Source organism: Carcharodon carcharias, chromosome 18, assembly GCF_017639515.1.
Source record: "Carcharodon carcharias isolate sCarCar2 chromosome 18, sCarCar2.pri, whole genome shotgun sequence".
NCBI classification, from domain to species: Eukaryota; Metazoa; Chordata; class Chondrichthyes; order Lamniformes; family Lamnidae; genus Carcharodon; species Carcharodon carcharias.
In genome coordinates, this window is record NC_054484.1 from 39974550 (window position 1) to 40099020 (window position 124471).

At 42.0% G+C, this 124471-nt stretch overlaps 3 protein-coding genes across 6 annotated transcripts; all 3 read right to left on the bottom strand.

The window, feature by feature from the left end:
- Positions 1 to 10903: 10903 nt before the first annotated feature.
- LOC121290318 lies at positions 10904 to 37903 on the bottom strand. 3 transcript variants are annotated; one of them, XM_041210633.1, is made up of 11 exons: positions 37801 to 37903; positions 32271 to 32337; positions 28314 to 28390; positions 27685 to 27784; positions 22616 to 22683; positions 20689 to 20793; positions 18916 to 19006; positions 15228 to 16645; positions 14674 to 14734; positions 12864 to 12936; positions 10904 to 12020 (listed from the first exon to the last, which is right to left on the bottom strand). In XM_041210633.1, the coding sequence occupies exons 1-11, from the start codon at positions 37879 to 37881 to the stop codon at positions 11975 to 11977; spliced, it is 2187 nt and encodes a 728-aa protein (XP_041066567.1). In that variant the 5' UTR covers positions 37882 to 37903; the 3' UTR covers positions 10904 to 11974. The 3 variants fall into 3 exon arrangements, with proteins under 3 accessions (XP_041066567.1, XP_041066568.1, XP_041066569.1); XM_041210634.1 differs by having other exon boundaries at positions 32271 to 32332; positions 37801 to 37902; XM_041210635.1 differs by lacking the exon at positions 12864 to 12936.
- Positions 37904 to 40556: 2653 nt separating this feature from the next.
- Positions 40557 to 50025, bottom strand: LOC121290650 (ATPase MORC2A-like). 2 transcript variants are annotated; one of them, XM_041211378.1, is made up of 9 exons: positions 49937 to 50025; positions 49300 to 49566; positions 48615 to 48728; positions 47275 to 47317; positions 45312 to 45432; positions 44716 to 44850; positions 43831 to 43924; positions 42782 to 42970; positions 40557 to 41496 (listed from the first exon to the last, which is right to left on the bottom strand). In XM_041211378.1, the coding sequence occupies exons 3-9, from the start codon at positions 48711 to 48713 to the stop codon at positions 41467 to 41469; spliced, it is 711 nt and encodes a 236-aa protein (XP_041067312.1). In that variant the 5' UTR covers positions 48714 to 48728; positions 49300 to 49566; positions 49937 to 50025; the 3' UTR covers positions 40557 to 41466. The 2 variants fall into 2 exon arrangements, with proteins under 2 accessions (XP_041067312.1, XP_041067313.1); XM_041211379.1 differs by lacking the exon at positions 49937 to 50025 and having other exon boundaries at positions 49300 to 49578.
- Positions 49791 to 116506, bottom strand: LOC121290437 (ATPase MORC2-like). Its single transcript, XM_041210875.1, has 19 exons — positions 116341 to 116506; positions 114960 to 115112; positions 114830 to 114883; positions 113899 to 113933; positions 109627 to 109695; positions 105721 to 105811; positions 97323 to 97431; positions 88636 to 88795; positions 84826 to 84937; positions 81143 to 81222; positions 79977 to 80053; positions 78594 to 78685; positions 75347 to 75490; positions 69198 to 69352; positions 65233 to 65361; positions 58145 to 58250; positions 55232 to 55370; positions 49937 to 50005; positions 49791 to 49823 (listed from the first exon to the last, which is right to left on the bottom strand). The coding sequence occupies exons 2-19, from the start codon at positions 115022 to 115024 to the stop codon at positions 49791 to 49793; spliced, it is 1719 nt and encodes a 572-aa protein (XP_041066809.1). The 5' UTR covers positions 115025 to 115112; positions 116341 to 116506.
- Positions 116507 to 124471: the final 7965 nt, after the last annotated feature.

Sequence of the window (124471 nt, forward strand, 5' to 3'; positions counted from 1 at the left end):
CTTTAAGATGACATTACAGTAATTTTTAAGGCAAAGGTTGATAGATTTATGGTAAGCAATGGGGTGATAGGTTATCAGCAGTAGGTGGGATGCAGATTTCATGTTACTATCAGATCAGCCATGATATTATTAAATGGTGAAGCAGGCTCAAGGGTCGAATGACCTATTCCTGCTCTTTGTTTGTATGTTCATATGTACAGTACTGGAGAGAGAATATTCCAGAGGGGTCAAGGACAGAATCTCTCTAGCTAGAGGTATGGAATGGAAAAGGTGCGATAACATTGATCAGTGTAGTGTATGGACCACCACTAGTGGAAGGGATGTAGAGAAACAAGTCTGCAAAGAAATTACAGAGAGGTACAAGAATTGTAGAGTAATTATAATGGGGGACTTCAATTATCCAAATATAGACTGGGATAGGAATAGTGCAAAGAGACAAGAGGGGAGAGAGTTCCTGGAGTGTGTTCAAGATGATTTTCTGCAGCAGTATGTTTCCAGTCCAATGAGAGGGAAGGCACTGTTGCACCTGGTTGTGGGAGATGAGTTGGTCCAAGTGGATCAAATATCAGTGGGAGAGCATTTAGGGGACAGTGACCATTGTATCATAAGGGTTAGGTTGCCCATGGAAAAGAACAATCCAGAGCAGGGATAATTAATTGGAGAAAGCCAACTTCGAAGGGGTGAGAATGCATCTGAGTCGTGTGAGTTGGAATCAAATGTTGGCAGAAAAGTTAGTGGTTGAACAATAGGCTAGCTTCAAAGAAAAAGTATTGGAAGCAATGTTAAGGTATATATTCCCTTGAAGGGGAAAGGTGGGACAAATAAATCCAGATCGCCCTGGATGACGAGCGAGATAGAGGTGAAGATAAAAAGGAAGAAGTGCACGTACAACAGATGTCAAATAGAAGATACAATGGAGAATCAGGCTGAACACAGAAGGTCCAGAAGGGAAGTAAAAAAAAAAAATAAAAGCAAGGAGGAGCATGAAAAGAGGCTGGCAGCTAATCGAAAAGGGAGTCCAAAGGTCTTTTATAAGCATATAAATAATAAAAGGCTGGGAAAAGAAAGAGTAGGGCTGATTAGGGATAAAAAAGAGGATATGCACGTAGAGGCAGGAGAAATAGCGAAGGTATTAAACAAGTACTTTGTATCTATCTTTACAAAGGAAGAAGATGCTACCCAGGCTGATGTGTGGGAGGAGGTAACTGGCACACTAGAAGAATTTACAATTGAGAAGGAGGTTTTAGAAAGGCTATCTTATAATTGATAAGTTATAGGGCCGGATGAAGTGCATCCAAGAGTACTGAAGGAAGTGAGAGTGAAAATTGCAGAGGCACAAGTGATAATCTTTCAGTCTTCCTTAGACACAGGGGTGGTACCAGAGGACTGGAGTATTAAAAATGTTAGACACTTGTTCAAAAAAGGGTGCAAGGATAATGTTGGCAACTACAGACCAGTCAGTTTGACTTCAGCGGTAGGGAAATTTCTGGAAACTATAGTTCAGGACAAAATCAATAGTCACTTAGGTGTGGGATAATTAAGGAAAGCCAGCGTGGATTCATTAAGGGAAAATCATGTTTATCTAACTTGCTGGAGTTTATTTGAGGAGGTAACAGAGGAGAGTGATAAGGACAACAGTGCTGATGTGGTGCATATGGATTTTTAAAGGGCATTTGATACAGTACCACATAACAGACTTGTGAGCAAAATTCTATCTCATGGAATAAAAGGGAGAGTAGGCACTTGGATAAGAAATTGGCTGAGTGACAGGAAACAAAGAGTAGTGGTTAATGGAAGTTTTTCAGATTGGAGGAAAGTTTGCAGTGGAGTTCCCCAGGAGTCAGTGTTGGGACCTGTGCTCTCCCTGATATATATCAATGATCTAGACTGTGTGGTCAGGGCATGATTTCAAAATTTGCAGATGATAAGATTGGAAATGTTGTCAACAGTGATGAAGATAGCCTTGAACTTCAAAAGAACACAGAAATGTTGGTGGACTGGGCAGAGAAGTAGCAGATGAAGTTCAATGCAAAGAAGCGTGAGGTGATTTATTCTGATAGAAAGAATATGGAGAGACCAAAACAAAGGGAGAAACTCTAAAGTAGGTGCAGGAACAGAGGAACCTCATTGTATATGTACATAAGTCATTGAAGATGGCAAGGCATGTTGAGGCATGAGGAGCAGTTAATAAAGCATATAGTAACTTAGGCTTTAGTAATAAGGGCATTGAGTACAAGAGTAAGGAGGTCATGTTAAAATGTATATGACAATAGTTAGGCCTCATCTGGAGTACTGTGTCCAGTTCTGGGCACCATGCTTGAAGGATGTGAAGGCATTGGAGAGAGTACACAGGAGATTAACAAGAACTATTCCCAGGATGAGGAACTGTAGCATTGAGGATAGATTGGAGAGGTTGGGACTGTTTTTCTTGGAGGAAAGAAGACTGAGAGGAGACTTGATAGAGATATTCAAGATCCTGAGGGGTATTATCAGGATAAATAGTGAGAAACAGTTCCGAATCAAAGGAGCATCAAGAATTAGAGGGCATAGATTCAAAATAATTGGCAAAAGGAGTAAAAGTGATGCGAAAAAAAAATCACCCTTGGAGTCTGGAACGAACTTCTTGATACAGTGGTGGTGGCAGGTTCATTCGAGGTATTCAAAAAGGAATTGGATGGCTATCTGAAAAGAATGTGCAAGATTACAGTATAAGGCAGGGGAGTGGGACTAGGTAGAATGCTCTTTCAGAGAACCAGTGCAGACTCATGGTCTGCATGAATGGCCTCCTGCACTATAAAGATTCTCTGATTCTATGGTTTGCTAATAATTGAAGATCCAATGAAAGATTCAGTACAATGGAGATTCAGTGTAAATTTTGAATGAATGAGGAATTAGCTGAAGGACAGAAAATAGGCACTTATTAGAGGAGAGCGCAGACATGTACTGAAAGGGGTGTACCAAGGAATTGTTAGAGACTGCTACAGTCTCTGATGAAATGGATTGAGAAATTCAATGCAAACCGGTTAAATTTGCAAAGGAAACCAAACTCAGCTCAGAAACTGAGTTGGCCAAAAGAAGTGTGAAGTGCTATCTGTGCAAGTGCGGCACATTAAATAATGCCAATAGGCTCATACAGTGTTATATTGCCTATAATAATCTATATTTGAGCTTTTTCCAAAGCACATTGACAGTATACAATAATATACTCAGCACTGTGTATACTTGCACATAGTGACATGGCCCAGTCTACCAATCCAGAAGTAAGAGTGGTTGTTTAGACCCATCGACTGTAAGTAGAGAGAGAAGTTTCAAGCGGTTATGATGTGTATCAGCCTCTGGCATCTTGTACAGTTTACAGTAAGTATACTTGAATCAACGCGTAGAGCAACACAAGCTGCAAATACACAAATTAGCTTTCACTACATCGGAGACACAAAATGCAGAGCAACCTTTTTGTTGAATGCCTCTTCATAATCTCAAATTTCCTGTCGCTGGCTACTTGAATTCTCTGCCCAACTGATTCTCCTCCTTTGGGCTACCACACAATTCCAATCGAATTCATGTCTAGTCCTCTTTTTAAGCAGGTGCTTTCAGTCCTCTGGCTTTAAAGATGACTTAATGTCTGACCTTAACTGCGGTGTCTATTATCTCTCTGGCAATCTAGGATACATCTGCATTGCATTTTTGGATGGGGTAAAGGAAATAGTTGGTTTGTGTTTGGATTGGTGACTGTGTTAACCTACATTTTCTTTATACCAGCTTGCTAGGGCAATAGACCCTACTTTTATCATTTTGTAAGTTTTCCTTTCAACCTTCCTATGCTCCACTTGTTTATTTAGCATAAAATAAAAGCTATTCACAATATCTTTTTTCTTCCCTTTGTAGATAACGTTCAGCTGTAACATTTTCCATTTCTGATGAAGTGTCCATGTCTGAGATATTCACTTAATCACCTGAATGTTTTGCAGCATGAATTTACATTTATATACTTTTTTTTATTTGTTCGTAGAACCTGAGCAATACTGGCAAGGCTAGCATGTATTTCCAACTCCTCTTTGCTCTTGAGGTGATCGTAAGCTGCCTTTTGAAGCACTGTAGACAATGTGGTGTGGGTAAACCAACAATGCTCATAGGGAGAGAGCTTTCCAAGATTTTCACGCAGTGACAGTGAGGAAATTGCAATGTAGTTCTAGTTCAAAGTCAAGATGGTCTGTTACTTGGAGGGAAACTTGCAAGTGGCAGCATTCCCATACATCTGCTGCCCTTGCCCTTCTAGGTAATACAGGTTGCAAATGTGGAAGGTGCTGTCATAGAAGCTTTGGTGAGTTGCTGTAGTGCATCTTGTATGGCACTGCCGCTGTGTGCTGATGATGGAGGGAGTGAATGTTTAAGGTGGTGGATAGAGTGCCAATCAAGTGGGCTGCTTTGCCCTGGATGGTGTTCAAGTGTTGTTCGTGCTACACTCAGCCAGGCAAGTGTTCCATCACACCGCTGGCTTGTGGATGGAGGAAAGCCTTTGGGGAAGTCAGGAGGCGAATTATTTGCTGCAGAATTCCCAGCCTTTCACCTGCTCTTGTAGCCATAGAGTGCAAATTTGGGAAAATTCCACTAATTGTGGTAACAGGCGAGTAAAACGCAATGGTAATGCTTTGGGGAAGCTGGTCCAAATCCCACAACAGCAGATGGTGAAATTTGAATTCAATAAAAATCTGATGATGATCACAAAACGATTGCCGATTGTTGTAAAAACCCATCTGGTTCACTAATATCCTTTCAGGAAGGAAATCTGCCATTCTTACCTATGACTCCAGCCCCACAGCAATATGGTTGACTCTTAAATGTCCTCTGAACAAGGGCAATTAGGGAGAGGCAAAAAATGCTGGCCTAACCAGTGATGCCTGCATCCCATGAATGAATAATATATTAAAAAAAAAAAATCACCCAAACCTGCCTCATTATTTATGTACTCCTGGGAAACATGCTGTTTCTCTGGCGGGTGGGTTCTCATTCGCCCGCCCGCTATCACACCACTGCTGCATCATGCCGGGCGCCATGTTTTAAAGTCCAGCTGCAAGCACACATCTCAGTAGTTCCAGCTCACCACTGCTGCATGGAAGACATGGCCCTGAAACTGAAGAAGATTGTAGCCCCTTAGTTTAATGATGGGTTTCTCGTGGGACTTTTGGATCTAGTGGAGGCCTGCCAGGATATCCATTACCCTCGCTTTGGCCATAGGATGGGGAGCAATATAACCAATCTGGCTTGGGAGATAGTGGCAGTCAGTGCCAACGCACTTCAGAAGAGGACGGCCACCCAGTGCCACAAGAGGATGAATGATCCTACCCGTTCCACCAGGGTAAATCACTCTTTTCATCACTCTCAACCCACACACTCACAAACCCAGCACACATCTACAGGGCCCTCACACTACCAATTCAAGGGACATCACCATTCATCTCTCTCACCGTCATTGTCCTCATCCTGTCCATGGGACCATTCAACACCTGGACAGGCCAGGCATACTTGTCATCTGGCCTGGCAGGCATCCTGCTTATACTTTCGCCATCTCTATCCATGCAGGACAAGCTGGCACACAAGAGAGAGAGAGGTTGCATAATGGTGGTGGAACGCCAGAAATCAAGGTCCTCACGGGACTTTGAAAACAGAGCCATCCAGCTGGCCGGCAAGGATCTGGACCAGTTTTGTGCTGATGGTGAGGTTGACGCTGTTCTACCAAGTGAGGATCCAGCAGTGCAACATTCATCAGGTGACCATGCCGTGAGTGATGTGTCCTCTTTCACAGGCCACTGTCATGCGCTAATTATCTCTCCTTGCTTTTGTAGGCACATCTACCAAACAGCCGACAGAGTCCATGACCCAGGGCATTCAATCAAGCCCCAAAGAAACCTCTGAAGAGGAATCTGAAAATACCCTCCCTGAAGTCTGTCACAGCGCTCACTCCATACACATCGGTGGTGCCTAGCTTTAGAGTAGTCTCAGGATCACAGTCTGGTGAGCACATCGCACTTTCTGATCCACAACAGACGGCAGCAAAGACTTTCCAGGTGTCCGGTGCTCAGAGGACTGCTGGAGGCCAGAATGTTGCTGTGAGTCAGATGACGAGACTCTGGACTCTGTCATGTCACAGTTGCTGAGCTGTAAAGGCAAGCTCGGGAACATCAGGAAGGGATGCCTGCTGCACTCCTCAGATTGCAAGGCAGGATGGAGTAGTCCGTCCGCCTTCAGTCTGAGGTGATAGCACCGGCATGCCAATGCACAGAGGTCAACACTGGTAGGATGGTGGCCGCATTGGAGACCTTGATCCAGCACTTCACTCCTGAACTGGCTTGGCTCCATCACTGATGCCAAAGTTGGCCTCCAACAGCATGTATGTGAGAGGGGTGCCGGACAGCTCAATGTCACTCCAGCCACCCCTGCTCCTCAAGGAGTCAGCTCAGGGGCCCCGGGCACCCATAGAGAGGATCATCCGCAGGTGCACACTCTGGGCCTATGCATCCGACTCCTCTCTTCCTGCGACCTCAGCAGTTGTAGCTCCACTGGCTGAGGAGGGTGCCACTGTCACACAGAAGGACCCCAAAAACAGGCCGGGCCCTCCAGAATCATCACAAACAGGGCATCGCAGTCAGCAGGCTGCCTCCACCTCCGCTCTGGATGTCTGGGGAGCACCAAGACATAGCGGCAGGTTTAGGTCAGTTAAGAAATAATTGGACACCCTGGGCGTGGGTAAGCACTTGTACATACTGTTCACTATGGTCAATAAACTCCCAAGAATGTCTCCCTGCCTATGGCTCCTTGTTCTGATGAGCAGTGTTCTTGTCACTCAGATGTGAAACCTTTCTGCACAAGATAAAGGCAGGTGACTCAGTCCAGGGTCTCTTCCCTGTGCAACCTTCAGACCAATGTGATGGTCTGGCCTCTCATTCCCTGGAGACATTACTAATGCCTGCGCTTCAGCGGTACTTGTCATTGTTGCCAGAATGTAATGGGCAGGTGCCTCAGAGTTCTCTCAGTGTGCTCTCAGCACCATTATGGAAGGGCTGGCCTCCATCTCTTCAGCATCTGTGACCACTGATGCTGTGCTCCAGCTCCCGAAGGACTCAGGTGTTGACGGCAAAGCATCAGATGCCTCTAAAGCTTCATGGCTGCGTCTCTATGATATGACCCTGATCATGGAGCGCAGACAGGCAGGAGTCAGACATTCTCAGAGGCTGTGTGAAGATTTATGTAGTGTCCCCACTGCATGTTATCATCATCCTGCAATCAAGTGAATACCCTCTGTGAGAGTGCTTCCACAGCATCTCCATGACAGGAGCACTCTCACAGAGGGTATTCGCACTGCCATAAGCCAGACTGGGGTCAAACATTCATAAACGCGATGGGTGGCACTATGGGGTCACCTCACCGCATGTCGTCATCATCCTCCACAAACCTAGCAGCTATGAGGGCCTTCCAAGCGCACCTGCCTCGTCTAGCCAGTGCGAGGGCCTCATTCTCATCATTGTCACCTCAGAGGACCTCCTCAGCCTCATCGAAGGAGATGCCAACTCCTCCAGTTCCTCCTCAGCCAGCTCATCTCCCCATTGGAGCGCCTAGGTTGTAAAGGGCACAGCAGACGACAATGCGCGGCACCCTTGAGAACTATATTACAGGGCTCCACCAGACCGGTGCAGGCATCGGAACCTCTTCTGCAGCATCCTGATGGTCTGCTCCACCAAGCTGGAGTATGATCCTAATTATACCGTCGCTCTGCTGCAGTCTAAGGCCACCGCACAGGTGTCATCAGCCATGGCCTCTGCAGGTAGCCCTTGTCCCCGAGGAGCCAATCCTGCAGCTTCAGTGGACCCTGGAAAACTCCAAGAGATCTGTGACCAACTGAGGATGTTGACGTCATGCACATTCCCTGGAAACTGTGTGCACACTTGCAGGATGCGTTTCTGGTGGTCGCACACCAGCTGCATTCAGCAAATGAAAGCCCTTGCGGTTGATGTAGTCCACTGTGTGTAGTGATGGACATCTGTGTGCCACGAGTGCAGTCAATTGCACCCTGCACCTGTGGGAAACCTGAGATCTGGATGAATCTAATCGCTCTTGCATCCTACCTATCCTAGTCCCGGCTAAAATGCACAAAGTCGTGTGCCCTTGCAGACGTTATCTATGACCTCATGGATGCATTTGTGGGTGGAAGCATGAGAGATCCTACAGAGATCGCCTGTGGAGCTGTGAAAGGAGCCACTGGCATAGAAATTGAGCTCTGGAGAACTTGGTGGCCCTTTGATGCTTCTGCGTTGCTTGAGTGGGCAGATAAGCTAGTAGCCCAACCCCAATCATATCAAAAACAAAAACAGAATTACCTGGAAAAACTCAGCAGGTCTGGCAGCATCGGCGGAGAAGAAAAGAGTTGACGCCGATGCTGCCAGACCTGCTGAGTTTTTCCAGGTAATTCTGTTTTTGTTTTGGATTTCCAGCATCCGCAGTTTTTTTGTTTTTGTTTTTATCCCAATCATATCAACGTGGCTGCGCCTGAACTGTCTGAGTTGTGGAGGACAGGTCACTTTCTACAGGTTTCCTGAATGCACAGCCACTTCCCTCACCCACCCCAAATGCTTGTGCGCTATATTCAATGGCAGGGCAACCCCCTGTTCCTCAAAAGTTGCCCTCCAAGGCAGGGCGGCACTTAATCCTGATCCCAACTGAAGCCTGCAAAGCAACAGGTGACCCTGACAAGCTCTTCAGGACATTGCTGTGCACTCACTTCCAGTTCACCCAAAGTGCAGGCCGCCTCTGTGCTGATGTGAAACATGTCGATGTGCTTTCCCACTGACATGGATGGACGATCCAGCAGGGGTGCAAGAGCCTGGCAGGATGGTCTGATGATATGCTGATGTATTGCAATGAGGTTCCTGATGACCCGTGACGGGAAATGCGGCACGCCGTTGGCAGGGTGAACGGACAATCATGACCTGCCTTCCCATTGTGAAACTGATAGAGCCATAATGTCCACTCACGCTATCTATCACACCTGCCACCAATAGGCACAGAAAATTCTGCACATGGTTATCTATTTATATGCCTGGTCCAGTTCAGTTTCTGATCAAAGGAAACCCCCAGAATGTGGATGGTATTCAGTAATGAATGCCATTGAATGCTATGGGGAGATGGTTAAATTATCTTGAAGATGGTCACTGTCTGAATGTTGTCCTGGTCTTGCTACGTGCATACTGACTGCTTTAGTATCAGGATGTGTACATGGGGATATTTGCTGATGAATGCAGTGTTCAATACTGTTTCTGACTTTATGATGGAGGGAATATCATTAATGAAGCAGCTGAAGATGTTTGGGTTTGGACATTACCGTGAGGAATTCCTGTAGCGATGTGCTGGGGCTGGGATGATTGGTTGGCAACAATCACAACCACCTTCCTTTGTTAGATACAACTTCAACTAGTGGAGAGTTTACCCCCGATTCCTAGTGACTTTAATTTTGGTAGGGCTCTTGGATGCAATACTCCATCAAATACTCCCTTGACAGCAACAGCAGTTACTCTCACCTCACCTTTCAAATTCAACACTTCTGTCCAGCTTTGGACAAGGCTGTAAGGCGATCTGGAGCCTAGTGGCCCTGGCAGAACCAAAACTAAGCATCGATATTGGTGAGTAAATGCCACTTGTTAGCACCATCAGCAACACTTTCCAGCACTTTACTAATGACTGAACAGGCAGATGGGATAGTAACTGGCTAGATTGGATTTATCCTGCTTTTTGTGGACAAGACATTCTTCTGGAACTTTTCCAAATTGTCAGATAGATGCTGTGATAAAAACAAAAACTGCGGATGCTGGAAATCCAAAACAAAAACAGAATTACCTGGAAAAACTCAGCAGGTCTGGCAGCATCGGCGGAGAAGAAAAGAGTTGACGTTTCGAGTCCTCATGACCCTTCGACAGAACTTGAGTTCGAGTCCAGGAAAGAGCTGAAATATAAGCTGGTTTAAGGTGTGTGTGTGGGGGGCGGAGAGATAGAGAGGTGGAGGGGGTTGGTGTGGTTGTAGCGACAAACAAGCAGTGATAGAAGCAGATCATCAAAAGATGTCAACAACAATAGTACAATAGAACACATAGGTGTTAAAGTTAAAGTTGGTGATATTATCTAAACGAATGTGCTAATTAAGAATGGATGGTAGGGCACTCAAGGTATAGCTCATCTTCCGACTAGGGACTTTACAGCCTTCCGGACTGAATATTGAATTCAACAACTTTAGGTCGTGAGTCCCCTCCCCCATCCCCACCCCCTTTCTGTTTCCCCCTTCTTTTTTTTTTCCCAATAAATTATAAAGATTTTCCTTTTCCCACCTATTTCCATTATATAAAAAAAAAAACCCACTAGAGCTATACCTTGAGTGCCCTACCATCCATTCTTAATTAGCACATTCGTTTAGATAATATCACCAACTTTAACTTTAACACCTATGTGTTCTATTGTACTATTGTTGTTGACATCTTTTGATGATCTGCTTCTATCACTGCTTGTTTGTCGCTACAACCACACCAACCCCCTCCACCTCTCTGTCTCTCTATCTCTCCGCCCCCCACACACACACCTTAAACCAGCTTATATTTCAGCTCTTTCCTGGACTCGAACTCAAGTTCTGTCGAAGGGTCATGAGGACTCGAAACGTCAACTCTTTTCTTCTCCGCCGATGCTGCCAGACCTGCTGAGTTTTTCCAGGTAATTCTGTTTTTGTTTCAGATAGATGCTGTGTTGTAGTTGTTCATGGCTAGCCCTGGAGCACAAGTCTTCAGTTATTCAGCCAACAAGTTGTCAGGGCCCATAACCTTTTCTATGTAAAGCCTTATACATCCTTTGGTAGTGAAGTCACTGTAGAGAGCCAAGATTTTCATATTTATTCCAAATTTACTTCACAAGAAATAAGTTAAGCACAGAAATCTTAACATAAAACAGATTTCTGCTTGCAGCTATTGATAATAGCCAATGCCAAGACAAGACTATGATTAAATTACCTTCAGCATTTTCTCTTGATGCAGGTACTATTCAGTGAAAAATCGCCCAAGTTTAAAGAGACACCAGCAAGAAATTACAAGTCTTATTTTTACAAGCAAGTACATGGAAATCAAGGAAAATTTCACACTGCAACGGTAGTAAATTGTGAAACAACGGCCTTTTACATTGAAGTCGCACTTGTAATATAAACACTCTCTGATTGCAAAGCAAGGGCCCTGGAGGGTGTATTTCACTCAGTTTTTGCTTCAGAATTAGTTTGGGTCTTGACACCTAAATTATAGTCCATAAAAAGTGACCTTAAACCTATGATGTGTTTACATAACTGCTTTCATACCAAATGATCCATATGCATCTTAGTAATGCACTAACCGTATACAAATAAGAAAATATTGCATAAAATTCAGCACAATACATAAAAATTATAGCAATAAAAAAATCAGAGCCATAAAGGAAAGTTTTTTTTTTAGATGTAATGTGCATCACAATATAGTGAAGACTAACAAGGACTAAAATAGTAACAAAATATGTACATATTAGACAAAACAAAGTGAATATATAAATAATTTCCCACTCAAATTCTGCTATTAAGGTGTAATGGTAATATGGCTTACATTTTATTCAGTACCTTGGCCTAGGATTCAAATGTGGCAGTGACCAGCATTCAGATAGTGTTCCTTCACCAAGGTGCAGGTACCAACTACTGATAGTTTTCAAAATTTGTGGGAGATGACCAGACAATCTCCTGCGGCTCAAGTTGCACAGTGTCACATTTATGGGAGAGGAAGAGGAGAGTGGAAAACACACTAAATATTAGTACTTTAAAAAAATGCTTATAATACTGGAAAGCATCGTCAGTTAAAGGATTAACATAGCCAGAAACAACAAAAACAGGCTTGTGGTGCACTTTGTAGTTTCTTAATGAAGTCAGGGTAGTTCAGACAGGGGTGTTCAGTTTGCTATAGTCCAGTTTTCTAGACACTCTGTTAGGGGGAAATAAAAATAAGTTATTTTTGCCACTAATTCCTGAATTCCAACATTCCAGCTAGTAATTGTTTCTTCTACTTTTAATTCAGTCAATTTTTTAAAGCACTAAAATCTCACTTCACAGATTTATTCAAATTATTGGAGAATTTACAATTACTTCAGTTTTGTACTGAATATTTGTATTAAAATTAAGCACAAACCAATATTGAGCTAACAAACAGCAGTTAATGTGAAACCAATTACATGTATAGTTCAGTGTGCTGCTGCCCATTTCAGCATAATTCAACAAACAGGTGGAAAGGAATTGAAAATTATTGCCTGCAGTACTTTGAAACCGCAATGCTAACTTTTCATTTTCACACTCGCATCTGCACATTCTCAGAAGACCAACATACTAATCATCACAAATTGTGCAGATTCCTTACTGAAGCACGGGTTGGAAATACATAGCTGGGAAACTTATTCAATATAATTTTGAACTTCAGGAATAATAGCTTATCTCATAAAGGGAGCAAAAGAATGAAGGCAACGAGATGGAATCTGTATTATTGAAGGAGAGAGATTTTTGTTCAAAAACTTTGCATCTGGTGGCAAAAATGAAGTTTTCACAAAAATATTGCAAAAGAATTAACACCCAGTGATACTGCAGTGCTGCGCACTCTAAAGCATAGGATTACAAGAGCTTAAGAAAATTTCTTCCATAATCAAAAAAACAGAAGGCTTACATAATCTGCCTCGGTTATTTAAATCTAGGTCCTTCAATTGTAACAGGCTAGTCACAACAGAGTTTAATTGAAGGTCAAGAACCTGTATAATAAAATTAATACTTCTCTGTATACCTGCTTTGAAGTCTGGGTGATAAACATAAGCTCACAGTGTTTCCTGAACTATTTATGACAGGCAAAGCGGTACCTAAAAATAAGCAAATTAAATTTGATATTGCTCAATCTGCATCTGAAAAAACTGTCGAAAAACATCATTTAACCAGCAGGACTGATTTCAACACAGCACAACTATGAATATGAAATACTGAGGATGGTCTTCACCTCAAACTGATGTGATCTTCAGAAAAATCGCTGTTATTTTCAAGTTCTATGTGGATATGTGCTTACCATTAAATTTAATAAAGGTTTCCTCCCAGTTGTTTTTATCTTCCTTGCAACTGTGCCTATTGTCCCAAGAGTAGATTAGAAATTAAGGACAGGAACTCGAAAGACTCACTTATCAGAAGATCAGCAGTTTTCCCAATCTAATGCTTGGGTTAACTATATGCTTAAGCAACTGTTACAATATAAAAAGCCAACCAATAGGGAAAAATTTGTTGCATCTTCTCTGATGTTTGCGAGATACAAAATTATTTCAAGTGAAATAAAAATAGCTTGAAGACATTTAAACCAAACAGGCATCAATAATACTGCAGCATTGTGAAATTAACTTGGTGCGCGAGTTGGAAACCAACTGGACATCAAAGGAAAGACACAAGATCCCTTTAAAAGGGACTCTCCTTTACCTTGAAGTCTTCTCTCAATTTACACCCAAGAGCTTAGAAATTGCATTTTGTGAATTCAGGGCACACATATGTAGAGAAGGCAATGTAATAACCACAGCACTTTAGTTTGCTAGCACCATTGTGACAGCATCAGCAAGCTACAACTGCCAGTTTCAGCCTTAGAGGCAGTCTGCTGCTTGCAGGGGTGGAGCAAATGCAGCCAGCTTGGACACTGGTTGAGGGCCTCAGCTGGTGTCTGGCAGCAGCCTGGGCTTTTAAGGTGGAGCTGGAAGGAGCAAGCCTGATCATGTAAGCCAAAAGTCTAAAAACAGAAACTGGAAGCTTACGCTTTGGTTAGCAGTTTCTAGAGCTCCTCTACCACTGGTTAAATGCTGTGCAACTGAGAAACGAGAGGTGCATGCATAGTGAATGCTGCGGTCAGGGCAAACAAATTTCAAAAGAAAACAGGTCCATTGCAGATACAAATCTGGGGCCTAAGACTAGTTTCAGACAGGCACCATGGATAACTACAGGTGCCCTGTATGGCTTGAGATGTACTTGCAGTGTGGAATAAATGCACCGCTGCCAGGAATATTGGAACCTCGTGTAATATGGCACATTATGATCGATTTTCTAAGCCGTTTTGCATTACTGCAAGGCCAAAACAATTTTGCACAGCTGTTGCAAGTAACAGGAATACACTGTAAGGGATCACCGAAATCCAACAGTATCGTGTACTGAAAGTTGACTTTGGAGTGTTTGTATTTTACAGGCAAGGTTTCATAGCTGGAGTGGTGACAGGGGTGTGGTTATATCTTAACTTTGTTGTTGGCCACAAAGCAGTTTCCACTTCACAGGAATATATTAGAATTTGACAATGCAAAACTTCAGAAATATTGAGTCACCATCTATTCTCAAACACCCTCAACTGAAAATGTTCAAACAACTGCAAAGCAATTCCATTATAACAAATAATAATATAAAAGCATAAAATTGTGGAAACTGGAAATCTAAAATAAAAACAGGAAATGCTGGAAAAACTCAGCAGGTCTGGCAGCATCTGTGGAGGAAGAAACAGAGTTAATGACTTCTTCAGAGCAATTCCATTACGTGGATTGTAACTAACAATAAATAGCTAGGCAATATATTTTAATACATACCACAACTGGAGTACATGCTAGCATTATCTTTCCATTTAATAAATGGACCCAAAGTAATATTCTGGAAAAATTAAAAAAGGGAAAATTATTAACAGAATTGAAGTCAAAATGGGCTGAATTGCATTACAGGTGTCTCAAATGTTATAAGCAAATAGTAGATAGTAACATTCATAAAATAGCACTGCACAGGAGGCAGCCATTTGGCCCACTGAGTTTGTACTGGCTCATTTGCAGAGTAACCCAGTTAGCCTCTCTGCGGGCCTGCTCCTGCTCCTAATTTGCACGTTCGTATGTTAGTCCCATGCCCTGGTTCTATCCCCAAACCCCTGCATTTTTAAAATCCTTCAATTATTCAACAAAATGTGTTTACGTACAGTAATGGAAACATTCAAACAAATCTACATTAAAAATGGAATGACAAAAATCTATAACCCCACTGCTAATTCTTTGTTGACACTCCATCTGGGCAAAATATGGATGTTTCAAATATCCATAATTATGTTTTTATTAAAATCCTGCTAACAGGGTTTAAAAAAAAACAATTAAGACCTCACCTCTCTGGGATGCCAGCTTCTCGGGGAATAAAAGCCACTCATTTGTTTAGAGTGGTAATTCTGTCCTTGCAGTACGGTATTCAGCAGCAACATTTCCTGACGACTTTGCCTTGAATTAGAGGGCTCTGGGAACGAGCGGAACCTCTTTAATGGTAATCGAGAAGTTTCCCTCGACTGGTCAATACAGGCAGCCCGTTTTCTTGATAGCTGGGAAGGCGTGTTTCTAACTGAAGTCACAGTACAAACCAAGTTACGATACACAGATTCAAATGCATCCATTTCTTTTACTTGAGTTTTAAATGGGCTCCTTATAGAACGGAACATGGTTGGAACAGAACTCCCAGAGGAAAATGAATGCCTCCGTTTACTACTTTGGCCAGTACAGGAAATGTTACTTGAGCACAAAAGCATTCTAAATGGTGATCTGCTGAAATTTGCTACTACAGAATCTTGTTTTGTCACTGTACTGTTGTTCAACGGAGATAGCTTTGCCTTTGGTGGATGGTTAAGAATGAAGCTTGAGCATGGTGAATGTGCCTTTGCCATATTGGGTTTTGTGCTTAAACATTTAAAACTGGAGTTAGTCATGATATCCAGTTGGGGCAAAGATGGTCCATTCAAAGAAGTTACTATACAAGGTGAAGTTTTCCTCATGTTGCAGCAATTTGTAACTGGTACTGGACTTTTTGGGTTGAGAGGGCTTAGTAGTAGTGGCCGAGAATAACTTGCATCATCGAATGAATTTCTAAACTTGGAAGTTTCGACTTCAGATGATTTTGAATTTGTTTGCTGCGCAGACATAGAACCTTCAGCAGCAGCCGTGGACAGAATTGTGTCAAGATTACATTCTGTGGTTTCATATCTCTTCAGAGAACAAACTTTTCCATTCATAAGCGTGGCTCCAGCAGATGCCTTTAATTCAAGAATAGGATAATCCTCCACATTCTTTAATGCATGAGTATCCATCTTGACCTTCATTCTTATTCCATCTCGAGTTGTATTTAGTTTCGATTTCCATGCATTTAACTGGAGACGTCGATAGTGTTTTATTAATCTTGAGGCAACTTGCATCTTGTAGCTTCGGTCAAGCAAGTTACTCATCGAAGCTAGCATATTTGGGTAGATATCAATAAGTGTTGTATCACTTAAACCAGATGAAGTATCATCGTGGCTTTCCACTGAACATTGGTCGATACAAGTGGATACAGTTTCACTCAAATCCAATACATTGCTTCTGCTTTTCTCAAACCTGAGCGGATAAGAAAGTTTTTTGCTACCAAGTCCACAAAGTGGCTTCGCCAACAACTGGTCATAGGACATAGAAGAAGCTAAATTTGAATCATCTTTGTCATCATGGTCAGATCTTGATGAATGATTTAAATCTCCAGAAATTGTTGTCTGAAAGTCATCACTGCAATCTTTAAGAGACAAAGAAATTTCATACATTAAAACATCAAAATAAGTGCAAGTAACATTTGGCCCTACCAGAAACCAGTAAATATTGATGAGAAGCTGCCATAGATACAAAAAATTTCACTGACAAAAGACTTATCTGATAAATACTGTTGTAACTTAAATTCCACTAATGATTTGAAAGTACTGTAAAACAGCCAGAAATTTTAACCATGGATGATTTCAGTTACACAAACACTGAATGGGAAAACAGAGGAACAAGTGTATATTTGTAAATGTGATACAGGACTCTATGTGGCGAGTGGCCATCACAACTAGAGAACTAATTTTCATCAATGTCCTAAGTCTGCAATGTAATGCAAAAACTTCGAACTGAAACAGTTCATAGAGCGCACAAACAGAAAATAAAGTAAGTAAAGTTTGTGCATGATACCAAAATAGGAGTCAGACAAATTAATGAAAAATAACAATCAAATTCAGAAGAATTTGGATATTTTACAAATGAGCTAACAGGTGATGGATGTTTCTCAATATGAAGTGTAAAATATTTAGTATAAGAACATGGAATCTAGGGAAAAGTATAAATGGAACAATATTACATCAATCGCATGCATCACTGGCGACAGAAGTGGATTGAGGTATATGGCGAGAAGGTATATTGGCTTTGATACATGAAAAATGAAGTAAACTTGGCTCAGTGCTAATTTTGTTCAGCTACCACTCTTGCTTCGTAATCAGAAGATCAAAGATTCCAATCCCCAATGTGGGACTTGTTACAGCGGAGATTTCATTCATATTTAAAAAGCAGCAAGGTATTTGCGTTCCTGGTCAACATTGACCTCGAAAGCAGGCTGACTACTTACTTATGTCACTGCTGCTTGTGGATCCATTTTTCCATAAATTGGCTGCTGCAGTTGCCTACATAACAGTGTCTACTTCAAAATTAATTCTCCTATGAAGCACATTTGTACGTTTTATTATGTTAAAGGTGTTATATAAATACAAAGCTGTTTTCTTTTGGGAACAAGTCTGAGCAACTTTTCCCTGGAGTTGATTAGGAGCAGGAAACCAGCTTGCCGACAAAATACAACTGCCTCAAAAGCATCAACACAATACTGAAATAATTTTGCACCACATATGCCATTACCTATCATGATAAACCTACTATCCCTCACAGCTTTTGAACCACTTATGTTTACAGGTTTTACCCAGTGTATCTTACATGCAACTAACCTTAAAGGTCCTAAGAAGCTGTCACATTTCATGAAATTTAATTTCTTCCCCCCACAGAAAGATTTAAGCTGCATTTGATGTGGTGCTTTAAAATAAAGGAGGGGTTTTAGTCTTTGAAGATGTATATTAAAGCTGGACAAGGCAGTGGAATGTCACAACACTTCCAATGACAGAATGACAGTTTATTGCCTCATCCCTCGCCCATTAGCCAAGATAGCTGCAGATGTTGTCTTATCATACCAATTATGTTGAGGATGATTCAATTCATGTAAATAATTCCTCTCCTTGGGATCAGAATTAACAAAAGGAAAAGAACAGATGCAGGGTTTGTCATGCTTTCAATAAAGGAACTTATCAACAAAGTTCTGGGCTTTTCGGTTAGAAACTATAAAGAAAGAAAAAGAATTAAAAAAAAAACAGCTTCCAGAAAGCAGAGTGCACGGTTATGATGTTCAAGAGGAGTGAGATTAAGTTTGGCAAGGCTACTTTGTCTTGTTTACTGCTTAGTACATTCTCTTGGTATCTGTGAAATGAAACTGCTTTAATCATTCGTAAATAGCCTCATTTCACTAAATATTTTTCAGTACGTCTTCAAAATGCTTGGAGAAATGCACACATGAAACATATTATCCATTTCAGATTATAAGGGAACCCTATTGTTACATTTTCAGGATATGCCATTGTATAATTAGATATTGGACGGTATAGGAAAACTCCTGAACAGAAGATATTTAACATCACTTACAGGAGTGACCAGCACTGCTATAACCAGAAAATATCCCAGGCTTACCCAAAATCTAAAGCAAAGGTATATCCTCCAGCTCCAAGTACCAATTTATTGGATTTATTTCTGGCATACAAGGTTATTTTCCTATGTAAGGCTTCTTTTTGCACAAGCATCAAAAAATATTCAAAACTTATAAGACGTCTCTAAATTAGATTTTGAATTATAGAAAAAAGCTACTAGATAGAAATCTCTTGTTACAATGAAAATGGACATAGAATTTTAGGCAGCATTGATACAATTACAAAACAACCTTACCATGATAAGCATGTGACAATCCAACTTTCACCTTCGATGTAGGGGTAAACATGATCACTGGTTTGTTTTTGGCCCTCCCTACACATTCCACCTTCAAAAAGACGTTTAATGATTAAGACAAGAAAATCCATGTGCTTTCTACATTTTTCTATTTAAAAGCACTTATACCACATTGCTAGTTAAACAACAATACTTAGATCCAGAGATCCGAACAGTGTAGGTCACAAGAAGTTCCTCTTGGGAAAACAATCCTTTCAAGGTACTTTTGAGTTAGGCCCTTTGTCAATATTGTTTTGAAACTAGTTATTAGAATGCACACGAAAAACATGCACCAACTCTCCCCTCAAAATTTCAATCCCTACAAGTAGGAAACAGATTCCTTAATGATGCCTTTCCATGGCAGCATGGCTAATATGAAGGGTCTCATCATAGAATCCTACTCCATAGGAACGGCCAGTTGGCCTATTGAGTCCATGCTGGCTCTTTCAATGAACAAGCCAGTTGGTCCCACTAGTTCTTTACCCATATTCTCTGCAATTTTCTCTCTTTTCAGGTTTTTCACCACGCCATATACCATACAAGTTTTTAACTAATGTTGCCTCTGGTTCTTCTGCCAAAAATTTGTGCTGTCTAGTTATTGGCCTTTCATCCATTAGAAAGGGTTTTACCTTATTACTCTAAGCCCTTCATGACTTTAAGCACCTCTATCAAAGCTTCTCATAGTTCTCTCTGCACTAAGGAGATCAACCTTAGTTTCTCCAATCTATCCAATTGACTGTAGTCCCTCAATCCTGGAATTATTCAGGCAAAACTTTCCAGTTAGAGCTGACCTGTACACCTGAAACTTAAGATTACTGCACCAGTATGTGGAAGCAAATCTTGAGTTGATAAAGCTTTAAAAAGCATATGATTCCAGATTTTATTAATAGTGTAATTATAAGTCAGCAGTGAGGCCATAGTTAGAATATGGCGTCCAGTTTTGGCTGACTTACTGTGGGAAAGATGTCAACGTCATAAGTAGGGTGCAAAAGAGATTTACTTGGATGATACCAAAACTGAGGTGCTTCAGTTATTGAGGGAAGACTAAAGAAACCTGGAGCTATTCTCATTAGAGCAAAAGATGGGCAAGAGGAAATCTGATAAAGATGTTCAAAATTGAGGGATTTTGAAATGATAGATGAGATAACACTACTGCGTCAGAAACTAGAGAGCATCAATTTAAGCTCATCACCAAAAGAGCAGGTTTTATATTCTTTTAAAATGTAGTAGGCCATTAGGCATGAAATGTCATCCCAGAAAGAGGGGTGGTTACAGAACCCAAGGCTGCTTTTAAAAGGGAAGTGAATTGAAACTAAAAAAAACTTTTCCAAGGACAGGGGCATGATACTAACAAATTACACTTCCAAAGAGGCAGCATAGGCACAGTGGGGTGCAATGGCGTTTTTGCTGTAGAGTTCTGTGACTCTAATGAAATCATTACGGTCAGAATGATTTACAAGATATTAATCCATAATTAGTGATCCCTGAAACCAAATATCAAGAAGGAATTTGTTATCGCATTTAAGTGTGATTAAACATCCAAGTGCTGTGACAAGTTTAATTCATAAAATTGAGTCAGATTTATTAGCAATATTCTGTAGATTTATAATCAAATTTTAAATGTCACTTTTGATTTTTCTATTTGCATAAATATTAATTCCATAAATGCTGATCACTTCCCAAACCATGTAAATACTATATTCTTTTAAATATACATACAAGTGCGATACTCACCAAGACTTGCTTTCCAAGGTCATCATTGCCAGTAGCCAGTATGTCAACATCTATCTTATATTTATCTCCTACATTCATATTCCCCATGGAGAGACTGGTTTGTAACTAGTAGTAAAAAAAGATGCAACATATGATTGTATTATATTTTATTCTTGTTGAGTATGCAAAAGGATTTAAAACGCATCCTGATTCAAAATACTTCCATCAAGCATAATCAAAAATGTTCACAGCAAAGCAATTAAGGCAAAAAGTTTTGATGGACTATTGCAAAAGATGTTGTTCTGGTTTGGGCAAATTTTTGTATAACAGCTGTCACCATTAAACTGACACAAATACGCAAGTCATACAGATTTAAAAAAAATCATAATTAGGCCATCTTTGCTAAGACTGGTATGGCCAGTGCTGATCAAAATTGGGAATAGTTAGTCTGCATTGCAATAGTAAAGCTAAGCTACTCACTGAACTTTCAAGCGAATGTGTGAAGTTTCTCCTTGCATCTAATCAGTTTGTTTCTATTGACCACCTGCACTTTATAAACCACTAGAATAAGGGTGGTAAATAGAAATGGTTATTAAATTTGCATCATGTATGGGATACCAGTAGGTGTCATCCTCTGTTCAGCGGTAGCACTCTCGACTCCAAATCAGAAGATAGTTTTACTCTATTACAGAATGTCGGTGTTGCTGGCTAGGCCAGTATTTGTTGCCTATTCCCAGTGCCCAAGAAAGTGGTGGTGAACTGCCTTCTTGAACTGCTGCAGTCCATGTGGTTTAGATACACCCGCAGTGCTGTTAGGCGGAGGGAGTACCAGTATTTTAACCCAGCAACAGTGAAGCAATGGCAGTATAGTTCCAAGTCATGATTTGGAGGGAACTTGCAGGTTGTGGTGTCCCCATGCATCTACTGTCCTTATCCTTCTAGGTGGTAGAGGTTGTGGGTTTTCGAAGGTGCTGTTGATGGAGCGAGCCTTGGTGACTTGCTGCAGTGCATGTTACAGAAGGTACATACTGAGAGTCAGTGGTGGAGGAGGTTAATGTTTAAGGTGGTGGACGGGATGCCAGTCAAGCAGGCTGCTTTGTCCAGGATGGTGTCAAGCTTCGAGTGTTGCTGGATCTGCAATCATCCAGGCAAGTGGAAAGTATTCCATCACACTCCTGACTTGTGCCCTGTGGATGGTGGACAGGTCTTGGGGAACCTGTTGGGAGGGTGGGGGGGGGGGGTGCACAGAATTCCCAGCCTCTGACCTGCTCTTGTAGCCACAGTATGTATATGGCTGCTCCAGTTCATTTTCTGGTCAATCATATCCTCTGGGATGTTGACAGCGTGGGGGAATTCAGCAATGGTAGTGCCACTCAATGTCAAGGGAGATGGACAGATTCTCCCTTGTTGGAGATGGTCATTGCCTGGCACTTAAGTAACATTTGCACCACACATCAGCCCAAGCCAGAATGTTGTCCAGGTCTTGCTGTCTATGGACATTGTAGACTCAAGTCCCAATGCAGAGACTTGGAATTGTATTCTAAGCTGATATTTTAGTGCTGTATTGAGAGGGCCCTGCACTGCTGCAAAGGCTGTCTTTCGGATTAAACTTTAAACCGAGGCCTTGTTTGCCCCCCTCAGGTAGATGAAGAAGATCTCATGTACTATTTGAAAGGCAGGGAAGTTCTCCCCAATATCTTGACTAATGTTTGTTCCTCAAACAACATCTAGCATGCTGCTTGTGAAACAAGCTTTATAACAGAAAATCTATGCTAAAGGCAGGGGGAAAGATTAGTGAACAGGCAGATTTTTTTTTCACTGGTATGAAATCTAGCTCAAATCTTCTATGCACTTAAGATCATTGATGTTATGCAGGTGGTTTGCATAACATATGAAATCACAGCTTAATTCATACACCTTCCTTTCACAATCAAACATTACACTGTACCTTGGATGTACTTTGAATGCACGGTCCATCTTTTAAAACTTCAGTGTCAGAAGCCTGATATGTTTGACCTTTTATTTAAAAAAAAAAGTTATTCTAAGTTCACTTTAAACACATACAAGATATTATAACTTTGATATAGACATTTCTACTTTAAACACATACGAGATATTATAACTTTGATATAGACATTTCCTACTGTATTTCCATTTGGTTATTCCCTCACCAGTGGGCCATGTGTACAATCCTCCTTGGGCTTGTCATGAGGATGGGCTTTATGCCAAATAATGATTTTTAATCTGCCAACTGGTAACATGAATTGGGCTTTTAAAAACAGACTGAAGTAACTGGAACTCTCAGCCAAGGTGACTACCCAGTTTACATTATTGTATATTCCACATTCCAACCCCATTAAGATGGAGACACCCATGTTTGCAAAATCCCAAAGACAATGACCTCAGAGGAATACAAATAAACCATATTACCTATTCCATTCACACAACATCCAGGTGCTCATCCAGAAACAATCCATCAAACCTGATTACTTGCACAATAGGACCCTGTTAAGAGGGGTAATTCCCAGACCCGATCTAACCAAGTTACAACTGGAATACATAATCATGTTTGAATTACCAGTCAGTTGGAAAGGGTGATCACACAACAAGCCAACCTTTTGTATGTTTTAAGCAGAACTGAGAACAAGCAGCTGAGAAGCTAAGAGATCCTTTCTCCTCCCCACCACCCCCTCTCTCCACCAACTTGCAAACTTTTGGGCCCGTTCTGCTTTGACTCCCTTGCCACGTGCAGCAGATATTTTGATGAAATTACTCAACTCCACAATCGAGTCTCTAGAAGACCAAATAGATCATCCACCCACAGTTTTAAATCACCTCAATGCCAAAAGCACTGGATTCGGCCTGAAGCCAGCCAAGTCACCAAGCTGCAGACTGAATTCCTTTTAACTTTAATGGACTTGAATTTGGCCAACCTATCCTTCCCCACTCTGTATTTTTGCAGGTGAACTTTGAGTACGCATATGTGTGTGTGTATGAAAGTCAGTGCATCATTCATTATTTTACTTAGATCAGTTTAAGTATAATACAGCTAACCTCTTTTTTTGTTTAGCTGAAGAGAACCTATATTATTAGTTCTTTGTGATATTAAAATATTGCTTTTGCTCTGAGCACGAATACTAGTGAAATTTATAATTGGGCAACTGTTCCATCAGTTGTAATCCAATACTAAAAACTTGAAAATGATCCAGGCTGTCTGAGCTTTAAAAAGTATTTTTTCAAACTCAAGAATTGGGATGCTGGCATTTGGAAACAAAGATAGCTGACATAATGCAAACTGTCCTGTTAGGGACAGGAGTAGGCAATTTAGCCTCATGAGTCTGCTCAATCACTGAATGAAATCACTGCTGCTCTGTGACCCAAACCCATAGACCCAACCTTGCCCCATGTCCCCATGATAGTGTAGATTAACATGAATCTCAGATTTAAAATTAATAGTTGATCTAGCATCAAATGCAATTTGCCAAAGAGAGAACTTCTATCATCATTAGCAAAGTATTTCCTAATTTCACCCTGTAAGGTTTGGCTACCCCCCCCCAGTCTTAGATTTCCAAACCTGCAGGAATAGTTTTTATCTACCCTCTTAATTCCCTTTAATATCTTGAAAACATCAATCAATTCGCAATAACTTCTATGGCAAAGCCTGCTAGACAAAGTTCAGCATTCCATTAGACCCTTCTACCTATGAAGTAATTCAGAATTGGAAGATTTGCTAAAAAGCTACCAACATATCCAATTGATAGTGCACGCTATTGATTACAAAGCAAGCAGCTGCTGTCCCAGCCCCATATCTTTAAAGGTGCAATCGTGTATGCCCATGTGGCAACGTGCTCATTTAATGGCAAGTTGTGCTGCTCTTTATGTTGCTTGTGAGGAGCTCCTAATATCTAGCAAGCACTCCAACATGCATTGTCAGCCGTCTTAATCAACTACTTAATGTTCTCTTGGATTAGGGGAAGGGCGTGTCTCAGATTAAAATAGCTACAAAATGACACTTGCAATGAAATTTAACAAATCTCCTTGGTGATCCAATCAGACTCTGATAAGTCCACAGCACTGCTCATGTGGGTAGTGATATACCAACCAGTCTCACTGATCAGTGGAAGATAGAGAGAAAGATGCAATTTAGGCTGGAATTATTCCCACTGAACTTCATACAATCCCAATGGCAAATTCTCCCAATGGATTGAGGTCCCAATAGGACAAGGAGCAGAAAGCTTAATTACATTTTAACTAATTATGCTCCAGCAGTAAATTTTGGCTCCAGCTATTCCTTACTTTCCTAAATCCAGAGGGAGAGTTCCTAGAGAAGTGATTGCATGTACCCAGGGTCTTGAAGTATGTATTGAAGGTTGCAGTCCTTGAACAAACAGCTGCACAGTTGAGAGTCAATTGGACAGAATCTGCAAAATTCACGAAGGAGAAAGCTTCCTGGAGAATATGCTGCAGCGTTCACCCCACAGGTTGCCAACAGTAGCAGAGTTGGTAAGGGACACTGGCTGATGATTGGGAAACAGGATAGGAAACATCTCATCAGTGTAGAAAGAGAATCACTTGAGCAGCTGGATTTCTCCAACAGATATACCTCTTTTCAGTACCAGCAACATGGATTAAAAAGGGTGACAGATGGTCACTGAGCAACTGTAAGGCACCGAGGAGCAAGTACAAGATAGCAATAAGATACCGAGTGCCAATTATGAGAACTTCTATAGTCAGGGGGCTAGATAACTTCTTTAGTAGATGTGATCAGATTCACAAATGTATGTTGTTTTCCAGGTTCAGGGCATCAAATACAAATGATTCTGTACTAGAAAGAGGAGTCAGAAATCTTAGCTCACGTGGGAGCTAATGACAGATAAGAGTAGGTTCAAAGTTCTACAAACCGATTTCAAGAAGTTAAATACTAGATCAAGAAGCAGAAACCAGGTGGACAATCTCTGGATTACTCCCAGTGTCATGTGCAGGACCAGCAATGGAGAAAGAGATTAGGATCGTCAACATGTAGCTGAAAGGAGAGTGCAGCAGAGAGAGTTGCAGGTTCCTGAGAAGTTGGAACCATTTTTGGGGTGAGGCAAGGGCTACATGGATAGGATGATCTATATTTAAACCAGAGAGGTATGAGGTCAAAAAAGTGAGAGAAAAAAAAAGACCAGAAAGATACATGACAGGCAGTTGTGGTGCAGGACTAAGAAATTAAACAAGTGAGCTAGAAGCACAAATTCATCTGAAAAAGATCTGATGTACTTGACAGGACCCTGGCTACAAAAGAAGCATGATTGGAACTACGTATTCCAGGCAATGAGATCTTCAAAAGAAATAGCAAAATTAGGAAAGAAGGGGGAGTGGCAAGATTAACAAAATAAATAATTATCTTAGTATAATAAAGGAACTTCAGTAAGAGCGATTAGCAATGAATGCACCACAAGAATAGCAAAGGAGGGAAGAGCTCTAGTAGTTGTTGACATACCTCAAGATAGTTATGATGTAGTGGCTGGGATGGGAGTGGCATTTAATAATAGGCTTGAAAGGAAAGAGGGCGTCACAAAATAGGATTTTAAATTTTAAAAAGGCAAACTTGGATGAGATGAGAAATGAATTGACTGTAGTAAACCGGGCAATGTTTGTATTCAGAAGGGTCTGGGTGTCCTTGTACAAGGATCATAAAATGAACAATGCAATTGCAACAAGCAATTAGGAAGACAAATAATGTGTTAACTTTTGCTACAAAGGAATTGAAAGTCTTACTAAAATTGTACAGAGTGAGGGTACACCTAGAGTACTGTGGACAGCTTTGGTCTCCTTACCTAAGAAAAGACATACTTGTCTCAGAGGGAGCGCAAAGTTTCATTAGACAGGTCTTGGGATGAGGGGATTGTCCTATGAAGATTGGTAGACTGGACTTAAATTTCCTTGAGTTTAGAAAAATGAGGGTGACCTAATCAAAACATAAAATATTTCCTGTGGCTATGAAATCTAGAACAAGGTCAGTCAGTCCCAGAATATGGGTTCAGCCATTGGGGGATTGAGATGAGGAGAATTTTTTTTCACTCAAAGATTTTTGAATCTTTGGAATTCTCTACATCAATGGACTGTGATGCTCAGTCATTAAGAATTTTCAAAATAGAGGTTGATGGATTTTGGGTACTAATGGATGTGGGAATAGTACCCAAAGGTGGAGTTGAGATACCAGATCAGCCATGATCTTGTTGAGTGGCAGATTAGGCTTGAAGGGCTAATGGCCTACTCCAGCTCCTTTTTTTTTATGTTCTTGAGGGGAGAAAACCAAATCACTAGACTTGTAAATTTTTCAATTTTGGGAATTTACTGGAATCAATCATGGACAGAATGACTGAACACTATTTGCCGAGTTGAGTCAGCTTGAATTTGGGAAGGATAGGTTATGTCAGACTAACTTTGATTATTTATGTGAAGTCACAAGCACTGAAGGCAAAGGACTGTCTATAGATTTTGTCTAACAGCTTTCCAGAAATCATGTGATAAAGTTCCACACAAGAGATTATTAGCGAAAATGGAAATGCCCAGTCTTGGAGGCAATCTTGTTATATGGGTTGGCAAGTAGGAAAGCTGAGTAGGGATAAAGGAAACATTCTCTGCCTGGCAGGATGTAACAACTGTTTTTTTATTAACCTGTGATCCACATATACTAAATGATTTGGATGAAGGAATAGACTTGTATATCCAAGTTTGCAGATGACAGTTAGGAACCACAGTAGGTTGTGTAGGTGGGAGCAGGAAATTAAAAAACATACAGAGTGAACACAACTATAGCAAAGACAGCTCGGGGAAAGTTGAAGTCATCATCTCTGATCCAAGAAAATACTCCAATTTATGTTATGAGAAAGAAGCAGTAGTGAGGGTTAAGGGACTTAAGTGTCCACACTAAAGTTTTAAATTATAATTTAGGAAAAATGTTCCGGTGCCTCTCACAAATACAACTCAGTCACACCTTGGAAGCAATAGGAAGAACGTTTGCCTTACTTGATAACTTGGTGCTCATCAGTTTCTCCTGGCTTTCATCGGGTGCACACAGTTTTTTGTCCTGTTCCTGGCTTACATCAGGTTCGTATAATTTTTCATACTGAAATATAAATAAAGAAAAAGAAAAGCATTTCAGTAGTTTTCTCCTAGTTCTGTTTAGCTGTACCTGACATTTACACTTCAAAAAATTTTAAGTTCAAGTTTTCTGTGAAGTTACATCCAAAAGGTTTTCAGAGTACAACTGGCTATCAGTTAATGTACTAATCAAGGCAAAATGACCTTAAGTGGCTAGCTCACATGCCTAGGAGAACTCAAGCAGATCAAAGTGAAGTATACAGAAAGACAAAACAGAAAGTGTAGCAACTGATCAAAGACAACGTGGCCCCATGTGTCTAAGGCACCACAGAACTGACCTAGTCCTCCAACACATTACGCATACGATCTAATTCAAAGCAGTACCAATTTTTGAAATAAGTATGTCTTAAGAATAATCAATTCAACTTTCCATGTCCACGTATAGTATACCCAAAGTCAAAAATTAACAATTGAAATTCAAACCAACATTATGCATCATGATACCAACTGAGAAGCAACAGGAAATATTACAGGATACATTATTTCATATATACCTTTTTATGAAAGTTATTTCTGGCTTGTTTTCTTGGAAGACAAAGCTGAGAGTCAGTGGGGCACCATATTATGGGACCTACAAAGGTAAAGGCTTTGTATAAATGTTAATAAATTTCACACTTTATAAATATGAAAATACAATACTCAAAAGTCACTCTAAATAGATGTCCCCAAATACAGTTGGATTGTTTTAGCACAATGATTTGAAGCTAAGAATACTTTCATTTCAGATTTTCAGTGCATGAGATCTCTACATTTTCCCTACTTTAAAAAAAGACCCACACAGGTTAAGCTAGGCCAACCTGATTGTAACTAAATAAGCCTCCACCAAGGTTAGTCTTCAGTGAGTATGGTAGATTCTTCATCCTTTCCAGAGAAAGGGCTTAATTAGAAACCAAGTACTTTCCCACGGGAACAGAATTAATAGCTAATCATTGTTCAGAGGAATTAAGGTTTCAGTAAGTGTTCTTTTGTCACTATGTGAAAGGCTGCCTCATTTAAAAGCTACAAAAAGATAACCTCTAATCTAATTTGGGTGTAACTATAATTTTTTTAAAAATTGTTTTACATCATAGAGACAGAGAGGGTATCTTTCTGCCTATGTTCATTATTTCTCACACTTACACTGTTGTACCCAACTTCTATGTAAACTCCAATCCACTCAAACTCCTGTAAATATTACACAGCAGACATGTACTGGATAAAATTTAAGTGAGAGGACACATTTACAGCCCTAAGCTTTGGTGGACAACTGTCTAAACCAGGTAACCAACACCTATTTTCTACTACCATAGAATTGAATTACAAGTGTGCCACTTACAACATATTAAACGCATCAGCCATTCGCACAATTCAATAAACTCTTTGTATCTTGTTAAAGTGGGATTACAATAATTATTTCATATTCTGTTTGGATGTGACTGATAAATTGAGAAGAATAAATTAAGTGAGATCGCTTTTGTTGTCATTTAAAATCCTCAAATATCCTGAACTATCTGTGGTAATGTCAATATTTAATTCCCAATATTTAAACAAAATTATCTGAAGATGAATTATGCACAAATTAAATACTGGTTATTAGTGAATCTCTTCTGGGCCCTTCTCTCTTGCCACCTCCCTTGTCGGTAATCTAGTTATGCCACTTATCATTTCCCCTGGGCTTTGTCCTCCAACCCATCACTATTCCTCCAACTTCCTGGATCACAGAATTGCTTTGGTGCAGGACAGTATTTGGCTTATGTCTGCACTGGCTCTTCAAATGATCAACTCAGATAATATTAATCCCCTGCCTTCTCCCCGTAATCCTGCACATTCTTCCTTTTCAGTTAGGAAGACTCAATCCCTTTTCAATGCTTCAATTGAACCTGCCCCCACCACACTCTCAGGCAATGCACTCCACTTGTTGCATAAAACAGTTTCTCCTCATATCACTTTTTGCTTTTTTCACTATTTACTTTAAATCTGCGTCCTCTCGTTCTTGATACTTTCATGAGTGGGAACCGTTTCTCCCTATTTTTCTATCCAGACCCCTCATGATTTTAAATACCTCTATCGAATCTCCTCTCAGCCTTCTTTTCTCTAAGGAAAACAATTCCTAACTTCTCTAATCTATCTTCACAACTGAAGTTTCTTATCCTTGGAATCATTCTCCTGCACGCTCTCTAATGCCTTCACATCGTTTCTAAAGTGTGGAACCCAGAACTGGACACAATACTCCAGCTGAGGTCGAACTAGGGACTTATACAAATTCAATATAACTTCCCTGTTCTTGTACTATGCCCCTATTAATAAAGCACAGGGTACTGTATACTTTATTAACTGCTCGCTCATCCTGCGCTGCCACCTTCAATGATTTATGCACCGAGTTCTCTCTGTTCCTCCACCCGCTTTAGAGTTGTACCCTTTATTTTATACTGTCTCCATGCTCTTCCTAACAAAATGAATTACCTCACACTTCTCTGCGCTAAATTTCACCTGCCACCTGGCTGCCCATTCCACCAACATGCCTATGTCCTTTTGAAGGGACTATTCTCCTCACAGCTCACAAAGCTTCCAAGTTTCATATCATCTGCAAACCTTGATATTGTGCCCTGTACACCAGAGTCTAGGTCATTAATATACATCAGGAAAAGCAAGGGTTCCAACACTGACCCCTGGGAAACTCCACTAAAAACCTTCCTCCAGAGGAAAAACATCCATTAACCGCTACCCTGTTTCATGTCATTTAGCCAATTCTGTATCCATGTTGCTACTGTCCCTTTTATTCTGTGAGCTATAACCTTGCTTGGGTCTGTTGTGTGGCACTGCATCAAACGCCTTTTGGAAGTCCATGTATACCACATAACAGCATTGTCTTCATCGACCCGTCTTGGTTACCTCCTCAAAAAAACTTCAGCAAGTTAGTCAAACATGATTTTCCCTTAAGAAATCCATGCTGGCTTTTCTTAATTAATCCACATTTGTCCAAGTGACTATTAATTTCATCCCGAATTATTGTTTCTAGCCGTTTCCCCACCATCGAAGCTAAACTGACTGGCCTGTCATTGATAGGCTTATCCTTACACCCTTTTTTTGAACAGAGGTGTAACATTTGCAATTCTCCAGTCATTTGGGACCACCCCTGAGTCTAAGGAAGACTGCAAAATTATAGCCTGTATCTCTGCAATTTCCAATGTCACTTTCTTCAGTATCCCTGGATGCATCTCATCCGGTCCCGGTGTCTTATCAACATTAAGTACAGATAACCTATTCAAAACCACCTCCTTTTCAATTTTAAACCTACCTAGTGTCTGAATTCCTACTCACCTGCCATTATCCCTGGTTTGAATGTCTTTGAATACTTCCACGGCAACACTGTGCCTTTTATTGCATTCTCTGAAGCGGCCACCATGGCATTCGTCACCATCTTCATAAGAATAGAAACCAACAGCTCCATCCTCTTCCTTCACCAATCTTCCAGCCCAACTCACCCATTGGCGACTAACCTCACCAATCTCCTTCCTACCCAGCTCACCCCATCTGCCACAATCTACTTGAACTATGTCAGTGGAACAATTACTACATTTTCCTCTATAATGTTTGTTTGTGACTAAACAAGCTTATTGCCAGAGACCTTATATTGTGGAAGGTTGCACTGACATCCTGGCTTTGACGGAAATTTGACACAAGCACCGCATCCGCTTATAATTGCATCCACCAGTGCTGCTGCCTGATTCTCATCAAAGCTCACTCTTTCCTCCTAATCCTCAGGTAGCTTCTCCTCTTTAGCGTACCTCACCTTGTTCAATCCATCTCACTTCTGCTATAAATTCCTTGTCATCTGATGCTTTCTAGTCATTTACAGCTCCACTTTTAAACTCTTAGCTGCCTAGCTTTTGGTACTCCTATGACCACAAGACTTCTGCACCCACTGATCTGCTCAACTAGTCCTAAATCTTCACTTTTAAAGCCTTGTCCCCCAGCAATACTTTAATTGTCTCCCTCCCTGGTTGCTCATGATCATGGGACCCATCTTTACTCCTTCAAAACCAATGGGTGCAGACTTGAACATATCTAGCACACAGTTTAGCCATTCAATACTAGATTTGGTTGAACCACATTAAATAACAGTTCGGGTCCATCGAAGCTGGTAGATTTTAAATTCAATAAATGAAACATGGAATTGAAAGTTAGTCTCAGTAATGGTGATCATGAACTATCAATTGCCATAAAAATCCATATGGCTCATTGATATCCTTTAGGGAAGGAAATCTGCCATCCTTGGTCTGGTCTTCATGTGACTCCAGGTCCACAGTAACGTGGTTGACTCTTAGCTGCCTTCTGAAATGGCCTAATAAGCCACTCAGCTCAAGAGCAATTAGGGATGGATAACAAATCGCCCACATCAAATGAAAGGATAAAAAAAAAGTCCCGTAAGTTTGAGAAATGATATTATGTGACGAGTTATTTTGTCTTACCTGATGGAGTATCAACAGTCATATCCTCAAGATTAATAACCAGGTCTTCTTCAAATGGTTGGCTGTACTACAGAAACCCAAAAAGATTACATTCATTTGTCCATATAATTGGGTTAAGCTACATATAAAGTCAGTATTATTTTGTACATTTGATAAATGTATGATAAACAATTTTCAAAAAACCTTTACTGCAATCTATATATTTGAAACACTATCAGTGATTCTTTTTCAAATAATTGGCATTTTGACTCCATATTTTTCAAAGCATGGTGATCACCAAAAATATATTAATTTATTAATTCTAAAAGTTTGTGATTGGCTGCTTTTTGCTTACTACATTCCTGGTGACTTATATTAAATGAGGAGGATAGTAAAATACTTCTGGAGGATACAAAAGAACACATCATTTTTTATTTTCAGTTGGACTGTGAATTAAAATTACAATGGCTGTTGTTTGAAAGAACAGGATATGAGATATATACAATGTTGCAGTCCTGGAACAGAGTGTGCCATGAAAGACAGGATGGTGCAGGAAAGGAGTCCTGGACCAAGAGAGCTGCCTGGCAACAACGTTTTAATTGGTTCCTGACCAGGTGACCAGGTTTTGTGTGAAAGTACTGCAGCAGAATAGCTCTTGGCCTGAAAGGAGCAAGACCTAAAACCTCTCTCTCCTGTGTGTGGAAGATTCCAGTAATTCCTCAAAAATAGCTAGCTGGCCTTTTCTCCTATCTTTATAACCTGCTCTAGCTCCAAAAATCCATCAAGAGGCAAATGGGGAAAATCACTGTTAGAGACATTGAAAAGCAAGTGCTAAACCAGTGAGCTAAATACCCAAAGTGCTGGAAGACCACCTCGTGTCATCAACAGGAACTGAAAAGAATTTGGAAGACATTGATCAAAATCAACCCATCGAACCCTGTTCTCCGGAATTGGTGCTATTGAACTGTTTTAACCCACCATATTTTTGTGTGTCTTATGTGTCTTGTATGTGTGTATAGGGATTTAAGAAGAGTGAGGTTAGGTTATAGAGTTAGGGATTAGCAGTTTTTTCTTTTTTTGCCACTGCCACTGGTTAACAAGTTTGTTCTAAAAACAGTTATTTACTTATTAAGTTTACAAACCTGTTACTCACATTCTGAATGAACCTCAATTAAAGTTAGGTAGAATTGGGGCAATCTGGTGGTTTTATCAAACTTTTTCACATTTGTCACGGCCTGGGGAACAGTGGGGCTTGATATTACAGCGCACTATTCCCAGTGAGTCGTGTCAAGTGGCAAAATAACAGACATATGGCAGAAAAAATTTAATGCATTTAAGTGTTTCATATTAGTAGGAAGAATGGAGGAGAACACGATTCACAAAATGGTACAATTGTAACATGGTCGAAAAAGAGAGATATCAGGGGATATCTATGAAGGTGCCAGGACAAAGTTGAGAAGGCTATTTAAAAGCATGTGGAAGCATTGGCTTTATTAATTGTTAGGAAATAGAGACAGTTTAAGTAAGTTATATTTGTATTTGTGGGTGTTAGGAATGAGTTTTAGCTTTAAAGTTTGATTTATATTTCTGTATTTGTGGTAAGAAAATTGAGTTTAGTTTCACTTTAAAAGGTGCTTGCATTTCTAATGAGTTTTACCACTTAAGCAAACACAGGAATAAAAAAAAGTGCAGTTGCCTAGCAACAGGGATCCGGAAGCAGGTCCCACCCACAGACACACAGATAAACTAAAGATACAGAAGTTTCCTCATGGTAGTGTCCTTGGTCCAACTATCTTCAGCTGCTTCATCAGTGACCTTCCTTCCATCATAAGGTCAGAAGTGGAGATGATCGCCGATGATTGCACAATGTTCAGCACCATTCGTGACTCCTCAGATACTGAAGCAGTCTGTGTCCAAATGTAGCAAGATCTGAACAATATCCAGGCTCGGGCTGACAAGTGGCAAATAACATTCGCACCACACAAGTGTAAGGCAATGACCATCTCCAACAGGAGAGAATACAACCATTGCCCCTTGATGTTCAATGGCATTACCATCACTGAATCCCCCAGTATCCTGGGGTGGGGGGGGGGGGCGTGGTTTAACATTGACCAGAATTGAACCAGACCAGCCATATAAACACTGTGGCCACAAGAGCAGATCAGAGGCTAGGATCATGCAACAAGTAACTCACCTCCTGACTCCCCACAGCCTGTCCACCATCTACAAGGCACAAGCCAGGAGTGTGATGGAATATTCCCCACTTACCTGGATGAGTGCAGTGCCCAAAACACTCAAGAAGCCCAACACCATCCAGGACAAAGCAGCCCACTTGATTGGCACCACATCCACTCCTTCCACCACTGATGCACAGTAGCAGCAGTATGTACCATCTACAAGATGCACTGCAGGAATTCACCAAGGCTCTTTCAACAGCACCTTCTAAACCCACGATCATTACCATCTAGAAGGACAAGGGCAGCAGATTGGTGGGAACATCACCACCTGGAAGTTCCCCACCAAGTCGCTCACCATTCTGACTTGGAAATATATCGCCATTCCTTTACTATCGCTGGGTCAAAATCCTGCAACTCCTTCCTAACAGTACTACACTACATGGACTGCAGTGGTTCAAGGCGGCAGCTCACCATAGCTGGGTATGTCCTGTCTCACCAGCAGGACAGGGATGGTGATGGTTGTGTCTGGGACATCATTTGTAAGATATGATTCTGTGAGGGTGACTATGTCAGGCTGTTGCTTGACTAGCCTGCGACACAGTTCTCCCAATTTTGGCACTAGTCCCCAGATGTTAGTAAGGAGGACTTTGCAGGGTCAACAGGGGATGAGTTTGCTATTCGTCGTTTCTGGTGCCTAAGTCAATGCAGTCTGTCCAGTTTCATTCCTTTTTACCAACTTTGTAGCAGTCTGATACAACTGAGTGGCTTGCTAGGTCATTTCAGAGGGAATTTAAGAGTCAACCACATTGGTGTGGGTCTGGAGTCACATGTAGGCCAAACCAGGCAAGGACAGCAGATTTCCTTCCCTAAAAGACATTAGTGAACCAGATGGGGTTTTACGACAATCGACAATGATTCATGGTCATCATTAGACTTTTCATTCCAGATTTCTACCAAATTCAAACTCCACCATCGGCCGTGGCGGGAAGGAAGGGTCCCCAGAGCATTATCTCTGTAGTAATCCAGAGACTCAGGGTAAAAACAAAAAAACTGCGGATGCTGGAAATCCAAAACAAAAACAGAATTACCTGGAAAAACTCAGCAGGTCTGGCAGCATCAGCGGAGAAGAAAAGAGTTGACGTTTCGAGTCCTCATGACCCTTCGACAGAACTTGAGTTCAACTACAAGAAAGAGTTGAAATATAAGCTGGTTTAAGGTGTGTGGGGGGGTGGAGAGAGAGAGAGAGAGAGAAGTGGAGGGGGTTGGTGTGGTTGTAGGGACAAACAAGCAGTGATAGAAGCAGATCATCAAAAGATGTCAACAACAATAGAACAAAAGAACACATAGGTGTTAAAGTTGGTGATATTATCTAAACGAATGTGCTAATTAAGAATGGATGGTAGGCCACTCAAAGTATAGCTCTAGTGGGGGTGGGGAGAGCATAAAAGATTTTAAAATATTTAAAAATAATGGAATTGGTGGGAAAAGAAAAATCTATATAAGTTATTGGAAAAAAAAGGAAGGGGGAAACAGAAAGGGGGTGGGGATGGGGGAGGGAGCTCAAGACCTAAAGTTGTTGAATTCAATATTCAGTCCGGAAGGCTGTAAAGTGCCTAGTCGGAAGATGACCGGGACACCCTGGTCCACTCCTCCATCACCCCCTACTCCTCAACCTCCTCCTATGGCACCATCCCATGCCCACGCAAAAGATGCAACACCTGCCCCTTCACTTCCTCTCTCCTCACCGTCCAAGGGCCCAAACACTCCTTTCAAGTGAAGCAGCATTTCACTTGCATTTCCCCCAACTTAGTCTACTGCATTCGTTGCTCCCAATGTGGTCTCCTCTACATTGGAGAGACCAAACGTAAACTGGGCGACTGCTTTGCAGAACACCTGCGGTCTGTCCGCAAGAATGACCCAAACCTCCCTGTCGCTTGCCATTTTAACACTCCACCCTGCTCTCTTGCCCACATGTCTATCCTTGGCTTGCTGCATTGTTCCAGTGAAGCCCAACGCAAACTGGAGGAACAACACCTCATCTTCCGACCAGGCACTTTACAGCCTTCCGGACTGAATATTGAATTCAACAACTTTAGGTCTTGAGCTCCCTCCCCCATCCCCACCCCCTTTCTGTTTCCCCCTTCCTTTTTTTTCCAATAAATTATATAGATTTTTCTTTTCCCACCTATTTCCATTATTTTTAAATATTTTAAAATCTTTTATGCTCTCCCCACCCCCACTAGAGCTATACTTTGAGTGGCCTACCATCCATTCTTAATTAGCACATTCGTTTAGATAATATCACCAACTTTAACACCCATGTGTTCTTTTGTTCTATTGTTGTTGACATCTTTTGATGATCTGCTTCTATCACTGTTTGTTTGACCCTACAACCACACCAACCCCCTCCACTTTCCTCTCTCTCTCCGCCCCCCCCACACACCTTAAACCAGCTTATATTTCAACTCTTTCTTGTAGTCGAACTCAAGTTCTGTCGAAGGGTCATGAGGACTCGAAACGTCAACTCTTTTCTTCTCCGCCGATGCTGCCAGACCTGCTGAGTTTTTCCAGGTAATTCTATTTTTGTCTCTGGATTACTAGTCCAATGACATTACCATTACACCATCACCTCCTCCTTCTGTATATATCTGTAAAGGTATACTTGTGGGTGAAGGACTATTGTGATATAGTTCATCTGTTGTTTAATAAATGTTTTATTCTTTTGTTAAAAGTACATGAGCTGACTCTCCATTACCCCTCTTCACATATCTAAATGAACATCAAACTGGGTTCCAATCTGGGAATAGGATTGTCCAGGGTAACCTCAACTAGAAATCATAACATGATAGGAGGAAAACAACAGGTATTAGCCATCGTTCGTCAGTTCAAACTCTATCCCCCAGACCTTACCATGTAAACTCGGGCAAAGATCTAGAAAAGACCTGGACCAGCGTTTTCTCTCAAACTTGAAATCAAAAGTTCCCTAGCCACAACTCCATCCCTCTCATTGATAAGACGTTGAGACTGAAGACAGTTTGTAGTCTTGGTGTCAAATTTGACCCCAAGGTGAGTTACCAACCGGAGGAAACAGGGGCCTGACTGATCCCTTCCAACATCCCCATCCCCACCCCCACCAGTAACAGGGGGGCGTGGCTTGACTGATTTCCCCCAACCCCCTATACCAGAGGGGCCAGTGGTTTGACTGATTCCTCCCATCGGATGTTCACACAGACGGCAGCAGCAACAGCAACTGTCGCCCGTTTAAAGCACATCTCAGTTGAAGCTTACAAACTCAAGCATGCACCGGCCGAGCGCGGCTGCAAATCATCAAACCCACCCCTCCCGCCCGCTCCCGGCAGCATAGTCCACACTACCTTCTCGAATATTCGCTCCATCCTCTCCATAAACCTACAGCCATTGCGCTTGAGGCCGTGAACAACTTCACTCTGCGCCATTGCCGTCCCGGCAAGCTCGGCTCCGCCAACCGCCGCTCATTCAAACCGGAGCAACGCGCCCTCGGATTGGCTAAAAGAAAAAAATGCATCATAATGCATCCGCTACATTTCATTGGTCCAAAGGAACGGGGCTCGCCGAACATGAATGCGCATGCAGAATGCTGCAGCTGCTGGAAATCTAAAAACAAAAACAGAAAATGCTGGAAACGCTCAACGGGTTTGGCAGCATCTATGGAGAGAGAGAGAGAAACAGAGATGAGTCAAACATCATTTCTTCAGAACTGAAGGAAGGTGGAAATGTGAAGGGTTTTATGCTGTCCAAAGGAGAGGAAGAACAAAAGGGAAGGTCCAGGATAGGGTATGAGACAGCAGGGATTAAATGACAAAAATGTCATGCAACAGAAGGCAGAGTGGTGGTAATTAAGAGGCAAAGCATTTGTCCACAGTAAGTGTAAATGCCAAAACAATGAACTCCTCTGTGTGAAAGTAAAAATATGAAAAACAGGATTCAAACCAGCATATGGCAAAAAAAGAGAATCAAAATGGGGGACAGAGTGCCTGCATGATCTGAAATTGTTGATCTCAATGCTGAATCCAGAAGATTGCAAAGTCCCTAATCAGAAGATGGGACGCTGTTCCTCAAGCTTGCATTGAGCTTCACTGAAACACTGCAACAGGCCAAGGACAGAAATGTGTGCATGATAGCAAGGTGGTGAATTAAAATGCCAAGCAACTGGAAATTTGGGGTTATGCTTTCCACCATAGACATTCTATTTGTGACTTGAAACTCAATGAATGAACTACAGAGTTGGAACTGGGCAGTTGTTTTGTAGCAAACACCTTCCCTCCTGAACAAAAACAGAATTACCTGGAAAAACTCAGCAGGTCTGGCAGCATCGGCAGAGAAGAAAAGAGTTGATGTTTCAAGTCCTCATGACCCTTCAACAAAACTTTTGTTTTGGATTTCCAGCATCCGCAGTTTTTTGTTTTTACCTTCCCTCCTGAACTGTTTGCAAGAGGGGATTGGTTTCATTATTTATATAAAATGCAAATTATCCACATTTCTGGTATGAGTCCCTTCACATTTTTCCAGTTTTTTCCACCTCCAAGTTGTATGTATCAGATATTAGGCACTAACACAGAGGTACCAACTTGCTGTACCTACAGTATGGAGACAACAGATCTGATTTTAACCCTGCCCGCCCAGCAGGAATGGTGGGCACATCTGCAGTGTGACATATTTGGCAAATTTCAAGTCCAGATGTGATTCCCTGGATTTCCAAGGTCTCCTCATTTACACATTCCTGGTGATCTCCTAGAAAGACTTACATCGAATGATAGGATTGCAGAGACGGGGAGATGGGATTAGGAGACTTCTTGGGCAGCAACATAAATGTTCAGGTGCAGAACCTTACAGTGTCATGTTCTGTTGGTTGTAAATTGTTTATTTGGCTGTGTATTGTGCTGAGATTAGCAAAGAAGTTTGCCAGTTCCTAAGAGGAGGAAGGACAATTCTTTTTTCCATTGAAACTTTCTTATGGGAAGTACAGGCAAGGCATATGCCATTTTTGAGTAAAAGACTTGCCTTTCATGACCACTGGATCCTCCCAACAAACGAAGTTTGTTTGTAAGTATAGTAATGTTGTAATGAATAGAGGAATGAATATGAGGGGAACCTTTTTCAGCAAGCTGCAGTCAGCCTGGCTAAGCTAGCTGCTACAGTTGCTACAACAAAATAGCTATTCTCCCCAAATAGGGAATATACCAATATACAAGACTGGCAGGCAGGAAACGATCAGCTGGTCCAACACCTCCTCACTCTTGCCCACACACCCCATCCCCTACCCTTGGTATATTTCAGAACAAAATCAATACTGAAGTTTACCAAGGTAACTACTACAACTGTATGCCTGCAATACTTCAAGGAAAAATACAATTAGTTAATGTATAAAATAATATTTTTAAATCTCTTTTTGAAACAGCGGTTACATTGCTCATGAGAGTCTGGGAATGGGAGAAATTGGAAATATTCTGCTAGATTGTTGACGTCTGACACAATTTAAGCAATTTTCCACACAAAGTAGTTTGCGTAATATGAATAAATGCAACCATAGTGCATTAATCTTGATTCTACAGTTTTTTTTTACTGAATACAAAAACTGGTGAAATAAATTATTCTGTAAAAACTAAACTACTTCAATTACAAGTATTGTATTTTAAAAATTTCCTTTGTTGAAAAAAACATTCACATTGTGAATTTATGGAGGTAACTGAAGATGCAGTTGAGGATATTTTTAAAGGTAAGAATAGAAATATCAGGGTCATCGAAAAGAATTCCAGAGTATGCAGTCATGAGGTTCTGTTCTCAATGATGGACCAAAAAAGAAGAATGGGCAGGGGGGTGGGGAGGGAAATTCAAACTAAGATACATTTAAAAGTAGTTCCAACTTGAGTATTGCTTGGCAGTTAACTGTCAGTCACTGTCAGTGGTGCATTCTCCATGGCAATGCCATATGCCAACTGATCAGTACTCTCTTCACATACAGAATAAATTGTTGTCTTCCCCTTATGTTGGTATTCTTGCGAGTATCTTGATGAGTGCAAGATAAAAAGCTTAGCCATGTCTCTCTTCTCAGCAATACTCAAGCTACCAAACGACCATTTGTTCCAATTTCTCAAACTAATCTTCCGAAGTGATGCTAGTGCTATTTATGAAGGAATGTTTCATTGTGTATGCTACATTGCATAAACAAAAAGGACTATTGGTTAAGTCTGACAACAAAGATTGAATCATTTTTAATTCCCTTCACTGAAATAGCAAACAATATTTGAAAAGTGAACAACAAAACAAGATACACAGCTATACATATACACACGTAATATATAAATGTATTTAACTAAGAAAATACACTTTTATAATATGACAAAAGTTCTTTCTTTAACTTTGTCAGAACATTATTTGAAAAGCAACAGAAAGATATAAGTACTTTGAAATCTTAACTGTCCACTGATAGTCTACCGTTATCAATCATCTAAAACCAGAAAATGTTTAACTATCAGTAAGGCCTGAAGCAGGATATTTTGTGACCACATAAATAAAAGTTTCAAATATTCTTGGTTAATAAAATTGTAGGTGCCTGTAAATGTGGATTAAAAGAGTATTCTAGCACTCAACATAATTCACATAAAGGACTTACATTTAAAACGATTAGACATTTCAGAACTTGAAATATTTTGACATGCTCACAGCACATATGCAAATAAGCATAAAAAATTAAAAAGCTGACCAGAAATGTTCTCCAGTCAAGTTACGATTCTCTATTATATGAAAGGAAAACTAATAAAGACATGAAATTATTGATAAACATCAAGGGATTTATTTTGTTCCATTTCTTACTGCTTGAAATTCACATTGTTTTCTCCACAATTTTGAAATGGAAGGCAATAATCCTTGAAGTTGGCCCATCATAATTTAGCCTTGATGACTGAATTACTTTTGCAACATTTTCCATTCATTTTCAATCACTGACTGCATTTAAAGACTCTGCATCCTCTTCAAGATTTTAAGCCTGTTCTTCCAAATGTTCAGTTATCTTCTGATTGCAGTGTATTTGGCTGCCGAGAAATGAGAAAATTAGATACATTGCTGCATGAGAAGTTTCAAGTATAATAACATTCAAATTTGGTGATAATGCATGTGCACCAATAATGCTTCATCGTGAAATAGATTAATTTTTACATTTAATATAATTTCTTTCAGGTTAGTTCCACCAGGATTCTCAACCCACTCTTTGCCCGTTTAAGTCACTGTGCAGAATATTTAAATCAGTCACCTCCCCCTAATCCTACAAACTGTAGTAGCGTCAACCCCACAGGCCCAGATGAGTGCATCCTAGTACTTTACCCTAGGGCGCTGTACCCACATTTTCATTTAATCTCAGTAAGTAAATTTTTCTTACTGGTAAAGGTGATTTGTCAGGTCATAAAGCCACATAAATTAATTAGTTGAAAATATGTGTGGGGTATAAACAGTGCTCCCCTCAATCACTTTGTTCGACTGAGGCTGATTTTCCTGGGCAGATACAGTGAATACAGTGCACCAAAAGTTCATTCTGCACTCTAGGAAATTGCAATACTTGAATTTCCTGGATTCTAATGGAGAAAACAGACTTGGGGCACTGCAGGAGGTGCTCTATTTCACTCAAGACCAGGTACTAGTACCACAAGCATTAGTCCAGGGACCCCTGCAATCTGCCTCGGAAGGGATTTATAAGATGGCAGCACAATTGTGCCAAGGGGTACATGCAAGAGCAGGAAAAACAAGTTAGATATGAAGACCAATGGTGCAGTACTAGGAGGAGGGTTGTGGTTTAACTGTGCTTTTCATTTCATTCCTGAGTGGAGTAGCTCTACAATCAGGGGTTGGGAGAATTCCTATTTTCTGGCAAGAAGAGAGTTGTTAATGGGTCAGGAGAGGGACAAGCAAATAACTCCAGCAGATCTCAGAGATTTTCGTTGTTTTCCCTCATTTGCCTTCAACTAATCTATATCTTCAGAAAAGGTTGAGTGGAGAACGAAAGGAGGTATGGTCTCCTTTATTAAGTGTGAAGGATTAATGTGAATCATGCTCAAAGCCATTATATGAGTGAACTGGATTTGTGGTCAAATCACAGGGGCCAAAATGTTCTCATCCAATACCCAGTGTAAAAAACTAACATTGAGAAACAGAGTGAAGAAAACAGGATGAATAAACATATTCACAATTTTTCCCCCCATTTGTTCAAAAATTAAAAGTGTTTGGTTCATCAGCATTAGGTTGCTACAGGAATAAAGCTACTTCCAAGTTAATGTAATTTTTACTAGTTTGAAAAAAATTAACAAATACTCAGGGTTTGCATACAGTATGACCTTTGTTCAATAATTGTACAATGACGTTTTGATAGATTTTCAATTTCTCTTTAGTTTCTTTCAACTTTGTCTCGGCCTGATGTATTTTCTGCTCCACTTCCTGAGCTCTTGACATCACATTTTCAGATGAAGCTTGAAATCGTTCTCTTAAACTTTTCTCATAATGGAAAAAATAATGATGCTACATAAAAAAAATACACAATGATTAGCTGAATAACAATATGTTGGTAAATTTTAAAATTGACAAACCTAAAAATGTAAAGTATACAATAAGACTGGGGAAAGGGGAGGTGAGGATCAAAGAAAATAGGAAGGGAAATTTTGTATTCCAAAAGGACAGTCTCTATACTGCCTATAAATATGTGTATATGGAATGATGTCCTCTCACAATTCTCAGTTTCATGAGAAATATGCCAAAGTTACTACTATCATCCCATTTTAATTATAAAAATTAAAATAATAGGAAATGGAGTCATCATACACTCTAAGCATAACCACTGACTTAAGAGCGAGCAAGATGAGGAACAACAAACCCCAGAGTTCCTGCTTCCTAAGTTTTCAGTGGGACTTTAAATTTGACCGACAGAAGAAAAAGGTTGATGAAGAGTCCTACGGACTCAAAACCTTAACTGTATTCCTCTCTGCAGATGCTGTCAGACCTGCTGAGTTTTTCCAGGTATTTTTGTTTTTGGTTTGGATTTCCAGCATCCGCAGTTTTTTGCTTTTATCCAGGTACTCTCCAATATGGACTTCCCAACATTCCTAGTGTAATGATTGCCCTAGGGAAGCCCACAATTGTTAATAGCAGACTAATTAGGCTATCTCCCTTGACCCCAGAAAGGTCCCCATAACAGGCACTATCTTGGCTAGTTGCTGGGCTCATTGGTTCTAGAATTTTACAGACTAGTTTTTTTTAATATTCTGCACAAAATGAATTAGAGAAACTAACATTTTACTAATATACAATAAAGATTAACAATGATTATGGAAAGGTGGTCTCTTTCACTGTAATATAATGTCAACAGATAGCAGTAGGCTTACCATGGGAAAAATAACAAGTTCTTCCGGTGCCATGCAATTAACTTTCTCCTTTGAAATATGGTAGTTTGGTGGTATAAAATGACTCAGGAGATTTCTTAACAACAATCAAAAAAATCTTTTGTTAGTTGTGTCATCTTATATCTATGCTTTATTTAAAAGAAAATGGCAGGGTTTACTGCACCCGCCTGCTGCCAGGATCTTTCAGTCCCGCTGCAAGTCAATGGACTTCTGGCTAGGGCGCTGCCTCACCCATGACAGGGCCGGAAAATCCTGGCCAATATTAGGGGCCATAGTCTCAGGATAAGGGGTCAGGCATTTAAGACTGCAATGAAGAAACATTTCTTCACTCAAAGGGTTGTGAATCTTTGGAATTCTCTAGCCCAGAGAACTGTGGTTTTCAGTCACTGAGTTTACTCAAGACTGAAACTGATAGATATTTGGGCACAAACTGAATCAAGGATAGGAGTATAGGATGGGAAGTGGATTTTAAGATGATGATCAGCCATGATCTTATTGAATATCAGAGCAGGCTTGAAGGGCCATATAGCCTATTCCTGCATCTATTTATGTTCCCCAGTCAAACAAAGCAATGTTCAGCAGCTTCATGCTTTCAAACACAATATAAAAATGCCACCAGTTGCGTAGTGTGATCCTCAATGTTTAATTTTAAGCTCTAAATTATTGTATTATTTGCTTGGTGGCACTATTGAGGTAGAAAACTTGCTGCTTCTTGTGGAATGCCTTTCTCTGTTAAAGGTTGTCTCTATATATGTATATGCAAGATGCTGATATACGAAATATAATAATTTTGTTACATCTTCAAGTTTAATATATGACACGTTACTTGAGCAATTTAAAATATTGGAATCTTAAAAGAAAACCTACCGAAAACAGGTTACTATTCCTTTTACTGTTTCATTACTGATACCAGGTGTTTTAACATCCATATGGTCCGCAATGCTGCAAGGAGCAGAGAGTGAACCACCAACGGTGTAGTCCTGCATATTTTTAATCTGACATCTGAGGAATAAAATTATCAATGTGACGTCAGCAAAACGGTGAGCTTTAAATCTTCAAGTATTCATTTATCTGATCATGCTTTCATCTTTTTCCGTTTCCTGCATTATGCTTTACAAGTAAACAGACTAAAAATAATTCAACCAGTATTTTGTGATAATGACTGTATGCAATGCACTCTTACAATTTCATCATGCAAGATCATCCCAGTTCACATCAGCTGATTGGTGGGGGTAAAATTTTGAACATAAGGAAAAACCACTTCATTCAATTGATAGAAAATATTCAGTACACAACTTGTACAAATAATTAACTTATGTTTTTTTTTAAAAGAGACATATACTTAGAGTGGAATGTATAAATATTTAACTTTTTGCTAAAGACTGTAAGATTGTAATGCAGCATTGAAACTGTCTGTCTCCAGTTCACTTTAATTTTACTTAAAAACAAGACTATTTGCTCACCTTTCACCACCAGGAGAAACTATTTCATTTTCTTTTACTTCCCTGTTGTTACATGTAGACCTAACAGAATCTCCATCCTTCACAGGTTCATTCTTTACCAATGCTTGTATCTTGTAGTTGTCTGCAAATTAATGAGTTTATAGTGATTAATCACATTATACAGGAGTTGGTTTAAAAAAAGCACACCACTTTGCAAGTAATGCTACAGGATTCTGCATCACTGACACCACTAATTCCTGCAACTAGTTCTAGTACACCCCCAGAATGCTCTTAATACAGAATAGAACAGTAGTCAGTCATAGACCCGAAGTTCTCAAAATGTCTTCAGGCTGATCTCACCATGCCAGCTTTACAAAGTCTGGTCTTGTTTTTTTTTCAAAGTTTCTAACTCCCAACTAGCTATGAATACTAGTATATCTACAAAAATACTTTGGCATCACTCACTTTACTTATCTTTACTTTTTCCATTCTCAGTCACCAACTTCACTTGAGATCCTCTTGTTCCTTCACTTCTGTATCTCTCTGACACTGTCTTCCTTGACATTTGTTCCTCTCTCTCTTTTCCTCCTTTATTCCTGTTACTATCTCTCTTCCTTCCTCTTTCATTATGTTAAACTCCTGACAGCCATTTCATGAAATAGGAGACCAGAGGCCAGTTTTCAACTTACTCACAGAATGAAACATTACAAGTGTATACCTCCCACACCAGTGTCAACAAGTGTCTTTTTATGTGCTCAAGTAATCATCCAATGCCTTCCACCTGCATATACTTAATCTTAATTTAAACAATTAACATACTCCAAGTCCTTTTTCTTCCATCTTCACTCATTTCTTTCTCCCTTTCTACCGATGTTCTTCATCTTTTCCATTGCTGTTCATCTTTCTGTCTTTGCTCCCATTTCTCTCACCTCTTCACCTTTTCTCCCTTTGATATCTCTCCCTTGGTCCTATTTCTCACTCTTTCTTAACCTCCATTCTTTCCTCTTACTTATTCTCTCTCCTTTTTCTAATATTCCTTTTCTGTTCACCTCTGCAGCACTCCTCTATTTTCTGTGCTGTTTGTGCCATCACTATAGGATAATCATGAGGTAGGGAAGGAGCTGAGCAGAAGGCAGCAATCGAATTGCAATCGCCAGTACCAACTTCCCCGATCTCACTTAAGAATGACCAATTGGACAATGTTTCAAAGAGGGCATCCATAAACTTTGATGATCAGACAGCACAAAATAGAATTCAGTTTTTTAAAAATACTAAAGCATGCAACAAGCTGGGTCCCTCTCCCAGCAGTGTGATGAAGTATCAAGGCACATGGTATCCAATCCATTCTTTTCTCTTAAATTGAAAAGTAAAACTCAACAACCAAAAAACCTAATGGGCTGAATTTTGTCGTCGGTGAGCAGGGGGCAGAGCCCGCTCGCCAACGCGCAAAATGACACAGGGGAGGGAGTGGAGGGGGAGGGGGAAGGGGGGAGGGGGAAGGAGGGAGGGGGGGAGAGGGGCATATTTGGAATAGATAACAACTGGCTAAGAAAGTGGACTGAGCAGTTGAAAGGGAACCTCCCACTACCCCAGCCTTCCCTACCCTCGGTCCCCTCAAATTTACCCGGGCCTCCAGTGCCTGGACTTAGGCTCTGCCGTCCTCCTGCATTTCTTCTGTCCACTGCAGCAATGTTGCTGCAGGGACTGGAGAGCTGTCAGCCAACTACCTAATGCAGGACTTCCTCCCAAGTGAGGGACAGAAGATCTGCCTGCAGCCACTTAACACTCATTTGAGATGTTTTGTTCATAAATACGCCTCTACTGAAAGCTTGTTTTTTAATATCTTTCGCGTTGGTTTAAGAAAAGTGCTATTTCAAAAATTGAGACAAAGAGCCAACCTTATTTGTTAAGCAAACTTCTCAAGGCATTAATAAGATTAGTATGATTCACAACAAAACAGGTTGAAACATAATAGTTGTCTTACTGCTTGATGATGTAGGATCTCTACTGTAAACATTAACTGGAACCTGCAAGTAAACATAACAAATTGTAAAACACGGAAGAAATCCTGTTAATGTTCAGCTGGTTAAATTAAAGAAAGATTTTTAAACATAATTAGTTTATAGAGCACTTTTCCCATTGTTTTGATATCTAGTCATATTGCTTCCCATGAGCCAGAAGTTTTATAAGTAGATATTATACAAAGTAGTCTTTCATTGGGATGGCCCTGGGATCTGTTAGTACTGGGATGATGGCCAGGATTTTCCTGCCCCCTGGGAGCTGCGGAGACAGGAAAGGGTGCGGTGCTGCTTTGGGGTGGCTTCCCGACACAGTCCCGCCACTGGGAAAATTTCCCAGCAGGACCAACCACAGATTGGCTGCCTGCCGAACGGAGATGTGCACCAATTTAAATAATTAAAGGTACTATTAAAGGCAATTATCCCATGCTGCTATTGGCTGCTGATTCTAGAGTGGTAGCGTGGGACAGTGAGGTCATTGGAATAGGAGCGGGGAGCGGGGGGGGTCACAGTGGTAGGAATTGAAGGCCTTGGGCAGGCAGGGTAGGGAAATCTCAGACCTGTCCCTTTTATTCAGGTTAAAACTCCCCCAAGAAATTTCAGTCAAAGAGAAGATTTATCAAAATATGCATTGGAAAATTGATAAGTCTGCTCTAAACTGGTTTGGAACTACAGTGCAGGTCACCAGGAGAATGGATAGAATTGAGGTTCCAAAGCTGAAAGGACATTTGAAAAAGAAATAACAGGACTTAGGGGGAAAAATTGAAGATCAAAATGCTAGATGTAAATGTATAATAGAGAGAGGGAGAGAGAGAGAGTGAGAGAGAGAGAGAGAGAGGGGCCATTAATGTAATAAGACTTCTTAAGGCACTTCACAGTACCATTTTGGGGGTGGGATGTTTGCCCCTAACCCCAAAGGAGGTACTCCGCATTGCCTTCCCACCTTTATCTGTGCAACGAAACCTGCTGGGCTGGCCGTTTTCCTTCTGCCTTCCTAGCCATAAATATTATTACCACTTAAGAACCTCAACAGACTTAAGGGTGGGTGGGCTGACTGACACCTTACCCTCCCCCTGTAATATGGGAGAGAGGTCAGGAGTGAATGGTACGTGCTCCCCACCTTCAAATATGCTGGCAGGGGCCATAAATTAATTCCCCTGTTCCTCAGACCTGCTGTAATTTCATTGTGCCTTTGAAAATCTCAAATCTGCCCAACTGGGTCTGTGAACGATGTTGAGAATGAGGAAAGCAGAATAAGATAAGATACTTTTGAGATGTTTCACTAATGTTTCAAAAACATACTTACTGGCTTTGTTATCTCCTTTGCTAAGTCTCTCTGCAGAACTTCAACTTTAAAGTTGAAAGTGTTGACTTGGTCCTTCTGAAGGGTTTGCAGATGTTCCATTCTAGGCAGGGAAGCCTTGAGATAACAATTTAAATCAAATGGATGAGGATTAACAATTCAAAGTTATAGGAATAACAGAAAGCCTTGTCACAGTCAACCTGAATCTTCCGAACCTGAATCCACCATTCATTTTTGAATCAGCACCTGTTTTAATTCTCATTATGAAAATCAATATCTAACAGTAAATGTGTTGCAAAAGCTACAAATTGTAAATGTGAAGAAGTTATAGTTCAGTCACATCCTTCTCAGAATTTTCCAAGCTGATAACCATGTACCTTAGTTCCTTTTGCTTGGCTCTAGTTCATAATATAAATTACATTTTTAAGCAGCTGAATCATGTTATCCCCAATCCCCACCTCCAAACTGCTTTTTGCTAATGAATACATTGAACTGATTACATAATACTACTTAATATTAATGCAACACTAAATATCAATGATTCTGACTTTAACATGAACTCATAGATCAACTTAAATTTGTCTCACTGGTGATAATAGACAACTTCACTGGCATACATTTTGTGTAAAGTTCAAAGTTATATCATTGAAATCTCATCACATGTAATTAGATGTAACAGTTACATTACCGTGAGTATTTTCCTAATAGTGTTTTCTTCAGTAGAATGCTGAGAATTGTAGGATTGTTTTTCCAAGCTAACAGCAGCAGACCCAGGTTTCCTATGGATTCTTACTGTTTTCCCATTTCTTGATGATTTGCAGTGTTTGGTCTGGGACAAGGGACTTCTTTCTGAAGATTCTGACCTTCTGTTGTGTTGGGCATAAAATAATGGAATTCGTCTTTTTCGAGTGGACGAAGGTAAAGGGAATGGAATGGATTCTGATGTTGCAATTCCCTATGGAAACAAACAATGTAAGATTCAAATTATCTTCTCACAGGTTTCTTTCTTTGCACACTGCAAACAATGTTGCAGGAGATATACAGCTAATGGTGACACTTTTTAAAATAATTTTTGTTTCAAAATACAGCACACGCAATCAAATACGATCACAAGTTTGGTAAAATACATTGGTATATTAGAATTTAAAATTATCACAAGAACTATTAGCAATAATCTTGTTACATCATCTGCATACATTTACAGAAATTTGCCTGCAGAGAATGAAGAAAAAGAAAAAAAATCAATATTAAAGTGAATTTTCAGGAAATTGTTATAACTATGTATAGAAATATTGCATTAAGGATGTGCAGGTATTTAAAATTACCTTAGAAATAGACTTGTTTCTCAAGTCAGATGGCAATTTGTATGTTAAGGGCTTAATTGGAAACTTTTTCTGTAAGTCAAACAGAATTTACTTTAAATCATCTTGTAAAGCTGTAAGGCAATGATAAAACACCTGAGCTGTAGAACATCAGAACTAAGCAGCAACAATAAAAAAATGAATTCATTTAATGCCTTTAACTTGGAAAATGTCCCAAAGCACTTTACAGTGGAGGAGAAAAAATAAAATAGCGAAAGGAACAGACAATAAGTGTAAAAATTAAGACAGGTGACTGAAAGCTTGGTTGAAAAGATGCATTTCAAAAGGTTTTAAAAGCGAAGTGGGATTGCGAGAAATGGAGGGACTTAGCAAGGGAATTCCAGATGGTGATGGTGGTTGAAAGGAGGTCAGATGCACCTAAAGTCAGAATTGCAGGACCAAATGGTACAGCTAGATACAAAAGGCTAGAGGAGGTCTAAAACACAGAGTGGACATCGGCTATGGAAGAGGAAGAAAAGGATTTAAATCAATAAGGATATTTTCAACTTTCATCTGAGATGTAAAACTCATTATAGATCGCCTTATAGACACTGCCAGTAGAAGTAAACATAATTTCCATTAATTTCTAGATGTCAGGTGTTCAATGAAATGGTACAACAGGAGTGGAGCTTACAAGGGTTTTCTAGGCCAGAATCAGAAATATTTTAAAATCAGTCCTGTCATAAAAGGTCAATTTTACATCTCTCCAGGTGGTCCTGCCAGCTTATCCAGAACATGGCAATCCATTGCCACATCATCCTCTCCAATTCTTTAGCAGTGCCCAGGATATGCCCTTACTGGTGCAGGTTCCACATATTTTAGATGAATACCCTGATCATAGAAACTCTGGTGGGTTTAAGGTTTCCCCCACTGGGAAGTCACAATTTCCAATCTGTCTGTTATGGCAGCACAGCAGAATTGTGAAATATGGCCCCATGTTTTTAATACTTATCTATTATGTATTTGCGAATAGGCCTCCGTAAATTATCTACCATTAAAAACTGAATGTGCAAATGGGAAACTTAAATTCTTTTAATATCCAGTCTGTCAGTTTTTTGTCATCCATTTTCTTCACTCCCTTCAGCTCCTTACTGAGATGGGAAACAGAACCACAGTGGAACTCTTACTGGACTAGTAATCCAGAGACCTGGACTAATGCTCCAGAGAAATGAGTTCAGACCTGCCACCATTCGCAGCTGGTGGAATTTAAATATTTAAATTCAATGAATTAATACATCTAAATAAAATGCTAGTTTCATTACTAATGATCATGTAATAACCGGATTGTCAGAAAGACCCATCTGGTTCACTAAGTCCTTCAGGGCAGGAAGCCATCCTCACCTGATTTGGCCCATATGTAATTCCAGACTCACAGCAATGTTGCGACTCTTAACAGTCCTCTAAATGGTCTAACAAGTGACTCAGTTTGTATCAAATTGCCATAGAAAAGGTGAATAAGAATAAAACTGGATGGCCAAATTTGTGTGTGGCTGCATCAAGCTGTGCTTAGACTCTCGGTACACAAACACCAAGTGTCACTACGTGCTGAGGTTCTACCTGTCCCTGGTATTGCGAAGGATGGGTCTGCCACGCTGCTACCAAATGCTCCAAGTAGTTGAACCACCTGTCCCTCATGGAAAAATTTATGCAAAGAAACACAAGTCCATCAGGCAGTGGTCAGCACGTATTGTCCTAGAGGCCCTGTGGGCAAAGGAAATGGTGTATGCTTTCAGATGGTTCTCCGAGCAGACTGTCAAAGTCATTTGGCAGAATGCATCATTGCCAGAACTTTACAACAAGCACCAAGATGTAGCTTGGCTGGCGGTGAGAAAGGCCTTCCCTGTCAAATCCTTCCTACATGCCAGGAGTCTCACCCCCTCTGCATGTTGCCCTCAAGGTGGCTGTGGTGGGGAAGAGACCATTGTTCATCTCCTTGTAGAATGTGCCTTTGCAAAGGAAGTCTGGAGAGAGATGCAGTGGTTTCTGTCGAGGTTCATCCCGAGCAGTTCTGTGACACAGGACTCTGTGCTCTATGGCTGTTCCCAGGGACACACACCGAGACAAACATCAACTGCAGCTAGAAGATCATCAACTCGGTGAAAGACGTTCTTTGGTCTGCCTGAAACTTGTTGGTCTTCCAGTGCAAAGAGTTGACCGGGTGTTGCAGACTGGCACATTCCAACATCCAGGACTACATGCTGAGGGATGAACTAAAGCTTGGGGCAGCCGCCACAAAGGCGCAATGGGGAAAGGTCGTTGTCTAAGACCTTTCAGCCATAGTGTGCTGAGGGGTTAGGAATTGCAGAGACCCCTTGGACTGTATGATTCACATTGAAGGTATGCAGTAAATACTACTTGGCCTGAATCTTCTGGTAAGTGTGTGTACTCGCCAAACTGTCAAAGGCTTGTTAAGGCCATTAATCCCCTCATTAAAGTCATTAACAGGGCGGCCCGTCCAACATTAAGGTTGGTGGAATGAGGTTTTATGAAGGGTTTATAAGTTTAGTAAAAATTTTTATTAAAATTCATTGGTGGGAAAAGAAAAATATATATTAAAAAAATTAAAAATTATAAATGATTGGAAAAAGGGGGATCGGAAAGGGGGTGGGGATGGAGAAGAGAGTTCATGATCTGAAGTTGTTGAACTCAATATTAAGTCCGGAAAGCTGTCAAGTGCCTAGTCGGAAGATGAGGTGCTGTTCCTCCAGTTTGCGTTAAGCTTCACTGGAACATTGCAGCAGACCAAGGACGGACATGTGGGCATGAAAGCAGGGTGGTGTGTTGAAATGGCAAGCGACAGAGAGGTCTGGGTCAGGCTTGCGGACAAAGTGGTCACCCAGTCTGCGTTTGGTCTGTCCAATGTAGAGGAGACCGCATTGGGAGCAGTGAATGCAGTAGATTAAATTGAGGGAAGTGCAAGTGAAATGCTGCTTCACTTGAAAGGAGTGCTTGGGCCCTTGGATGGTGAGGAGAGGGGAAGTAAAGGGGCAGGTGTTGTACCTTCTGCGGTTGCATGGGAAGGTGCTGTGGGAGGGGGTTGAGGTGTAGGGGGTGATGGAGGAGTGGACCAGGGTGTCCCAGAGGGAATGATCCCTGTGGAATGCCACCAGGGGGGTGAAGGGAAGATGTGTTTGGTGATGGCATCATGCTGGAGTTGGCGGAAATGACAGAGGATGATCCTTTGAATGCAGAGGCTGGTGGGGTGATAAGTGAGGACGAGGGGGACCCTATCATGGTTCTGGGAGGGAGAGGAAGGTGTGAGGGCGGATGCGCAGGAGATGGGCCCTGTCAACCACCGTAGGTGGAAAACCTCGGTTAAGGAAGAAGGAAGACAAGTCAGAGGAACTGTTTTTGAAAGTGGCATCATCAGAGCAGATGCAACGGAGATGAAGGAACTAAGAGAATGGGATGGAGTCCTTACAGGAAGCGGGGTGTGAGGAGCTGTAGTTGAGGTAGCTGTGTGAGTCGGTAGGCTTGTAATGAATATTGGTGGACAGTCTATCACCAGAAATTGAGACAGAGAGGTCAAGGAAGGGAAGGAGAGTGTCAGTGATGGACCACGTGAAAATGATGGAGGGGTGGAAATTGGAAGCAAAATTAATACATTTTTCCAGGTCCAGACAAGAACATGAAGCAGCACCGAAACAGTCATTGATATACTGGAGAAAAAGTTGGGGGAGGGGGCCTGAGTAGGACTGGAACAAGGAATGTTCCACATACCCCATAAAGAGATGGGCATAACTGGGGCCCATGCGGGTACCCATAGCCACACCTTTTATTTGGAGGAAGTGAGATGACTTTAAGGAGAAATTGTTCAGTGAGAGAACGAGTTCAGCCAGAAGGAGGAGTGTAGTGGTGGATGGGGATTGTTTGGGCCTCTGTTCTCAACTGGACCAGCTACATTAATCTTGTGGTTACAACAGCAGGTCAAGGACTGGGAATTCTGCAGTGTGTAACTCACTTCCTGATTCCCAAAGCTTGTCCACTAGCTGCAAGGCACAAGCCAGGAGTGTGATGGAATACATTCCACTTGCCTGGATCAGTGCAGCTCCAACAACGCTCAAGAAGCTTGATGCCCCCTAGGACAAAGCAGCCCTCTTGACTGGCACCCTATCAACCACCTTAAACATTCACTCCTGCCAACACCAGTGGCAGGAGTGTGTACCATCTACAACATGCGCAACAGCAACTTTGAAAGCACCTTTCCAACTACCTCTATCACCTAAAAGTACAAGGGCAGCAAATGCATGGGAACACCACAACCTACAACTTCCCCTCCAAATCACTCACCATCTTGACTTTGAACTATATCACTGTTCCTTCACTGATGCCGTTCTGAATTCCTGGAATCCTGGTTAAGTGCCCATGAGCTGTTTGAGAAAAGCTGGAACAGTTTTTACAAGCAGCCTCTTGTTGGTATTTGGAATGCTACAATTAGCCCCCAGCATCCTGATCTGCAGGTGGAGGAGGCAAATCTACCAGAGCTCTCACTTCTGATCGCTGTCCACACCTCTTCTACTGGTGCACATGTTCGGACATATGGGGCAGGTTTTTCCGGTCGGCGAGCAGGGGCAGGACCTGCTCGCCGACACGTAAAGTAACGCGGAGATACGTCAGGCGTGCGTCCTGATGTCACCCCACGTCATTTAAGTTTTCAGTTTGGCGGTTTCAAATCGGCTGCACGCCTGCCGAACTGTCAGCGGCTTGTTAAGGCCATTAAAAAACTAATTAACCTCATTGTTGGACCTGCCCGTCCAACCTTAAGGATTGGCGGGCAGGCCGGGAGCTCAGAAAAACCATGAAACCTCAACCACGGGCTGGATGAGGATTCATGAGGGTATTTAAATATTTAAGAAAGGTTTCAATTAAACTTATGGACATGTTCCAACTCATGTGACAGGTTAAAGTTTTAAACATGTCTACTAAAAGTTTTAAATCGCAGCTGATCTCCCTGAGGCAGCACTTTGCCTCAGGGAGAGTTGTGCGCTCTTTCGCATGCATGCGCGAAAGAGCACACTCCCGACTGAGGGAATTCCCCCCTGCCCACACAGGGAGCGCATAGCACTTCCTGGCGGACGTCACACTGGGAGGATATCTTGACAGATATTGCCAATGGTATTTTTTTAGTGTCTCTTTTCTGTTGCTTGGCCTTAAAAAGAAATAGAAATTGTCAGGGTAGCAAAGAAGTTCCTGCTTTACTGCAGAAATAATCTTATTAACACAAGAAAAATCTTCAAGATGTTTAGTAGAAACACTTGCCTGAAATTGTAAGGCAGCTGCTTTTTCCCAGTGTTGTCGGACTGATTTTTCCAGTAGCTCTTGCCTTTCATCAGATAAAACTGATCCCCTTATTGGAGTTCCTAATGGAATGTGGGGTAGCTGTTCTGGTAGATCGCAGCTGAAGGAAATCAACAAAGGGCTAACGCAATTAAAACTTACTCTGTTCCATTCAAACAAATTCAAAGTGAAAAATGTAGTTTAAACACATTTCAATTGGACACTGGCTTTAAAATTAGAGTGAAAACATTTGTACATGGACATTTGTTGCATTGTTAAGAAATTTTTCTACCCTCTATTTTAACGGAGTATTAATGTCTTTCAGTTTTATGCCCATTGTGACATATTTTAATTCCTTTTTCAGGGTTCTCCTACACAATATTCTCACCTGAGAATGCCAATTGGTGAGCTACATTCAAGCTCCTGTCAATGTTATAGTGGCTGTCAAAATTGGAGGTGCTGGCCATTGAGTTGGAGTGATTCACAAGCCAATTACTTTTTAATAAGAATAGCTCTTATGGTTGAACTAACTCAATCCAGCTTGTTGGGACCTAGTCGTTAGGCTTTGGCCGGAATTTTCTGACTTGTCTTGGTGGGATCTGCTATGGGGGATGCGGCAGCAGCCAAAAGTCCATTGACTTTCGGCGGAACCGGACAATCCCAGTGATGGGTGGGACCAGAAAATCCTATCCTTTGTTTTATGCTCAGCCCTGATCCAGAGCTCTTAAACTGGCTATCTACCATCCTTGTTGATCTTTAACAATGCTAAGGAACAATGCAGTTACCACATCATTTTCAATATTCTATACTCCAAAGCCTCCAGTGTTCTTCCTTATTTAATGATTCCTATTTGGTAATTCCCATCACCTCAGTTCTCAAAGTTGTTGATTGAACTAGATTTTCCTCTAAAACTGAGGTATTGCTGAACTGCCAACCAATGTAGGTCAGTGAAAAGCGAGCTCAGAGGTGACGAGTGAATTTGCGAGTTAGGATGCTGACAGCAGAATTTTAGATGAGCTCAGGTTTATAGAGGGTGAAAGATGGGAAGCCTGCTAAGACAGCACTGGAATAGTCAAGTCCAGAGGTAAGAAGAGCATGGATGAGGGTTTCACAGCAGATGAATTGAGGCAGAGCTGAGGCAGGGCTGAGACTGGTGAAGTTACAGAGGTGGAAGTAGGCGGTCTTGGTGATGGAACAGGTTATGTGGTTGGTAGCTCATTTTAGGATCAAATATGACACAAAGGTTACAAATGATCTGGTCCTGCCTCAGAAAGTGGCCAGGGAGAGGGATGGTCCATGCTGATGGCTAGAGAACATAATTTGTGGTGGGGACCAAAGACAAAAGGAGAGCTTTTAACCCACTCAAAACCCACCCACTTATGCAGTTAAAATCAAAGACAACAGCTCCATTCTTCCCAATATTTAGCTGGAGTAAATTTCAGCTGGATATCAAACACTGTGTCAAAGCAGAGATAGTGGAGGAGTCAAAAGAGGTGGTGGTGAGGTGAAGCTGTATCTCATTAGAATCCACATGAAACCTGGCATGTTTCCGGATAACGTTGCCAGGCAGCAAGTAGATAAGAAACAGGAGCAGAACATGGGGAAACTCTTGGTCCAATCGTCCCACAAGGGTTAAAATACATTCTATGATCTATAAATTTTCCAAATCCTTTAGAAATTTTTTGAACCAACCAGCAATAGAAATTCACAGAATAATTCTTGTAATGTTACATCATAAAAAATGTGCATACATTTTTAAAGGTGCAAAGGAAAAAAAAATGATTACTTATATCCTTAGCTATCAAAAAAAGCTTTGGGCAGCATTTTACATTTGGCGGGCAGGTGAAAAGGCCAAGTGGCCTTTACATTTTTCAGGAAACCTCATCCACGAGCGGGATGATGGAAGCTAATACTGATGGAATAAAAACTTTATTTTGAAAATAAAAACATGTCCCATCTCATGTGAGACAGTCACATGAGGGGACATGTTTCATTAAATTTTTAACGTCCTTATCTATTTTTTTTAAAAAAACGCTTCAATCACCCTGAGGCAGCTCCGTGCCTCGGGGAGACTGAAGCGTTCTTTCGTGCACATGCGCGAACTGCACGCTGGACCCGACTCTCCCCCCGCCCGCACAGGTAGCGTTGCGCTACAGCTTGCAATCCACGGATGGGCCGTAATTGGCCCACCCAAATGAAATTGCAGTGCGGAGCCAATCACGGGCGGCAGTCGGCTCCGCGACCGCCCCGCCCAATGAATGAAAAATCCTGGCCTTTATTTCTGTAGATAAGCTTGGATTTTAAAAAGTAAGGTGCCAGTTAATTTTCTATGGTATCTTATGTTGATATTAGCTTCATTACTCAAGTGACATAATTCACTGCAGTAAAATTAAAAATGACTTAAACACAACTACGTGGTTATCAGTCAGCAGTATCACATGGGCCACGCCACAACTTTGATATCTAACACCCCAAGCTCAGCCAGTTACAGAGCAGGTGTAAAGCTATTCTATACACCCAGAGCGAAAAGCTGTAAGTTAGTCAATTTGAGCCACTTTCGCACACCTTTTGGTTCTGAGTCACGCAGTGACATTTGGAGAGGCCTAAGGAAAACTATCCATTTTCTAAATGCATGCCAACATAAATCCACAAAGGAGAACTAAAAAAAACCTGGACCCCTCAAAGTTGATTGAAGTTTGTTGTATGAGGTACCAGCCTGTCATCTAATAAGTCAGATTAATTCAGACAATAAATACATTTCACTCACGATGACAAAATACTAACATTGTTTGACTTGGGTAACAATAATAAATATGTTATAAATATTTCACACTCTTATAATTGACCTCTAAAAATGAAGTGCCCTATTATTTTAATAAAATGCTCCCAACTTACCTATTTTGCTGAGGATTTTGGTTCATGGAGCAGACCCAGATATCAGCCAATACTCTGTCATTTACATCTAAGTTGGATGGTAGATTTCTCCAACGTAGACAGAGGTCTGACTCAAATAAAACAAACAAAATAAATTACTGTTATAGAATAATAGGTTTTTAAAAATATAGCAAATTCATATTCTCTATAAACAACAATGATCTGAAAATTGTGGGTAGTGCAATTCCAAGTTTCTGAGTTACATTGGTATGTACAAATGCCTGGAGTTGAATTTTTAGGCCCTGATGAGTATGATCACAAAGGCAGGTGGGTGCGAAATTTTGCACTGCCAGCTAGTGTGCTGGTTCTCTGGCATTTTCTGGGTCATTTTCCCAGAGGCAGAATAGGGGGGCGCAGAAGGGCTACCCACATACAAGTCAGAAATAGTGTAGCTGCCTAGAGGTGGCCTCCTGGCGACCAACCAGGGGCCAATATTTCAGGAAGGCTTTGAGACCTTCCCTGTTTGCTTGGCTTCAGCTGCAACCGCAGGCCATTCTATGGAAAGCCACACCTCCAAAATGATGGCCTGGCTGTTCAGTCTATTTTTTACTGAAAACTTTAAAAAGTTGGAGACAGGGCAGCTCAAAATGAAAGCACCCTCTCTCTTACTTACTTGAGGAAGCAGCCTGCTGCTTCTTCAGTGCAGGAGGGCCTGCTATGGGAAAATCACAGCTGGGTGACTGCTCCCCACACAGTGTGCACTTCAGACTACCCTTTCGCCCTAATGTCAAGAACCTGAGGCCCATGGGAGAAAATCACACCCTTTCATCGATTCCACCTAACACTGTGTAAAGAAAAAATCACTTTCAATTTTTTACTTTCCCCTCCTTTCTTGTAGGTCCTAATATTGCAGGGCACCAAAACCTCACTGAAGTGTCCATTTGTAATGCTGCCCAAGACAATAAGCAATAGGCTACTATAGTAAAGCCTGATAACATTATAGAACCATAGAATAGTCCAGGACAGAAGGAGGCCATTTGTCCCATTGATCATATGCCAGTAATTCTGAAGAGCAATCCAGTTAGTGCTGCTCCCCTGCTACGATCCAGTTAGGGACCAGTAACATTTTGTTTGAAGTAGGCAGAGTTTGAAATCCTAGTTACCCACTAGAAGCCACAAGATAAAGCCACGAGATTCCACAGTTTTAAGCAAACAAAATAAACTTTACTGTACAAAGTCAGAAAAGTTAAGCAGTTTACAATATCTATTTTATACATCTAACATTCAGAATTAACAGGAAGTGAATTTGAATTAATAGGCAAACTGTGGTCAAATACACCACACTAAGCATTAAATGGCAGTTGTAACTAAGACAGATCCCATGGATTTCCCAGCAACCCACCCAGATGCAGTGACCACTGCGAATCACAATATCTTGTAAAACTTCTGTCTCCCTCATGAGGGATTTCAGCTCTTCGCTTTCAAAGATTTAACCTCTGAAATCTCTCAAACTTGACTCAGATTGCCTCAACAACTGCTCATGATGGTTCAATCTCTTCTCCTGAGACTGTGTTCCACATGATTCACAAAGCTGCTTTCCCCCCTCTAATTTCCAGCACAATTCCAACTCTGTCACAGAGTGCTAGCTTAGCTAAGCTGGCACTGTCCCTGGATTTCTCTGAACTCCAGTCTCCCTACTGCACCATGGCTGCCAGGCCTTCTCTGAGCCTTGTCTCCGGCACAGAACAAGCAACCTTGTCACCTTCTCACCTCCCCAGGACCTTAGAGAGCAGGTGAAAGGGGGACTCCAAGGCAGTCAGCAGCACTTTGGATCTACCTTTCTCTGTCTCCAGTATTTGGTTCTAACTTTGGTTCTAACATCTAATGGGAAGAAGCTGATTGGTGAGTAAATGGTATGTTATTCTACTCATAATAAATAGTTTGTAAAAGTTAAGGTATGGCAGAGCAACTCAGTTGAGTGGAATGTACATCCTGTGGAATGTGGGATGTCATGGATGCATCATGTGTCCTAGCCAAACACATCTGTAGGAAGTGTCATCAGTTACTCTGGGCTTTGGAACTCAAGCAGCGGCTAGAGTCAATGTGGTGCATCCGCAAGGCAGAGAACTACTTAGATAGCATGTTTAGTGAGGTGGTCACCTAAGGCAGGTTAGGAGCACGCAGGCAGAGGCTTAACGGGTGAGTGCCAGGCTGTCTACGAGAACCAGGCAGGTAATACAGGAGTCCCCTGAGTCGATCCTGCTCGCTAACTGGTTTTCCATTTTGGGCATTGGTGAGGGTGATGTTTCCTCAGAGAAATGCAGAATGAGCCAAGCCTGTGGCACAGCAGGGAGCTCAGCTGCACAGGAGAGAATTAAGAAGATTTGAAGAGCAATAGTGATAGGGGTTTGTTAGTTAGGGGAACAGACAGGCATCCGTAGACATGACTCTAGGATGGTATGTTGCCTCCCTGGTGCCAGGGTCAATGATGTCACAGAGCGGCTGCAGGATATCCTTCTGGGGGAGGGTGAACAGCCAGAAGTCATGGTCCACATGGGTACCAACAACATAGGTAGGAAGAGGGATGAGGTCCTGAAAGCAGGTTTTAGGCAGTTAGGAAAGAAATTAAAATGCAGGACCTTTAAAGCAGTAATCCCAGGATTACAACCAGCACCATGTGCTAGGGAGCACAGGAATAGGAGGATTAACCGATTGAATGTGTGACTGGAAAAGTGGTGTAGGAGGGAGGGCATCAAATTTCTGAGGCATTGGGATCAGTTCTGGAAAAGGTGGGACCCATACAAGATGGACAAGTTGCACCTTAGCAGGACTGAGGCTAACATCCTCACAGGGAGATTTGTTAGTGTTGTTGGAGAGGATTTAAACTAGATTGGCAGAGGGGCAGGAACCTGAGAGAAAGCTCAGATTAGAGGGAAGCAAAGCTGGTAACTGGAAGCAGAAAAGTAGTAAGCAAAATTAGAAGGCGGACAAAGCAAAGGCAGGCATCAAATAGGATCAGAATGTGGAGTAACGTTAAAAAGACAAAATTAAGGGCATGCAGCATTTCCACAAGGTAGATGATTTGAAGACACAAATAGAGGTAAATGGGTATGATTTAATTGCCATTACGAAGACATGGTGACATGGTGACCACGACTGGGAACTGAATATTCAAGGATATTTGGCATTTAGGAAGAATAGGCAAAAAGGAAAAGGAGGTGTGGTAGCACTGTTAATAAGGGACAAAATCAGTACTTTGGAGAGAGAGGATCTTAGGCCAAAGTGTCAAGGTGTAGAATCAATTTGGGTGGAGTTGAGGAACAGCAAGGGGCAGCAAACATTGGTGGGAGTTATTTATAGGCCACCAACTATAGTGGTAATGCTGGAAACAGTATGAATCAGGAAATTAGAGCTGCATGTAACCTGGGTAATGCAGTAATAATGGATGACTCAATTTACATATAGCCTGTGTAAACCTAATTAGCACTAATGCTATGGAGGATGAGTTCCTGGAATGTGTATAAGGTGGGTTTCTGGAGCAGTACGTTGAAGAACCAACTAGGGATCAGGCTATTTTAGATTAATATTATGTAGTGCAAAACAGCTAATTAATAACCTTGCTGTAAAGGAGCCTTTAGGAAATAATGACCATAATATAATCGTATTTTACATTAAATTTGAAAGTGATATAGTTCATTCTGAAAATAGGGTCTTAAATCTGAACAAAGGATATGATGAAGGTATGAGGGGCAAGTTGGCTATAGTGGATTGGGAAAATATATTAAACGATTTGATGGTGGGCAAGCAATGGTTAGTATTTAAAGAAGTATTACATGGTCCACAACAAATATATATTCCTCTAAGACACAAAAACCCAACAGGAAAGGTAAATCAACGATACTGACAAAAGAAGTTAAAGATCGCATTAAAGGAAGTGGCCACAAAATGTTGCCAAAAAATGGTGAGCCCCAGGACTGGGAGCAATTTAGAATCCAGCAGAGGATGGTCAAGAAACTGATTATGAAAGGAAAAGAGAATATGAATGCAAGCAAAAAGGAAAAGATGAGCAATGACAAATGTGGGTCCATTAAAGGTGGAGACAGGAGAATTTATAATGGAGAAAAAGGAAATGGCAGGGAAACTAAACAATTACTTTACGTCTGTCTTCACGGAGGACGATACAGAAAATCTCCCAGAAATACTAGGGAACCAGGGGACTTGTCAAAATGAGGAACTGAAAGAAATTAGAATTAATAAAGTGTTTTTACTTGAAAATTGATTGGATTAAAGGTTGATAAATCTCCTGGATGAGCAACATCCCAGATTGTTGAAGGAGGTGGCAAGAGATAGTGGATGCATTGGTGCTTATTTTTTGAAATTTTATAGATTCTGGAAAGGTTCCTGCAGACTGGAAAATAGCAAATGTAACCCCATTATTTAAGAAAGAAGGAAGAAAACAGAGAGCTACAGGCCTGTTAATTTGATATATGTAGTCGGGAAAATGTTAGAATCAATTGTAAAGGATATGATAACTGGACACTTAGAAAATAACGATATGATTGGGCAGAGTCAACATGGATTTATGAAAAGGAAATCATGTTTGACAAACCTTCCGGAGTTTGTTGAGGATGTTACCTGTAGCATAGATAAAGGATGATGTGGTGTATTTGGATTTTCAAAAGGCTTTTGATAAGGTCCCACATAAGAGGTTAGTAAACTAAATTAGAGCACATGGGATTGGGGGTAATATACTGCTATAGATTAACAATTGGTTAACAGACAGAAAACAGTATGGGAATAAACAGGTCATTCTCAGGATGGCAGGCTGTTACAGGTAGAATACTGCAAAGATCAGTGCTGGGGGCCACAGCTGTTTACAATCTATATAAATGATTTAGATGTGGGGACCAAATGTAATATTTTTAAATCTGCTGATGACAAAACTAGGTGGGAATGTAAGTTGTGAGGCAGATGCAAGGAGACTTCAAGGGGATTTAGACAGGCTAACTAAGTGGGCAAGAGCATTGCAAATGGAATATAATGTAACTGAAGTTATCCACTTTGGTAGAAAAAACAGAAAGGCATAGTATTTCTTAAACGGTGAGAGGTTGGGAAGTGTTGATGTCCAAGGGGTCCTGGGTGTCCTTGTTTACGAGTCACTAAAAGCTAACATGCAGGTAGGTGCAGCAAACAGTTGGGAAGGCTAATGGTATGTTGGCCTTCATCGCAATGGATTGGAGTACAGGAATAAAGTTGTCTTGCTGCAGTTGTATAGTGCCTTGGTGAGACCACACCTGGAGTACTGTGTACAGTTTTGGTCTCCTTATCTAAGGAAGGATATGCGTGTCATACGGGGAGCGCAACAGTGGTACGCTAGACTAATTCCTGGGATGGTGGGATTGTCTTATGAGGAGAGATTGAGAAAACTGGGACTGTATTCTCTAGAGTTGCAAAGAATGGGAGATGGTCTCATTGATTGGTTGCCTCCCCCCACCCCAAGCCCCACCTCTGGAAGGAAAGTCAGCCAATGGCTGTAACTGAAAGAAGCCCACCCTGCAGCCATAACACACTCCAAGTGGGCTAAACAACATGAGAGTGGGGCTTATGCCACTCAGTGGGAGGAAGTCCCACCCTTGAGAGCTACCAGCCAATCTGATTGGCCAGCAGCTAGCTCCAGAGCTCAGTAGTGAAGGCTTCCAGGACTGCAAGAAGGCCCACGAGGAAGGCAGCCATGGCATCTGGACCCAAGTAAGTTGTGGGTGTTGGACAGGGAAGGATTGGACAGCTCGAGGGGGAAGGGGGGTGCACTGTAGAGCTTTGGCAGGGAGAAACAAAGGGAGGATAACATCTTAGGGGAGTGCCCTGAAGCGCAAAGGGCACCCACTCAGAATGATGTGCCCCCCTTCCTTCCCACCTTTACAAAAACCTTTTTTAAAAACAGCCTGTCCACTCTGCTGCTTGCCTGCTCATGCCAACTGTATTATGACATGGGCAGCATATTATACAGGTCATTTATTTGTTAATAAGCTTAACTGACCCTTAATTATTTATTTAAATATGATAACAGGCTGCTGATTTCAGCGCCCACCCACCTATAGTCTTATGAGGGACAGCTTGGGTGTGGGCAGAAAGATAGTGGGCTTTCCATCCCTCATATTTTACATACCCACTACCCCCCTGCCAAAAATAGGCCCAGCTAGGGGCCATAAAATCCAACCCTTTTTTTTAATAATACAATTGATCGATCTACAACATCAATAGTAAAACTAGCATTTTAAATCCCTGAGGCCCTTAACAATGTCCCAGGAGCAAAAAAACAGTTTAGACCAATACTCTTATTTTCCCATTTTATAGGTGTTTCATTTTAAGGTAAACAAGGCCAGTTCAGGCCAGTTTTCTTATTTCCCAGTTTTCACTTTTTTTTTCCTTCTGTTAAAGTCCAGAAATGCTCCCTAACAAAATGCTCTTTAACAAAATGCCAAAACTCACCATGCAGATGTTCTCTCCCAAACATCCGAGCCCATTATACCAGTTATACTAGTTTCCTGTCATAAACTCACAAGAAATTCTACCTTGCCTTTATTTTTAACACATTGGTGTGCTCTTGTTTTACACACAGGTAAAATTTAATGTGTTTTGAGGATTTTTTTTTTAATTCATTCACGGTATGTGGGTTTTACTGGCTGGGCCAGCATTTATTGCTCATCCCTAGTTGCCCTTGTTCAGGGGCATTTAAGAGTCAACCACATGCAGTGGGCTTGGAGTCACATGTAGACCAGACCAGGTAAAGATAGCAGGTTCCTTCTCTAAAAAGGATTAGTGAACCAGATGGGTTTTTACAACAATCAACTATGGTTTCCTAGTAATTATTAGACATTTAATTCCAGATTCTTCTTGAATTCAAATTCTACCATCTGTTGTGGCAGGATTCAAATCGGGTCCCCAGAGCATCACCCTGGGTCTCTGGATTACTAGTCCAGCAACAATACCACTACGCCAGCGACAATACCACTACACCTTCACCTTTACTTTACCTTTACAATAAAATGCTACTCAGTAAATGCATCCCTCTATCATGCATTTTTTATTAGCAAATAAGTGGTACTTGCCGCACTGTACTATAACTTGAATCTCAATGGCACGTCTCCTCTTGAACTGAAGTGCATTTGAAGGTGACAAATTCCAGTTTGTTGATGAGTATCCAAACTCACTCCAGAATTTCACAACTCCCATTTGGGCTGAAAGCACATAAACATGTCAGAATGACATTACCATTCTAAGCTAAAATTTATAAATAAATAAGTAAAAGCATGCTGTAATTTAACACCAAACCATGCCAATTTATATAGCAAATTTATGCTAATACAATTCATATTGCTCTGTATGCTTAATGGGAACTATGGCCACACAATTGCTAGGCAATGACCATCTCCATCAAGAGAGATTCCAGCCATCTCCCCTTCACATTCAACGGCACTACCATCAGTGATGCCACCCGCACCTTCCCCCAAACCCCTTCCCTGCCCCAGAACCACCATCCAGGAGGTTACCAATGATCAGAAACTTAACTGGGCTAGCCATATAAATTCTGTGACTACAAGAACAGGTCAGAGACTGGGAATTCTGCAGCAAGTAATTCACCTCCCGACTCCCCAAACTCTGTCCACCATCTACAAGGCACAAGTCAGGAATGTGATAGACTACTCTTCATTTGCCTAGATGAGTGCAACTCCAACAGCACTCAAGAAGCTTAATACCATCCAGGAGAAAGCAGCCCATTCAATCAGCGTCTCATCCACCACCTTAAACATTCACACCCTCCAACACTGACGGAGCATGGCAGCAGTGTGTACCATATATAACATACAATGCAGCAGCTCACCAAGCCACTTTCAACAGCACTTACCATACCAGTGACTTCTACCACCTTGAAGGGCAAGGGCTGTCCTCAACAGAGGGCTATGTTCAAGCAGAAGTCCATTTGTAATATAAATAATATTCAAATATATATTACAAATCCTTTCTTTTGATTTTGTAACCACATTTCAGATGCTTTAACACCCACTTGTACAAAGACTATTACCACTCTAAAGTTGGTCTTAACTGAACACATTCAACAGTACAAACAGAAATTATATTGTTTCAATTGTTGTATTTTTCCAACGTACTGACAAAACACGTAGTTGTATCTATAATTCTCAAAAAGAAATGAATGTGTCTAAATCTCTGGCAGGACCATTTTATCCAAAAAAGAAAATGCACACACTGGCTTAACAAAATACCAAAACTCACCATACAAAAATTTTTTGTTGGATCACTTGTAGCAAAGATTTTGTAATAGTTTAGTCACCTACTGGTGGTGGAAACTAGAGTGCCTGTGTCTGGGTGGAGCTCTTGTCACCAGATATTTACCCATTCCTGGCAACCTTTGGGACAGGAAGTCCCTGCTGAAACTAGGGGCTGAATATTATGGGGGTGGGGCCCAAAGGCTACCTCCCCCCTCACATTCCTCCGCCCCAGAAGCAAAGCTGATGTGGAGCCAACCAGCTCCATAACGCGCTGCGGGCAGTCTATACAAAGGCCGAGTAGGATTTACGCCCCTCAGCCCCGGCAACGTCTAATGTGTGTTAGTGGGCACTGTCAGCATTGCATGATGAGGAGGATGACAAAGGCCCAATGGATCCTTGGAAACAGATAATCCAGAGCCTTGGGCAGAGAGTGTTTGGGCAGGGCAGGGAGGGGGACAGGGTATGTGGGTTTAAGGCTGAAGATGCATAAGAGGAAAGACGGGGTTCTATCTTGAGGGACTGCCCCCGATTGGCAAAGGACAGCCCCCAAAAATAGAAACCCCTACCCCTTCCTTCTCGCTATTTGAGCAGATTATTTTAAAAATTGGGCTGCCTACTCCTGCCCAATTGCCTACACCAAATGGCGTAGGTAACGTATTATCAGGGTCTATAGGCTTGGTAACAAGCTTAATTGACCCTTGATTATCTATTCAAATACAGTTAGGCTGGCTGCTAAGAGTGTCCGCTTGTTCTGGATTCCCCACCAGAGGAAATAGCTTCTTTGTATCTACTATATCAAATCAATTTTAAAGACCTAAATTACATCACTCTTCAAATTTTGAAATTTAAGAGAATGCAAACCAAGTTTATGCAACTTGTCCTCATGAACTATCATTCCGTGGTGTCCTGTGCTGTATCCCCATCAAGCCCATTACATCTTTCCTAAAGTCTGGTGCCCAAAACTGAATGATGAGGCCTGACCAATGCTCTGCACATCTGAAATATCAGAACTCACATATATGGTAAGTATTCAAAGCACTTGTGAAAGAGAGGAAGTATTCTGTGCCTTGCTTTTGTTGGGTGGCTACTTAATATAAGTAACTATTGAATAGTCCTAACATAGTGACTTAAAGGTGTTTCTAAAGACTGAATTTTCATAAAGATGCAGAGCCACTCCATCGTTTCAAAAATAGCTGTGGAATTCTGGATCTGGAAGTTCCCCGCACTCCCCCCAACACACCTGCCGAACACAACACTCACCATCTTCGCGAGGGGTGGGGGAGAGAATGGAGGTGGGTTCCAAATTGCACATCCATGGTTCACAGAATCAGCTACCCATATAAAACAGAAGCTGCCTCCAGTCATGTCGGATTTTCATCAGCTAGGAACAGCAAACACGATGCATGCAGATTAGACCTGGTAGGAGCACGTCTAAACTTTACAGAATTGCCTGGATAGACGGGTCCTCTTTTGGAGAAGTAAGGTGCCGTTTTGGATTTGGCCCCAGGACATCTTCGGAAGAGGTAATGTGCCTTTGGGGAAGGTAAGATGCACTTTGGGAGAGGTCAGATGCCCTTTGGGATTGTTAAAAATAGACATGAATGTGTATAAGAAGTGCATAAACTCATTAGAACTGGCAAGCTTCTTGTAACTGTCAAAAGGAATTGTCAAGGCATTTAAATCTACTTTCCTTTAAAGGTTTGTTTAAAAATAATGTCTGCAGTGTTTAAAAAAAAAATCAATGCTTGCTATTTCATTCTGTCTGTTGACATAATCAGAGGTTTATCATTACTGGATTAGTGCTGCATGACTGTTTCACAGTATTGCATTGTCACAGTGGGGTGCCTTTCAATTCACAGTTTGATTGACATTTCCATGTGGTTTGAAGTGGGACCATGAATGCTAATGCTTGTTTTTATAGGGATTAAAGAAAGTTAAATGTAGTGGATGGGTTTCTATTAATGAGAGTATTGTTTTGAAATAGTGTATTCTTCAAGACACAATTAATAACTTTATCTTGTTACATCTCAGCATGCATCCAGAAGTCTGCCCAAGGTGAGTTGGCATGATAGGTGTAAGAGCAAAGGCTGGTGGTTGGGGTGGAAGGAGTTGGAACTAAGTTGGCATAGGAGCTATAAAGGGCCACGGGAATGGGTAGAGGGGCATAGGTTGGCATAGAGTGTATGAGGGGCCACGGGGGTTGGTGGGGGGGCATGAGGTGGCATGTAAGGCATGGGGATTGTGTTTGTGTGTGTGTGTGTGTGTGTGTGTGTGTGTGTGGGGGGGGGGGGGGGGGCTGCTGAAGGGGTGGTGAGGGGTGATGGCTAGAGAGCTGATTTATGTTTCATTGTTTTTCTAAAAACTTTGACACAGTGCCGGTATACGGAGGCGGACCTTCCAGCCAGCCTGCTTCTGCACCCATTCCGGGGTCACCCACCATGACTTCCATTTTCACCCGCCACCCCTATAGCGAACTGAAAATCCGATCTTCTGGGACACTTTCTCCCAGGTCGGGTTTGTGGGGCAGGGAATTGTCCCGACTCTGCGCTCCTGACCTCGCATCAAAAATTCAGGTCTAAACATCTAAACATATTAATCACTTGCTCCTCTGGGTTTTGCTTTCTGCATTGACATTGACAATCAATGTGTGTTTTGGGCAGAAAAGCAACTTCAAGATCTGGTTTGTAGTCAAAGCAATTACTCCAGTTTTATGGGTCACTTCCTCATCTACATTTATCTGAACTGGCCACTTTATAACTCACAACAAATCGCTTTTTTCTTCTTACCAATGCCAAGGTCCTTCCAATACTGAAGCAGGAACTGACCCATAACTCGAAGCAAACTGTGGTATTCCTTGGCATCTGCAAAGTCTTGTTTATTATGAGTTGGCTCCATCATTACACTGGGCACATCAACAACACCCACAACACCAAAACAATACCTAAGAAAATACATTCAGAGTAAATAAGAAACAGAATATATTTTCTGCTGCATATTCATCAATGTGTGAGATTAGTGTATTGCAAAATTGAAGAAATTCAAAGTGCCTAACTAACTTAGTCATTGCATAATACTTCAAGAACCAATATCATGAATGGTCTGAAGTTTTGCTGGAGATGGAACTACGGAAGCCAAACACCCACCTGCGGTTGCACGGTGTGCCACCTGCCACTTCCAGCATCATCCACATGGCATACCATGTTGCGAAAAGCACTCACATGGCATTTCCTGCATGTGCCAGAAGTAGCTAAAGTGGTGCTATCATGATATAGCTCAGTTCATACCAGCTGATGTGACATCCAATTTCCAAATTTGGACCACACAGGTTCATTGGATGACTTTGCTTGGCCCTTACCAAAGATCAAGGATTCAACTGCAACACTAGCCTTACTTAAAAGGCCAGACACCTGACATGCAGCTAAGGTAATTTTGAATAATATCAGCTATCCTCCACAGTTTCTGGAAGTACCCTGGAGTGTTTTTGGAGATATTGTGGCATGTTCTTATACTTGCCAGAGAATATTGCTGCATCCATACTGGGAGGGCAAGTGATTCAGTAACCTGTCTGCACAAAGGCCACAACAAGTATGCGTGCTGCACTTGCAGTGTCTCTGGGTCTTTAGCATGACATGGAGATGGAGCAGGGACTGTGGCGAGATGCTGTTTGGTGCCCTCTGCCAATTTGGAGCTGGACTCCACCATGCTCCTCAACAGCAACAGAAGGCTGTCTGGCAGGGCAGCCAATACACCCAGCATTTTGCTGTGCATGCCCACCTGCACCCTCCTGCTTGCTGCTCCATCAAGGTCTTCATCTGAGTTACCTGTAGCAGAATCTGTTTGCTCTCCCTCATTGAGCTGGCAAATGAATCATAAGAACATAAGAATATAACAAATAGGAGTAGAAGTAGGCCATTTGGCCCTTCAAGTCCACTCTGCCCATTCAATGAGATCATGGCTGATCTTCTACTTCAACACAATTTTCCTGCACTATCCCCATATCCTTTGATGTTTTTGATATGTAGAAAGCTATCGATCTCAGTCTTGAACGAACTCAACAACTGAGCCTCCACAGCCCTCTGGGCAGAGAATTCCAAAGATTCACTACCCTCTTACTGAAGAAATTCCTTGTCATCTCAGCCCTAAATGGCCTGCCCTTATTCTGAGACTGTGTTCCCTGGTTCTAGAACCTCCAGCCAGGGGAAACATCCTTCCTGCATCTACCCTGTCAAGCCCTGTAAGAATTTTGCATGTTTAAATGAGATCACCTCTCATCCTTCTAAACTCCAGACAATAAAGGGCCAGTCTACTTAATCTTTCCTCATAGGACAATCCCTCCATCCTAGGAACGAATTTAGTGAACCTTCGTTGCACTCCCTCTATGGCAACTGTATCTTTCCTTAGGTAAGGAGATCAAAACTGCACAGAATACTCCAGGTGCGGTCTCACCGAGGAACTATATAATTGCAGTAAGACATCTTTACTCCCATGCTCAAATCCTCTTGTAATAAAGGCCAACAAAGGCCTTCTTAATTGCTTGCTGTACCTGCATGCTAGCTTTCAGTGAATCATGATCAAGGACACCCAAGTCCCTTTGAAGTTCAACACCTCCCAGCCTCTCACCCTTAAAGAAATGCTCCATATTTCTGTTTTTCCTGCCAAATTTTTGCCCACTCGCTCAGCCTCTCCAAAAGCCCTTGAGCATCATTTCATCCTCCTCACAATTCACATTTCTAACTAGTTTTGTGTCATCTGCAAATTTGGAAATATTACATTTAATCACCATGTCCAAAACATTGATATATATTGTGAAGCTGGGGCCCAAGCACTGATCCTTGTGGTACCCCCACTAGTCACAGCCTGAAAATGATCCATTTATTTCTACTCTCTGTTTTCTGTCTATTAACCAGTTCTCAATCTATGCCATTATATTCCCTACAATCTTATGTGCTCTAATTTTGTTTACTAACCTCTTGGGTGGGACCTTATCAAAAGTTTTCTGAAACTTTCCATTCTTTCCATCAGCCTGGCTGCCTACCTCTGGCATGCTAGCTTTCAGTGAATCATGAACAAGGACACCCAAGCCCCTTTGAAGTTCAACACCTCCCAGCTTCTCACCCTTTAAGAAATGCTCCATATTTCTGTTTTTCCTACCAAAGTGGATAATCTCAGATTTCTCCACATTGTATTCCATCAGGCAATTTTTTTCCCATGTGCTGATCTCAACTCTATGACTAGCCTGCCAGCTATGTGCAGTGTCAGTATCTGGATCAATAGCTGCAAGTGATCAAGTTACGGGCCTTTGCATCAATGTGCTTTTGCTCTTTCTCCTCCTCCTTGGGCTGCTGTGGCTGCTGGGCAGGTGGCAGTTCTTGTGTCTGAATCAGAAAATCAGAAGGGGAAGGCTGGGATGAGGGACAGGGGGTGAGAGTGGTGGGGAACAAGAGGTTCACGGTGAAAAGATCAGCAGCTTTCTCATCATGCTAGATAGCAGGATGAAGATGAGCTGGAAGTTGAGAAGGGGCATAAGGCAGGAACATACCATCATTCCCATTGTTCTCAGCAATTCTTGATGACACAGGCTGTGTCCAATGAGGTGGAAAGCTAACTCCTCCATAGGGCTTACAAGTTGCAGACCCAGCCACCACCTACCCACTGGTTCTGTCTGTTTTCTTCTATTGTGTGCTATTTTGTCCCTTAAAAGGGAAATGTATCATTCATTGCATTACACTGTCTATGGGTGATATGCCTGCCAAAGTTCAAATCCTGGGGGTATGTGGAGGCAGTGTGAAGTGGATGATAGCATTGGTGAGGTGGGTTATCTTGACGTTAGGCAAGAGTCATGAGTGCCACAGGTGATGGGTGTGGTGCATTGTGTAGCATGACAGGCTGGTGGAATGATGGGCAGGAAATGTCACGTGAGGTTGCAGTAACTGGCCTTGACCACCTGCATGAGGTCCTTCGATGTCTTGTGACAATGCTGCCAGGTCCTCGGGGCTAAACACCAAATTGACTTCCCAAGCCACCTGTTGCTAACCTGTTCTGAGAGTAGTCCTTGAAGGCTTCCTGTGGAATCATGATGTCTCTCCTCAAGTCCACCTCCATCACTTTAGAAGTGCCAGTGGGGGAGCATTTCAGTAATAGTGACCATAACTCAGTAAGATTTAAGGTAGTTATGGAAAAGGTCAAAGATGGACCAGAAATAAAGGCTCTGAAATGTGGAAAGACCGATTTTAATATGATAAAACAGGACCTGTCCAAAGTGGACTGCGAGCAGCTACTTGTAGGAAAATATACATCTGAGCTGCAGGAGTCATTCAAAAAGAAATAGTTACAGTGCAAAACTAGCATGTTCCCAGAAAGGTGAAGGGTGGGACCAACAAGTCCAGAGAACCTTGGATGTCGAGGAATGTACAGGATTGGAAAAGGAGAAAAACGAAAGCTTATGGCAGATATCGAGGGCCCAATACAGCAGAAGCCCTAGAGGAGTATAGAAAGTGCAGGGGGTTACTTAAAAAAGAAATTAAGAGAGTGAATAGGGGGCATGCAAAAACACTGGCAAATAAAATGAAGGAAAATCCAAGGGCGTTTTATAAGTATACTAGGGGCAAGAGGATAACCAGGGAAAGAGTAAGGCTCATTAGGGACCAAAGTGGCAATCTGTGTGAGGAGCCAGAAGACGTAGGTGAGGCTTTAAATGAATACTTTGCATCTGTATTCACTATAGAAAAGGATGGTGTAGGTATAGAAATCAGGGAGGGGGACTGTGATACACTTGAACAAATTAGCATTGAGAGGGGGTAGGTATTAGTGGGCTTAAAAGCAGATAAATCCCCTGGCCCTGAATGAGATGTATCCCAAGCTGCTGTGGGACGCAAGGGAGGAGATTGCTGGGGCCGTAACATTAATTTTCAAATCCTCTTTAGCCACAGGAGAGGTGCCAGAGAACAGTAGGACAGCTAGTATGGTACCATTATTCAAGAAGGGTGGTAAGGATAAACCAGGGAACCATAGGCCAGTGAGCCAAATATCAATGGTAGGGAAACTTCTGGAAAAAATTCTGAGGGACAGGATAAATCTTCACTTGGAGAGGCAAGGATTAATCAAGGATAGTCAGCATGGCTTTGTCAGGGGAGATCATGACTAACAAATTTGATTGAATTTTTCGAGGAGGTGACTAGGTGTGTAGATGAGGGTAGTGCAGTTGATGTAGTCTACATGCCCTTAAGTAAGGCTTTTAACAAGATCTCGCATGGGAGACTGGTCAAGAAGGTAAGAGCCCATGGGATCCGGGGCAAATTGGCAAACTGGATCCAAATTTGGCTTAGTGGCAGGAGGCAGAGGGAGATGGTTGAAGTTGTTTTTGTGACTGTAAGCCTGTGTCCAGTGGAATATTGCAGGGTACGGTGCTGTGTCCCTTGCTGTTTGTTGTGTACATTAATGATCTAAACATGAATGTAGGATCAGTAAATTCACAGATAACGTGAAAATTGGTGGTGTGGTAAATAGCGGGAAGGAAAGCCTTAGATTACAGGATGATATGGATGGGCTGATCAGATGGGCAGAACAGTGGCAAATGGAATTCAATCATGAAAAATGTGAAGTGATGCATTATGGGAGGACTACCAAGGCAAGGGAGTACATGATGAATGGTAGGACCCTAGGAAGTGCAGAGGGTCAGAGGGACCTTGGTGAGCATGTCCGTAGATCCTTGAAAGCAGCAGGACAGGTAGATAAGGTGGTTAAGAAATCATATGGGATACTTGTCTTTATTAGCTGAGGCATTGAGTACAACAGCAGAGAGGTTATGGTGGAACTGTATAAAGCATTAGTTAGGCCACAGCTGGACTACTGTGTGAAGTTCTGATCACCACACTATAGGGAAGATGTGATTGCTCTGGAGAGGGTGCAGAGGAGATTCACCAGCATATTGCCTGGGCTGGAGCGTTTCAGGTATGAAGAAAGATTGGATAGGCTGGGGTTATTTTCCTTAGAACAGAGAAGGGCGAGGAGGGACCTGCTTGAGGTGTGCAAAATTATGAGGGGCATAGATAGGGTAGATAGGAAGAAACCTTGCTCCTTAGTGGAGGAGTCAGTAAACAGGGAGCATAGATTTAAGGTAAGGGGCAGAAGGTTTGGAGTGGATTTGAGGAAATTTTTTTTCACCCAGAGAGTGGGGGTATCTGGAACACTGTGCCTTAGAGGGTGGTAGAGGTGGGAACACTCACAACATTTAAGAAGTATTTAGATGAACACCTTAGATGCCATAGCATACAATGCTATGGGCCAAGTGCTGGAAAATGGAATTAGAGTAGATAGGGGCTTGATGACAAGCACGGACATGATGGGCTGAAGGGCCTCTTTCCATGCTGTAAAACTCTATGACTTTATAAAGGCTTCCAGCACTGCATCCATGACCCTGGAACCCTCTCTCTGCCCTGGTGTTCCATGTTCCTAGCTTATAATTGTAGCACTAGCATTCAGCAGCCTCCATAATTCATTGCAGCTTCTCTTTAAGAGGGACAGTTGCCTTTAAAAACAGAAGGCTGGCTGTACCACTTGGCAGTGACAATTCGTTCAGTTCCCTGCTGAATGCAGTGGTAGCTTGTGGTGCAGGAGATGCTCAGCTTAATTTTACAATCAGGTAAACAAGATGGCAGCACCAAATCTGTATGCTGCCTAACTCCGTCTCAACGGGTATGGGCAGGTTGCAAATAATGACTGCCAACCCAAATAGAGGTGTGGACCAATTTATAGCCCCAAGTATTTAGAATTTTTCTCAGTTTATGTATCCCTTTTCAGTTATAATGAATAATTACCATTAGCATCACTTTTGCTTCGCTTGTCAATTTTTAAAATATTTGTTAAAATGGAGAGTTCTGGTGATATTCTGAGAGAAATTAACTTCCTTGCAGAACACTGCAACATTGCAACGCACCTTAACATGCGGTTGAGCTGTACTCCAATTCTCTTATACATTTTGATTAGGCGGCTGTTGTTATAAATGAACATTCCATCCAAGTTTCTTTCCTCAATGTTCATTCCAAAAATAAAAGTCAGTTTATGTGGGTCTTTCAGTGCTCTATAAATAAGAAGTCAGATGAGAGGTTATGTGTTCCATGCATATTTTAATATATCATTGCACAACGTAGCAAATTACCAGCCCAATGAGAGTTTTGCATTCTCTTTATATAACTTCAAATTATTAGTGGCATTAAATGATATTAAAGTTGAAAACTGGCACTTCTAAGATATCAGACACAAAATTAAGAATTGCTTCTAGAAATGCTTAATTGGAAAGTAAGGCATTGTAGCATTAACTTAACCATATTCAAGCATTGCACGTTTAAAATATTAACATTCAAATGATAAATATGGTCACACATACCCTTACATTCCAACATGCTGAGGCGGGGAGGACAGTATTGATGGTGGTGGTGAAGCAGGTAAGCTGGATCCAGAAGATAATTGGAAAGACATTTACCTCCTGGACCCAGGAGTCCACAGCTCCTTTTAGCCACCGGGTTTCCCCAAGATCCAGAAAACCCACAGTGCAGGGTTAAATATGAGACATCAACCTACAAGTACCGTCAGATGAGAGTCTTGGATGACAGAGGAAAATTAGTTCAGTGTGGATTTAGTGGTGAGGTTAGATTGAGCAATGAAGCGCAAATAAAGGAAAATAGGTCAGCAAAGTGTAAGTAAAGGTAGAAATCATGGCAGAAAAAAGGGGTAGAAATCATGACCTAAAAAAGGGAACAGAAGCATAAGAGTTCAGGTCCAAGGTGGCAATGAATGAACACATGCAGGAACAGAAATCAACACATTTATGAAACAGAAAAGAGCCTCAAGTCTGTCACAAGTACTTGCATTTTTGTTTTACTTAAAAGGAAAACACATTTTTCATCAGGTGATTGAAAAGTCAATGTTCTGTCTGAATCCCTGAAGAGAGCACTAGCAAAAGGTATTGAAAAAGCTCCTTGAAACTGTTCTCAAATGAACCTATTACCCTCAGAAACCACTGCTACTGAACTGACCCACTGAACGTGCAGAGCCCTACAAAGACATGTTCAAAAAATGGATATAATGATGTGTACTCATGTAGATAAAATGTGAACAAAATATGCAACGCCTGAACCAAACATCCATATCCATGAAGTTCTGTACTACCCATGTGCTGTCACTAGAGAGTGATAGAATCGTACTAACTCATCAGCTTGTGAGAGACTTATTTTCAGAATATAATGTCTCATCAAGTAGTTGAGAAAAAAACATCATAAGAGATGACCTGAATATTTTAACAAATAGCCACAGTAAGATTTTTTATCAGTGACTAGGAACAAATTTTCTTTCTTTACTATTTTAAATTGTTATATATACACGCAATTATCACAGTATATACAATGGAACACTTCTTCCAAGCCAATTTCATTGAGACTGTAACAATAATTGTGCTGAGGTCCTGAACAGAGTGGGTGCGAGTGGTGGCCAGCAGAGGCCCAGGGTTTTAATGTGGGAGAGGGAGGAGCACTCCTTATTTTCTAGTAAATGGCAAGTATAAAAAGGTGCAGCACCCTACATTAATTTTATTTACTAGAATGGCAGGTGCTAAAATTACAGATTAAAATTAATCAGCTTTTCTTTAATTATTTTGGTTAAAAAATATCAATTCATCACATAAGGGGAGAATTTCTTCTACGTGCTCTGCGCTTTGTGTAATGATGCTAATGTGATCAGCAGAGAGGAGTGCCCCTTCTGAGAGCTACCAAGCAGAAATGTGGGAGGAAAGACAGTCTCTAGTCAAAGAGACCCATTTCATGGCAATCTAAGGAATCCAGCAGATTCATCCTCGTGTGGGCTTGTCTTTGCCAAGAGGAACAGTAAACCATATCACGTGGAGACTACATTCCAGGAGGAGATTGGAGGGGGTGTGGTGGTGGTGGTGGTGGTGGTGGTGGTGGTGGTGGTGGTGGGTGTGTGTGTGTGCATAGAATCACTGCAATGGGACTTATTACTGTTATTCAGTTCAGGACTTCTCCAAAACTGAGAGAAGTGCCTTTTGACAGTCATTTGATGTTACAACTTGGTGAAGTGAGGAGAAGCTGGGATTGATGTTGGACTGATTCCTGTAAATGGCAATTCTGCGGATATCAAGCAATGAAATATAATTATGGAGTGGTGTTTTCAGTAACTTTAAAAGATAAAGGTATCTTTTCTATCGTTTAGAGTATAAGACAATGGCCAGAATTTTCCTGTTGGCGATTTGGGGGCGGGGCCCGCTCGCCGACAGGATAATGGCATGGGATGATGTCGGGAGGAACCCCCGACGTCATCCTGGTCCATTTAAGTTTGAGGAAGGCGGGGGCACAGTGAAATCAGCTGTCTGCCCGCCGACTGTCGATGGCCAATTAAGGCCATTGACAGGATCATTAAGATCATTAAAGACCCTGCCCGTCCAACCTTAAGGCTGGCGGGCAGGCCAGGAGCCGCGGCAGGCTTCTGATAAAGCATGAAACCTCATCCACTGGTGGGATGAAGTTTCATGTCCGTTTTGAAAAAGTTTAATAAAGTTTATGTCCTTTTTAGTAACATGTTCCATCTTGTGTGACATTGTCACATGAGGGGGACATGTTAATGATTTTTATATTTTTCTATTTTTAATGCTTTTTACACTGTCAGGACTTTGCCTCAGGGAGCAGTGTGCTCTTTTGCGTGCATGCGTGAAAGAGCGTAATTTGACAGATGGGGAATCCCTCCACCCCCCACACAGGAAGTGCATAGCGCTTCCTGTCAGTCAGGCCACTGGGCGGGCCATAATTGGCCCGCCCAATCAAAATGGCGGCGGGCCCCGTTTCGGGGGCGGAGGTCGGCTGCCCGCCCGCTGCCAAGCCGTTGGGGCCCGCCCGCTCCTCAAGGTAAGGATTCTGGCCAGTGTTAGTGTTTAGAGTATTAAATAGTGTTTAATCCGATGTTGCTTTCAGTTTGTTTGTTACATTAAAAGTCTTAAAACTTGAAATCTTGTCATGTAATCTTTTTAGTTAGTCACTGGGAATTCAAATCTCTTGTTTAAAGTTATCAGTTTCTACAGGCATCATAACAAAATGTTACAATTTTCCCCAGCATTCAGAGGTACGAATTGATCAATATTAAAAGCAAAGCGGATTTACAATTAAATTACAGAATACCTCAGCTTTTCTTGATACAGGTTCTTCTTCCGGTCTACATCTGTCTGTGACTTTAATAATCTACTATGAGCATTGGCAAGCTTAAACCTATTCTGAAAGAGAACATTTTAAATTGGTGAAAAAGCAAAAGGAAAAAAATACTTAATTGTTAGCAAGCTATAGATTCTACAAAGGGGATAGGTTCAAACTTGTATTTTTCAAATTGGATGCAAAATAATTCAATTATGTATATGCCTTTTGCTATGTGGAAGTTCTTAACAAAACCTCAACACAGCATATCCAATTTGTATGCCTTCAGAACTTAAGTTTTCCTATTGCGTGAAACTCAACTTTACAATTAAATTTCAACTGCAGATTTCAACTCCCCAGATGTGCAGTTGCAGTGCCTGTGACATTGACAGTGAAGTCCCAGGCAGCTTCCTGCATCAAGGATAACGCAGATCTAACAAAGACAGAAAAGAGTGCACAACACTGTTCTTGCTCCCTCCCCTCCTGCTCACTGCTCCCTCCCACCCCAGTTGTCTACTTCCCACATTATCCGCCAACAATGCTGCTCCCTTCACTGCTCCTGCCCATTCGGGCATAAGGAAGCAGCAAAGGGAGCAGCGAAAAGAATGGGAGATAGCAGGAACTGGGAGGGAGCAGCTAAAAGAGCTGGGCTAAAGTGGGAGGGAGCAAGAAGCAGAGGCAGTGGTGGAGCAGATGGCGGGGAGCAGGCAGTGCAAAGCAGTAGAGAGAGGGAAGAGGCAGGTTGGGTGGCAGAGAGCATAGGGCGGGCAGGGCGAGGGACCAGGGAAGACAATGGGAGAGAACAGGAAGCAGGCAGTGGACAGCAAGAAGTTTCAGCGAAGACGCTGGAGATTTCTGAAAGTGGACACGGATGGCAGACACACAATAGCAGAGGAGAAACTGTGTATGCACCAGCCGACAGAGTGGGAGCCAAGTTCCTGTTCGGTGGCAGAAGCTAGTGTTAAATCTTTGTGAGCTACCTGTGAACTTATCCTGCTTTGCCGGATATATCCGTAAATGAAAAGACAATACAACTGGAATCCTATCCTGCCCAGGATTGGAATCTGTTGTTGTTAAATGTTCTTGATATTTTATCTCGAGAGGTGGGAAAGCAAAGACATTCTATCTCGGTAAAAACAAAAAAAAACAAAACAAAAAAAAATCTATCTAAAATCTATCTAAAAACATTCTATCTCGTCTTAGTGTAGCATATGCTTTGCCTTTTATTGGGTGTAGGACATATCACAATCAATTGAAACCTAAAGCCAATATGGAATCAGCACCTTCCATTTTTATAGAGAGATACAAAGGAAAGGTGTAATATATGATCGCTGCTATTATAGACAAAAGTGCATCCAAAAATTACTGGTTTACCTGTGCTTCCATGTTGTTGTCACAAGTCTTTTCTAACTCCTTCACTTTAAATTTTGCTTCCTGCATATTTTCCTCTGCTGCAAACACCAATTCAAAAACAGTTTAAGATGCTTCAACAGTTGGCCCAATATCCAAAACATTTCTAATACCATTTAATCAATATTTTAGAAGTAATGTGTAAGTTCTGCTTTCAAACTAGGCTTTTTTCTGAGTGTAATTCCAATCCTATATGTTTTAACAATGCCATCAGATAAAATGCACATAGTACTTTCCACAAGAGAAAAATAATTGCAGCTAATGTAAGAAGGGGGAAGATGCAATAAACATTTGGTGAGTCCTAGTGACAAACAAATTAAATAACAGTTGTCACTCTGATTATCCAGAATCAATCTTACCTTATTTTAATCAGTTTTAATACTTTTATCTAATTCTGCATCAACTAAAAAGGAACAAAAACATAACGCAAACAGTTTAAAGTAACTATTGGTTTGTAGGAATAAGCAGAACTAAAAGTAATGTCAATGAAATTCAGGAAGGAAAGGCCCCTAATAACTCAGCGCCACATGTTTAGTAGTAATACATGAACCAGAACTTTCCAATTTCAATTCCTGACCTCTGCTGATCCTGGGCAAGGAGGGAAAAACCTATCCATAGCCTGCCCTTCTTTATTAATATTAAGTAATTTGGCACAGAAGGTGGACACATGCAGAGATCAGGTTCAGAGAGAATTTAATTCAGCTGTTATTCTTTACCAATGAACCTGATGAATAATTAACTGCTAATATATTTTTCAGAATCATGCATAAGAGTGGGTGCTTTGGTGAAGTATTATAAATTTATACTGAAAAATACATGCAAGCATAAGTTACCTCTTTCAACATAGGAGGAGAAAAAAATTTACATAAAATTAACCTATTAGAATAAATATAGTTAGGAACAATAAAGATGCAATTGAATCTTTCTTTAAAATACATCATGAATCAAAGAATGGTTTATTTATAGGTCACATTGATTTAACCTTGAAATTAAATGTACTTTGGTGAACAACGTTACTCAACTGGTAGTGACTTAGCTGCCCTGGGCACCCACTAAAGACAATGGAGCTAGTCTGTGATGTTTACTGATGGATTTATTGTTGAAAGAATCAATTTACCGTTAATACATACCTATTTTAACAGCAACTTCTGCCTCCTTTACCTCTCTCAAAGCACGTATTTTGAACCCTTTGGAAATATAAATATACCTCCTGTAGAAATAACAATGAATGCTAATTAAACATCAAGTTATTTTTTCCAATGTTAGTTACCCTTAATTTGTGTAGATTGTCCGACATACCGATATACTTCTCACCTTCATTCCAGACCTCAGCATGGATACACATCGCCTGAAAAGTTATGTAAATCTCATTGGTTCCTTATTTTTGATAGAGACTTTGCAATAATGGAATGTGTACTTAAAGTGATATACAAACATACAATTAAAAAAAATTATTTCACGGGATGTGGGCTTCACTGGCTGTGCCAACATTTATTGCCCATCCCTAGTTGCCCTTGAGAAGGTGGTGGTGAGCTGCCTTCTTGAACCGCTGCAGTCCATACGGTATAGGTACACCCACAGTGCTGTGTTAGGAAGGGAATTCCAGGATTTTGACCCAGTGACAGTGAAGGAACAACGAGATATTTCCAAGTCAGTATGGTGAGTGACTTAAAGGGGAATTTCCAGGTGATGTTCCCATCTCTTTCCTGCCCCTGTCCTTCTAGATGGTAGTGGTCGTGGGTTTGGAAGGTGCTGTCTAAGGAGCCTTGATGAATTCTTGCAGATGGGACACACTGCTGCTACTGTGCTTCGGTGGTGGAGGGAGTGAATGTTTGTGGATGTGGTGCCAATCAAGTGGGCTGCTTTGTCCTGGATGGTGTCAAGCTCCTCGAGTGTTGTGGGAGCTGCACTCATCCAGGCAAGTGGGGAGTATTCCATCACACTCCTGACTTGTGCTTTGTAGATGGTGGACAGGCAATGGGGAGTCAGGAGGAGAGTTACTCGTTGCACGATCCCTAGACTTTGTCCTGCTCTTATAGCCACAGTATTTATATGGCAAGTCTAGTTCAGTTTCTGGTCAATGGTAATGGTAACCCCCAGGATGTGATAGTGAAGGATTCAGTGATGGTAATGTCATTGAATGTCAAGGGGCGATGGTTATATTCTCTCTTGTTGGAGATGGTCATTGCCTGGCACTTGTGTGGCACGAATGTTACTTTCCACTTGTCTGCCTAAGCCTGGATATTGTCCAGATCTTGCTGCATTTGGACATGCGCTGCTTCAGTATCTAAGGAGTCGCAAATGGTGCTGAACATTGTGTAATCATCAGCGAACATCCCCACTTTTGACCTTATGATGGAAGGTCATTGATGAAGCAGCTGAAGATGGTTGGCCCGAGGACATTCCCCTGAGGAACTCTTGCAGTGGTGTCCTGTAACTGAGATGATTGACCTTCATTAACCAGAAGCACCTTTCTTTATGCTAGGTATGAGTCCAACCAATGGAAAGTTTTCTCCCCGATGCCCATTGACTCCAGTTTTTTCAGGGCTCCTTGATGCCACACTAGGTCAAATTCTGCCTTGATGTCAAGGGCAGTCACTCTCACCTTATCTCTGGAGTTCAGCTCTTTTGTCCATGTTTGAACCAAGGCTGTAATGCGATTAGGAACCCAAAATTGAGCCTCAGTGAGCAGGTTATTGCTAAGCAAGTGCCGCTTGATAGCACTGTTGATGATTCCTTTCATCACTTTACAAATGATCAGGAATAGACTGATGTGGCGGTAGTTGGCCAGGTTGGATTTGGTCTGCACTTTGCGGACAGGAAATACCTGGGCAATTTTCCCCCGGGCACTTGCTGGTATTGTAGCTGTTCTGGAACAGCTTGGCTAGGGGCACGGCAAGATCTGGAGCACAAGTATTAAGGACTATTGCCAGAATATTGTCAGAGCCCATAGTCTTTGCACTATCCAGTGCCTTCAGCCATTTCTTAATATCATGTGGAGTGAACTGAATTGGCTGACGACTGGCAACTGTGATGCTGGGGCCTTCCGGAGGAGGCCGCGATGGATCATCCACTTGGCAGTTCTGGTTGAAGATTGTAGCAAATGCTTCAGCCCTTTCTTTTGCACTGATGTGCTGGGCTCCCCCATCATTGAGGATGGGGATATTTGAAGAGCTGCCTCCTTCAGTGAGTTGTTCAATTTTCCACCACCATTCACGACTGGATGTGGCAGGATTGCAGAGCTTAGATCTGATCCGTTGGCTGTGAGATCACTTAGCTCTGTCTAATTTAACAAACAAATTAAATGGAGAAAATGCAGGGAAACATACTGGAAATTGAACAGTTGATATTAAGTAGTCATTAGTGAGAATTACTTTTTCTGAATGTTTTGAATGATCAGCTAATTGGAACAGTTATTGTCCCTTACAATGGAAAAAATAGGCTCAAATTTGATTTTCTCCTTCAAAAATTGTAATTAAGCATTAGGATTTTAAAGCTTACGTAGAACTTTAGAAGGGCTCTAAAACTATGACATTAGCAAATTATTTTCTTACCTAGGTCTACACAAAGAAAAGACAAGGCGTTTAGCGTGAACCTTTTGTCCCTGGATAAAAATCTTCATGCGAGGGTTAATGTATAATATTGCAGCATAGGCGCTAAAGGAATATCGTTCTGGTTGGCTGAAACATGATATTGTCAATATTTTCGATCACTATTACAGTATAGTGTAATGTAACCACAATATTTCAGAACACTATTAATTAGAAATGCAGCATTAAATAAAATATCATGTATTTCAATAGGTTACTTACAAAGGAATCACTGAAAAGGGTATTGATTTATTTCTGCTGTGTTGTAAATCTTTACAAATATGCAGAATTTTAAATTGCCTGGCCTTTTATTTTTTGAGAACTTGTATATCCGAATTGATATGTTATATTTTCAGTATTATAATTATTGTCATTTTTCAACCACAGTTCTCCATCATTGATAGTCTATTCATCAAAATTACCAAATCATCATGACCTTATGGCACTGATGTATTAAGAAGGCAAGTAAAATACCTTGTACAGATTATTTCAAACAGTAATTGATGTTCTGTACCTAGAATCATTATTAGAGGCCAGTTAAACCCCAAATATTTGCCATAAATGACAGCGTGCTGTCAGCACAAAAAATTAGCTGCTCTGAATTTTGAGTGCTTTGCCTTTCTCAGCTGCCTACCTTAATCTTCTCCATCAGCATTCTTAACAATTCCAGGTTTATAATTGTCCACTATTGTAGTTGATAATGATGGAAAACGTGATATAGTTTGATTTACTTTGAACATACCCACACATTTTCAATATTCAATGTCTGCTGTCACTTCCAGTGGAAAATCTTGGCAGTGGTAAAACAACTCCCCAATTGATTTTCCCCCCTTGTCACTTCCCACCAACCTCCCATTTATACCCCACCTCAAGTAGTGCTTGCAGCAACAATGAGGAAATCTGAAGTTCATATGTCTTTTGATGTAAAAAAATTCTATATGATTCAAAGAACAGCAAATATGTATCATAGCATCCAAACGATTTTCATGCTTCAGCTGGCAGACACACCCCCAACAACCTTCACTCTTGGCTGAAAACAATCAAGGTTTCAATTGAATTATTTGCTTTTTGTCTATTATCTCTCATCTATGGCCCTCTGAGTAGCAGAAGCACAAGTAGCCTTTAATTTGCATTTATGAACTGGTTATTGATCTCTGTCAGAGTACAACATTTCAATGCTGACAAACTAGTTAAGTATTTATGCTTTCCATTTTATTACTTACATTCCACTTGCCATCATTCCTGTCAGTAGTATATCAGAAGGGTCTGTTTCAATATCCAGTTCAGGTACACCATCATCATTTAATTTTAAGTTGTAGATAATTACCAAAGTACCTGTTAAGAAAATACTTGTGTGTAAAAAATGAATTCTATTGTGAGCAAACAGAGGAAAAATGCAGGAGATAGTACATACATGTTAGGGGTGTGAGCAGATATGCAGCAAAAGTAATGTAATATAGGTATTATTTTTCCTACCCTTCTTTGGGGAAAGAAGAACATAACAGAAATATATCCTGTATGGTAAGGTTCTCAATGAAATGAAAGAATAGAGGATGTTAGTTGTCCAGATACACATGTTTTTTAAAAGGTAGACTGGAGATGGAAAAATATTTAAAGATCAAATTAGTTTCTGAGTCTAAATATATATATATATGTATAAATGTATGTGTAAGAGTGCATTGAGTAAAAATAAAGAATAGGTGATATTTAATTTGTGCATCAGTTAGCTGCAGTTTTGGAGAACTGCTGATAGAAACCATATTTGAGTCATATAAAAAACTCAATGGAAATTTATTTAGGGTGAAAACATATAGATGTATCAAACTGGAAAACATAAGGCTGTATCAGGTGAGCAGTAATTTTTTTCAACTAAATATTGAGAAGAATGAAGCCATTATCTATGGTCCCTGCCACATTTTCCTACCCTTATGTAAAGGAAATATTTTTTCCTAATATTACTGTGGGATACTGAAGCAGGTTTATGGGATCTGTGTGTGTGTGTTGTGTGTGAGTTTGTGGCTAGTTTAATTAAACTGCAGACGGTCAGATTGCAAAATTTAAATCATCAAAGGGATTAGGTGCAAAAGCAGACATTTTGAAATGGAGATGGGTGAGCGAAGAGGTCCCAGTAGGTACAGTATGAATGGAAATTTACATTAGGAGATAGGTGAGGAGCGAAGCGTTAACTGTTTGAATTTCAAAGGGACATGACTGGATGTTTTACAACTGGTGAAATCATAGATAAATAAGGCAAAATTATTAAGTGTATTTTTCCCCGAAAGTACTGGCCATAATGACAACATGAAAGATTTTTATATTCTGTGAAAAATAATTTCCAAAGAAAGGTTAAAACAATAGGTTTTAAAGGTTAAAGGGGAGAAAATACATTTAAGGGAAGACTGAAAGCTGAATGGGGGTGGCCATGTGAGCTCTTGAAAAGCGTAATGTGAAGTAGAAGCTTCTAGCCACCCCAGAGAAGTGCTTGCTTCTCCAGAAAGCAAGATTTTGTTAAAAGCTTTGGAATTCCATTGTCGAGTGAGAGGAAAAGAGAAATCATGAAATACCTCCCTTATAGCAACAGTGGGTGGCTTGTGATAATATTACTGGATGTTTTATAGATTAAGAATCTATTTGGACTGTTGCCTGGGAAAAGGGTGTTTATTCAGGAGTATAACTATGTAAAAATCTTTTGGGAAATCTGACAAGACTAAATTTAACTGTGCAACTGTAATCCTGTGTGTTTAAGTTTTCTTTTCTTTTGTTAATAAATGTTTTAATTTAATATTCAAAATCACCAAAAGTGGTAGTGAAATATTTACTTCTGACTTCAGTGCACATACCTTCTCATAATAAAGATACAAATTGCAAATCATTGGGATAGCTTGGCCAAGTTTCCTTTTTGGATTGGTCAGCCCGGCAGTTATCACCTGCCATATCATAACACTCACAATTGACTGAAACTAAGCCAGACCATGAACCACCTTGGTGTTGTGTTTGACCCCAAAATTCTATTTCTATGAGCTTCCAACTACCAAGAGTTATCAACTTCCACCTACACGATATCGCCCAATTCAGCTGATCCGCTGCTGAACCTTCAACCATGCCTTTTGTACTTGACTATTCTAATACTTGATTAGCCAGCCTCTCATCTTCCATTAACTTCTGCTCATTCTAAAATCTGCTGCTTGTAGCTTAAATCATTTTAAGTTTCATTTATCCATCACTCCCGTGCTTGCTGAGCTACGCTGACTCCTAGGGCTGAATTAAATGTGGCCTTGTGGTCCCCACCGGCCCCAGCTAAAAGGTCGGTGGTGTAGGGGGTGGGGGGGCAGAGAGGAGTCCACCCAGGCAAAGAATGGCTGCCCCACAGCCATTTATTGGCTAATTGGAGTTTAATAGGCCTGTGAACAGATTTCAGCACCTCCAGGACAGCAAGTTCCACCTCAGAGATCAGCAGGCCATCGTCCACTGCCGGTACTGCACTCGGGGTTTGTTCCGCAGTGGATCAGAACTTTGTAAATGTTTGAGGCTCAGGGAGGCAGGGGTGGGTCCAGGATTTGAGAGACCAAGAGGTGGGGGGGGAAACCTGGAGGGGATTAAATACCCTGGGAGAGGGGGTTCCTCCAATGGGTGCAACTCCTTCAACTCTGGTCTTTTAAACATCCTTGATTTTAAATCACTGCACCATTGTCTGCTGTTCTAAGTTCTAGAATTGCCTCCCGAAATCTCTCCTTCTCTCTCCTCCTTTAAAGCTACATTTACAGTCCTGCTTGCTTCTTCTGTGGCTTGGTACAACAATACACAGAAATTTATTGGCCCCTGCTGGTAGATTTGCAGGAAAGGGAGGGGGCTGTAAACTTCCCGGGTGGCCCTCCCACCAGCTAACTGCCTGTCCCTGACCTATCTGCAATTTTACAGGGAGCGGGCGATGTCCAAGGCCCACCTCAATTGAGGCCCTTAAGTAGCAAATTTTATCCACTTCCTGCCTGCCCTCAATTTCAAGACTGGCGGATTTCAAGGACAGGGGCAGGAAACCTGGCAGATCACCCTGCTTGTGCCTCGGTCAGGAGATGTGGAGAGGTGGGGGGCATATCCATCACTGGCCTCCTTCCCAGATCGGGCACCCCCACCTTCCCCACCTGGACTTGCCGTCAGGATCTCCACCCTCTTTCTCCCATCCCGCTTGGGTTTCCCTGCTGTGAGACCTGCACCTATTTAGTCCTGTAGCCTCTGGCTCCCAATCTGTCAAATTGGCTGGCAGCTCTCTGAGGCAGAGCATCCTCCTGTGTGAGGGGTGGAAGTCCTGCCTCCAGCAACTTAACACTCCATGAAGCATTCAGTGCTGCAGGGCTGCTCTGGCCCGCCGACTTCTTTGGTCCTGGGGCAGGAAACCCCTCCATCCGACAGATCCTGTCCAATGTTACTCTTTATTAATAACCATCTTGTTAAGCACCTTGAGATATTTGCTACATTAAAGGCACTATATTAATGCAGGTTCTTGTTGTGGTTGTCTTCACTGGATCTGAGACAATCTAACCAAATTGTTCAATATGACGGGAACTGTTTGAAACTTGTGGATTTTAGTGTAATGGGATTTTGTTTCTTGGAGGTTTCGAGTGGTGGGAGTGAATTAATTTTTTTAATTCATTGGATTAGAGCATATGCTAGCTAGGCCACTTGTTCAGAGGGCATTTAAGAGTCACCCACATTACTGTGGGTCTGGAGTCACATGTAGGCCAGACCAGGTATGGACAGCAGATTTCCTTCCCTAAAGTGTAAGACTTTTAATTCTAGATGTTTATTGAATTCAAATTCCACCATCTGCTGTGGTGGGATTCAAAGCCGGGTCCACAGGGCATTACTCTAGGTCTCTGGATTACTAGTCCAATGATAATACCACTACGCTAGTTAACTTCAAAGGAGCACACTGCTTTTGCATATACAATATATGGGGTCACTACTGAAAAACGTTGGTGACTTGCATGACAAAATAATTTAGTAGCCATTTATTTTATTGTCTATGATGTTCTTACCACTTGCTCCTGTAATTTTATTAAACTGTTGCATCACATCAAGCTCCTTTTTAAATGGAGAATATTTATGAATGAGTGCAATTTCAAGGGAGAATTTTTTTTCATCAGTCGTTATGGGTTCCTTAGTTGCAGCATGCCAGGATGGCACAGGCACAATCACCTAGGAAACCAAAAGCAAAAATCATCCATTAAGGATATTTCTAAACTCACAAGCCACTTTTATATTCTTATATATAAAAATAATTCCATCTGATCATTCCATCTGATAATTTCCCTTTTGATGTGTCTAATCAGCATAAAATAGGCACCAAAAGCACCAAATATGATATCACATTTTTAGAGATTGTTTTTAGGGCATTTACACATTATTTTAAATATATGAATCGATATTTCATTTTTCTTCCTTTACAGCAAAATCGTGCCCCAGTTTTGTGCCATAAGGAAAGTTAAATGACTCAACTGCAAATTGGCCACCTTGTTGCATTGAATACCTTACAAAATCATCTTGGAAGATCCCAGGTCTGCCAGATCCTGATCCCATTATTGCAGGCAAATATGCTAAACATTATTACAATAGCAAAAGCAACTGAGAAGACACATATTTGTGTTAGGGCTCTGGAGCTGAAATTACTTGAGCGTAATGGTGTGCTTGCATCTCAGCTCCAGAGGGAGCATGTAAGAATGGCACAGAAATACGTTGTCACCCAGATCACAGATATACTGTTCAGTCTCGGTTTTGCAAGCAACTAAGTCTCTGCCCATGCTTTGCAACACCAGGGATGTGAAGGGGACGGAGGCAAGCGTTACCTTGGGCCCTGCTTTCAAAGGTTTGATGGAAGACTGAAGGCTGATATGATCAGTGAGGTAATAAACTTAAGACTCTGGAAGCAGGGCCCACCTTAGAGAATTAGATTCTGCACCATGATTTTAGTTGTTTTTCCTGACGCCTTGAAAGAATCATTATCATCAAGGAAGTAAAGATCTTTAAAATCTCAGACACGACCCCAACCTGCCCACTTCCAGTTTTAACGGAGGTGGGTTAACAATCAGTCCCTCTCAGAAAGCAGATCAGTCAGAAAAAGCTTTTAAGGAAGCTGAGTGCCCTCCATTTTGACAGATTTATTATCTTTAACCCATATAGGCATGATTTACAGGGTTCAAGAAACCCTGCAGGTAAAAGAAGGTAAGAAGAGTCAGATCGATGAGGTTAGTGCATGTACAACACTGCTTGTAGGCCAGGATGAACAAATGTTTTACTCCAGGTCCATAGTGCTATCCTCTTTATATGGCCCATGATCAGCCAACCCCTATTCTGTGATCTCCCAATCACCCAAACTCTCCACAATCTCCAACTCTTCCAGCCCTGACCACTGCTGCCTGATCAGAACAGCAAGATAAGCGTGAAAGAGGTTAGAAAGAAGGAACTCACTAGGGGCATTTCATCTTAATTTTTAACCCTCTATCCACCAGGCAGGTAGGATTAAAATGATCCCTGGAGAATCTTCATGGTTGCCATGGCATACTTATTGAACTGAATCAATTTCTAGATCAATCTTTATTTTGCCAGCATAAAACAAAAACTAACCAGGCTTATAATATCACTAAATGACCAAAGTTTGTGAAGGATACATGGCAAGGTTCCTTCTCTCTACAATAGTTCATTATATTCTACAATACCTTCATTATTAGTTTCAGCACCATTTAAAGCAGTTTAATTCAATTAAATATGGCTCTCATTACAGTCTTTTAGTTTCAGGGACAGTAAGATATTGTACCTTATATATTGTTTATATAAAGTGTGATTGAGCTCAATTAGGTAGCTAGAAGTAGGCAGGTAATGCAGCAATCTCCTGGGGTCCCACTCACAAATTGGTTTTCCATTTTGGAAGCTGGTGAGAGCACTGGCTCTTCAGAGGAATGCAGTCAGAGCCATGTTTGTGGCACCACGAGTGGCTCAGCTGTACAAGAAGGGAGGAAGAAGAAAGGAAGAGCAACAGTGATAGGGGATTCAATGGTTAGGGGGACAGGCATTTCTGTGACCGTAGATGTGACTCCAGGATGGTATATTGCCTCCCTGGTGCCAGGGTCAAGCATGTCACGGAGAGACTGCAGGAAATTCTTCTGGGGGAGGGTGAAGAGCCAGAGGTTGTGGTCCACATTGGTACCAATGACTTAGGTAGGAAGGGGGATGTGGTCCTGTAATCATAGTTTAGGGAGCTAGGCAGAAAATTAGCAAGCAGGACCTCAAATGTAGTAATCTCTGGATTACTCCCAGTGCCATGTGCCAGTGGGTACAGAAATAGGAGGATAAGGCATATGAATGTGTGGCTGGAAAGATGGTGCAAGAGGGAGGGCTTTAGGTTCCTGGGACACTGGGACTGGCTCTGGCGGAGATAGCATGTGTACAAGCCGGATGGGTTGCACCTGAACAGAACTGGGACTCAGTTCCTTGTGGGGCATGTTGCTAGTGCTGTTGGGGGGGCTATAAACTAAATCAGTAGGGGTGTAGGAACCAAGAGAAAATATTAGGTGCACAAAACACTGGGAGGGACAGATAGCACTATTATAGAGAATAGTAAGTTAATAGGTGAAGTCAGGGTGAGGGAAAGAGTAATAAAATCTAAATTAGGGTTACTATGCATGTATCTGAATGCACGGAGTTTGGTAAATAAGATTAGGGAGTTAAAGGTGCAGATTGCCATGTGAAAATATGATGATGTGGCAATAACAGACACCTAGCTCAAGGAAGGATAGAACTGGGTGTTAAATATTCCCAGTCAGAGGTACAAGGTGTTCAGAAAAGATGGGAAAGGAAGAAAAGGAGGAAGGGTAGGGGTACTGGTTAAGGAGAGCATTGCAGTGCTGGAGAAAGAGCATGTCCCAGAGAATTCAAGGACAGAATAAATTTGGCTAGAGTTAAGGAACTAAAAGAGTGTAATTACATTGCTCGATGTAGTCTATAGACTGCCAAATAGTGAGAAGGACGTAGAGGAACAAATCTGCATGGAAATTGCAGAGAGATGCAAGCATCATAGAGTAGTTATAATGGGTGATATTGATTACCCCAATGTAAACTGGGACAGTGGCAGTGTAAAGGGTGGAGGGGGGCAAAAATTTATAGGTTGTGTTCAGGAAAATTTTCTACAGCAGTATGTATCCAATCCAACAAAAGACTTGGTTCTTGGAAATGATGTGGGCCAAGTAGATCGAGTGTCACTGGGGGAACATTTAGGTGACAGTGACCATTGTATTGTACATTTTAGGATGTTGATAGAAAAGGACGATAGGCCATCCACAGTAAGAATAATTAACACAGTAAGAGAGCCGACTTCGATGAGGCAAGAACGGAGCTGGGCCAGATAGACTGGAATGAAAGATTGGCAGGAACAACTGTAGCTGAACAATGGGCTACCTTCAAAAAAGAATTGGTTCAGGCACAATCAAGATATGTTTCATTGAAAGGGAAAGGTAGGGTAAACAAATCCCCGGGTGAAAAAGGAGATTGAAATTAAGATAAAAAGTTTTTTAAAAGTTCATTGACAGGATGTGGGCTTCGCTGGCTGGGCCAGCATTTATTGCCCATCCCAGTTGCCCTTAAGAAGGTGGTGGTGAGCTGCCTTCTTGAATTGCTGCAGTCCATGTGGTGTAGGTACACTCACAGTGCTGTTAGGAAGGGAGTTCCAGGATTTTAACCCAGCAACAGTGAAGGAACAGCGATATATTTCCAAGTCAGGATAGTGAGTGACTTGGAGGGGAACTTCCAGGTGATGGTGTTCCCATCTATCTGCTGCCCTTGTCCTTCTAGATGGTAGTGGTCATGGATTTGGAAGGTGCTGTCTAAGGAGCCTTGGTGAATTCCTGCAGTGCATCTTGTAGATGGTACACACTGCTGCTACTGTGCGTCAGTGGTGGAGGAAGTGAATGTTTGTGGATGTGGTGCTAAACGAGTGGGCTGCTTTGTCCTGGACGGTGTCAAGCTTCTTGAGTGTTATGGGAGCTGCACTCATTCAAGCAAGTGGAGAGTATTCCATCACACTCCTGACTTGTACCTTGTAGATGGTGGACAGGCTTTGGGGAGTCAGCAGGTGAGTTACTCGTTGCACGATTCCTAGCCTCTAACCTGCTCTTGTAGCCACAGTATTTATATGGCTAGTCCAGTTCAGTTTCTGGTTAATGGTAACCCCCAGGATGTTGATAGTGGGGGATTCATTGATGATAATGCCATTGAACATCAAGGGATGATGGGTGGATTCTCTCTTAATGGAGATGATCATTGCCTAGCACTTGTGTGACACGAATATTACTTGCCACTTGTTGGCCTAAGCCTGGATATTGTCCAGGTCTTGCTGCATTTGGACATGGACTGCTTCAGTATCTGAGGAGTCGTGAATGGTGCTGAGCAATCATTAGCGAACAGCTCCACTTCTGATCTTATGATGGAAGGAAGGTCATTGATGAAGCAGCTGAAGATGACTGGGCTGAGGACACTATCCTGAAGAACTCCTGCAGCGATGTCCTGGAGCTGAGAGGACTGACCTCCAACAACCATAACCATTTTCCTTTGTGCTACTTATGACTCCAATCATAAGTGTGCTTATGACAGGTATCAGGTAGAAAATACAATTGAAAACCAAGAGGTGTACAGACGGTTCAGAGGGGAGGTGAAAAAGCATATTAGAGAAACGAAGAGGGATTATAAGAAAAGACAGGCAGCCAACATAAAGGGGAATCCCGTCGTGTTCTATATGCATATAAATAGTAAAAAGGCAGGAAAAGGAGGTCTAGGGCCGATTAATGACCTAAAGGGGATTTTACACATAGATGAAGGGGCCTTGACTGAGGCAATAAATGAATACTGTGTGTCCGTCTTTACCAAGGAGGTAGTTGCTATCCAGGCCACGGTGACAGATGAGGAAATTCTGTCACTAGAAGGGTTCAAAATTGATAAGGGGGAAATATTGAATAGACTGTAGGTACTTAAAGTTTACAAGGCACTGGGACCGGAGAAGATGCATCCAAGGATATTGAGGGAAGTGCGAGCAGAAATTGCAGGGGCACTGGCCATAATTTTTCAGTCTTCCCCAGGCTCAGGGGAGGTGCCAGGGGACTGGAGAATTGTAAACATTATGCCCTTGTTCAACAAAGTCTGTAAGGATAAGCCCAGCAATTACAGACCAGTCAGTTTAACTTCAGTGTTGGGCAAGATTCTAGGGACAATTATTCGGGATAGAATTAGTAGTCACATGGAAAAATATGGGTTGATAAGTAACAGTCAGCATGGATTTATAAAAGGGAAATCGTTTTTAACTAACTTGGAGTTTTTTGAAAAGGTTAGAGAAAAGGTCGATAAGGGTAATGCTGTTGATATTGTGTACATGGACTTTGAAAAGGCATTTAACACAGTGCCGACTTGTGAGAAAAGTCATTGCTCATGGAATAAAAGAGACAGTAGCAATGTGGATACAAAACTGGCTGAAAGAAAAGGAAGCAGAGAGAAATGGTAAATGGATATTTTTTGGGCTGGAGGAAGGTTTTTAGTGGAGTTCCCCAGGGGTCGGTATTGGGACCCTTGCTTTTCTTGATATATATTTATGATCTAGTTCTTGGTGTGCAGGGGACAACTTCAAAGCTTGCAGATGATATAAGGTTGGGAGTGTTGTAAACTTCGAGGAGGACAGTGTTTAAAAGGACATAGACAAGTTGGTGGGGTGGGCAGATAGGTGGCAGATGAAGTTCAATGTGGAGAAGTGTGAGGTGATGCATTTTGGTAGGAAGAACATGGACAGACAATATAAAATAACGGGTAAAATTTTGAAGGGATTGCAGGAACAGAAAGACCTGGGAGCTTTTGTGCATAGATCATTGAAGATGGCAGGACAGGTGGAGAGAGCAGTTAATAAAGCATATAATATCCTGGGCTTTATTAATACTGGCATAGAGTAAAAGAGCAAGGAGGTTATGTTAAATTTATATAAGACACTTGTTAGACCTCAGCTGTGTACAGTTCAGGGCACCACATTACAGGAAGGATGTGAACACATTGGAGAGAGTGCAGAAGAGGTTTACAAGAATGGTTCCAGGGATGAGAAACTTCAGTCATGAAGATAGATTGGAGAGGTTATTACTGTTCTCCTTTGAGAGAAGAAGGCTAAGCGGATATTTGGTAGAGATGTTCAAAACCATGAGGGGGCTGGACAGAGTAAATAGGAAGAAGCTGTTCCCACACGTAACAGGACCAAGAACAAGAGGGCACAGATTTAAAGTGATTTGCAAAAGAAGCAAATGTGATGTGAGAAAAAACTTTTTCACACAATGAGCAGTTTGAGTCTGGAATGCACTGCCTAGAAGTGTGGTGGTGGCAGGTTCAATCGAGGCAGTCAAGAGGATATGTATTTGAATAGAAACAATGTGCAGGGGTACAGAGAAAAGGCAGGGCAATGGCATTAGGTCATAATGCTCAATTGAAGACCCAGCGCACACACGATAGGCCGAATGGCTTCCTTCTGTGATGTTAAAATTCTGTGAATTAGACCTTTCCTCATACCTTACTGGGTTCTGAATGTAGTCTCGCTCCCATGAGTTGAAGATTCTTACTTAGAAGACAGGATTGTTAATATCATTAATTTTGGTGAACTGCAGATCCAGCTGTAAATTAGTCCCAGTTGACTTGGCATAAAGATAGAAAGTTCTTAGGATGCGTGGCAAAAAGAAACAATTTTGTTTGTTATTTTTTCATAGTCTTACTTGCTGAACACAGCCCAATGTAAGGATTACATCAACTACTTGCTGTTTCTGCAAGTTATATCAATGCACACTATAATCTGACTAAGTTTTAGATGGTATAAGCTTGTGGCAGATAATTTGAGCCCCCAAAACAGATGGGTTTGGGTCAGCTGAGAAGATAAAACTTTAAAAAATTTAAGACATAAACTCAACCTGTCTCCAAACCCCACTTACGGTTTTAACAGGGGGGACGACAGATGACCAATCTCCTCTCACCAGGCAGCTCCCTCATTTAAACATGTTAATGAGGCTGCGTGCCTAATTTTTCGTGGGAATTTTTAACCACAAAAAGAGCTTTGGGATAGGGTGGGGCTGCGGAGGTGGGGTGTAAAATGTATTAAAAATCAGGATTGCAACAAGAACCTGACACCTTCTAGTTTGAGTTCAATGATTTAAGCTCATAACCTCTGCTTCCATTTTTTCGGATGGCAGCTATTGGCGGTGATTCTGCTATTCTCATTTACACCTCCTCTAAGTCCTTCTTTTGTTTTTTTTTAAATGGTCCCATTATCACTCCCTTTTGTTTCACATCAGCATCCCTTTAGTCACTTAATCTCTTCCGCTCCCCACCTATCATACACATTTCCTTCTGTTCATTCACCCCACTATGCCACCGCCTCTATACTTGCTCAAAATTTATTACATTTCTATTATTTTCCACCTCACTCTATGCCTGCTGAGTATTTCCAGCACTTTCTTTTTTTCAACCTCAGCACTACTTGGGGGTCAAGAGGAATAAGAGCATTGCCTGCAAGCCTCCCCTACCAATCAGACACTTTGCGAATATTCTGACCCTTGACCTACCTCTTCAGATTTTCAGACCACTGACTCAAGATCTCTCCAGCCTCCTTACCAGGTCCACCCTGATCCCCATTGTCTCCAGGCACCCCTCCTATGATCCTCTCCAATCCATGGACAGTCTAGGCAGCCCCACCTTTGTGTTCCCTGTACCCAACACATGATCTGTCTCTCCCTCCTTTATGATCTCCTGCTGAGGGCTGGTGCCACAGATCCATGTGCCCGACATCTAATCAGTCTCTCAATCTGCTGACTGTGGCTCAGAAATGAAGTCAAAATGATTGTCAGATCCTGCCATTAAATTTGACAGGTCCTGAGAATCCCTTATTTCTGGGTTTACCAACCACTGACCTCCCTTTCCCCTGGCCTCGCCATAAATATTGGGGCTGTGTAGTTTGGGAGGGAGTCCTTGGTTGTGCCATTTCACTTTTGGCTGTTCTTGAGTGGGAATCCATTTAAAAAGGCAGCACCAGGATCATGTCACTATGCTTAAATGGTTAAACTATTCAGTTTGCATCTACTGAGCTAAAGGAAGTTCAGGCTTGGACCACAAACAATAAATGCCTGTGTTTTGACACTATGAATGGAGATCGATCTAATGTAGTTATACAGAATACAGTTTTGTATCAATTGTATACAATTGTATCAATATATTGAGACCATTCAGATGGACTTAAACACACTTTTCTAATGCTGTACATTCTAATACTGTGTTCCCATTTTTAAAAGGATTTGGAATATCATCTCCTTAACTGACTTTACAGTGACCACAGGAGCAGAAAAATTAAGTTCCATGGTATTGATTCACCAAGTGAGTGACATTGTTTCAAATGTGACTTTGATGTTTTGACATTAAAAAGATTGGTAAATATTGAACCTACTGTAAGCATACAGTTTGCTCTGAAGTGTTCATTAACCACTTAATATGGCTTATCTTTTGATTGGCCCAAGTAACTACAATATTTGAAGGACACTATCATTTGAAGGTAGGTATTCTACTTGGTGTACGCTCTTGTGTTCTTCTAGAATCAGGATGAATCATGGTACTGACAAAACAATCATAGGGTGAGAAAAAAGAAGTGAAAATACAATTCTTCCTCCCTTACCTCATCAATACCTTCTTTCTCATAAAATGTTCGAGACATAAGAATGCAGGTCATGGTATTGTCTTTTTTGGTAAACAGGATGAAATCCATACCTATTCTCATTGACCCACTGCAAGATAAAAACAAAAAATAAATCCAAAACGGGCTGGCTGATTGTGACTCTCACAATTGCAGCAGTTACTTCATAAGATATTGATTAGCACAAGTTAATAGACTAGGCATTACATTTTTGTGCGGTGTATTGTTGGGTTGCTAGTCTACAAACTTAAATAAATCTGCAGAAATTGAACTGACCCGCATTATGTTAGCAGTGACAGAGTAGATGTGTCTGATATGTCAAAGAATACAATGATGAATTATTCAATGCAGCAAGAGGGCACAGTGACCTAGATATGTAGATACATTCTTAAAAGTGTTAGACCAGGGGACTTCAACCGTAATGACAAGAACCATTTTTTAAAATTCAGTGAATGGGTGAATCTTGTGGCGGCTATGAGGTCTCGGCAAGACCCCCATGTCACGAGCCAATCAGGGACTTGACAAGACAGTGGCAGGCCTTTCCCCAGGATCAAGGACCCCGGGAGCTGAAGTCCCACCTGCCAAGAGCTGTCAGCCAATCAGAGGCTGGCAGCTCCATTGAACAGCACTGCCACTGGGGAGGCAGTGGCTGTTGCCAGTATAACATTCGCCCAAGGCCTCAGATCATCGCTGGATCCCAGGCAGAAGTGAGTGATTGCAGGAGCCAGGGTCATGCGGGGGTGGGGAGGTGAGGCGGTTCGCCGGCAAGGGCAAGGGGATAACTTAGCAGCCACCCTCCCCCACCCAGCCCAACCTGCCCCATCCCCCCTACTCGATGCCAGGTCCCTCAATCGAGCACTGAGTGCCTTTAAATGAGGGACTCCCCTTGGGAGCCCACAAGCAAACACACCAGGGTTTGCTTGTCATACTCCTACATAGCGAGTCCCCCTCAAGGCCCATCCAGCTGAAGCGGGAGGAGACTCTTAAGTGGCCATTATCAGGGTGGAGGCAGGAGGGTAGTGAGTGGGGACCCCACCACTTTCCCGCCTGATTAAATGTTCCCAGCCACCAAATGCGCCAGGGAGGAGAGCACAAGATTCCGCCCAATATCTTAAGAGTGGCAAAGCACCAATAATAACAAAAAAGGGACACACATTTACAGATTTCTATGCGTTTTACTGATGTTCATAAACATACATGTATTAATATGAGAGGATATTTATTAACATTTTAAAGATTTTGACAAGAAGTTGCTAATTGAATAATGCTTTCATGAGTACAATGTTAATAAATATTTAAAATAACAAAACAAGCTATTTAATTAGCAACACCTTTAAACGAAAAATGAAAAAAATACTCCAATGTAATTTCTGTTGCTGAATTTCTTTGAAGAGTCATTTTCAAGCAGCACTGTAAACTTTCTGCCTCCAATTGGCTTCAAAACTTACTTTTCATGAAACTCATATTCAAAAATGTTTGCTCCCATTGAAGCAGAAATTATATCCTCAATCTGCTGGCTGGTGATATCTGTGGTCGTTTTTACCTTTGATGATCCGTATGTGGCATCACGCTAAGTGGATGCAGGAATAGTATGCTGACCACCAGACAATGAATGCCATTTTATGTATCTACAATCTTCAGTCGTGATCTTATTAAATAGCAGAGCAGGCTCGAGGGGCTGAATGGCCTACTCTTGCTCCTTGTTTGTATTGACCAGTGACACTGATTGCATAATGAAGTACAGAATGGATGCCTGGTGAGCCCAAGCTAGTCACCCACTCTAATGTTTAAGCAGTCCATGAAAGGCCTGAGGTAAGACGTGACAAGTGGACCTTTCAGTATCACCCACATGAGTAGCTCCACCTCATCGTTAGCCACAGAGGGAGAACCCCACAGGAGCAGCTAAGCGTGGAGAGAGCTGTATCCTGAGTGACCTTTGTTAAGCTTTTGTTGTGTTAAAATTATTCAATGTATTGTAATGAAGATTATGATTGCACCCAGACTCATGTTTCAATTGATGGATTGCTTGAAACAAATGAGGAGCTAGGGGAGAAAGGCAAATCAGTGCGTTGGTTGACATGGCGTGACAGTTGGAGACCTGTCTTCCAGGCAATTTGGGAACTAATAGAACCTTGATTTGTTGAATGTTGGATTTGCACTCACCTCTATAGAAAGGTGAGGTCATGAGCCCTTGTCTTCCAGAGTGTGGGGCCCTTCGGAGAAACATGCCTGAATCAGTGTGGCTCGAGTATCTCTTTCATCATGATTTGAGGCCTCACCAGATCTCTGGAGATCCTGGCAAGGCTGAGTCCTCGCTCGACTAAGACCTCCTGTATGCCACTCATCTGCTTTCCCTTAACTTGTGTCCACACATCTCAGAAGGGGCATATTGAAGAGTGCAGCTAGACCACTACAATGCGAGGCAGTCTTAAGAGAGCTCCCTAGAGGGCACCCTGACCAGTCAAAGCACCATAACTGCATTTTAGCAGTCCAATGGCTTGCTCAATGATGGCTCTTGTGCTGAGATGACATAAGTTGTATTGTGTCTGTGCCTCCTTCAAAGGTTTATGAATAGATGTCAGCAGCCATCTCTTCAATGGATAGCCTTTGTACCCTACCAACCATCCACAGTTTCTCCAGTGTCATGTACAGCTGCAGTACCTGTGATTGCCTAAAGATGACAGAGTTATGACAGTAGCCCAAATACCATGCACAGACCAGCACTATACACGTGGTGGTAGCACATCAGATGAATATTGAGAGAGAGTGGAATTGTTTCCTGTGCATGATTTCCCCTGCTAATCTACTGGTGTCTTGATGGCCACACAGGAGTAGTCAACAACCCCTTGCATCTGTGGAAGTCCAGCAATGCAGGCAAATCCCACCACCCTCTAGGTCTGTGTGATCCCAACAATGGTGAAATCAATGTAACCCGCTACTCTGTCAAACAGGACATTTATCGCTATGATAGATAGCTGACTACGAGATGTCAATGAAATCAGCTGCCATCCTGGGAAGGACCCAGTGGCAAACAAGTTAACTTGATGGCTACTGATAGGGCCTGCCAACTTGGCTGACGAGGATGGAGATGGCTCTCCAACACAGCACACAACTGTGCTGCCTTGATAGGCATATCCTTCAATGACAATGCTACTCAGATTCAGAAAGATATTTCATTGCCAGTTTAGCCTATTTGGATGCTATCACCTTCTTTCCCTCTCTGCCACTCCAACAGGAGTAATGGCCTGCACAATGCATCAGTGGCTGCTCCCCAGACTGGAACAGCTCACCCTGCCTCCACATTTTGCCACCCTTGCCTCCAGAACTGATATCCACAAGCTCTAGCGCCAATAGCTTTCTGCCCTTTAAAAGTCTGTTAAAATTCCTTATTTATATGCTGAAGTGCTGAATCACACTGTTCATGCAGTTTGTCCATATACAGGTCCCAATGCCTCTTCCAAAATCACTGAAATGCGAGTTGGAGAGCTGGCACACCACTCTAGAATCCAATTTTGTGCCCTCACCTGCCTCCAGCGTCACCTCACCTGTCTCCAGTCCCACCTCAGAGATTGAAAATTATGTCCCCTTGTTCAAGAAAAGGTTCGTGGATATTCCTGGTAACTACAGACCAATCAGTTTAATATCAGTGGTGGGTAGGGTTTTCAAAATAATAATCAGGAAAAAAATAACAGGTGATGGGACTTATTTGAGTTAAATAAGGAAAACCAGCACAGATTTGAAGAAGGATCATGTTTGACTAATCTAATTGTATTTTCTGATGAAGTAACTGAGAAGGTTGATGAAAGGAGTGTGGTACACGTTATGAAGAGATGCTTTGTATCAAATGATGTTTAATCCACTGGCTGAAAACATGAAGAACTGAGCTTTTAAAAACAGACTTTATAAAACAGATTAAAGATGACCTGAGATTGCAGCTAAAGATGGTTACCCCAATTTGCATTACAATATACCTGCATTCCAATCCATTGGAATGGAGACAGCATGTTTGCAAAACCCAAAGGCAATGAACGCCTGGAAAATGTGAAGGACTCATCTTCTGTCCTGTTAACAAGGCATTATGGCAATCACCTGAAGTATTCAACTGTTGGAGATGGACCATTAAGACTAGTCACTTGAACAACAGGACGCTGGGTGCCAATCAAGTTACCCTTGGAATACAAATAGCAGCCTTATTTGGATAAACCTGGAAGTTGGAGATGGAAGGTCACATGTCAAGCTAATCTTTGCATATTTTAAGCATGTTTTCTCAGCAGAACTGAGCACAAGCAGCTGAGAAACTGAGAGAAGGCGACCCAAGTGGGGTTCCTCCTGCCTCCCTCTCCTCACCAACACTCCTGGCAAGCTTCAAGCCTTGCTTGACCAGAGGGATGCCCCTGCTACAGGCTGTATATTCTTACTTTATGTTCTCTAATTTGGCCAACCTATCCTTCGCCACTCTAATCTGTATTTGTGCATGTATGAACTTTGACTTTCATGTGCGCACACAAAGTGCATATTATTTTACTTAGTTTTATTATACTTAAACTGATCTAACTCCTTTGTTAAACTCAAGAAAACCTGCCCAATTAGTTATTTCATGATCACAGCACGTAAACAGTTAAATGCTCACCGAATTGGCAAGTATATCCTTTTCTAAGCAAAAAAAAACCTGTTGCAATCAAATGAGGAGGAAAAAAAGCAATTCAACCCCTCCTCACCTGGTTATAACAATTGTGTATCAAACACTTAAAATCCACATAAAGTACCACATAAAAGGCTGGTTACCAAAATTGAGGCTCATGAAAAGAGGGCCAGTGTGGATAAAAAAAATTGGCTTAAAAGACAATATATTTAGCAGTAGTAAATGGCTGTTTCTCAGGCTGGTAGAAGGTGTTCCCAATGTTTAATGCCAAGACTACTGCTTATACAGTATAGGAAAATGATTTGCATATTGGAATATAGAATAGAATTTCAAAATTGGAGGATACTAGGCTTGGAGGTGTGGCAAACAGTGAGGATGATATCAATCAACTGCAATAGGACAGATAGGCTAGCAGAATTGACAGAAATGTGGCTGATGGAATTTAATATTCTTAAGAATGCAAAGTTTTATAAGATAATTGCATGTGGACTCTTAATTCAAGGTAAAACAGAGGAACAAAGGGTCATGTGATCTACTATACATTCTGCCCAACAACAAACTTGTGTGGCTTGGTTACCTTGGGGACAAAGGGACCAGGTCAGTCAGAGGCTATTGAAATGTATGTGCTGTATTTCACACCTGAAAACAAAGGAAAGAGCAGCTGAGCTGACTGGACAGACTTACGGTCTCCAAGTTTTTTTGAACAATCCCCATCCACCACTACTCTCCTCTGTCTGGCTGAACCTGTTCTCACACTGAACAATTTCTCCTTCAACTCCTCTCACTTCCTCCAAATAAAAGGTGTGGCTATGGGTACCTGCATGGGCCCCAGCTATGCCTGTCTCTTTAAGGGGTATGTGGAACATTCATTGTTCCAGTCCTACTCCGGCCCCCTTCCACAACTCTTTCTCCGGTACATCGATGATTACTTCGGTGCTGCTTCATGCTCTCGTCGGAACTTGGAAAAATTTATTAATTTTGCTTCCAATCTCCACCCTTCCATCATTTTCACGTGGTCCATCTCTGACACTTCCCTTCTCTTCCTTGACCTCCCTGTCTCAATCTCTGGTGATAGACTGTCCACCAATATCCATTACAAACCTACCGACTCCCACAGCTACCTCGACTACAACTCCTCACACCCCGCTTCCTGTAAGGACTCCATCCCATTCTCTCAGTTCCTTCGCCTCCGTCGCATCTGTTCCGATGATGCTACCTTCAAAAACAGTTCCTCTGACATGTCTTCCTTCTTCCTTAACTGAGGTTTTCCACCCACGGTCGTTGACAGGGCCCTCAACCGTGTCCGGCCCATCTCCCGCGCATCCGCCCTCATGCCTTCTCCTCCCTCCCAGAAACATGATAGGGTCCCCCTTGTCCTCACTTATCACCCCAACAGCCTCCGCATTCAAAGAATCATCCTCAGCCATTTCCGCCAACTCCAGCATGATGCCACCACCAAACACATCTTCCCTTCACCCCCCCACTATTGGCATTCCGTAGGGATCGTTCCCTCCGGGACACCCTGGTCCACTCCTCCATCACCCCCTACTCCTCAACCCCCTCCTATGGCACCACCCCATGCCCACGCAAAAGATGTAACACCTGCCCCTTCACTTCCTCTCTCCTCACCGTCCAAGGGCCCAAACACTCCTTTCAAGTGAAGCAGCATTTCACTTGCATTTCCCCCAACTTAGTCTACTGCATTCGTTGCTCCCAATGTGGTCTCCTCTACATTGGAGAGACCAAACGTAAACTGGGCGACTGCTTTGCAGAACACCTGCTGTCTGTCCGCAAGAATGACCCAAACCTCACTGTCACTTGCCATTTTAACACTCCACCCTGCTCTCTTGCCCACATGTCTGTCCTTGGCTTGCTGCATTGTTCCAGTGAAGCCCAACGCAAACTGGAGGAACAACACCTCATCTTCCGACTAGGCACTTTACAGCCTTCCGGACTGAATATTGAATTCAACAAATTTAGGTCTTGAGCTCCCTTTCTGTTTCTTCCTCCTTCCTTTTGTTTTGTTTTTTCCAATAAATTATATAGATTTTTCTTTTCCCACCTATTTCCATTATTTTTAAATATTTTTAAATCTTTTACGCTCCCCCCACCCCCACTAGAGCTATACCTTGAGTGCCCTACCATCCATTCTTAATTAGCACATTCATTTAGATAATATCACCAACTTTAACACCTATGTGTTCTTTTGTTCTGTTGTCTGTGGCATCTTTTGATGATCTGCTTCTATCTATCACTGCTTGTTTGTCCCTACAACCACACCAACCCCCTCCACTTCTCTCTCCCCCCAACCCAAACCGCCCCCACCCCATACACCTTAAACCAGCTTATATTTCACCCCTTTCTTGGATTCACTCAAGTTCTGTCGAAGGGTCATGAGGACTCAAAACGTCAATTCTTTTCTTCTCCGCCGATGCTGCCAGACCTGCTGAGTTTTTCCAGGTAATTCTGTTTTTGTTTTTTTTTAGACAGCAAGAGAGGTCTGAGACAAAAGGCTGCAGCTAGTGTGGTCAGAGTAGTGAAAGCAGCAAGTCCTCTGAAGTACTAGCCAGAACGCAGGGAGGGAGGATGGTGTCTGGTTGGAAAGGCACATCCCATGGCACTCCAAAGACTCTGGAAGCTTTTCCCTGGTGAGGCCAGGGGGAGAAATCACCAGAGTGGGTCTTAGTGCTGATAGTTTAGAACTTCTCAAAACTGAGAAAGACACTTTTTGACAGTCATGTGACATTATGACTCAGTGAAATGGGGAGACATGAACCCAGTGAAAGCTGGGAGTAACTGTGCCCTGATTCCTATAAAGCCTGTAATCCTGTGAAGAGTGTGCTGAAATATATATTTATGCATTGGGGGATTATTGGTTATGTTAAAACAAAAGTCTTAAAACTTAATCTCAACTTTCAACTCAAATTGGTTACTGGGAATTCAAATCTCTTGTTCAAAGTTATTGGTCTCTATGTAACACAGCAGAGTGAAAGGGGATACATTCTGGCATTATCAAAGGGAGGGTAATATACACTTAAAAGGCATAGTTCTAAAAAGTGTGCAAGAACAAAAACCTGGAGGCTCATGAGCATAAATCTTTGATGGTGGCAGAATATCTTGATAAAACTCTGTTAGGCCACAACTAGAGTACTGCATGCAGTTCTGGTAGCACACTTTAAAACAAAACAATGTGAAAGATCTTGACCTTGGGCGCAGGAGATTTACCAGAATGGTTCTAGGGTTGAGGGCATTTAGCTACTAGGTTAGGCTGGAGAGGTTAGGGTTGTTTTTCTTGGGCCAGAAGAGGTTGAGAGGGGAATCAGAAATTATGGCAGGTTTAGTAAAGAAAAGTTGCTTCCATTAGCTGTTGCTACAAGGACTAGGAGGACACAGATTTAAGTTTTGGGCAAGTTACAAGAAGACGAAGAGAGAATTAAAAAAAAAACACAAGGATGCAGGAAGTAGAGACAGTCAATTATTTCAGAAGGAAATAATTGGCACTAGAGGGAAATAAGCTTGCAGGGCCATAGGACTGACTGCATTGCTCAGGAGCGCTGACATGGAGTTGATTAACCAAATGGTCTCCTACGTTACTGTAATGACTGTTTGAGTTGCTGGGACCTGGAAGTCAATCATATTCTAAAAAGGACAAAACAAACAAAAAAAAAAGACACCAATTCCATTCTGTTCTCAAAACTCAATTCCAGAGGGCTGAAGGGTAAACTTCTTCAAACTTACGACTTCAATCCATTTCCATACTGTCCAATGAGTCGGGAATCTGAAATCCTCTTCATGGATTTTCCTAAATGAATAATGTCTACTGCTTCATCTGTGAAATGCAGAAAACGTGTTAATCTTTTTCCAGATGTTTAATATCCGATAAACAGATGACAAATTGGTGGAGGATTCATTTCATTGTCATTTATTTAGCATGTGTATAGTCACAGAGCCAAGCAATATCCTTGAGTGGCTAGATGGAGTTCTTTAAGCCTGTCTTCAAGTTTAGTCAGTGGACACTCCTCCACAATGAGTGTTGTTGTTTGGACTGCACCACAGCTGCAGCCTGGATGGTCTTGGTGACCCCACTGATGTTGGGTAGCTACACAGAGGCCTTGGCCAGTCCAGAAACAGTTTAAACAGGCCCACTGTTGCCATGGGAGATCAAGACTAGGCGGAAAACCAGCTGCAATTATATTTCTGGTGGATGTTTTCTCCTATCAATCCACCTGCCATAGATCATCAGCTGTTACTCCTCAGCATGGTGGGTTTAACCATATGGGGTAGCATGAGGGAAAGCGTACTGCTGGTGGGTGGAGGTAGTCGTAGAATAAGGGCAGGCTTGGGCTGCAGTAGACCTTCTCCAATAGCTTGCCTGTTGCAATTACCCTTCTGATATGAGGGCAGGAGCAATGTTGCTCAGGACCGGGAGCCAGGGGAGGACAGTTGGTCAAAGAGTATCTGTGATGATGCACCAGGATCAAGAGACCAATAAAAATCATAGTATCTTGCTTTTCAATGCAAATAATATACCAAAAAGTAAAGCATTTTCTACATTTGTGCCCAATGTTATCAAGCAATTCCAAAGTTATATGTAGGTAGAGGCTAAACAATAGTCTTGATGATTTATTCTGTTAATAACATTAGTCCAAAGAATAATCTACTGTTTCTAACAATTTTTTCCCTCTTAATTTCATTATTTAAAAATGGAGGGAGAAACCAGGTAACTACAGAGTTGTCAGTTTAACATTAGTTGCGGGGAATTTTATTGGAATCTATCAGAGAAAATGACTGAGTACTTATGAACTGATCAATAAGAATCAGTACATGTTTTTGAAGGGCAGGTCATGTCTGACTAACGTGGTTATTTTCTTTGAGGTTACTTGCATTGTGGATAGCAGGGAGTCCCCATGAATGATGTTTATATGGATTTCTAGAAAGTATTTCATAAGGTTCCACACAATAAATGATCAACCAATGGAGGCAACTTGTGGAATGGATCTGTAATTGGTTGGGAGGTAGGAACAGAGTAAGGTTAAATTAAATATTCTCTGATTGGCAGTACTGTTTCTGGCAGTACTGTTTCCAAGGTATCTGTACAGGAGCTATAGCTTTTCAGCAAGGCTGCAGAAGAGGCCACAGGACCAGGTAGATCTGATCTCAGAACCTGGGGGCCTGGAAGAAGCACTCCTGGACAACAAACTTTGTCTTGTTGCAGATGCCACTTTTCCAATGGTTAAAGCTGAGGCTTCCAGCATGTCAGGAAGCTACTAATGTATATAATATTTTGTAAAATATTATTCATTTAAAATAGGTTAGTCTATGGGTATGTCTTAACTGGAATAAAGCCAGCTAGTCTGGGTGCTTTGATGTACTAGTTTAGGATGTAAACAGAGATAGCGTGCATTTGCATTTTTTGAATTCAGCTCACTTCTTGAATGCTGTAAATTTGCACCTACCTAGCAGATACCTAGCCATATGTTTATATTACTAATAGAATTGGTACTATGAAAGGGGCTTAATTGTTAAAAGGTGAAGTGCAAAGAGGTTGTTGATACAATGAGCATTAACATTCAATGGGGCTGCTAGGTTTAACCTCAGTAGTTTTCAGGTGTCCTTGGCAGTGGCAATGTAAGATCAAAAAACAGCTGCAAGCCTACAACTGGCTCCACAGTGAAAGGAACCTCATTTTGAATTCATAAGGTGAAAATGCTTTGCCTGCTGTTTGGTTAAGTCTATGGGTTGCTGTTAGCTTAAAAGAGATTAGTTTGGGAATTTGTTAAAAGTTATGATAGTAGTAATTTGTAACCATGTGTACATATATTTTAACCTGTAAATTAATAAAATATTTCATTTAGTTTAATGTAAAACCTTGAAAACTAGTGGTCTGATTCATGAGTTTAGAGTCGCATCTCAAACATGACACTTAAAATTATAGGTTATGACAGTTGTTTAAAGTTTCCCTCTGGGATTTTTAAATAACTCAGCTTTACCAACTGGAGTCATAACAAGCCTCATTAACATTTTAAATTCCAAAATGTCCCCGTCCCACCTGACTGAGGGATGGATCTGGCTTCCTACCACGCTCCAATTTTTTGGCCATTTAACATCCCTCCTGCACCTAATCTGATCAACTGCCACCCCCAAACATCCAGCCCACCAAATTATGAAAATCCATAAGATTGTATTTCCACTTTAGTGGAAGAGCAAAGCTGGAGACCAATAAGATAGTCATCAAGTAAATAAAAGGGAATTCAACAGAAACCTTTTTACTCAGTGGTGAGGATGTGGAACTCAGTTGAGGCAAATAGTACTGATGTATTTGCAGAGAGGCTAGGTAAACACGAGGGGGATGGAATAGAGGTTTATGCTGATAATCTTGGATAAGGAAGGATAGCAGGAGGCTTAAGTAAATAAATGTCAGCATTAAGTCATTCCACTTTACCATCGGTCAGTTAATAGGGTCCACATTCATGATTAGCATTGCAAGTTTCATTTTAATGTCGTTCCGTGTCAGGTCGGATGCAAGGTCACATGACCTGATTCACACCATTTTGGAGCAGTCTCTCCCACTCAGCCTCCTGGTCGCTGCTGACCTTCCCCCTCACTGACCCTCCCCCTCGCTGACCCTCCTGTTTGCGGCTTATTTCTGCAACTCAAACTGCTCTTCCTGCCTCTTGCAAGCTTTCGCTCACAGTGAGAAAAAGTGGCAAGTGGGTGTGTGCCGGAGTTAAGTAGAAAGAGTCAGCAACTCTGAAAATTTAAAAGTTATTTCATTTAATGAATTTAAGAATTTAGTAAAGTATTTCAACTTAAAGCATAATGTTTTTTTTCTGATGAAGTTTATGGAACCGAGCTGCAGCTTTTACATTAGTTATAATGAGAAAATCTGATTAGTTTGTTGTTTCATTTAAAGTTGCACTTGAGGAACTTACTGCACAAGAAACAATTAAGCTCACTGATCTGAGTCAACAATTCACACTACTTCCACATATTGTTTGTTAACCCAGAGAGGTCAGTCTAGACCTTTTCGTTCAGTGGTCCAAGATGAGCATACATAAAAAATACTAATGCTTACTTCAAAGTCATGTACTTAGATAACTTTAATTTTTCCATGGTAACATTAGTTAGAATTCCAAACTCAACTGTTGTTTTCTTATATGCATCTTAATTTAGCTATATTTTTTCAATCACTCAGCCTTTCAGCTATCAGTGTCATCTCTTTTCTGTTATCCCATGACAGCAGCTTCTTCACTTTCACTTTCATTTCCCTAGTCCTTTCCCAAAACCTATTTACTTTAGTATATGAAATACCCAATTGCTAAGAACTGTTACCAGGTCAGGATAGATTACTCTAAAAAGAGTAATGCTTAAATTGAGGGCAGTACCAAGTGCCATTGTAAAAAGTGCTTTCCCCAAGGTTGAGGTTTGTCCGAAATCTATTGAATCTTTGTGCAGCATGTGGTTTAAAAAAGGGGATTTCCTCAGGCATGCTTCTGATTTGTTACCATTACATCAGCAGATCAGAGTAAAACCGGTTTATATAGTTATCCAGAGTTTCACTGCCAAAGCAACAGCAAACAATCCAGAAAACCTCCAAGGCAAACTTTCAGAATTACAAATAACAGAAGTTCTGAATGTACTTACTTGGATCCATGCCAATACCGTCATCCAGAAAACACAGCATAAACCCTCCTTTCAATTCTTCATGGATCTCTGAAAAAAGAAATTTTAAAATGATAAACTAGTATCAATTTTACTCAAAAGTTTTGGCTTCCAGAGTTTAAAAAAAAAGATGAAAATTAGTTCATAAGTCATTACCACCGAATCCAGGACACTGGCAAACAACTTTAATATAACAGCATGAATCTTATTTTGAGTTTGAGAGACATCAATGCTTGAATATAAATAATATGGGTTCTGAGATGGCTGAAAAGGCCAATGTGTGATCTGCAGACCCTGTCGCCTGCAGGGCAGGTGATGCTCGAAGGGTCAGGCGGATAAAGGTGTTGAGGTTTGTCTGCTTTCTCTGACACCTCGACTTTGTTGGAAGCACGTAGAGGCAAAGTCAGTGTGTTTGGAGCCTTTGTGAATAAACGTTCTCCATATTGGTCAGTCACAGGCCAGGGACTCCCATGAGTCTGTTGGGATGTTTGATCTCTTCAGGGAGGTATTGAGGACATCCCTAAAATAATTTCCACTGTCCTCCTGAGTCTCCCATTGCAACCAAGTTTGGAGTAGAACAGCTGCTTTGGGTGTCTGGTGAAACATATGAATGAAATGCCCTGCCCAGCAGAGCTACTTTTCAGTGATTCCTGCCTTGATGCTGGGCATTATGGCCCGGGAGAGACACCAGCAGTCTTATTTGAGTTTACAGCATGCACCACATTGCCCAGTGACAACTGCAATGACACCTATCAGCTATAAAAACAATACAGGCCCAAAGAAGAATGAAAACACCTTTGTGGACTTCATGGAATATACTTACGAAAAACAATGTTTATAAGGCAATCATTCTATCTCTAGGTAGAAGTGAACTATAATTATAATGTCATCACAATATTTGATAATACCACTGTCTTATAATCATTCCCAGCTACCAATACACCATAAATTATTCAGTTCTCTACTGGAGGCAAGTTCAACCCACAGTGCCATGATTGCCACTACAGGTTGGGCAAGGAGTCCCGAATCTAACCCAATTGGAACAGGGATCAAACCCCCATGTTGTTGGTACTAATCAGGCCCACACTAACCATCCATCCAACTGCCCCACAAGGAGTCCAAGTTGCTGTGGCAACATTCACTTTTACATGCATGTTGTTGCCTGGAGTTATGGATAGCAATGGAGGTGCCAATTTCGTTCCATCACTTGGCTGACCAGGGATCTCTCTCACACATACAGCTTGCCGTTGGCATATGTTGGAAGGATTTATAAGTTGATACTCAATCTGTTTGGCCACGTTATCAACTCACCTTCCTTGGCCAACAAGTCTTGGAGTGGGACTTGAATCTAGAGCTTCTGGTTCAGAGGCAGGGATGCTACCACTGCACCTCAAGAGCTCCTCGCCATAAACTATAGCTAAGTAAAAACAATGCTCCTTATATTTCTTATTTGTTGGTTCATAAACATTTATGTGGCTCAGGTTTTTGAAGTCAGCATAAATTTAAGCAAAGACAAGTTTTATTTGCCCCTTGAACACAAAATTGTCAGTAAACAAGCCGGCTTTTTCCCCTTGTAAGAGAAAGAAATATTTAGAGACAGATCTGGATATGTCCCCTATCGCCCACCATAATAATGGCAGCAGCACCATTGAGCACAAACTTGCTGCCTTTTCTCAGAAAACTGCATTAGTGCTCACACAATTGCCTTTCCACCACTGCCCTTGCTGTTGCCTTTCAGCCAGCTCAGACTGCTGTTGCCTATGCTGAGATAGTGCAGACTGAAGCCAGGCTCAGAGCTGCTCAAGGGTGTCCTGCAAGGCCATTTGCACACTCCCTCAGTTAAGGTCAGCAGTCTTCTGCCATCCATGCTGCAGCCACTGGGATTGCACTTTGTAGAAGTATTAGTACAGGCTAAACAGACATTAAAGGTCCATGCACTACAATTAAGTAGAAGAGTTTTTGGTTAAAGATTTGGCTAAGAGGATACAGTGATGAGCTATCCCATATGGATGGTAAGGTGGGAATGGTGAAGCAATGTTTTCCCAATGGAAGTGGAGTCTGGACAGGCACTTAATCATGGTAGGACAGCCCATCTGGAACAGGTTCCTGGCTCCATCCTCCCTGCATCCTTTTCTTCAGATGGCCTCCAGATGACTGGTGGCAATGACTGCACCCTCAATGGCATGGTTGTGGAAAACAAAGCACTGACTAGCATTATCTAAAGAGACTGGCATCCAGCTTGCAGGTGAGATGCTCTGGCTTATTTCTGCACTGGCAAAATACCGTGACGGTTTTTGGAAATCTTTTGAGTTACACCAATTCGGGGAGGGCACAGGATTAGGTCACATGTAGATGCCAATTTTGGGTCTGTAATTGTAGTGTCTCAAGGTCTGCAACATGATCAACAAATGGAGCAGGAAGTACACAATGGGGAAGCACTGAAGAGAGAGGAGTAGGGCTTTTTTTCTTATAAACAGAAGACTCTACCTATGGGTTTCGGAGGGCACTTTTCAAACGTGAAGATAGCCCTACAGTCCTCCAGGGTGTTCCTGCCACCTCCGTGATCCAAGCAATAGGACTGTTGTTAGTTTGCTCCAAATGCTTCCGATGCATGGCTTTCATTATACATCTGTCGTTCAGTTGGATGATAGGCAGGGATCAAACAGATAGAGGGGAACTGCCTCGAGTTTGTGCATTACCACACACTAACTGTACATTGATGGAATGGTAGCCCTTGCTCTTCCTGTACATCTCCCTTTTGAGATGTTTAGCCTGAAGAGGCACATGCTGACAGTCAATGACCCCCTGCATCAGGATCCCATTATACTGGCAAATCCACATGTCCACTCATCCTGTTTCTCCCTGCATAGAGAACACACAATGAAATCAGGTGTTCCCATACATGCCCTCGTCCCATCCTGGATGCATCAATGTACAACATACTGGGAGATATTTGCTATGTCACCCACTCCTGCCTTGAATGACCCAGTCATGCCGAAGTTTAATGTGACCATAACCTTTATCACCACTGGCAGCATCAAGCTCGTCTCAATGAGAGCCTGCAGGTCCACTTGGAGGTGGCACAGTTCTTTATTGAATCCGAGTCACCTTTGGCATACCTCCACCTCATCCAGGAGGAATGAGAAGTGCTATCTAAAACCCATGGGTAGAGCCTTCTATAGAAAAACCTTACTTCTCCCTCTTTAGAGCTTCCCATTGTGTACTTTCTGCTCCATTTAATCATGTTGCAGACCTCAAGACTGCAACTAGAGGCCCCATACCTCTTGCAGACTTGCTATGTTCATGTGACCCAATCCTCTGCCCTTCCCGAATGGGTATATCAACTCAAAGACTTCCAAAAACAAGTCACAGTGCTTCCACAAACTTTGCCGGAGCAGAAATAAGCCAAAGCATCTCGCCTGTGAGTTGGAAGCCTGTCTCTTTAAATAGTGTAAGCTGGTGGGGGTGAGGGGGGGTGTAGTGTTGAGGTGGAGGAGGGGGGCTGGGTCCTCATACAGCTGAGTCATTAACACATGCATTCACTGCTCCTACAAGGTCTAAGTTTCCCCAAATCATCCAGAGTCATTGTTTGAAACCGACCACTCCTGATGTTTGACACAGGAGTGGCACAACTGCACTAGCACCCTTCTCAGCATGGTGCACTCCATGGATCACACTGCAAATGGTCAGATGCATGGCATGCACCATTTACAGACTTCAGGGCTTTATCTTATCAACTAGTGCAGTTGAGGGGCCAAATGGCTTACTCCTGCTCCTAATTTGTATGCATGTCTGTCTGTAGTGCCAGCACTGGCAATGCTGATGCCCAACATCAGTATGTGTGAGGTGATACATTTTGGTATCAAAATAACAGTAATTATATGCTGAATAGGAGTCCATGGAAGAGCAAAGGAATCTGGGGGCACAGGTTCATAGGACAGTAAATGCAGCAGCTTAGGTTCATAAGGCTTTAAACGGAATGTTAACAATGGTATTATTGTTAAAGAGATCGAAGGCAAAGGACATAAAAGTAAGTCTACATTAAACTTTAAGAAATCAGAGTACAGAGGTGATTCAGAGGAGAATCCAGGAAGAGTTGAGTCAATTAACTCTGTTCAACAGAAACGAAGCGAATTAACAAAAAGTCATATCGAAGGTACCTAATCTAGTGAAAGACATCATTTTTGCCAATGAATTGTTAGAACAATTTTCATGTCTTAATTCTCTGCTACTGTAATTACAACACTGACTGACCTGTATAAATGTTCAATAGCGTTGCTTCGGCATCTCTGAAAGTACACAAATTATTTTACTATACTTTTCAAATTCTTAAGCAGTCTGTTATTATTCAACCTGTTGATTGTTTCCAATCATATGTCCTAATCCATTTCTAATCTTACTTAAGATCACACAGCCAAGAAAAGAATAACACTGTTGTAAGAAATGGTACTTTTCAGAACATTATAGAATCCTTATAGAGGACTTGATCCAGAAACTAGCATACACCAATTGGGCAACCTCAGCACCAATACTACAGATTTCAACGATGGCCCTCATGTAATCTGTAGCAGAGTACCACACACTGGTATGGACCAAAAGTAGCCACCCTTGACTGATTAATTCTCTTGTTTCTCTCATTCCCTTTTCTTTGCATTCAGCCAGCAGCTATCCTGCCATTCACATATCCTCTTGACACATCTTTTCCTTCTTTGTTTAATTCTCTCGTTTCTCTCATTCCCTTTTCTTTGCGTTCAGCCAGCAGCTATCCTGCCATTCACATATCCTCTGGACACATCTTTTACTTCTTTGTTTCATTATCACTCCCTTTCACTTTGCACCATGAAAACTTTTGTAAATTAATCTCCTGCCCTCCACCATATCATAGGCCTTCACTGTTCTTTTTCTCACCCTCCCACCCCCCTTCACTTGCTCAAGTCCTAAAATATTTCTAGCATTTCCCCATTTCTGATGCTTCTCTCTCCACAGACCGGCTTAAGTATTCCCAGCATTTTGAACAGTAAATAAAGTAAAATCAAAACAAAACAATCAGTTTAGATTTTTGAGTACAACAAAAAAAACATGGTTTTCTTCAGTTAAAGATTTCAGCTGACTTTCAGCCAACAATTTAAAACGTAACATTTGATTATGCATCTTTCTCAGTTCTTGCCCATAATATTTACTATACCTTGCATTATCCACCAATTCTGCCAATGCTCCAAAGAGGAATTCATGTGTGGTTCTGTAAATGTAAAAACCATTATATTTTCCTCTTCAAGTCAAAATTTTAAATAAAGAAAACATTCAGTTATACTTACGAGTTTGCATGAAGATAGTCAGAGGTAAGGTGAGCTCTGGATAATTCATGGTACTTGTCTACCATTTTTATCCTTAATTTCTCCTCCTTTCACCACACCCAAGTGAGGCCAGCTGTTAAATTTGTGGTACTCCAAAATCTTACCAGCTTTATTCTGTAAGCAGATCAGGAACTTGAGATGAAAATAAGGAAAAGGTGGTTCAAATTAAGCTTGCAAGGGTTTCCTTTTTTTAAAACCAGAGACAAAAGTGTCCAGTGGGTAATCTAATTTAGCCTTCTGCCAAGACCCCAGAATCTACCCAAGTCCAGCCCACTCAGTTCACTCCAATTGACATTTAGAAATGGCTGAGTGAACAGGATGTAATGAAGACTGGGTCCTAACAACATTCTGGCAACAATGACAACAACTTGCACATCAGAACGAGGTGCTCCTCCAACTAAAGCTATCTCACTGCTGCTAAGACACTAGGAGGTAACCAAAAAAAGTCAAATGTTGTGGAGAGGACATAGCTGGGCAAAGATCGGGAAACAAAAAAAAAATCAGCCTCCAACCACATCAAAATCATGGAAGACCTCATCAATATTGCCATTATGCAACATCCACCAATCAAGAGCTTATGCCTTCCACCAGAAACAGTTAGCTCACAACTTCATTACAGCCTTGGTCCAGGCATGGACATAAACTGAATGCCAGAGGAGGGGGAAAAAAAGTTAACAAATGAACTCGAAGCCCATGAACTAACATTAAATAAAGAGCACAGGAGCAGTAAAATCATGGAAATATCACCTCAACATTTCTCTCTAAGCCACATGTCAACCTCACATGGACAAATATTGCAAATGTTGCTGGTTAAAAACCTTGAAGATTACCAAGGTTTGATTCCAAGTTACTTAGTGTCTCGCCGTATCAGAAAAATACGGGGCGATTCCAAATCATCAGTGCAGCTGAATGAAATGGGCGCAAACGCATTATAGTAATTTATTTTTAATATCACATTCTATAGTCACCTAGGTTATAGCGGTGACTATCGAGCAGTTTCTTATGGGGTACCACTACACGCACCTAAATTATCACACGACAACCAACACCCACCCCCCAACCTTTGCAGGGTAAACCGGGGAAGACACAAAATGAAATCGGCTGTTCCTAAAGAATGGCTGCAAAACACTCCAGAAAGGTCACAAAAACGTCAACAACAACAAAAAACCATATTACTCCAAAATAAGTCCTTAGACGATGGAAAGAAAAACGTATCACTTCTCAATGTGGTTCTGGCGACGACAGAACTGAGTGCACTCCGCTAGCTGATATGGGCCATCTACCCCAGGTTGTCACACCTAGCGGCAGCTCGCAGCGCAGCCGTGGCTTCGGGATGAGATACCTGGCAGCACTTGCCCCGCCTTTGGCACGTGGATCTGAAGTTCTCACGAGGTGTGAGAGCGCACGTGAGGATCATGGACGAGCGTTGCCATAGCTTCCCAATGGTGGGATATGGTGTTACATTGAAATGCTACTCATTCACCTCATCTTAATCCAGAAATTCAATTTAAAACAACTGTCACAAAGTGAAGAGGATTTGGGTTTTTTTTGAAGGATTTATTTCTTCTTCAACATTCATTGGGCGTCAGCACTGCGCATATCCTGTACGATTAATAATTCCCGGAATCAGTTTTCACATGGAATTTATTAATCTTAAACTGCTGGCCTACAATTTCCTGCCATTGTGAAATCTACATACATTGTTTTATATCTCAATGTAAGCGGTTGACCTTTAACCTCTTGGATGAATATAAATTAAGCATTGCAAGCTTCCTCACAATTTGGCGTTCAAAATGCGAGAATCACTTTAGTTTCACACCCTATTCAAAACTTCCAGTGTGTTCCAGATAGCACATCTTGATCATGAGGTCAGTCAGCTTCTCCTTGAGAAAAAAAGCCTTAAAATGCCTGATTTCAGAATCCAAGCACAACACTAAAGAATCATGCAGACTCAAAACATTGTACAGAATCGTTCCAGATTTGCACTAAGTGCAGTAGCGGGCAGGTAAAACGACGATTTACCTACCAGCCACAATGATGGCTTTTCATACAGTATCATCCCAAACCCGCTGTAGGTACAGTGTGCAGGTACAGCAGGTAATTAAGGAAGCTAATAATGTTATCATTTATTGTGAGGAGAATTGAATACAAAAGTAGGGAGGTTATGCTTCAGTTGTACAGGGCACTAGTAAGACCACATTTGCGGTACTGTGTACGGCATTAGTCACGCTATTTAAGGAAAAATGTAAATGTGTTGGTAGCAGCTCAGAGAAGGTTTACCAGACTAATACCGAGAATAGGTGGGTTGTCTTATGAGGAAAGGTTGGACAGATTAGGCTTGTATCCGCTGGAGCTTGGAAGAGTAAGAGGTGACTTGATTAAAACATATAAGATCCTGAGGGCTCTTGACAGGGTGGATGTGGAGAGGATGTTTCTTCTTTTGGGAAAATCTAGAACTAGGGGCCACTGTTTAAAAATAAGGGGTCACCCATTTAGAGCAGAGATGAGGCAAAATTTTTTCACTCAGGGTTGTGAGTCTTTGGAACTCTCTTCCTGAAAAGGCAGTGGAAGCAGAGTCTTTGAATATTTTTAAGGCAGAGGTGGATAGATTCTTGCTAAGCAAGGGGGTGATAGGTTATCGGGGGTAGGCGGGATGCAGATTTGAGCTTACTATCAGATCAGCCATGATCTTATTGAATGGCGGAGCAAGCTCAAGGGGCTCAATGGCCTACTGCTGCTCCTTGTTCATATGTTCGTTTTAATTATGCATTCCTGGGAAACACCATTTCCATGCCAGACTGGCTCTCATTTGCATGCTATGCCATCACCTCGCCACTCCATCATGTCAGTCGCCATATTTAAAGTGCAGCCACGCGCACACCTCTCAGTGCTTCCAGCCCATGATGGCTGCAAAGAAGACATGGCCCTGAAAGGCAAAAAGACTGCAGCCTCCAGGTTCAATGACATGTTCCTCAAGCACCTTTTGGATGCAGTGGAGCTTGCCGTAATGTCCTCTATCCCCCCTCTGGCCGCAGGATGGGCAGCAACATCACCAATCCAGCTTGGGAGGTGGCGGTAGCGAGTAGACTCAGGATCACAATCTGGTGAACACATCGCACTTTCTGATCCACAGCAGGCTGCGGCACTTGAATGGCAGGGTCTCACAATTGCACATTGGATTTATCACCCATCTCTGAACCCATTGAACGGAGTTCCTGAGGGACTACATATGAAGAGAAGAAGGTAAAGCTGACCCAGCCGCTGCTGAGAGCTGAATACATGGGAACCACCACAGAGCCTGGAGCGCAGAGCAAGAGGCCCCAGACAAGGCATCTATGAGAAGCATAGGTAGGAAAGACAGGAAGGAACATTTCGCCTTGGTGGAGGAATCAATAACCAGGGGGCATAGATTTAAGGTAAGGGGCAGGAGGTTTAGAAGGGATGTGAGGAAGAATTTTTTCACCCAGAGGGTGGTGGGAATCTGGAACTCTCTGCCTGAAAGGGTGGTAGAGGCAGAAACCCTCATAACATTTAAGAATTATTTGGATGTGCACTTGCGATTTAGACTCTGGGCGTGGTGCTGGAAAATAGGATTAGAATAGTTAGGTACTTGTTTGACCTCTATGACTCTATGACTGCTGGAGGCCAGAATGTTGCTGAATCCAAGCCAGATGATGAGCCTCTGGACTCGGTCATGTCACAGTTGCTGGAACTGCAAAGGCAAGCTCGGGAACATCAGGAAGGGATGTCTGCTGCACTCCTCAGATTGCAAGGCAGAATGGAGGAGTCCATCCGCCTTCAGGCTGAGGTGATAGCGCTGGCATGCCAATGCACCGAGGTCAACACTGATAGGATGGTGGCCGCAATGAAGACCTTGGTCAAGGGCATCGCTCCTGCACTGTTGCACGGGTTGAACTCCATCATTGATGTCATAGTTGGCCTCCAACAGCAAGAGAAGTGTTGGGCAGCCCGATCTCACTCCAGCTACCCCTTCTCCTCGAGGAGTCAGCCAGGGGACCTTGGGCACCCATAGGGAGGAGGATCAACAGGTGTACCAACCATCACCCTCCCCTCCCCCAGGGCCATCTACCCAGGTGACTCCAGGATTCACCAGCCCATCTGAATGCCCTCTTCCTGTGACCTCAGCAGCTCCAGCTCCACTGGTCAAGGAGGGTGCCACTGCCACACAGCAGAACACTGAAATAAACACTCCCTGCCTATGGCTCCTTATTCTGATGAACAGTGTTTATGCTGCTCAGATGTGAAACCTTTCTGCACAAGATAAAGGCAGGTGTCTCAATCCAGGGCCTCTTCCCTGTGCTTTGTGCATCTTTCAGACTGAAGTGATGGTCCAGCTTACACTCCCTGGAAACATTACTGATGCCTTCATGTTGACGGTACTTTTCAGTGCTGCCAGAATGTCATGGGCAGGCTTCACAGAGTTCCGTCATTCTTTCTGTGTGCTCTCAGCACCTTTAAGGTCAGCTAGCCCCATCTCTTCAGCATCTGTGACCAGTGATGCTGTGCTCCTGAAGGGGTCAGGTGCTGAAAATGGACAAAAGATCAGATGCTTTTCAAGTTTCATGGCTGCGTCTCTATGATATGGCCCTGATCATGGAGTGCAAGCAAGCTGCTCTTGGCCAGACAGGAGTCAGAGATTCTCAGAGGCTATGTGAAGATCTATGGGATGTCCTCACTGCATGTCGTCATCATCCTCCTACAATCGAGCGACTATCAGGGCCTCCACTGCATCTCCATGACAGGAACATTATCACAGAGAGTACGTGCACTGCAATAAGCCAGACTGGAGTCAAACGTTCACAGATGCAATGTGAGAATCTTATGGTGTCAACTCATTGCATGTTGTCATTATCCTCCACAAATCTAGCAGCTTTGAGGATCTCCCAAGCGTGCCAGCCTCGTCTGGCCAGTGTGCTGGCTTGATCGTTGCCTTCAAGGACCTCCTCACCCTCATCCCCACTGACATCCACCTCATCGGAAGAGACCTCCAGCTCCTGCATCTCCTCCTCAGCCAGCTCCTCTCCCCGTTGCAACGCCAGGTTGTGAAGGACGCAGCAGGTGACAACGATGCGTGACAGTCTCTGTGGACTATATTGCAGGGCTTCACCAGTCCAGTCCAGGCACCGAACCTCATTTTCAGCATCCCAATGGTCTGCTCCACCAAGTTGTGAGCTGCAGCATGAGCCTCATTATACATTTGCTCTGCTGCAGTCTGAGGCCACAGCAAGGGTGTCATCAGCCACATCCTCTGTGGGTAGCCCTTGTCCCCGAGGACCCATCCCTGCAGCTTTTGTCGACCTTAGAAGATGTCAGGAGTCTGTGACCGACTGAGAATGTAGGAGTCGTGGACACTCCCTGGAAACCATGTAAGATTTAGGAAGCATTTGTGATGGTCGCACACGAGCCACACATTCAGCGAATGGAAGCCCTTGTGGCTGACATCGTTGATCGTGTGTTGCAACGGAGACCTGAGTACTACGTGAGTGCATCTGTGGGCATTGTGAGATCTGGGCAAAGCCAATCGCTCTGGCTCTCTTGGTGCCGGGTGAAATGCACAAAGTTGTGTGCCCTCACAAAGATGGCATCCGTGACCTCATGCATGCATTTGTGGATGGATGCTTGTGATATCCTACAGATCACCTGTGGAGCCCTGAAAGGAGCCACTGGCGTAGAAATTGAGCGCAGTTGTCACTTTCATGGCCACTACCAGTCCTCCATGTCCACGTGGCACAAAATACTGCGGCAGCTGGCAGATATGACCAAACAATTCCATAGACATGTGCAATCTTCAGCGACACAGGTTCTTGGTCATCTGCAGGAATGAAAGGTGGCATCTATAGACCCTGGGTCTAGCTAGACACCGACCAGCGACAGCTCCCTGTGGTTCTTCAGCAGAGTATGCGGGAACCCCAGCGCCCCTTCTTCCAGGGGTTGCTGCTCCTCCCTCTGCGCCGCAAGGCACCTTCGTCACTATCTTCTCCGTCATCTCTGCTCTCTGTACGCCACAAGGCATACAACTAGTTTACCAGGCTCCATGATCCTGATTATGTTCCCCTGCAGGATAAAAGAGAGAGATGTGTGGGTTTGCATGGTCTGCTAAGAACTTGTCTTGGTTAGGTCTGAAGGCCACTTAACACATCACAGAGAATGCTGGCCACCACTTGGATGGCCAGAGTTTAGTGCGCTGCATGGCTGCCTGAAACCCCACCTTCCTCCGTCCCACTTCACCTGACCAATTGACGGCAGCTTTGCCCATTGGACTGCATGCTGTGCTGTTAGCTCAGGCACAGGCATTCTCCTAACCCACACTGTAAGGCTGTACTGTTAACTTGAACCATGGGGGAGACTGGTCCAAACCAGGACGATGACATTGCAAGGGGCTGTGAACACCCCCACCAGTGGCTGTTCCAAGGCCAGTTTTAGCAAGGAGATTGTACAATGTGCCCAGTTTTCCAACTGTTCTGCAGTCCACTAAAATGCTCATTAGTTTGCAATCTATGACCTATGGGGGAAAAGCTCTAGAGCACTTGGTGGCACTTTCAGGCCTCTATCTTGCTTGAGTGGGCAGATAAGCTAGAGGCCCAACTCCAATCATATCAATGTGACTGCGCCTGAACTGTCTCAGTGGCAGAGGAATGGTCACTTTATATAAGGTGCCCCAATGTGCGGCTGCTTCCTTCGTCCACCACGCCCCCTCCGCCCACATCCACCCGCACGTGCATGTGCACTACCCTCAACCACAGCGCATCCTTTGCCCCCCTTCCCCAAAGTCACTTCAACTGCAGTGCAGCCTTTGCTCCCCCTACCCCACTCTAAGTCACCTCAGGTGCAGGGCAGCCTTTGCCCCACCCCCAACGTGCCTCAACCTTGAAGTCCAACAGGCGACCCTCTGTAAAGTTACTGTGCACTCACCTCCGAGTTCCCCTCAAAGCGTAGCCCGCCTGGTATACGCTTTTTATATGCTATTGTGCAATCACGTCGGTGTGGGTGGACGAACCAGGGGTGAGTGGGGTATGGGGAGTGAGTCCGGCTGGCTAGCCTTATAATGATATGCTGATGTATTACAACGAGGTTCGTGAAGTCCAATGATGGGAAACGCGGCTTGCTATCAACAGGCTGAGCAGACGATCACAAACTGGTTTCACAACATCGTGAAACCGATTTTTGGCCTGCTTGCCATATCATCCGCTTATGCCACCAAACACGCCCGATGCCAGTGAGCACAGAAAATTCCACCCATTAACTCTTTCTCTCTCCACAAATGCTGCCAGACCTGTTGAGTTTTTCCAGCATTTTCTATTTTGATTACGACATTAATGATGTCTTCCCTAAAGACTTCAAATGCTGAAAATATATATTAAAAACAGAAAATGAGGAAATGTGTATAGATCTATCAGCATTCCTAAAAGGGGGAGGCACTGATCAAATGTTAGTGGCATTCTCAATGTAAGGAAGGCACTTAATGTAATTCCACAGGAACTCTTCATTGTGCATATATTTGCTGAATCCTCTTTCAACATGCATTACATTTATCTATATTAAAATTTACTGTTCATTAATCAAATTGTCACAAGTTCTCAACTATAATGTCACCTGATTTTTGTCAGACCCAACATAAATAGTTATTTTTCAATTCATTCAGTGTGGGCATCACTGGTTAGTCCAGCACTTATTGGTCTTGCTGCATTTGGACATGATTGATCCAGTACCTGAGTAGTCGCAAATGATGCTGAACATTGTACAATCATCAGCAAACATTCCCACTTCTGACCTTATGATAGAAGGAAGGTCACTGAGAAAGCAGCTGAAGATGTTTGGGCCTAGGACACTACCTGGAGGAACTTCTGCAGTGGTGTCCTGTAACTGAGATGATCGACCTCCAACAACCACAACCACCTTTCTTTGTGCTAGGTGTGACTACAACCAGGGGAGAATTTTCCCCCGATTCCCATTGACTCCAGTTTTGCCAGGGCTCCTTGATGCCACACTTGTGCCTTGATGTCAAGGTCAGTCACTCTCACCTCACTTCTGGAGTTCAGATCTGTTGCCCATGTATGAACCAAATGTAATGCGACCAGGAACCCAAACTGAGCATCAATGAGCATGTTATTGCTAAGCAAGTGCCGCTTGATAGCGCTGTTGATGATCCCTTTCATCACTTTATTAATGATCAAGAGTAGACTGATGTGGCAGTAGTTGGCCAGGTTGGATTTGTCCTGCTCTTTGTGGACAGCAAATACCTGGGCAATTTTCCATATTGCAGAGTAGATGCCAGTGTTGTATCTATACTGGAACAGCTTGGTTAGGGGCGTGGCAAGTTCTGGAGCACAAGGCTTCAGTTCCAATGCTGGAATATTGTCAGGGCCCATAGCCTTTGCAGTATCCAATGCTTTCAGCCATTTCTTGGTATCACGTGGAGTGAATCGAATTGGCTGAAGACTGGCATCTGTGATGCTGGGCACCACCAGAGGAGGCTGAGATGGATCATCCACTCAGCAATTCTGGCTGAAGATTGTTACAAATACTTCAGCCTTATCTTTTGCACTGATGTGCTGGCCTCCCCCCTTCATTGAGGATGGGGATTTTCGGGGGGGCCTCCTGAAGAGAGTTAAAGAGAGATGCAGAAGAAAATGGTTTGGAAGAGGGAGTGAGTGATGAGAGAGATGTAAGTGGTCATGGATGGCCTTGTCTATAATTGAGACAATGGAAATAATTTTAACTGATAGATCTACTTGCAATGGATGAAGCTGGCACCTGGTCAGGACCCTGAAAGTTAATGATACAGCCTTTTCACAGTATTAGCATCTCACTTCTGCGTTTTCTGATTGGAGAAGGCGGGTGTGATCATGACCCACACCTGACTCTTCAAGCCTGGGAATTTAAAGGAATTCTGGCAGGGGAAAACCTGCTACAACTGTCATGGCAGAGACAGCAATTTAAATGATGGTGTCTTAATTTTGGAAGGCTGTCCCCTGGTTCTCTTAGTTATACCTGGAGGTCTTAATGTAAGGACCATAAATACCTGAAAAGAGATGTTCTTCCCAGGGGACGGGAGGAAAAGGCTGGCCTCTGAAATGAAGCATGCAAGACAGGAACATGTGAAGAAGTGAGGAGTGTGGTCCCTTATGAATACAGTACCAAAAGAAGTTCATTGACCACAAGAGCAGGAAAGGTGAGTGGCATGCCGCATTCAAGTGCCAAAACCTTCATTGACTTCCTGAGCATTCTCCTGCTCAACACCCATCAGATCAACACAACTCACTGTTCTAGCTATTGCTTTCTCTTGAGGCACTTCCTTGCATCCGTATCTGAACTCGTCCTCATCTTATTGCTGTCTCAACACACGTCCCACACAATCACCCTCCACAAATGTTGCCCCTAGATCCTCTCATCACAATCCATTTTTCACATTCATAAATTTTTGCTTTCAGTCCTTGAAGGAGGAGAGTTCA

Bases quoted from the DNA above. Each gene is read 5' to 3' on its own strand.
- LOC121290318 (XM_041210633.1), bottom strand. From the start codon at position 37,881: ATGGCGCAGAGTGAAGTTGTTCACGGCCTCAAGCGCAATGGCTGTAGG. The intron at 19,007-20,688 runs GTGAGTATCGCA...GTCTTTTTGAAG, and splicing joins ACCTTGGAAAGCAAGTCTTG to GTGGAATGTGTAGGGAGGGC. The intron at 14,735-15,227 runs GTGAGGTCTTAA...TAATTTTTCCAG, and splicing joins GAAGCTGGCATCCCAGAGAG to AATATTACTTTGGGTCCATT.
- LOC121290650 (XM_041211378.1), bottom strand. From the start codon at position 48,713: ATGGAACATCTGCAAACCCTTCAGAAGGACCAAGTCAACACTTTCAAC. The intron at 47,318-48,614 runs GTAAGTATGTTT...GTTTACTTGCAG, and splicing joins CAAAGGAGATAACAAAGCCA to GTTCCAGTTAATGTTTACAG. The intron at 43,925-44,715 runs GTAGGTTTTCTT...ATTGTTGTTAAG, and splicing joins GGAATAGTAACCTGTTTTCG to AAATCTCCTGAGTCATTTTA.
- LOC121290437 (XM_041210875.1), bottom strand. From the start codon at position 115,024: ATGGTAGACAAGTACCATGAATTATCCAGAGCTCACCTTACCTCTGAC. The intron at 81,223-84,825 runs GTAAGTAATAAA...TTATTTCTACAG, and splicing joins GGAATGATGGCAAGTGGAAT to GAGGTATATTTATATTTCCA. The intron at 69,353-75,346 runs GTGCGTTGCAAT...GTATTTTCTTAG, and splicing joins CAGCTCAACCGCATGTTAAG to GTATTGTTTTGGTGTTGTGG.